Source organism: Martes martes (genome assembly GCF_963455335.1).
Source record: "Martes martes genome assembly, chromosome: 12".
Taxonomy (NCBI): domain Eukaryota; kingdom Metazoa; phylum Chordata; class Mammalia; order Carnivora; family Mustelidae; genus Martes; species Martes martes.
In genome coordinates this window covers 21,577,074-21,721,252 of record NC_137900.1, presented here as the reverse complement: position 1 = coordinate 21,721,252, position 144,179 = coordinate 21,577,074, and the positions used below count along the sequence as shown (strand labels likewise).

At 43.2% G+C, this 144,179-nt stretch overlaps 1 protein-coding gene across 5 annotated transcripts; it reads left to right on the top strand.

The window, feature by feature from the left end:
* Positions 1–41,181: 41,181 nt before the first annotated feature.
* Positions 41,182–127,856, top strand: LOC308353500 (transducin-like enhancer protein 1). 5 transcript variants are annotated; one of them, XM_080820380.1, is made up of 20 exons: positions 41,182–41,576; positions 42,384–42,484; positions 43,948–44,011; positions 44,124–44,168; positions 69,381–69,443; positions 71,063–71,137; positions 84,087–84,288; positions 85,013–85,029; positions 98,215–98,331; positions 102,157–102,210; positions 102,702–102,854; positions 104,166–104,310; positions 105,408–105,598; positions 107,010–107,086; positions 118,843–119,092; positions 121,025–121,272; positions 124,413–124,560; positions 126,009–126,159; positions 127,057–127,133; positions 127,280–127,856. In XM_080820380.1, exons 1-20 carry the CDS (start codon positions 41,553–41,555, stop codon positions 127,385–127,387), a joined length of 2,310 nt encoding a protein of 769 aa, XP_080676506.1. In that variant the 5' UTR covers positions 41,182–41,552; the 3' UTR covers positions 127,388–127,856. The 5 variants fall into 5 exon arrangements, with proteins under 5 accessions (XP_080676506.1, XP_080676505.1, XP_080676504.1 ...); XM_080820379.1 differs by having other exon boundaries at positions 84,084–84,288; XM_080820378.1 differs by having other exon boundaries at positions 71,063–71,167; positions 84,084–84,288.
* The last annotated feature ends 16,323 nt before the right edge of the window (positions 127,857–144,179 follow it).

The following is a 144,179-nucleotide window of genomic DNA, read 5'->3' as shown; positions in this document are numbered from 1 at the left end:
TTTTTTTTTAAGATTTTGTTTATTTATTTGACACACAGAGAGAGATCACAAGTAGGCAGAGAGGCAGGCAGAGAGAGAAAGGGAGGGAAGCAGGCTCCCTGCTGAGCAGGGAGCCCCATGCGGGGTTTGATCCCAGGATCCTGAGATCATGACCTGAGCCGAAGGCAGAGGCTTAACCCACTGAGCCATCCAGGTGCCCCAACCCAGGACATCTTCACTCAGATATGACTGATTTGTGTATAGTAAATGACGTTAGGACAACCCACTGCACTGGAACCTGATTTTCCACCTTTAGATGAAACAGCTTTGTATAGGGAAAAGGGACTGGACCACATATTGGAAGGCCAGGGTTTTTGCCTTAACTCCGCCACTAACAACCGTGGCAATGCTGGTTATCCCCAGATGGCCTGAGTTTACTTATCAGCAAGATGAGGGAGCCGGTCTGCCTCAGTGGTTTTCAAACTGGTTTTAAAATCCACAGATCCTGGGGTGCCTGGATGGCTCAGATGGGTAAGCAGTCAACTCTAGATTTAAGCTCAGGTTGTGATCTCGGGGTCCTGAGATGGAGACTTGCCTCGGGTTCTGTGCTCAGCCCAGAGTCTGCTTGAAGTTTCTTTCTCTCCTTCTCCCGCTGCCCCTTCCCCTGCCTTGTTCTCTCTCTAAAATAAATAAATCAGTCTTAAAATATATGTTTTTAAATCCACAGATCCCTTCCTTCAAACAGAATCTCACACAGTGCTACCACATCAAATGGGTAATTAAGGAAGCAGAAGTTTAGGAGGCCAAGTGGATCTATCCACAGTGTTCTCAGAGCCGCCAGGAAAGTTCCATAAAGCACCTTGGGGGTTCCTCTAAGCACAGTGTTAAAACCACTAAGTTAGCTTTTTTCTAATACAAAAGTCCTTAACAATAGACCCCCCGATAAGCGAGAATTATAAACAAATTTTGCTTGGTCTGCCCAGTGTTTTATTTATTCACTTATTTTTACTTAAATGTCATTAGGTAGGCTTGTAGCCTCTAGGTCCACCCATCCTGTGCCACACTCTCTGTTGTAAGACCAATGGCCTTTCACACACACATTCATGCTAAATGCCAGGGTCCCAAGTTCATGAGTTTGTGACCCTGTGATCTACCATCTCCTTTACCACTAAAATCCTATGACCATTGTTCTTTAAATTGAGTATTGCTTCCTAACTGGTTTCCTCTTTTAAACTGCAAATAATTCTAAGAAAGGTAATACAATCATTCCAAAACAGTTTTAAGGTAAAATAAGTTGATCAGAATTCTCTCTCTAGCTAGTGCTGAAAATCATGGTCACAGTAGGGACTCATGGGACAGGTTACTGAAAGATGAAGGGAAAAGTGAGGGCAGGCATAAAAGATACATTCGATTTTCTTACCAAAGTTGACCTAGGGGCTCACTGGAGAAATTCCAGGGATGGGGCAGAGTAAATAGAAGATGAGCTAAAGAGGGTGAGGAGGTACATGGAGGCACCATGGAACCATAGCAAAAAGACAAACCAGGTTGAAGGGGCTGCCCCCTGGACAAAGCTGGGAAAATCTGGGTATCAAAATAAAAAAATAACACTAAGATTATAACCCACCAAAAAACATAAGAATCCATGAGTTCATATTTAAATAAATAAATAAACGGGAGAGTGGAAAGCTCCTTCTTACAGCAAAATGCCAATTAATAAATCCATAAGGAGGGGTGCCCGGGTGGTTTTGTCGTTAGGCATCTGCCTTTGGCTCGGGTCATGGTCCCAGGATCCTGGGATCGAGCCCTGCATTGGGCTTCCTGCTCAGCGGAAGGCCTGCTTCTCCCTCTCCTATTCCCCCTGCTTGTGTTCCCTCTCTTGCTGTTTCTCTTTCTCTCTCTCTCTCTCTCTCTCTCTCTCTGTTAAATAAATAAATAAATATCTTAAAAAAAAAATCCATAAGGCATAATGGAGTCAGAACATCAGCAGTGAATGCTAAAGTAGTCAGAAAACATTTAAAAACAAGATACTGATATAATCTTAAAGTATCTTCCCAGAAATTACTTGTAATTTAGAAAGAGAAAAGCTGTAACTAAGAAGAGATCAATGCCAATGTCACTGATATTGGGATGAATGGACATCAGGTACTTCCTGATATGATACATCAAAGACATATTACCTCAATGGTATCTGTGCCCAAAAATATGTAACTCAAGCCTAAATATGAGGAAACCCCAGCCAAACCTAGAACGAGGGTCCCTTCCACAAAATTAAAAAACAAAAACAAAGAAGAGTACTAATCTGCCCTCTTTAAAAAATCCAAGTTGATAGGGTGCCTTGCTGGGTCAGTGCTTAGAACACGTGACTCTTAATCTTGGGCTCATGACCTTGAGCCCAAAGTTAAGGGTAGAGTTTACTTAAAAATAAAATAAAATAAAATAAAATAAAATAAAATAAAATAAATGTCAAGTTAAGGGGTGCCTGGGTGGCTCAGTGGGTTAAGCATCCAAATCTTGGTTTCATCTTAAGGTCATGGGATCAAGCTCTGCATGAGACTCCATGTTCAGTGTGGAGTTCAGATTCTTTCTTCCTCTCCCTTCCCCTCTGCCCTTCTATGCTCACACGTGCATGCATGCTCTCTCGCTCGCTCTCTCTCAAATAAATCAAATCTTTAAAAAAAAAAAAATCAAGTTAAGGAAACAAAGGCTAAGAAACCTTTCCAAAATAAAGGAAACAAAGGAGACATGGCAACTCAATTCAACGCATGGGAAAAAAATGGTCTGGGGGAAAAATGAGCTTAAAATTATTTACTAGGGCAATTGAGAAAATGTGAATTTAAATTTAGAATGAGGCTTATGTTATATCATTGTTAAGATACCTGGTTTTGATAACAACCATGATTATTAAAGAGAATGCTGTTCTTAGGAAAATACCCAAATATTTCAGAGTAAAAGCGCATAATGTCTCCAAGTTACTCATGAATGATTCAGGAAAGAAAGAGAGTTTGCAATAAAAAAATAGATTTATAGGAAGAAAGTGAATGGTGCAAGATGTAGATAAATATGAATCTCAATAAAGGGTATAGGGGATTTCTTGCACCATTCTTGACACTTCCGTGTAAATTTGAAATTATGTCAAAATAAGAATGTTATTTACCAAAATGCTAAAAGGAAAAGATTTCTGGGAGTGACTTGGCCATCCACAATCCCCTAAACCCCAACTTGAGTGGCTGATCTGCACCAAGTAGGAAGTATAGGATGTAAAAAATGTATCCGCTACTGACTAAAATGGTGACACGAGATGAGGTAAAGCTCATGCTAACAGAAACAGTGACGACCCCAGGGCACTGTATGGTATAGACGGGGAGAACACTTATCGTGGTGAGCAGAGTAATATGCCGAATTGTTGAATCAATGTTATATACCTGAAACTAATATAACATTGTATGTTAATCATACTTCAAGTTTTTTTAAAGGTAAAAATTCTGTACTAATTTTTTAGACCCAATTCTCCTTGACATGAAAGGGAATAACTATGCCTAAGCCATCATATTGGAATGGGTAGGAACAAACCCAGCTGTGTTTCCTTTTGGCCTTCTAATTTAAAGTCAATATTTTAATAATCTCTTTGACTCTCCAGTTGGTTGCTCTCAGGCTGCAAATGGACCACCACCAATATGTAATTAAAGGAGAATAACAAATAGTTAGAATATAGATTACACAGGTGCTGACTTACAAATGCAAACGTTGTAGCAGAAGATTAAGCTCCCAGGAGGCTGGAGGTGTGTGTCTCTGCTTATTGCCATCATAATTCATTAATGGTCAAAGTAAAGCTGAGATCAATATTCCTGCAGTCACAGGCATGAGAAAAAATGATCAGCATCAAAATAAGATACAAAGACAGTCTCAAAATGTTTCTCCCTACATAATTAAGAACCGCTCACTGTCATGAATTTTAAAACTTAACAGATTCTTTTAGCTGTTCTATGTTCAAGAGGGGACACAGCTTAAAGGATATTGAGAATTGTTACTCCCCTTGATAAGACCATTGCAAAAAGAGAGAGAAGTTATCTTTTTTTCCATCTTGGTGGTAAAGAAATAAAAAAGAAGGATGCTAGGATATGGTAAACACCACAGAAGGCAGGACAGCACGTAATGATATCACAAGAAGCTCAATCCTGAAATGCAGTTTAAGAGGATGAACAAACAAACCTTTTAGTAAGATCTACGCCTAAGCCAATAGCTCCAGTGCCAATTCCTGGGCCCCAGCAAAGTGTATCAAATTCAGTAAGACTATGTTTGGAAGCAGGGAATCGCATTTTAAGAAGAATTACAAGTATTTTAACAAGTATTTCTTACAGAAATAGTAAAAGAGGGCACCTGGTTGGCTCAGTTGGTTAAGCAACTGTCTTTGGCTCAGGTCATGATCCCCAAATCTCGGGATCGAGGTCCACATCAGGCTCCCAGCTCCATGGGGAGTCTGTTTCTCCCTCTGACCTTCTCCCCTCTCATGCTCTCTCTCTCTCTCTCTAATAAATAAATAAATAAAATCTTAAAAAAAAAAAGAAATAGTAAAAGAGGTATAATACTTAGTGTTAGAGTAGTAAATGCACCTTGTAATAAATTAAGCAGTATAGATGAAATGGGACAACGAAGCTTATGATGATTCCTCCCCAACTCCAGTCATCTCCTGTAAACATTGTTTTAAACCTTTCTGCTTTTAGTTCTTATAGTTGTAAATAGCTCCCATCCAACCCCCAATTTTAAGAACTAAATACTAACTGCTCTTTTACAATATGGTTATATTTTAGATAAATCAGAATAAGGAATATTTGAAATGATGTAATTGGCCTATTGGGTAAGTACTTATTTTGTGCAAAATTTGAAATGGTTTAACTCCTGCCAAGAGTAATCAAGAATTGCATAATTTAAAGTTAGCAGGCAGTGTGTATGGCAACTGTGTTTATCTGTGTGGCTATGTGGCATGCCACTTTAGCCAGTAACCAGAAGTACAGCGGAACTTGTAATTACACCCTCCTGGATAATGGGAATTTGGATATGACAAGTTTGGTGATTGGCTCCATTCTCTTGCAGCTGGCTCACCTTGTTCATTTTATTAACTCTGCACTAAGTTGATGCCACATCTTAAGTGACTGAATTTTTTGGATCTCACTTAGGAAGTTATGGCAGAGTTTTGCTTGCACCTGCCATCATTTAACAGTAGCTTGTGAACCATGCTGTGATTTAAATGCACAGGAACGACAAGACGTGATTCAAGTGACTTTTATGTTATTTTAATCTTTAGAGTTATAATTTTAAAATAGTTTTTATCCAGTAACAAGGTCATCTAAGCTTTCATTCAGTGGGAGCAAAAACCCAATTCTGAGAATTTTCTTTTATGGAAAAGAAGTTAAATGAAATAAAACACTATAAAGAGGCCACGTGGCCATGTACCACATTATTGATTCTGAAAGAGTACTCTGTGAAATATCAGTGATAATTCTGAGAAAATTTAAGAGAGTATTAAAGCAGAGACAACTTGAAGTTTGCAAACATGATCTTATAATTAGGCATGAATATTGGAATGGGAAAAAATGCCATGGCTGCAAGGCCATTGGCACCATGATGTGTCCTTAAGCTACAGAGATTGCTGATACCTGTGCTCTGAGATTGTGTCCCAGGATCTTACTGGTATGCCTATGAAAAACCACTCATGAATTATGCATTCCTTAAATATATAGGGTGTTTAGAAAATCATTCCTCCTTTCAATTTCTTGGTTGTAAATGGCCTCCAGTTATGAAATAATAAGAATTCATCTCATTTGTGCTTTCTTCTTCTTCCTCCCAATGCCTCTGAGTTTGGGATATTTATACATTATTTTTAAGTTTTGTTTTGGTTACTCTTATTAACTTTAAATAGTATGCTATGCTATGCCTCAATTTTTCATTCTAAAAACTTGAGTCACTATCTTGACTTCCCCTTATAGAAGTTGTGGGTTATCAGTGATAGTAACCTTCTCCTTTTTCCTCCATTTTCCACTTCCCACCTTCTGTCAGCTATACTTTTATATAATGAAGATTGATGTTCCCTTTTTTTTCCCTGCAACATAACCAAGATCTTCCTTACTTTGTCCTTAGGGTGACTATAAGAGTTTAAAATCAATCAGAGCACTTACATTAAGACTACATCAATATTCTGCACTGCCAAGCTAAGTAGCATATCAGGACTGCTATTTCCTTTTCTATGAGGGCAATGTCATAACCTCTAATCTACTTCAAACAAAAATGTTTTAGCACCATGTACTAGTCTTTCTTTGACACTCCATACAATATATTATAATTCTTCAAAACTAGAAAATAGTCTTAATTAGCCTTTTGTTTTTCTGGATTTCTTAATTGCCTATCTTTTTTATTGACTAAATATATACCTTATCTTATTCTCAAGGTTTCCTTGTTAGATTGTTGGTTGATTTCTTTTCTTTTTTTTTTTTTTTTTAAGATTTTATTTCTTTGACAGAGAAGGAAAGAGAGAGAGCACAAGCAGGGAGAACAAGAGAGGGAGGAGCACAGTCCTTGCTGAGCAGGGAGCCCAACTTGGAGCTGGATCCCAGGGATCCAGGATGGTTAATTGAGCTGAAGGCAGACACTTAACTGGCTGAGCCACCCACGTGCGCTGATTGGTTGATTTTCGTTCTCTCAATCACATTATGAACTGCATGGAATTCTCTTTTGCCCCAGAATCTTTCCCTTTGGTGCTCTTCATTTTCCAGTTCCAAAATGGAAGATTTTAAGAATGCCTGGGTGGCTCAATCAGTTAAGCATCTGACTCTTGATTTCAGCTCAGGTTTTAATCTCAGGGTCGTGAATTCAAGCCCCACATTGGGCTCCCTGATGGGTGTGGTGCCTACTTAAAAAAAAAAAAAAAGAGAGAGGAAGATTTTGTATCATATCTGACTTCCCTTTCCTGTGTTAGATCCCTTGACTACTTTTTTGTTGGATAACCTCCTCATTCTGCTGGAACACATATTCAAGTAACTTCTTAAGAAAAGGGTCCTAGGAGGGAACTTTCTGGTTTATGTGAAATGCCTATGTTCTACTCTCATAGTTGATTGATAGGTTGGCTGAATATGGAAATTAGTTTCAAATTCAATTTCCCCCAGAACTGAAAGGACTACTCTATTATCTTCTAGCAGCCAGAAACGTTAATGAGAATTTGGCTGTTCAATTTCCATTCCTCTGTAGGTGGTCTAATTTTTCCCTCTGGAAGCTTTTAGAAAGTTTTATTTATTCTTAGAGTTCTGAAATTTTACAAAGTTGCATCCAAGTGGGTTATTTCCCCCACTTATTATAGTTGGCCCTTAGGAGACTCTTTTAATGTAAAGATGTGTGTCCTTTTCTAGGAAATTTTCTTATATGATTTCTCTTTTACTATTCTCTCCTTTCCTGGATCTCATATTACTTAGCTGTTGGATTTCTTCGACAGGTTTTTATATCTCCTCTTTTCTTTCATATTTCCCATCAGTGGTAGAGAATGCTATTTATATCTCAAGGTCTTCTTCACTTCTTCACTTCATCTTCTTTGTTCACATCAGTTCATTAAAATAATAACACTATTATTAACAAATGTCAGACTGGAGCAGAATCTTTGCTTTTTACCAGTCTGCGTGCCGGATCCAGAGGCATGGCCACCCAACTGCTGTTGTAGGTAGCATCCTCTTCTAGAGTTGATGCTGAAAACTGTCAGAGGGTGCATTTAAAAACAAAAGAAAACAAAAAAACCTTACTGAAGTCCAATTGTAGTATTGCTTTCCCTTCTGCCAGGCTCATCAGTTTCTCATAGATAAAATTAAATTGGTCTGGCATAATTTGTACTTCACAAAATCACGTTGATTACTACCCAGTACCTTGTGCTCTTCTAGGTGGTTGCAAATTGATTGTTTGATGATTTGTTCTTGTATCTTCCCAGGTATCCAAGATAAGCTGAATAGTCTATAATTACTATGGTTATGTTTTTCCCTGTTTAAAAAAAAAAAAAAGTAGGTACTCCATCTGCTGATTCCACTTGTCAGGACCTTCTGTCCAACCTTCCTTTTCTAAAATAAAGGCTGGTGGTCTTGCAAATAGGTTTGCCAATTCCTTAAGTACCCTGGGATGCAAGTAATCAGGCCCTGCTGATTTGAATGTCCCGAGCTCTCTGAAGTGCTCTTCAATCACTTCTTTCCCCTCGTTTGCCTTTGTACCTCCAATAAGATACCACTTAATCTGGCTTAGTTTCCTTATCATTGCTGATTAAAAAGAAAAAAAGGGGGGGGGTTAAAAGCATAGTGAAAACCTCCGCTATTACAGTTATGTGTTAATAGTTTTTGTTTATCAGTACATGTTAATGGTTTTGTTTTGTTGATAGTTTTAATGATCGTATCTTGCTTCCTATAAATTCCTTCCTGTATTCTCCCCTTCCTTGTTTTCTTCCTTTTTGCCTCCCCCCTCCACTCTCTCCCTTCTTAAATTTCTTACAGAGGGTAAAGTAAGGAGAAGGGAGGGAAAACAAAAGAGGCAAAGAGCTCTACAGCATTTTACGGCAGAGACATTACTAATCACAAAACATCCACATGCTCCATCAAATTTCCTGGCCTGCTTATAGTTGGGACAAGAGGCACATAACCAGTTCTGGTTAATAGGTGCTCAGGAGCCATGAGTCAGTTCCCCATTGTCCTCTTTCCTCCGGCCCCACTAAACTAGAAGCCTCATGTTCTAGATGGTGTACCAACAAAATGCAAGAGATCTGGACAGCCCAGTCACCACTGAACAGAGGCAGCACTAGGGAGCCATCAGGCGCCCAGAGGACCACATGTTGAGGTTTGCTTTTGCGGTGGGGGCTACCCCATCTTCACTAATACAGTACTGATTTATGGATTAGTCAGATTATGCTAGGTTTTCCTAAGGGAACAAATTAACTCCGAAATCTAAGTGGCTTAACACAGCAAAGTTCTATTCTTATTTGTGGTACGTGGTAGATGTTCTCCAAAGAGGGCCCCCAGTGACTCTTCCCTCCTGGAATCACACCCTTGGACAGTCACCTCTCTCTTTGCCCCCACTGGTCCCGTAACTCACAAGAAAATGTAGAAGTCATACTGTTGACAGTTCCCAGCCTCAACCTGAGGAAATCCTGACAGCCTCATGATATAAAAATCTGGCCATCCTACTGCAAAGAGAGGCAACACACAGATGTCTCGAGAATTAGACTCCATGTGGAGAAGCACTGAGGTCCCAGATGTGCCTGAAGAAGCCATCTTCAGTTCAATTCCATCCAGGACTTCCAAGGACTCCAGCCCCAGCCACCGTTAGGCTACAATCGCATGAAACCCAAAATGGGAAGAGCAGAGCTGTCTGGCAGAGACCAGCCAACTCACGGAGCTGTGAGACATAACAATAAATTGTTTGAAGCCATTCTGTACGGGATGGCCTGTTAGGCAGCAATCACTAAGAGAAGCATGGTAGACAGGCAGGGTTGGTGTCTGGGGGCTGGGCTCCATACAACATTTGTGGGACCATGTTGATACAGGTTGTGTTCTACATCTTGTACCTGTACCAATGGGGAACACGTGACTTTCCTTATTGCAGTGGCAAGGCAAGAGAGAGCTGGGCATTGCATATCAATTTAAAAGCTTCCATCCCTGTTCCCAGTCCACTGGCCCATGAAAATCGTCAATGAGTAAGCAGAAATCCAATGAGCATTTATTAAATGTCCCTGCCACAAAATGCACCACTCAAAATTTCTCTTTTTTTCCCCCCTTAGTATTATAGCAAGGCTTATCCAGGAACCATCCAAGTACCTTTCCAAAAACTGTAAACAGTGGTGTGTAGGATTGGCTCATATAGTTCCCAAGAGCCCACTGAACATATCTCCTCTTAGTTCTGCATTCTGTGATGCCATGTTGGTAGAATGAAATCAGTCATGGTGGAGATACACACCACAGAAACTGGCTAAGTCAGTGCTCCCTTGCCTAAGAGGTGTTTGTTACATATTTATCAGACCACTCACTAGCTATACAAGATCCAAAATATATCTATTATTTGGCTGCCCCTGTATTCCCACATATTCATTTATTATTATAGGTAGACTTTTAAAAACTTGCCATCAATGGTTTTATCTTTCTATTTCATTATTTCAAATAACAGCTGAACCTATGAATTGAAGATATCTGCACAAACTTGAGTAACCTTTAATAGTAATAAAAAAGATGACAGTTTGAAGATTTCTGTGTGTAATCAGGCTGCACATATTTTTATTGCTAACTTCGCTTTTGTATGGTATGGGAAACATTGCCATATTGTAAGTACAAAACATACCTATTTTCAGCCAGCATCAACAAGGTAATCCTTCCAGTAACTATAACATCTAATAACATTATCTTAGCTACTGATTTATTCTGGAAGCTTCAGTACCATGTAAGCTTTAGAGTTTATAAGAACATATATTCTCAGGGCACCTGGGTGGCTCAGAGGGTTAAAGCCTCTGCCTTCGGCTCAGGTCATGATCCCGGCGTCCTGGGATCAAGCCCCACATGGGACTCCTTGCTCAGCAGGGAGCCTGTTTCCCTCTCTCTCTGCCTGCCTCTCTGCCTGCTTGTGATCTCTCTGTCAAATAAATAAATAAAAATCTTTTAAAATATATATATATTCTCTTTTAAGCCTTGTTGAAAGAGTTAATTCAGCTTCCTGTTCCAGTGCATCAACTCTTGCTCTCCTAGCCTTCAGCGTCCACACACACACAACCGAGAGAAAGGCCATCAATAAGGTTCAAGCCTCTATTATGGGATATGAAGCAATAACATTTTAAATAGCACCTTGGAGGCCTGAAGGAGTTAATACATCTTTCGGCAGTGCCTACTTTATAGCTCCGGTGTATTCTGGATCCTGAAAACCTGGATCGTTATTTATTAAAAGCATGAGAAGGATCCAGTTGGAGGGAAAACCTCATTATTCAAGCAAGGAGAAAGGACATGCTTACAAATGACATTTGAAAATAAGATGACCAGAAACCTTTCACTACAAGTAACAAGGGATTTGAACTTGATCCATGCCTAATAATATGGTAAAATATAAGATGGTTCTGGTATCAAGGACACAAGTCATCTTTAAAATGCTGCTTCCTAGGTAAAACCCAGTGAGACCACCTATGGATTTTTTTTTTAAGATTTTATTTATTTGAGAGAGAGAGAGAGCAAGAGCGAGAGCACAAGTTGGGGAAGGGAGCAGGGGCAGTGGGAGAGGGAGAAACAGGCTCCCTCCCCGCCATCTGAGCAGGGAGCCTGGAGGGGGCAGTGATCGGTCCCAGGACCCCCAGATCATGACCTGAGCTGAAAGCAGATGCTTAACTGACTGAGTCAACCACCCAGGAGTTCCTGGATAAATTTTTTTTTAAGATTTTATTTATTTATTTGAGGGGCGCCTGGGTGGCTCAGTGGGTTAGGGCCTCTGCCTTCGGCTCAGGTCATGATCCCAGGATCCTGGGATCGAGCCCCGCATCAGGCTGTCTGCTCGGCAGGGATCCTGCTTCCTCCTCCCTCTCTGCCTGCCTCTCTGCCTACTTGTGATCTCTGTCTGTCAAATAAATAAATAAAATCTTTAAAAAAAAAAGATTTTATTTATTTATTTGAGAGAGATGGAGAGAACACGAATAAGGGGAGGGGCAGAGGGAGAGGGACAAGCAGACTCCCCACTGAGTGGGGACTCCGACTAGGGCTCCATCCCAGAACCCTGAGACTTTGACCTGAGTCAAAATCAGACGTTTAACTAACTAAGCCACCCAGGTGCCCCTACCTATGGATAAATTTGATGTTCATTAATTCAGAGTAGGAAGAAAAAGGTAGTTTTCTCACTGTACCCACCAACCAGTACATTTTCAATCACCATGATTTTTGGGGATCTTTGATAACTGCTCGAGTTTCAGGGATTTTTCCATGTATGAACTAACATTCTTTTGTGTACAAGTATGATTGATTCTATTTTCTAAAGATGTCCACACTAATATACATCCTGGCCACACACTCTTCCCCAAATGGGATACTGACATTTCTTCACTGAGAGGCAGGGTCCCTTTGAACCTGGGGTGGGAGCGGGGTAATCTACGGTCTCCACAAACAGGATAAGGCAGAAATAACACTTCGTGACTTCAAAATTAGGTCATAAAAGGTGAGATGGCTTCCACCAGGCCCCTTCTCCTTGGGACCATTGCAGCGACCCCATGGGAGGATGTCTATGGCAGCAGCATTCCCAAAAGATTCTCTGGTTCTTTCTTCCTTAGTTCACTGCTGGTGCTCTTTCAAGTTTTACCCTTTTCCATCCCGAGCAGAGTGAACAGAGGCAAGTCCTCTGGCTGGGTTTCCCTAAAAGGAACCTGGCAAGATAGGAAGGTGAAGCAGGACGTACTTGCCACTGGGTTTGCTGTGGTGGCTGTGTTGTGTTTTGCTTCATCACATCACCAGTCTTCGCTACCTAAATAGAAACACCCTGTGCAATCTTTGTCACACTGGTATTATTTTAAGTAAACACAGGGAGGTGGGACAAAAGAAAATGGCTATTAATCAGAACTTCAGCCCTGAACAGGTGCCTTCAGAACCATCCAAGTCGAACAGTTGTTTAGAGGTCATTTGTAACCAAGGCGATCTGCAGTGGACAGGATCAAAAATGATTAGTTATCTCCTTCAGAATTCATGGTTACGGTCATCTCCAGAGACTCCTGTTCTGCAGCTCACTTCTGAATACTGTAGCAACAGATGAGCTGAGAACCCATTCAAATGGGATTGGTAAAAAAAAAAAAGTCACGAAAATATTGCCTCTAATTAGGCAAGCCTAATGCTTGAGTGACTGTCAAAAACAAAAACGAAAACAAAAAAATCAAAACGCTAAAGCAGTGTATTTCATTATTTTTCCCTTCCAAATAATCAGCTTCCCGAGACCATGCTGACATGTATTCGTCTTTCCTTTCAAATACAGAATCGAGGGCTTTGCAGCCTGGTTTCTCACCTGTCCTTGCCTAGACCAGTGCACAGCTAGTGAAGAGGGCAGGAAGGAGGTCTGCAACCCAGTAGGGAGCAGTGGAGTCACCATGCCCCTTCCAGCTTCGGCACCCCTCCCACCTCTCACTGCAGCCTCAACATGTGGCTGATGAGGCAACTCTCCCACTTGGTTATTTCCAGGCAGGATCATCTAGTGGTTAAGGGCTTGTTGCCTACATGATTCGATTTTAACCCTGGCTCAGCCACCTGCCACATGGTTTAACCACTCTGTGCCTCAGCTTTCCCATCTGTAAAATGGCGATGATAGTAGTATCTACCTCCTAGAGCTGTGGCGAGATTCCATAAATTAGTATCTGTAAAACACTGAACGAGGGGCCAGTACATATTAACCACCTAATAAATGTTAGCTATTATGACTATCACCTAGGAATGTTGCAAAATCATAATTACAACACAACATTATATTTTATTGTCCTCTAGCTGCATACCATGAAATCACCGTATAGACAAACATTAGCCAGAACCTTTGTTATTTCAGTTCCTAAACACTTTGCTATGAGATCCAAAATGTAACAGATTGGAGTGGCTAAAGTCAATAAAGACTAACGAGAGGTTTCAGTATTCTTTTTTGCCAGTGATCCTACTTCTAGGAATGCCATCTATGGAAATTTTCAAATATGCAAGCACCAGGTACAAAGAGGCTCACTGCAGTGTTATTTATACGGTGAAGAAGGAGACCCAGCCTACCTGAGGAACAATCTAAGAATGATTGAAAAACACTAAAAATATTATGAAGCCACTAAGAGGGGTGCTTTTGATAAATGTTTACTGATCAGTAAGTAAATGATCATGAAATAAAGGCAAGTGGAAAAGCTGGCTTCACCAGACCACATTTAGTAATTATGGACGCACAACTACAGAGAAAACTAAAGTCTAGGGAAATGCATCAAAACGTTCACAGTGGGGTTTCTGAGGGTGGAAGGATTCTGTGCATGGTTTTTGTTTATATTTCTTGACAGTTTTTGGTGTCACAAATTATTTTATATTTGAGGAAAACATAACTCATACAGCCAAAATATTTAATAAAGACTCAGAAGACACACCGGGGACCAACAGGAACTGAACCCATGTCTCCTAAATCCCTAGGTATTGTGTGTGTGTGTGTGTGTGTGTGTGTGTGTGTGTGTTGGCCCCAAACAATAACAGAGACAGGTGTTGCTCTTCTTCAACTTATCTTTGCTTTGGACAGAGAAACTGAGTAATTTCTTGGCTAAAAAACAAAAAACAGAGAGAGAGAGAGATGGGTGAGGGCAGTTGGGGAGGACAGCAAGGGCTTCCTAAGGCATTAGGGTACAATTTGGCATTAACTCATTACAACTATATGTTTTCACAACATCAGGTAGAAACATCCTTGGCCCCTAGCAAAATGGAAGAGACCCCTCTACCAGTTCCTTTGGAAGAGGTTTAAAAAAACGAAGTCTGGGGTTTAAAAAAATAAAAAGAAAAAGAAAGCAAAATAATACTAATGCAAACAGGACATCAGTCAAGTCCAAATAGACAAGAAACAGAATTCCATGAATTCCCATGCCCCTGCATGCCATGCCTTGCTAATAAACCTCCCTCTGTGAACCCTGCACTTAAGGAAAGATTACAAGGGAGAGCTGCACTCTGGAAAGTCTCAGAAGCATCAGGAAAGGTCAGTTTTACCTGCAGGCCATCTAATACCCTTCAGACAGGGGTCCAGGTACTGCCCTCCGCCTGGGGGCCTTTCCCCTTCAGGGCAGGGAGCCTTGCAGGAGCTGCGCTTTGGCCTGAAAGGAAAGATTAATAAAATTAGGATTATTTATGATACTGGAGTGATTTAATAATATTTTTCAAGAACCTGAAGGATTTATGTACAGGAACTGCTGTTTTAGTAACTAAACCCTCTTGGATGGACTCCAAGATAAACTAAGTCTTGTCTGGTTTCCGCCCCGAGCCTCTCCACCTTTTCCAGTTTCTCTTGGCAGAGAATCTCTTCTACTTCACTGAAGGGTGATGGTCAAGGAGATGACCTTCCTGGCTGCTTTATCTACGCTCGTCCCACCTCAAAATGTCTCTCAGTTTCTCTTTGTTCCTTCAAATCTCAAAGGCAGAATCAAGAGGGGAGGGAAGTAACATTTGCTGAATGCCTGCTGCATGCCAGGAGCTGGCAGATACATTAGCTCATTTAATTCCCACAAACACCTTGTGAGGTAGGCATAATTATCCCTATTTTGCTTGTTAGGGGATAGAGGAAATTTATTCTTTTAGCAGCTGGTAGAAGAATTCCTCTTGGGGACGGAACCATCTTTGTGGGAAAATGCCTTATTCAGCCTCTTTGGGCTGTAAAGCAGGGATACGGGGTGATGTGTGGAGAACTGGGGGTGGGGGGAGATTGGGGGCTCCTCACTCAGAAAGAAGAGCCAGAGCAGAGGAGAGCAGGAGGTTTATAAAAAGACTGTGGGGCAGGCTGAGGGTCACAACACGCTCCGCTCTCCCAAGGGACACTCTTTTGATCGCCAATAAATGCGCTAAGCTTATGAAATGCTTGCCGAAAGAGAATTCTCAGAATGGGCTTGTTGGCACAGGGTGAAACAGAAGCCCCCTGTGTAGCACCCAAAATTGTGATGGGTGGTACCAGAGGGATGTGTTTCCTTAATCAAAGAGTAGGAAGTCCTCCCTTGACACCCGGGCTATATCAAAGGGCAGGCAGGGGGACTGAGGCTCAGAGAAGTCGAACCATGTTACTGAGATCAAACAGCAGTGATGAAAACACGCATCACCAGCCAAGACTGAAGTGACCCCGGGTCTGTTTATCCCCAGTGTCCTTGGCGTTTTCTCTAACCTACAGATTGCTAAGTGAGGTGGCTCTCTCCTCTCCAAGGCCAGCTCTTCCCCTGGTGTACTCCATCCAATCCTAGTCATAGCAGTGAGGATTTACTGAGTGCCTACTTGATGCCAGGCAAGGCTGCACGCATTTGCTCTTTCGGTCCTCGCAACATCACGTATAATTATTGGGATTTCAGAACGTGAGAATTGCCCCTTAGAGAGTGAAGACCCTAGCTCAGGGCCCCACTGCTGGAAGTGGTGAGACCAGACTGATTTGTTCTCTCCTCTCATCCCTTCCCACCTCCATCAGGAATGATTCCTCCAATTAACCCATTCCTTCCCTACCATACCCTGGGCTGCACCCCGAGATGGGACCTGGTGGGGTACGCACAGGTCATGCAGCTCAGCTTGGATCAAAGTCGTTCTGACAGCTGAGGCTAGTAGTGTAACTCCAGGGTTGGCAAACCTTTTCTCTAAGGGGCCAGACAGTAAACATTTTCAGCTTTATGGGCTGGAAATGATCTCTGAGGCCAACTGCTTCACTCTGCCTTTGTAACACGAAAGCAGCCAGAGACGTAAAGGAATGTGCATGGCTGTGTTCTAATAAGGCTTTATTAATGGACACTGAAATTTGAATTTCATATATTTTCTGCATGTCACAAAGTGTTACTCTTCTTTTGCTTTCCCCTCCAACTATTTAAAAAGGTAAAAACCATTCTCAGTGCAAGAGGCACATAAAAACTGGAGGCTGGCTGGATCGGGCCCATCGGTCACAGCTTGCTGACCTGTGGTTTTAGTAAACGCTCCCTCCTCTGGGGTTCCACATCCAGCTGGGCCCACATCCAGGCTGAACAGCCTCTGGGCTGGGCTTTGATCCTTCTTTCCTCTCGCCTATAAAACCACACATGTTCGGTTCCTGAGCTTCTGCACATTGCTCTCTCTTTAGGAGCTCTCCTCCAACACTATAGCTTCTCCTGCTGAACCAGAAGAAACGTTGTCTGCTGTCCCTGAAGGAGGTGGCCATAAGACAAGACAGAACTGCCATCACTTAGGTGACCCGGTGAAGCTAAGCTCCAGGGCAGGTGAAAGGAGTGTCACCCTAAGGCTAGGACAAGCTTTGAGAATAATATGCTTTCAAATAGACGGAACACCCTCGAAGGAAATCTCCAGAAAGGGTGGAGAAGACACTGCTGAGAATATGACTCCAAAGAAGGAGTTCCTGGAGCCCAAAATGGAAATGGTTTTCTCATCCCAGAGGCCAAGATGAGAGGACAAGGGATGGTAGGAAAGGTGAAGAGCAGAAATGCAATTCAGACCACTGCCGGGGCAGCGTACGTCCAGACCCAGAAAAATGATTAAAATGCCCGAATGAACAATGGAGAATAACTGCTAACATTCATTAACAATCTGCTATATTCCAGGCACTATATTGTGGGGTTCTTTACATATATTATCTTATTTAATCCTTTTAACACTCTGATAAAATAGGCATTAAAAAAAATCTCCTTGCATTTATTCAAGAAATGCAAATATTATCTTCTATGGAGCAGACACTGGGCTAGATGCTGAAGACAGGTGAATAAACAAAAGCAGACCTTGTACCTGCTTTCATAAAGATGATAGTCTAGTACCGAAATTGGCAAACTTTTGCTACAAAGAAACAGCAAATATTTTAACAGGTCATAAAGTCTCTACTGCAACTACTCCTCTCTGCCATTGTCATACAAAAATGGCCATGGGTAATATGTAAATAAGTAGGCTTGCTCATGTTGCGATAAAACTTTACTTACAAAAACAGGGTACAGATCAAGGCTGGCTATAGTTTGCTGAAACCTGCTCTAGTCGGGGACAAACATTAAGCAAATAATTTCACAAATAAAAACCACTAAGAGCTATCACATCAAAGTTCCTCATAACAAAAAAGCCTATAATAGGAGGGAGTTTATGTATTTAGGGAGATCAGAGATTTCCTAGAAGGAGTTGGCTTAGATCTAAATGCAGAAATTACTGAAGAGGGAGGCAAGAATTATTCCAGAGGAATTGGTATGTGCAAAGGCCCTGTGGTAGAAGGGAGCATAATGAACACAAGACTGAAGGACTGTTTATGTGGTTGGAGCAGAAAGCGTGGCTGAAAAAGGCATATAGGGCCCAGACCACAAAAAGATCTTAGCGATCTTCTTAGGGAATTAAGCCTCAATTTAAGTACAGAAACTATAGCACAAGGAGTTAAGTAACATGCTCCAGGCAGTATAGGTAGCAAGCAATGAAGCTAGAAGCCCCTAGTCCGTTTACTTCCAGACCTAACTTCTGTATTATCTTTGTTCACTTTGGTTTTATGTTTGCCTTGTGTCTTTATAAACCCCTGTATGAAATTCCAAAATCTCTCAGCAGAATTAAAAGGAAAGGAAATTCTGTCTATACCTAGGCTGGAAGGCTAGTCAAGCCCTGATATCAGCTGAAAACCAAAGTAAACCCGGTAGAGGAGTCCTAGTTTGAAAGAAGGAAGTACAAGCACTGGAGATAGCTGTCTACTCTCTTTTATCTCAAATGTCCCCTTATATGGAGCCTTATTAAATTGTCCTTCTAGTCAATGTCAAATTGTGGTCTTCAGAATATTGCCAAATTCCTGCAACCTGCTCTGACATTCCTCTCTCTCTCTCTCTCTCTTCTTTTTTTAAATGATTTTATTTTTAAGTAATCTCTACACCCAACATGGGGCTTGAACTTACAACCCTGAGATGAAGAGTTGCCAGGCAGGTGCCCCTCTGATGTTCCTTCTTGATCTCGCCCCTGCCCACCTCATTTGTCACCCTCCCCTCCTTTGAGAAAACTGAAAGACATGCTGCTCCATGAAACTCCCTGCTCCCTCTTTCCTTCTGCTGGAAGAGCCAGGCCACCTCTGCCCTTCTGTCTGGATGCTTTCACTTCCTGAAGAATCAACTTGGGAATTACTCCTCGGGCTTCTGGTTTTGCAGAGAGACTTTTAGGCCCGTTCTCTATCTAGCCTGAATGCTGTGTTCCTCCTCTATACTCACACGGCTAACATCCTAAACTCCTGCTCATGGCCTGCTTCGCTCACTGGCCTCTGAGCTGATGAGCTCTGTGACAGCAAAGAACTTCTCTGATAGGCATTTAGCATTTTCTATGTAGAGGTTAATTTGTTTAACATCACTTTCCATGTGGAGGTTAACTTGCTTAACTTGTTGTTAATCTACTTGTTTCTGCCTCCTAATTACTCTCATATTTCTCCTTGAGAGGTCCTAGAATCAGCAGTTCTCAAAGTGGGGTCCCTGGTCCAACAGCATCAGCATTATCTGAGAACCTGCAAGAAATGCAAATTTTCAAGCCTTCCTCCACCTCTATAATCAGATACTCTGAGGGTTGGCGTCCAGCAATCCATGTTTTTAATAAGCCTCCAGGTGATTCTAATGGTCTCTAAAGTTTGAGACCCGCTGCCTCGTAGGAAATCATTGCTCATTAAATTGTTGTTGATTCCCTTAAGATAGTACCCACTTATTTTCAATCTGGAAACAAAAAAGTCATGGAGGAAATGACAATGGAAGATTTATTAGGCTGGATTTTTAGAAAAGGAATTTTCTGACATGGTATTTCAAAATAAATAACTAGTTCAGAGAAGGCCCTCCTTCATATGCCTTAAAAATAGGACTGATTCTCCTCTGTCTGGCTGAGCCTGGTTTGGGTGTAGTCATGGAGAAGGGCAGGGTTTGGACAAGATAACCCCACTAGGTGCCTTCCAGTGTTCAGGTCCTCTGCTTCTAGGATATTCTATGCACCGCAAAAGAAATACAAGTTAGGGAGCAGGCCGTCATTAGTAGGGGACTTTGGGCTTTCCACCCACAAGGAAGTATATGCTTTTATTCCCCTCATTCGTTGAGTCTGTGCCAGTCTATACTCATAAAGAGAGATGACCAGGACCTTTCGAGAATGGTAATTGTTTGTTTTTAGGTCATAAAAATGAATCCTTGCATTGTTTTCAAAGGAACATGCTCTTCATGCAATCTATACAAACCGAATGACAAGTAGGTGAGGCCCAAGATTGGGAAGATAAAACTTCATTTGTTGATTTTTGGCCCTGGAGCTGAAACAATGGGACAAAGGAGTGGCTTGTTGGTATAAGCTCTATAAAACACAATAATATTAGTCATGTAAACAGAAGAAAATAGGAGAGGCTTAATGAGATAAATTACACCAAGTCACCACATTAGGGATTAAAATATTCTGATAAAGCAAACACACTAAAAGGTCCAAAAGAAAGGATAAAGGGAAGAGTGATAACTTCAGATTTGGAAAACAATGGGTCTTTCTATCCAGGGAGCTGACAAGAGGAGCTTTCAGAGGCTGTCTGAGCTGACTGAGCGCCCATTAAGATCCTACTTTTCATCCAAAAAAAAAAAAAAAAAAAAAACCACCCTCTACTCAAACCACTGGCAGACAAAGCCAACACATTCTTTTCTTCTTTGCTTCCCTGTTTTTTTTTTTTTTTTTTTTCCCCTTCACAATTGCAAAGCAATCCATTTTGCTATATACGTCTGTGAAGGGAATAAAAGCGTTCACAGGTTTCCAACTCTCTATTTGCATTCGCTAGATTTGTTGGCCTGACTTGCAAAGTGTGAATCGGCTGCTGTTCTCAAGCTCAGGGGAAAAGAGCCAACTTATCACTGTTTAAGATTGCCCATGTACCTGTGTGAACAGTAACTTTTCATAACCGATGTTATAAGGACATTTGAACAATGGAAGTATAGTGCACGGATTTATGCTATTTAAGCTAATAGGGCTGCGAGGTCTTGAATAGATATTCTCTATTTCTATAGCTGTCTTTATTAAGTGTACATCTATAACTGTGAAGAAATACAACTTTTCCCAAAACTTGGAACAGGTAAATTCTCACTGGTTCATACTACCTTAAACTTCTTGGCAAAGGTGATGAGTTTGCCAGAAGCCAATGAACATTTAAAAAACAACAGAATATATAGTATTAGTAACAACAACAACAATAATAATAAAATGACCAGGCTATCAGACCTAGCTCAACAACAACAACAATGATAATAATAAATAACTAGGCTATCAGACATAGCTCCAGGTCAAGAGCTGACAACACTACTGTTAGAGTTAAGTCTGCAGCCAAGCTTTTCAGGAATATTCGTCTTGGGCGTCAAAACTCAAGCCTATGGGAAAAAAACAAAACAAAACGAAACACTCCAGCCCCGGTATTTTCACAATAAGCTTTTGATATTTTTTTTGGTTGCTTTTATTATTTTTATTTATTTATTTTTATGTAGGCCTCATGCCCAACGCGGAGGCTCGAACTCATGACCCTGAGATCAAGAATTACATCCTCTTCTGACTGAGCCAGCCAGGAACCCCTTTTTGGGTGTTTTTAGAAGTAATATGCATGCATTTCTTATGGAAAATATTAAAAATACTAAAAATGCAAAAAAAGAATTAAAACAGCCTTGATCATAAGACCTACATTAAGCCATATTTTGGTTTATTTTCTTCCAGGCTTTTTGCTGGGCATGTGTTAAGATACGCACACACACACAAATGCACACAAGTACTATTCAATTGAATACAATTGAACTGTATTGAATACAATTCAATACCATCCTATGATATACTAATATCAAACACTATTGCAGTATGTACTTTTTTCACTTAATAATTATATATACTTTCTTGCCAATAAAAATTTTAAAGCAAAGGTTATAAACTGATAGCCAATGAAGAGGTCTGATTGGCTCATACAATGGTCAACCAAGTGGAGCTGAGGAATGGAGAATCCTGTGAGATGGGGCCTGTGCTCTCAACTTAAGTCTCCACTACTCCATTGTACTCCCTCTAAGGCTGCAGCTACTATGCCTAATTTCACTTGCGCTCTTAAAAAAATAATAATGATGATGATAATAATAATAATAATAGTAAGGTTAAGAGGAAAGTAAAACAATCGTTCTCTTCTCCATGCCTCTACTTTATATCCAGACTACTTCACTCACTTCCATTACTGCTTGGCTCCCAAGTTTGGGATCCTTTTACTAAAGCATGCTTTTTTTTTTTTTTAAAGATTTTATTTATTTATTTGACAGAGATCACAAGTAGGCAAAGAGGCAGGCAGAGAGAGAGAGAGAAGAGGAAGCAGGCTCCCTGCTGAGCAGAGAGCCCAATGCGGGGCTCGATCCCAGGACCCTGAGATCATGACCCGAGCCGAAGGCAGAGGCCTAACCCACTGAGCCACCCAGGCGCCCCTAAAGCATGTTTTGTAAAAGCTTTAGAAAATACAGCAATGGGGTACCTTGGTGGCTCAGTTGGTTAAGCATCCAACTCTTGGTTTTGGCTCAGGTCATGATCTCAGGGTGAGATCAAGCCCCATGTTGGGCTCTGTGTTTAGCCAGGAGTCTGCCTGAGAGTCTCTCTTTCACTTTCCCTCTGCCCTTACCCCTTTGCTCTCTTGCATGCTCTCTCTCTAAAATAAATAAAATCTTAAAAAAGAAAGAAAGAAAGAAAAAAATATAGCATTATGTGACTTCCATAATGTATTGATCCAAATCACTGCTGTTGCATACTCTAGTTGTCTCCAGTTTGTTGATATTACCAATAATACTGGAAGGAACATCTCTTTTACATTTATGTAAAAGAGATGTTCCTAGAAGCAGAATTGATTTTGAAGGGTAGGAGTATTTTCTTTTTGATATATGCTTCCAAATGCATTTCAGAAAAATTGCACCAAACGCATTCTACTAACAACAGGTGACTTTGATTATTCCCTATTCTCTATGCCAGAGCATTACTATATGTTTTGGTAAAAAGTAGTTGCCAATTTGGGGAGTTAAAAGTGCCATTTCAGAGGGCACCTGGATGGTTCGGTCAGTTAAGAGTCTGCCTTTGGCTCAGGTCAATATCTCACAGTGCATACAGAGCCCAGAGTTGGGCTTCCTGCTCAGCAAGGAGTCTGCTTCTCCCTCTCCCTCTGCCCCTTCCCCAATTCCTGTGTGTGCTCTCTCTCTCTCTCAACAAAATCTTGAAGAAAGAAGTGGCATTGCAGGCACTATGCCAAGTGAAATAAGTCAGAGAAAAACAAGTACTGCATGATCTCAGTTATACGTGGATTTTTTTCAAAAGGCATTTAAGAAATAAAAATAAAAATTGCATTTTTAGGCGCACCTGGTTGGCTTAGTTGGTAGAACACATAACTCTTAATCTTGGGGTTGAGCCCCATGTTGAATGTAGACCTTACTTAAAAAAAAAAAAAAGCATTTTTAATATGATTTCACACACATTTTTTTCATATATAGACAATTATATTTTCTTTGGGAATTGCCTATTCTAATTTTTTTATGTGTGTGTGTGTGTGGTTTTTTTTTTTTTTTGGACATACTGAAATATTTAACATTCATGAAGTCAAACCTGGCCATACTGTGTTTCCTTCCTTTGCTTCTATGCTTACAAAGTCTCTACCTTGTGACTGGGTAAAATTTTATGTGTATTTTCTCCTGTTCTTCTGTTGTTTTCCTTTTTACATTTATGCTTTCAGTATCCCTTTTGCCCTCTCAACAACACTGGCCAGGGCTTCACAGTGAAACTCTTGTTTCACGGCCATGTGGCGCTATATGACCCAGGGTTACGTCTTCTCGTGCTTCTCTCACTCTTCTCAATTTCCCACAGTAGCTCCTTGCATATTCACAGTCCTTTAAATATTTCATAGACTGACATATGCTTTAAAAAATGATTTGGGGGACGCCTGGGTGGCTCAGTGGGTTAAAGCCTCTGCCTTCGGCTCGGGTCACAATCCCAGGGTTCCGGGATCGAGCCCCGCATGGGGCTCTCTGCTCAGCAGGGAGTCTGCTCCCTCCTCTCTCTCTCTGCCTGCCTCTCTGCCTACTTGTGATCTCTATCTGTCAAATAAATAAATAAAATCTTAAAAAAAAAATGATTTGGGGAATGTCATAAAAATGCAGTTGTTTGGGGGACGTGAGTGACTCAGTCGGTTGACAGTCTGCCTTTGGCTTGGGTCATGATCCCAGGGTCCTGGGATTGAGCCCTACATCAGGCTCCCTACTTGGTGGGGAGTCTGCTTCTCCCTCTCGCTCAGCCTGACCCTTCCCTGTTTGTGGTCTCTCTCTGTCAAATGAATAAATAAAAAAAATCTTTAAAAAAGAATGCAGTTGGGGCGCCTGGGTGGCTCAGTGGGTTAAGCCGCTGCCTTCGGCTCAGGTCATGATCTCAGGGTCCCAGGATCAAGTCTCGCATCGGGCTCTCTGCTCAGCAGGGAGCCTGCTTCCCTCCCTCTCTCTGCCTGCCTCTCTGTCTACTTGTGATCTCTCTCTGTCAAATAAATAAATAAAAATCTTTATTAAAAAAAAAAAAAAAGAATGTTCTACTCCCTGAGGTGGGATCAAGAAAAATGCAATTTTTACCAAGCACCCAAGAGAATTTTTCTCCAAAGTGATGGAGGAACTGCTGGGTGGGCCCTTTTACCAATCTGCAATCTGTCTATATCTGTATCTCCATGTCTACGCAGAACTACATCCACATCCATTATCCGTGTAATACCCACCGAACACCTGTAGTTATCTCCCAGGTATCTCAAACTCAATCTAAAGCATAATTCACTACCTCACCACTCAAAACTGCTCATCTGCTAACAACAAAATGTTTCCCTGCCCCAGATCTGAATCAGCCATTTCTCCAAGGATCTCTAATATCTTTTATTAGATAATGGTATTTAGAAACTAAGGTCTGGGCACTGTATACCTACCATTATCTTGTTTTACTTTGAACTGTTTCCTCGGGACACAGTTCCAGCAGTGAGATTATTGGCTTACAGAAGATGAAATATTTTATGGCTCTTGATTCAATATTGACAAAGGTACAACCAGTCCATTCGTGGGCCCTGTTGGGACCATATATCTTTGCCTCTCCTCCCTCAGCTTGTGTCAGTCGCTAATATTGAAGTGGTAGCATTACCTAACATTGTCCTCCTGATGTGAGAAGTTCAGGGGAGAGTACTGACATACAGTTCCCATCCCTGCCCCAGGGATCTTTGCTGATGGAGATAACAGACACACCCTGAACAAGAGCCAAAAGGGGAAGAAAGAACTAGGTGGGCAACTGCATGAACCAGCTCCCCCTTATCCCCCTTCTCCAAATTAGTGCATGTCTGGTATATTTGTAGAGGAAGATGGGGCCAAGGCCAGGACCTGTAAACAAGGCTTCCCACTTGCCTTTACCTCCTTAGTCTATGCACCTTCAGAATGCACCAGGAAGACTAAGCTGGCCTTTCATGATGGCAGTGAGAAAAAGAGAAAGATGGGCATGATTTCTGAACTTTAATGAACAGCAAAAACATCAACCAAAAATGTGTGGCCCAGATGAGCATACTGGAGAGAATGGAGGATGGAGGGAAAGGTAGCCATGAAGAGGGTAGAAAGGGGGCAGAAATGTGACTTCTCCCAGACTCCCTTAGAGTTATCATTTATGATAAGAGGGGGATGGAATTCCCTCTCCTACAAGTACTACCAGGCATGCTCTCCAAACATGTTTATTCTTCTTTGCCTCAGGTAAAGCCCACATTTACTCACCCAAACTAAGTCTAAAAAGACACTATGAGGCCCTTGGAAAGAACAAGACTTGCTACAAGCTGTCTCGATTTTCTTAAGGGTAAGAAATGAAGAAAAAACACTGGAATTAAAATAAAAAGCTTAGGGGCACCTGGGTGGCTCAGTGGGTTAAAGCCTCTGCCTTTGGCTTGGGTCATGATCTCAGGGTCCTGGGATCGAGCCCTGCATCGGGCTCTCTGCTCAGTGGGGAGCCTGCTGCCTCCTCTCTGCCTACTTGTGATCTGTCTAACAAATTAAAAAAAAAAAAAAAAAAAAGCTTAGTGAAAAAGAAAAGAAAAGGAAAGAAAAAAAAAATGATGCCAGGGAAGAATCAGTGCAGACATTGATCATCCTAACAAATCTTGTACCTGGCCCAAAACGTGCCACTACCACATTGCTGCTGTTGGTGAGCTTAGGAGAGATCTCTTCCTTTTACGGTTCTTATGCTTCTGGCTGACAGGAAGTCCTAACATCTCCAAACTGGACTACTCTGAGTCCAGCTCCTTCAGTTAAACCCAGAGGTTAGGCCTTAGCCGAAGGGGTGGTCAGTAATTCACCCAAGAGGCAGTCGGCATTCGGGCTAAGAACGCTGACTGTTAACATGGCCCTGCCTCTCACTAGCTGTGAGATTTGGGGCTCGGTTTCCCATTTGTGAAACGGAGATGTATTCGTTAGGGTTCTCTACAGAAAGAGAACCAATGGGAGATATGCGGTGGAAGGGAGAGCGTTATTACAGGAAATGGCTCCTGTGATCATGGAGGCTGAGAAGGCCGCCTACAAGCCAAAGCCAGTGGTGTCATTCAGTCAGATTCTAAAGGCCCAAGAACCAAGAGAGTTGATGGTGTAACTCTCAGTTGAAGGCCAAAGAGTGAACAAGGATTGAAACCATGGTAGGAGTGGTGGGAATGGTGACAGTGTAAATCCCAGCCAGAGCCTGAGGACCAGCAGGGCTGTCAGAGAGAGCAGGAGAAGATGCGTGTCTCAGATTAATGGAAGAGCAAATTTGCCCTTCTACCTTTGTTGTTCTATTCAAGGCCTGTGCTGACCGGATGATATCCATTCACACCAGTGAGAGCAAACTTCTTCACTTAGTCTGTTTCAAATGCTTATCCCTTCCTGAAATCCTGCCACAGTTAGGCCCAGAAATAATGTTTTACCAGCTCTCTGGGCATTCCCCCTTAGTCCAGTCAAGATGACGCATAAGATTAACCATCAAAGGTGATAACAGTACTGACTTCAGAGTCACTGTGAGGAAGAGATGAATTCGTATGTAAAGTACTCAGAACAGTGAACTCAGAAACAATGGTTAGAAGGTGTTAATGATGATAATGGTGACTACAAGGTGTCGAAAGGCATCTTTCTTCAACAGCCAGGTACTGAAATTCCCTCTGATCACTGCTATAGTTTGAAAGGTGCCCAAACTATGCTTCAGGGAATGCTACTGTTTCAGAAACTGGGCCCAAGTAATTCATTGCTACGACAGAGTAATGACCGTCTTCCCTGGCCCTCTCTCTACCAACTGCAGACCAAGCCAAGTTAATGGATATAATTTTTTAACTTAAATTTTCATCCCATTAGTTTTTACACCTTTGGTGCTAAGTGAGCGTTTGGAAAGAATTAATGAGTAGAAAACAATTACTGGAAATGCTCAGAAACAGTCACCCAGGCATAGCTTAATAGCCAGATTATTTTTCATGAAGATGTACACAATTGTTTCTATTCTAGATTGTATAAATATAAGAGTTACTTTCTGCTGGTGAAATTAGTCTTAATTTGTATGAGAGAATGATGTCAGTATTCAGTTTCCCTGCCAAGAGGATAGTAGCGTCCACGTTCAGTGCTAGCCGAGAGAATCTAGGTCCCCAGCATGAGGTACTGAAGGCTTTCAGACTATCTCCAGACACATGGCTCCTCTATATCCTACAAGGCTCAATGAATGTTAACACCCAGCTGAACATCAGCATGGACTATCTTATGGGTTTATTCTTATTATTATTACTCATCGTTTAAAGTACTAGTTTTTATTTCCCAGTTATACTTAAACTCCCTGACAGAAGAATTGACTTTTACATAGTTCCTTATGTCTTCAAGGTCTAGAAAAGAATTATATTTTTAGTGTATATCTAAATAAACACATCGGTTAATAACTTGTTGCCTGAAATGGATTATGCTTCAAAAATTTTTAACTTCCATTAACCACCCCCAAAATGAGACGTGGGGCAGCTAAGTCTTAATAATTAAGGGACTAGAAAATGTCTGCCTACTGAGGACCAAAAGGCCACAGTATGAGGTCTATAGCTGGAGCTTTATGAATAGGGCTTTAGTCCCAAAGAGTTGTTGTTGCTGGGGAAAAAACCCTGCTCCACCAAAGTTCCGCTGGCTTTAAAGGCTTGCTAGGGGCCATCACTACCAAACTATAAATGATTTGCACTTTTCTGGGTCCTAACAAGAGGCTATTTCCCTACTGATTTCCTTTTACATATGGAAGAACTGTTGCTTTTGCTTTCTACATAGACCACTGAGCTAAACTCAGTGAAACTAAATTTAGCTTGAGATTCTTATTGGATATCTGTTGAGATTAGGGAACTATTCGGTATCCTGTCCTATCAGGACATTTTTCAAGATACGTGAATGATAGGATTCACAGAAGGAAGGCGCTTATCGCACTGGAAACAAACATTCTCAGCCTTAACCTTCCACTCACAATAACACTCCCCACCCCCAACTACCACACCTCTCCCCACCACCATCTTGGCTGCTCTACTCAACCCAAAGGAATGATGGAAATGAGAATACTTCATACTTAGAAAAGAATCTCCTAATTCTAGCCCAGTACAGTTATGGGCCTTCCAGTCCATTGTCATCCTAATGCCTGTGAACAAACATATTATTATGTGAACACGCTTACTGAAAAAGAGGGGTGTATTTCAAAGGACCTGTTTGAAGACATTGGATAACAGTTGACAGACTGCAAATCCTTAATATGCCTTCCCATTTTACTCTGAAGGAATTCTTACTGAGAAGGAATTTCTTATTGAGTGAAATTTAAGAACTAAGTACCACCTCCTGCTTGTTCATTATTCCTTCTCCATTCTCCCCTCCTCCAATCCTGGGAGCCCAGTACTGTTAACAGCATAAAGATAGGCTTTGTTCTATCTTCCCAAACAGAACTTTTCCTGAAATGGCTGCCATGGGGGAGGGAAAGCTGGTAGGACTGGTCTTTGTATACCGCAATGCTAAACGTACTACGTGTTATAAACCATAAGGTTCTTTTTCTTTTTCTTTTTTTGAGCCTAATTTGAGTAGCCAAGATTGGTTACCTGATGGTCTACTTTTTCCAGACTGGAAATAGCCACACCTAGAGAGAAAAACTCCTTCCTTTCTTTCACTCTTCTCATAAACACAGGTTTTATATTTCAATTTTTTCTGTCTTTCTAAAGTAGGCCTGATTTCAAATGAAAGATTTCAAATGAAGAAAGACACATAGAAGAGGTCCTAAAGAGTCTCTTGGTAGACACAGAATTGTTGAATTTAAAGATAATTGAGTTTGACTTCTACCATATAATAGCAACCCACAGCCATTAGGATTCTTTCTTAGACAGGGCTCATCAATTCTCACTAAACCTTATTCACAGATTTGAGAGACCTTTGCCATTGCTAATAAAATAGATGATATGAGGGGCGCCTGGGTGGCTCAGTTGGTTAAGCAGCTGCCTTCGGCTCAGGTCATGATTCCAGGGTCCTGGGATGGAGCCCCACATCGGGCTCCCTGCTCAACAGAGAGCCTGCTTCTCTCTCTCCCTCTGCCTGCCGCTCTACTTACTTGCGATATCTCTCTGTCAAATAAATAAATAAAATCTTTTAAAAAAATAAAATAAAATAGATGATGTGAAAGGAAACTCTCTTCCAGGAAAGTGTTAGCTCCCAGTTCAAAAATAATTCTGGGCCAGATCATGCTCCTAAAAAAAGTTCCACTAATATCTAAATGACTTCCTAATTTCTATATGTGTTTCTCAAGGTCTTTCCAACACACAACTTTGTATTTGTGGGGTGAGATGACGTGACATTCAAGAGGAGCATATGTGAGACCTAATTCCATTAAGCTCTCGCTGGTTAGCCACATTTTTTTCTTATTATATTATCTAAAGGGGCAACCCGGGGCATTTAGCCACCGAAAGCAATTGTCATATGTTGTGATGAACTGTTGTTCATTATTTTTCATAGCCCTCCCACCCCAAATTCCATTTTTAACTTCCAAAAAGATATGTGTATTACTATTATTTCTTCTTGAGGATGAAACAGCCTAGGAATGTAGCAGAGGGGGACTGGGGGGAGGGCATTCAAGGTCAGTGGCTCCTGCCATTCCCTGAGGTCCACTTAACCTGTCCCCAAGAAACACCATGATGATGCACTTCTTGAGCCTCAGCAGACTGGGCCATGACCAGACCCAGACTAGAGTTCCACAGAAAACCCCTTTGGAATCCATGCTGCTCTGTGATTTTCCAGGCCGCATCGTAGCAGGGGTGGTACTTCCCCAGCTGCTAGGGTAGGGGCTTCATCAAGCCCCAGGAGAAAAAGGGAAAGGGAACAAGGCTGTTAGGGCCAGCCGCTGTGTTAAGGACTATACTGTTGTCTTGGCTCATCTCATTCAGTCTAGCAACCACCATGAGACACCTGGTGCTACCATCCTGATTTTATAAGTGAGGAAACTGGCCCAGAGACGGGAAATGGTTTGGCCAAGCTCATATAGTAAGAAGCAGATAGGAATTCCATTTCAGGACCTTCCATCTCTGAGCCTGGTACTCTTTTTGTTATATATTTGTTATGTTTTTTTTGTTTGTTTCAAGGTTTGGGCATATGGGTGAGCCAGGAAGTAGGTGAGGAGTACCTTGGGATGTGGGCGCTAGGATGGGGATGCAGAGAAGGGAGGGGAGGAGGCAGAGAAGGGAGGGGAGGAGGCAGAAAAGGTTAGCAGAGCAGGGAGTGACAAAAGGATATGCAGGAAATTTCCTGAAGAGCCTTGAATCCTATTGATTTGGAACTATGACTGACTTTAAGGCAGGGATTACGATTTACTATTGTTAAGAAGTGTAAAGGAAAGAAACAATCTGTCCTAATGTTCTTGATTATAGTTTTGGGGTTAACGACTTTCCATAAGTCAAAGGTGTTAATCAAATTTAAAAATTCTATAGCTGTAAAAAAAAAAAAAAATCTATAGCTGTGATGTTTCACTTTATGTCAATTTAACTGGGCTAAGGGATGCTCAGATAGCTGCTAAAACATTATTTCTGGTGTGTCTGTGAGTGTGTGTCCAGAGATGAGCATTTGATTCGTAGCCTGAGTAAAGAAGATTGTCCTCACCACTGCAAGTGGGCGTCGTCTAATCCATTAGGGGCCCCCAAATAAAATAAAAAGGAGGAGGAACTGCAAACTCTCCTCTTTTCTTGAGCTGGGATGTGAAGCTCCTGGTTCTCTTACCTCCAGACTCCAAAACTGATACCAGTGGTCTGAACTGGATAGTATCACCAGCTGTCTTGGTTCTCTAACTTGCCAATAGCAAATGATGGGACTTCTCTGCCTCCGTTACTGTATGGGCCAGTTCCTAACTTCAGTCCCCTACTGGTTTGGTTTCTCTGGAGAACCCTTACTAGGTACGACCGTGTAATTCAAAGCAGTGTTTTTAAACCAGGTGTTGCAACGTGTGCACACAACGTGACTTGTGTGTACGTGCGTGTGCATGTGGGAAAGACAGAGAACTAGACTGAGAGTTTAAAAATTGTATTTCTTACTATGGTTCGTGGTCAAAGATCCTTGAAAGCCATTGATTTTAAGAGGGCTTTGGAGGCTAGAAATAAATCCATTCATATTCAACATGCCAAATGTTTCCAGACGTGTTACCAGGGCCCTGACTACATGTCTGCTGTAATCAGGACGTCTCAAACCACTATTAATCACAGAACTAGCTAGGGCTCCCCTAATTGTGTATTTTTATTTTTAAAAATGTTATCATTTGTGAAGCTGTAAATAAGAACACGTTGCCCTCCTGTCCTAATCGAGTTAAAACTCACGGTCTCCCTCATTCCTCTGCTACTGAGCCTGTCTTTCTTTGCTGCTGTTGCAATTTGGGGTATGGATTGGGTGCTGTCAGAAAGCACTCGACTGATAGTGCCTGCATTTCTCTGCTGGCGGGCACAATTCCAGAGCCCCGAGGCAGCTCTTAGCTCTGTTTGCAGGAATATAAATTCTTAAAGTATCAACTTTACTTCCAAAGTGCCAAGAGAAATTCTACCAAGCTTGTGGGCAAAATACATATAAACGTTTTTTCTATCAGTAGGTCAATGAGGGATGTGATCTAGTGAGAGGAGAGTGAGAAATGGTACCTAAGTACTCAGCTGTGGGACATGGCTCCGAGTGAGCTCTCCTGGGTGCCAGGGTTCAAAACCAGCCCTCCCAACTGCAACTCTGGGAAAGTACTGGGCTTCAGGTTTCTTGTCAATAAAACATGGATGATAGTGGTACTTGCCAACAGCAATGATGTGAGGGTCAAACGAAGTGAAACAAACAAAGCACTTAGAAGAATGTCTGACACATATAGTAAGTGCTCAATAAATAAAGGTAAGCACAAATTTAGGAAATGAATAGGCTGAGAATCCACTATGAAACAGGTGCACCACCAAAGAAAGGAATCTTATTGACTCAAGAAGATTGGTAACATACACACAACATAAAATGTATCACCTTAATAATTTTTTAAATTAAATTCGAAAAAAATTTTAAGTAGGCCCCACACCCAGCATGGAGCCCAACCTGGGACTCGAACTCACAACCCTGAAATCAAGACCTGAGCCGAGATCAAGACCTGAGCCGAGATCAGGCGCTGGATGCTTAACCGCCTGAGCCACTCAGGCGCCCCTTCACCCTTTTTAAGCACAGTTCAGTGGCATTAAGTACGTTTACATGGTTGTGGTGCCATCACCACCATCCATCCAGAGGACATCCTGCAAGACTGAGACTCTGTACCTATTAGGCAATAACTCCCATTCCTTCCCCTTCCCAGCCCTGGCAACTTCCATGAATTTGCTTACTCTGCGTGCCTCCTCGTCCTACTCTGCATGGAATCATACAGTAGTTGTCTTTGGGTCTGGCTTACTCCACTGATCATAATGTCCTACAGGCTCTTCCACGTTGTAGCATGTGTCTGAATTTCTTTCCTTTTTAAGACCAGTTGACTCTTTAATGTACCAATTGACTTTTCTGAGTTTTCAGAAATTAAAGATGTAAATATGACAACACCCCCTCTCTCCAACAAGGCAAATAACTTCTTGAAACCCTCCCTGGAGTTACCTGGAGATAACTGTCTCCGTAGAAATGCAAAGTGGAAAATCATTTTTCCTACGAAAGGTATGATTCCTTGAGGCAGGCTGTTTACATTAATCAACATTCCTCTAATACTTGTCAGTGTTTTGTAACACTTTTCCAAGTGCCAATTGTAGCTTGTCAGTTCTTCTGAAGTGTGGAGGCTGTGAATGGGGGAAACCAGAATGGTAACTCTGTCCCCTAGGGGATTTTTCTGCTAGGATGAAGCTGTAATTTTTATCATTTTCATTTTACTCAATTGTTGCTTAGGTGGATGGTGGCTAGAAATATTGGGTGGACAGATTGGTCAGTGTGTGAAAAGTCCCGGTCTCCCTCTATCTTCCTATTCGGCTTCCTGTAAGGTACTCAAGTTTTTTTCCACAAAGTTGTGGATTTAATCTGTTCACACACCAACCAGAATCTGCTTACCACTGTCACAGAAATATTTCCTTTCAATAAACATAACGGTGATAGGAAAAACAAAAACACATGCAACAGCTATGATGAAAGAAAAAGAAAAGATAGATGGGACCTTCCAACTGTCAACTCTTGGATTACACTTGTCCCTTTTCATGACTTTTTGGGGAAACTATTTATTTATTAGCATATTATAAATACATGCCTCTGTGATTCTAGATAAGCATAACATCAGTGTCTCAGATTTAGTGCTATTTTCATTTAAGATTAATATTCAAAGCTTAGTACACAGAGCAATCATCTGTTTCAGCATTGTATTTCAAAACATTAAGGAAATTCCAAAATCAAACCAATAATTTATAAATTTCACTGTGAGGCTCAAGCAATGAAAAGGGCAGTAGAACCACTATTTATAAAGGGAATGAAGAAATTAAAATTTATTTGCTGCTACCTTATTTTTAATAAAGTTTTCTTTTTTGTTTTATAGTAGATTTTCTGGTAATTCTGAGCTTGATGGCCCACAAAAGGATGCATGAGAAGGTTGCTAATGTAATGCATTAATTTATTTAAAGATTTCCATTTCATATTAATTGATAACTAAGGGTCATTTGAGACTATAGAGAAAACAAACAAAAATAACATAAATAATAAAAGAACTAAAAGATCTAGAGTGCAGTGGGTAATCCTTTGGTTATTAGTACGACAGCTTTTCCATGACCAGAGGGAAAAAAAAACAAACAAACACAATACCATTTTCTCATACTTTTTAAAACTGGAAATATCATGAATCAATCTTTTAACTACAAAGGAAATTTCCATTTTGGCACATGAAGAAAAAAGTTGTAACACTAACCCTGAAATAGTTTTCTCACTTTTTATCATGAAAAATTTCAAACATACAGAAAAGTTGAAATACTAAAGGAGTGACAGATTCTATCCCTAAATTCTGTGACTGTACACCCTTCAGCAAATCTTCTTTCTCTTTCTGCACACATACTTTTTATTTGAGGTTGCAGACATATTCGAAGTTGCAGGCTTTACCAAGAATCTTCTCAGAACAACATCCTCCTACACAACCACGATCTTCTCACATCAAGAAAATTAACCACGATTCCATATTACCTAATATCTAGTCCACATTCAAATTGCCCATGAAAGTCTTTCATAGTTGCTGGGGTGTTTTTGTTTTTGTTTTTTTTTTAAAAAGGAGCCAATAAGGATTCACATATTATATTTCCATCATATGCCTTTGTTTTTAGGGAACAGTCCTCCCCATTCCCTTCCCCACATCCATAACTCTGGCTTTTCATTTTTATTTATTTGCTTTTTTGTTTGTTTGTTTATTTTAAAGTAGGCTCCATACTCAACTTGGGGCTTGAACTCAGGACCCTGAGATTTAGAGTCTCACACTCTAATGACCAAGCCAGGGAGGTACCCCTAACATTGACTTTCTAAAGAGCCTAGGCCAGTTGTTTTGTGAAATTTCCCAACATTCTGTATTTATATCATTTGACTTGCTCATCTAGACCTAGAATTTCCATTCTAGAGACTGCAAAGACATCCAGAATACAGTCTAGCATTCTAGCTGCTCCTTATCTATTCCCAGAGCTCACCTGCCTTCACCATGAGGAACACCAAGAGATGACAGATTAACTGAACTCCAGCTTCAACTCTTCAAAGCAATTGCTAGTTTCAAGAAGAAAAGGTACTTAAACAATACTGCCAAAGCAAAAGCTTTCAAGATCAAAGGAGAGGTGTCCTGGTTTAATGTTGATCTAGCAAGTCCAGAGTCTGCAGCATGGTGGGTCATCACAGACAGCATTCAGGGGTCAAGGTCAGCTCTTGTTTTATGTGAACATGTAGGAAGCATCAGCAAAGATGCTTCCTTTAACTTCCTTTTGCCTACCAAATGACTCTGTGGCTTCTGTTGAGCTAAAGGCTAAACTGAAAGAATTAAAAAAAAAAAAAGTGTATTATCTCAACTTTTATCAGACCTTAGAAAGGGTTGGGGCGTCTGAGTGGCTTAGTCAGTATGGCGTCTGCCTTCAGTTGGGCTCATGATCTCAGGGTCATGGGATCGAGTCCCTCTCCCTCTGAGTGCCACTCCCCCTGCCTGTATTCTCTCTCTCTCTGTCAAAAACAAAACAAAACAAAACAAAACCCTTTAGAGTTGGTTAAAAAAGGCAAGGGCTTGCTAACTTCACTGAGACACATTGGCATATTATGCTCTGAGCTCCAGGAAATACCTGATCTTGCCCCAGAACACCCTCCACTTATCAAGTCCGCAAGGACTTGGGAGAGCTCTGACAGAAAGGTCCTCTGCTTGAATGATTTCAAGGAAAACTAATCATGAATCTACATGAACACATGGGAGTGTGCCATCCATGTGCATAAGATGTAAACAGGCCTAGAAGGGGGCATCAATATATATGCAGGAGAACATGCTCTGGCGGCATTTGTGGGTGCACTTCTGTAATGGCTTATGGATGCACGCTATTTTGGACTGGTACACTCTCTAGAAATATAGACTTAAATAAACAAAAGTTCAGCCTCCACCCAGGTGGTGTTCTTCAGCAGGCCAAGTGTTTTTTAAAAATGCGATTGGCCAGCTAAGAAGTGTATCCGCCTGGTGCCTCACTTCTCAGTTTATTTGAATACCATGTAAATGGCTAATCTCCTACAAGTTTCGGGGCCTTAACAAGGTAAACAAATGAGTGGCTGTGAAAGTAAACACTGCATTTCCTCCCAGGCTCATCCTTGGCTCCAAAATTCCACTCCCTCCGTCCCTTTCCCTAGCCCAGGCTTCCATTTCCGAAGCTCTTGTACCCTGTAGAAGTAAATGCAATTGCAAAGGAGACATTTTTAATTATAAGTACTACAGTAATGAATTCAAGTACACTCGTTTATCATAAAGGGCTTTCCCATCTGTCTCTAAAGTATACTTAAAAAGGCTGTGTATTTGATAACATTAGCACTGAGCATCTTCCTCATGTTACTGTTCAGCATTTTAGATGTTCGCTTCCTGCCCCCCCCCACACACACACCCCCAAGACAACATGGTGGTGGTTCCAGAAAAGGCACATTTATCTCTGTGTTTGGGAGTGCCTGTGTGGTCTCTTCTTAATTTATTTGCACTCTAATCCTCAGGGATAGCATCCCAATCCCCGTAGGCAAAGGGAGATTAGGGAATGGGGCTGTCTGCTTCTCCCCACCCTGACAGAGAAGGGAAAACAACTTCCTCAAGTCCCTCAAGTTCATCTGGCCAATGTACAAATTGTTCTTGAGCATGGAGGGTTTCCAAAAGCCCTAATTAGCAACTCACAGCAAACATTTCTTTGCATTAGCTAATGATCCGGCTACACTTGTAAGCAAACAGAACCAACATATCTAATCAATGCTGAAAAACCAACCAAATGCCTATTAAACATCTGGATGTAATTTTCTAGTTAGAACAAAATGAAAACATATGCAGGTTCCTTTGATCTGCATCTTAACAAAGAAATTGTTGATAAAAAAGTATACTGGTCAGTCAACGTGTCATTTTCATAAACTCTACTCGTTTCTCTTCAAATGCTCCCAGTTTAATTTAGTTGGTTTCCTGCAATCTCTAATTTTACCATATTGTGTGAAACCGCAAGAGATTCTTTGGATGTGATTTTATTTGAGGTTTTACTGCTGCATGGATCTGCTACTGATTTTTTTTTTTCTTTCTTTGCTTTCTCTTCTCCATATCCCACGCCCATCCTGCTCTTTTCTTTGGTAAAGGGCTGAGGGGAAAAGTTATAAAGCAATGCTGGGAAAATTCTTCTGGACCCTACATTCTCAGGTTTAAGAAAACTCTCATTTAAAAAAAAAAAAAGTCAAATGAGAAAATGTATAAGCAGTAACTCACAGCTAAAAGAAAGAGAAAATAACAAGTGACCTTCAGAAACTGTCATACTCACTTCAAATAGAAAAGTAATAGATTTAAAAGATGCATAATTTCTATGACCAGCATCCAAACCTTTTTCTATTATGTCTAGAATGTATACAATATAGAACATCTAGTTTTTGTAGTGACTTAAGCCACTGGTTGAGTTGAAAATTTGATAGTCAGCTACAAAGAAATGGAAATATACCCATACATGCATCAACGATAAAATAAACAATCTGGCAATCTTCTTGTTTCTTTGCAGAGGATAAAAAGGGGATTTTTTTTTTTCCAGAGATAATTTTCTATGGAAACGGAGTACTTAATATCATTTCATGTAAAAACATCATCAACATATGAATATGTTAAAGGTAAAAAAGATTATGGTTAACAGACTTTAAATAGAAGACTAAAAGATAGATTTCATGAGTAGGATTATTTTCTTTTAAACAGGCTGTAGACAATCTGCACATATATTATTTATTTAAAACATAAGATTAAAGCTACTTGATTGTTTAAATACCATGATTTGTAATGCAGTTTGATGAGAGTTTTGTAGTATAATTATTACAGCATAATAATCACCGAGAAAATATGACCTTGAAAAGGGGCCCAGCCTTCTCCCTCTGTCAAGGAGGATGGGATGCCCTCGAAAACCAACCATCTTTATGCACACAGTTAAAGGTCTTCCAATTTTAAAATTACTCTTTCTTTTCTCTAGATACTACATTATAGGGAATTCAGAAGACTCCTGTCTCAAAATATACCGTTCTAATTTCTCTGTTTAAACCCAATTACCAGTGTGTGCCAGTAAATCAAAGTAAAGCTTGAGTAAGCCAGGGAGAAGTGTCAGTTGCCCCAGCTGGCCCAGCATGCACAGGCATATTTGCAGCATCCAAGTTTCTTCTCCACAGTCCTGCAGCTGATTAGGGGATGAACTGACCACAGACTGACATACCGGGCCCAGTCTCTAGATGAAGATTTCAAGGAACACAGGTTGCCAAAAGACAAAGCTTAGTTGTCCATGAATCATATTATTTCAAAAAGTCCTATAGATGGAACAAGCATGCTCCAGTCGTCACTAAGTTTAACTTAGGAAAGAGGGACACTGCTTGCTTCCTTTTCATTCTTCATGTTAGCAAAATGATTACTATAACCCCCTCTTCAACCCAACTTAATGAGAACACTGCAAAACCACATACCGAACTTGTTTAAGAATTTACTGTGGACTTGTACAGGCTGGCTAAAATTGCTCCTTTATTTTTCATTTATAATTGATATTTGGGATTGATGCAATTATAGACAAATCAATATCATGCATATTTAAAAACAACTCCAACAGTGAAATGTATTATCTAAAATGATTCTTTTAATATTTCAAGGAAAAGGTCTTTGAGAAAGCAAATCTTTGAATAAAATGTATTTCTCTTTAAACAAAGCCTTTCCATAAGTCCCTTGAAAGTAAAATAATGAGAACGTGGGGGTTATTAATACCCAAAACCTGTTATGTATATTCCAACGTAGGATGAATGCTTGTCAAAAATGTGTCTTTCTTACGGAAGAACTCACCACAGTTTGGCTACAACAGCATCATTCACTCACCAATCGTGTAGAAATAGCTCAGCCTAACTGTTCTTTAAACAAAATTATAAATGGGGCAACACTGAAGATTTTCTGCTGTGTGGTGTATTTAGAGAAGTGGACAAAAACTGGAGATATACACAATATGCCCCATTTATTAAAAATCTCAAAATACCTGTTAGGTAAAGTTCCACTCACAAGAATTTTAGCCACATCATGTACCCAACGCTTCCCCACTTAGGTTCTTGCGTCGCTCAGCCTTGGGGTACCCCTCCCCGAAGTACGGGGGTAAGGGCGGGCAAGGCAGGTTTCCAGGTCTCAAAGCTGGTTTATACCATTGTCTCCCTTTGTTTTTAGTAATTGGAAACAGACTCATGGTCATGTTGCTGAGAGGCCCCTAAAACTCTCAGCAGCCCCCTAACCCCAAGACAGCGAAGTCGAAGACAAGGACGTGCCAGAGATTTCCAGCCGCGGGCAAAAGCCTCGCATCTGCGACTAGGATGCCCGTGCCTTACCCTGGGAGCACCTTAGGGCATCCTTCCCGCCAAACGAAGGCAGGCCTACCTTTTTGCAAAGTCTTTTGAAATGCTCCAATAAAAGCCAATCCCTACCACCTTGGGTGAAAAGGGGGGCGTGAGCATAAAAAGCCTAGTCTTAGACGGCCAGGGAATGTACGCCAACCAATGCGCTGCCGCATTTTCCACCAAGTGCACAGTCCACTCCTTCTCACGAAAAGGCAGCTCAAGGAAAAACAATCCTCAGAGAAATTTTTGAATGTGACCTCACTTTCAGAAGAGGAGCATCAAACATGGGGCAAGCGCTGAAAGACGCATTTGGCTCGAACTGTCAACCCCCCGCCCTCCCCATAAGAAACTGCGCGGTTAGTCTCTGAGTTACTTTCACCGAGATCTGAGGATTTCCATTAAAGGGAAAAGTGAACAAGTGGCAGGATTTTTGCAAACTCTAGCCCCCAGCTTCCGCGACCGCACGCCCGCCGGTCCCTCCCGCTCGCGCGCTCCCGCGCGCACCCTCTCCGGCCCCACGTTACTTTGACTGACAGCCCGGCCCCACCGCCTCTCCTTCCCACCGACCTTCCCATCCACCGTGCCAATCTCCGCGTCTCGCCTCTTCCCATTGGCTGGTTTCGGCGTCCCGCGGCTCCTCCAGGAACAGTTCCTCACCGAGCCCGGGAGGACGCTGCTGGCGGAGGAGGGGTAGGGGGGTGGGAGGGGAGACCAGGGAGACGGCGGAGATGGAAGCGAGTGGGGTGGGAGAGAAGGGGGAGGACGGCCCGTCCAGTGCGGCGCTGCTATAGGCTTCGGGGAGGCGTTGCGTCAGCAACCCACGTTGGGCACGGCGCACGCGATTGGCTGGCGCACGCTTCCCCGCTTCCCTCCCGCTACCGCCCGGACCCACGTCCCCCGCCGGCTCTGCGCTCCCGCCCCCCGCCCGCGCGGGGCTGGGCGGGGCCGGCGCTGGTTAGCTCCGGAGTGTGAAACCGCGTGTTAATGTAACCGGCGCGAGAGGCGCGGGCGGCGGCGGCGGGAGCGGCGGCTGCAGGAGCAGCAGCAGCGGCGAGTACCCTGTGCCCCGCGTCCCCGAAGCAGCCGACTGCGCCACCCCCACCCTCTCACGTCCGGGCGGGACCCGTGCCACCAGCCCGGACCTCCGCCGGCCCGCGGCGACTTAATCCCCGCCGCGACTACTCGGGACCAGTCGGCGGAGTTTGCCCGCGGGGTAGGGAGGCCGAGCGCCGGAGCGCACTCCTGCTTCCTCATCCCCCCCCTCCTCCGCCCCATCTCGTGGATGTCGCCCCCCGGGTCGTGAGAGAACTTTGCAGCGGGCTGGAGCGCCCTTTGCGGAGAGGCAGACGAAGGGAAGGAAAGAAAGAGGGCCCAGGAAGGGGCTTGGAGGAAGAGTCCGGAGCGGCCGGGCGGGCCGTGCGGGGCGGGTGCGCGCGGGGCGCGGCGCCCGGATGCGCCCCGGGCTCGAGGAGCGGCGGGCGGCTGCGGGACTGCCCTTCTTGGTGTAGCCCCGCCGGGCCAGAAGGGTTTGTGCAACCGCGGAGAACACCGAGCGTCGGTCGCACGGGGCGTGCCGAGCCGCCTCCCGCCGCGCCCTCCGCACTTTCCCCGCCTCGTCGTCATCCCGCGCTCCTCCGCCCGGGCTGAGGCTGCGGAGCGCCAGGCGCGGAACCTCCGCCGCCTGGACCTCGCTTCTCACCGCCTCCCGGCAACCCACAAGCGCCTGGCTGAAGGCGCTGCCCCGACCCGCAGCAGTCGGTCCCGAACGTCTCCAGGTTTGTTTGTGTGGGGTTAGCTGGGGGCGCCGGGCCACCTGCACCTCGCCGCGGGGAAAACCCGGAGAGGAGGCGGACCGGGAGAAGAACGAAGGAAAGCAGCTCGCCTGGATTTGTTTGCTCGGGACGGGTGCTTCGTACGGGGATCGCCGGGGGGAGCGCGGCCGGAGTCACCGCGCGCTCACCTCCCCGCCGGGGCAGCGGAGGCCCGCGGGTTGGATCACAGCCCCCGCGCCCTCATCTTGGGCGCCGGCGTCACCGCGCAGGTTTTGGTGCAGCTGGGCCCCGGGTGCCCCGCGATGTGGCCCTGAGCGAAGGAACCCGCACCGGCGGGAGCAGGAGCAGCCGGGCACCGAGTGGCCGGTGCGCCCCGCCGAGCGCGCTTGCGTGAGTGGCCAGCGCGCTGCCAGCGCTCCCGGTTTCTGCCTGGCTTCTCGGCTTAATTTTCCTCGGCGGGATTAAAGTTGGAAATTGAGCGGAGAATTGAGTTGCCCAGAAACAGAGCTACGGCCGCCGCCAGAGCGATGTTCCCGCAGAGCCGGCACCCGGTGAGGCGCGGCAGGGTGCTTGCTGGGTGGAGGGGCAGAGGAGTGGGTTGGGGGTGGGGTGGGGATAGGCGCTCTCCCTGTGCTGTAGGGAGACGGGTGTCTTCTACCTTGTAGAGAACCCCTCCCCCCCAGCCTCTAGGGATGCAGGGGTGGGGAGTGAACTGGAACTCTCAATTTTTCCCCTTTACTCTGGGCCCCCTCCGAATTGACGTCTAGACAAGGCGGGCGGGGGCGCCCGGGGAGTCTGGGGTTTCTTTCCAGTAGCGACAGCTTACCCCCTTCTCCTCCTTCTCCCCCCCCCCCCCGCCGAGACGGGTAGGGCGCCCCCCCTTTGTTTCCCGTCTCGCCTATTTACATGTCAATGCGGCCCCCGTTCCGGCGCGCCTGGAGGTGGCCCTGGCGACTCTGGGAACGGGGAGCGTTAGGGAGTTGTTTTTCTTCTCTGATCCCCGGGGTCATTATCGCTCTGAGGGGAGGGGGCGGTGGCTACGACGACAATTTGGCCTGGTCTTCCCCGGCCGCCGGGGATTCCCTGTCCCTCCAGCGGGTGACCGGGGAGTACGTACCAAGCGACCCGCCCTGGAGCACGGAGGAGGCACGGAGTCTCTTTGGAGGCTCCAGACCGGGCCAGGGGCCGCTTTCTCCCCGCATAAAGTGCAGAGCATACTCGAGTTCAGGGCTCCGTTTTCCGCTACTTCTAACTTTATTTTTTGTTTATGTCCCACGCACTTCTCCGTCCTCTGACTTCCTGTTTTATCTATCTACCTGCATCCCTGTTCCTCGGTTCCCCTCGCCGGTCGCCCTCAGACGCCGCACCAGGCTGCAGGCCAGCCCTTCAAGTTCACTATCCCGGAGTCCCTGGACCGGATTAAAGAGGAATTCCAGTTCCTGCAGGCCCAATATCACAGGTGCGTGTCCGGCCGCGTGGGGCGAGAGGTAGCCCCGGGGCAGCCCCGGCCCCTCCTCGCCCAGCCTGGTGGCTGTGGCGGCTGTACTTAGTACTTGCGTCCAGGCGGTGGCGTGTGGAGTCGCAGTTAAGACCTGTCATTCATGTTACCCCCTTTCGAGGTTCTTCCCGGGCCGCCTCTGCTGTAGTCTCCTCCTCCTACCATTGTTTCCCTTTTGCCCGTTTGCTGCTGTTCCAGGGAGTCCTTTTTTTTTTTTTTTTCTTTTGAGTATTTAGGAGTTGCATGAGAACCGTCAATATTTGCACTTCGTTTATTTATTTTGCAACAGGCTGAGCTGAAACCTTGGTTCAGTCGATGCCCCAGCCCTGGAGTGCAGGTTTAGGGAGGCAAAGCCAGTGTTGAAATCGCTCTTTGCCATACTAGAGGATTGTGTTGTCTGAGGCAAAGTCCATTATGGAAGGCTCGATGCTGTTAGCTGTGCCCATCATTGGTGGTGAAGAGGGATGTGGATAGGTGTAAGGAAAGCTCCACTGCTTTGGCGTGGCTCTGGGTTGGTTTGGGCAGGACAGGGGACTGGAGTCTCCTTTATATACATCCTGGTTTAGTCTCTTCATCTAATGAGACCTACTTCAAAAGATTTGTAAATGAAGAGTGTTGTAAAGCATCCTGTCCATAGTGGATTTTCCAGAAATGTTAGTTACTTCCCTTGTTCCTATGAAGCCTTCCCTGATTAGAGCTAAGAAATAACTGTGTAATGACAGTTTTTATTTTTGTCATGCTTGAGAACAAGCACACAGATGCTTGGGTGTGAATTTTCTTATTTTGTCAAGAGGTTTTTCTGATTATTGAACTTTTGTCTGCTTGAAGATAATCATCTCTGGAACTTGAGGCATACCTGCCCACACTGTGTTTACCAAGCAGAGAGGACTTCAACCCACTTTATTGCAGTAGCTACTTCACATATTTTGGCAGGGATTTAAAAACTGAAGATTTTAAAAGGGACCAACAATTGTAGAAGTAACTTTACAAGTACAGTTTTCAAACCTAGAGACTGAGTTGGCAGAGATGGGACAGCCTATGTCTGATGCTGGAAATTGTGCCAAAGCCAGATTTTAGTGGAGTCCAAAGGAGCAGACTGGTGCGGGGAAGTAGGAGTGAACAGATGAGCAGGAGGAGAAATCAGTCTTCTGTGTAGATCAGAGGTTTTGACAGATTTTTCATTCTTGGCACCTGACCAGGTATGCACCAAGAAGAAAAAGAATAGTAGGTAATGGAGACCCTATACTGGTCACCTGACCCCTTTTCCCTATTAAATGCAAGGACAAAGCTTTTGCATGTTTACCTAGATAGTTTATGGCTTTTCTAAATTGGTCTGTGTTTTTACTTGAAGCGCAAATATGCGAGGCAGATGTTAAAACAAGTGACATAATGTTTACATTAAGTTGCCTGTTTTGTTTTTGTAGCCTTAAATTGGAATGCGAGAAACTGGCAAGTGAAAAGACAGAAATGCAGAGGCACTATGTGATGGTAGGTATCAGAGATTAGACTTTTCTCCTTTTTATGTAAGATTAGCTAATATGTGTTCCTAATATTGCAAAACGTGAGTTAACGAAATGCTTGATTTTTTTTCTTTTTGCAGTATTATGAAATGTCATATGGATTAAACATAGAAATGCATAAACAGGTAAGCTTTAGTTAAATCTCCAGTTGAAATGAGAAATCAGTCATTATGATTCCATAGAACTGTCTTTGTCCTCGGTTGGTTGGGGGAGGGTGGGGATTTGTATGCCATTTCCTTGACTTGGTTTCCCTTCCTGTGAGTTGGTGGTAGTATTTTGCTGAAGGGTAACTTCTTGACAATTACAGAATCTTTAAATGACTAGATGAGAGGTGCTTTGGAAATGTGAACCAACCTGTTTCTAGGCTGATAGAAATTGAGTCTCTGAGTTGACTTTTCCACCTGGGTAGATTGATTCTCCTCTTGAAAGATTTGGGTATCCTGTAGGGTTCTGCAATTCAGAATAGCTTGGTGTTTTTCCTGGTTTGGACAGCAGTGTGGTTCTGCAGGGAAAAGAGGATATTCAGGAGTTCCTTTAGCAGGTTAAACGTCATATATGACTAACTGGGGTTCTCTTCATGCTTTGGGGTTGCATAAAGTGACACTCAGGATTAGTGGCTTATTAGCAAACATCGTTTTGGAAGATTTCTCAGTTGATGTAGATTTGGAGGTAAAAAAGCATTCTTTTATGGGCACAGCATATGTTGCGAGTCACTTCAGTCCTAGTGGTTTTAAAAGCATGAAAAGATTAGTGACTGGAAAGCTCTAGCTATGACTATGAGTTTGCAAGTTCCCATAAAATTCACACTTATGGCTACTATAATGGTGTATAAAAAGAGTATTGAGCTGGAACAAGGCACTAAGGACCTCGTAAGAGAAGAAAAGCTAAATGATTGCTCAGCCCAAAGGACCCTCGATTGAGTAGTCATTGTCTGCCAAAGAAAGCATTAATGGCAGGGTGTAAGTATTCTGGAGATATGCTGACATTCACTTTTTCATCAAGACGCTGGTACAATAAGTCTTTTAGAAATCGATTGCCTCTTAAAAAATTATCATCAGATGAAGTTGCACAGTTGGACACATTTCAAAGTGCAACAATACAATTCTTACTTGATGTATATGTGCTATTTCATCTCAAACCCTTGTTTCATTAAATTAAAGAGCATGGCTGACCGGCTGGGGCACAGTGGAGAAATTGATTAGTTCAGCCTTCAGATCTTCCTTATATTCAAAGACTTTCATTAAGCAAGTGTGTTTCAGAGTTGAATTCTGCTTTTGTAACTCCACACTCTTTGATTTTTAATTCATCATAGATTTCATAATGTTAAGTCGTGTACATTAGATCTGTTCTCAGATATGTGTTTGGAAAGGGACAGTTAGGTTCAAGGCCTTTCATTAATAATATAATTGGGCCTTTAAAAATGCTGATTTTATTCCGATTTGCAAAATTGGTAGCCTAGATTACATTGGCTTGTGCTTTGTTTTTTGTGTGTTTCAATGGCTAGTGCCTGATGGAGGCAGTTGTAACTTGTTGATATTACTGGGGCCAGAAGATCCCTGGTTATTTAAATGAATTATGCAAATAAACTGTGTGAAGGGGTTGTAACCTGTCCCCCCCCTTTTTTTTAAGTTACCCCAAAGGCACATTTTTTGTTAACAAGGAGTCTAGAAGGGTAAGAGGAGACTGAGCTTTTTCTTAAAGTTATAAACTCAAAGGATTTAATAACTTCAACTCTTACAAGGAAACACCACCTCTGTGTGATGCTGTGTGCTGGTACAGGATTTATTGGGGAGGTACAGGAGGTGTGTAATTCTTCTGGGTTCCTGTAGGTTACATGGTTACATGACCTCTTCTTCATCGAGTAGGAAAAGGGAAGAAGGGGCGAAGAGGGTCAGGAGCCCCATGGTGTGAAAATAGGTTTCTAATGAGTTTCTATACACTATTGGGCTTTTGTGGGTAATATTGTCCATCCGTGAGCCAGTATGCATTAATAATATGCTGTGTATAATTGGCTCAGTAATTTAAAAAATGTGAAAAGCTCAGAGATGCCATGTTCTTCATAGTAGGGTATTAAGCCCCCTGAAATTTAGTTTATATTGTAAATGCTGACAGACCCTTAACTAGAGTGGTGTGCAAAGCAGTGCTGTAATTCGGTTTAAAGTGGCCTTACATTTGAAAAACATCCTTCTGAATGTCACACATTAATAATAAGTTCTGAGGAGGCATTTGGTGCAGCTAGTAATCATAATTCTTATTAAAACTGGTGACGTCTGGCCCCCAGGGTGTAGCCAGGCTCAAATTGATGCTTTTTGCCGCCTGATCACCAGCATGGCCTAAGTGCTCATTATATTGTAGAGAGGGCCTTTGGAGCTCTCATTAGATTTGACAGGAATTCTCTCTGGGGGGAAACTGGGCATTAGCGAGACTCCTGACAGGCTGAAATTAGTCCTGCTTTATGGCTTATAACCGAATGCTAGCAAGGCATCATCAGGGGACACAAAAAATTGTCATTTCTGACAACATCTTTGTTACTGAAAAAAATGCAGCGATGGGGAGACTTTCCATGGAGAGAGCTTTAATGTTGTTAAGATTTGTCTGTAGTGTGATGATCGCTCCCTGTCCCCACCTTTCAGCGGGTTTGTGGAAGGAGGGAGCTGTAGAGATTTTCAGTGTCACATCTCACCACTGACTTTTCCGTCTGGAAATTTTAAAGTGGAAGCGCGTCCAAATCGAGCATGGTATAATTGTGGTTTCCTTACTTGGTTTGGTGCCCACAGTCCATGTTTATGTTGTGTCAACACTTCCTGATAAGCCTTCCCCTCACTTTCTCTGCTCCCATATGTGGCTGGTTACTGAAAAGTCTGTGTACTAGGGATGGTAATGGGTACTTAATTTTTTTTACTGTAACACTGAGACAGGATTTGGGGGGGGGGTGTGGGTAGGGGTGCCTGGGTGACTCACTTGGTTAAGCATCCAGCTCTTGGTTTTGGCTCAGGCCGTGGTATCAGCATCCTGGGATTGAGCTCCTGTCTTCGGGCTCCTTGCTCAGTGGGGAGTCTACTTGAGATTCTCTCTCTCCCTCTCCCTTTGCCCCTCCCCCACACGTGCACACAGGCCCTCTCAAAATAAATAAATAAAACCTTAAAAACAAAACAAAACAAAACAGTGGTTTCTTTGTTTTTGTTTCAGTATTTTCTAGATCTCTGCCTGTCCATCTCTCTGCAGGTAGATTGTAAACTCTAGGTATATCTCTCCAGGAGAGGTAGAGACAGCTCATGAAACTCAAGGAAGTTCTGATGCCACCAGAACCTTAGGGTGCGTTACAAAACAGCAGGTGAACGTGAGTCTGGTTGTTTTGAGGGCTGTGCTGGTGTGTTTGGCAGTGTGATCTTTCAGGTTTTCTTTTCTGTCATGTGGTGTGGTATGACCTCATTTGATATTTTTGGGACAAGATGCACTGTAAATTTATTTATTCCACTTGTGTATCTCCTCAGGATGCTGATGAAGCCATGACTTAAGTTGTCTTTTGTGGCATGAATTTGTACAGCGCTTAACAGGTAGATAGGGTAGGTGTTTTGCTCTGCCTGTGGTTGTGGGCATGTGTTCAGAGTCCAGGATTTGTCAAGGCCAAGTTTCTGCTCAAGCTGGAGTTAGGGTCACCTGGTCCCTAGAATTCAGTGCTGCTTTACTTTACCCAGCCCCCTGCCAGGATGAGGCCAGTGGTAGAATCACCTTTGGGCCCGTGTGTGGTAACCCAGTCGGCCTGGCTGCATGTCTCTCCTGCTCCCTCTCTCTGTGCTGACAACTTCATGATACACAATCGTGTCAGGGCTAGATGCGTGTTCTAAGAATTCATGAAAATTGGCAGTACTGACTGGTCTGTGGAGGTCACAGCCATGGGTAGGTAGAAAGTTGTAGCCAACTGAGCACGACTATCTGCAAAGTTAAAATATGTCTAAGAACAAAAGAAAATTGGGAACTGTTGTCAGTTCTCCTAGTTGAGGCCCAGGGCACAGTGAGTGTGATCAGTCACTTTGTCTCTCTGCCTCTATTCTTCTGAAGAGCGGGCAGAGTGAGCGCTCGGGGCTCTCCAGGGCGGCCAAGAATTTAAAAATAAATGAAAGGACTAGCTGTGGAAGGAAAGACGTATTCTGCAGTGCTGGTTGTAAGGTGGGGAAGGAGAGGGGAAAGAGAAACAGATGAGAGCTTAACATAACCAAGGCCCATGTGATGTTTCAGCCAGCACGGTGTCTCAGACCACGTAAATTTCGGAGTGAAACCGCTTTCACAGTTTTGATGTGTGCTTTAAAGTTTCTCTTAAAAAATAAATTGTCCTCTGGTAGTGTTTTTAAAGTGCTTAGGTGGAACTGTTAGGGTTTCACCTGCAGGTTAATCCCTTAGATGTGACTCACTATTTGTCTGCAAGTCTTACCTTTCTTCCTGCTTTTTAACCACGTGTGTTTTCCGTCTACAGTTTCTCACTTTGAGATTTTTTTTTCCCCCCCAAGCCCAAGTCTCAGAATGGGAAAAGACGGAGCTGGAGTACTTTCACTTAGAGTTAAGATCCATCAGGTGTTAATTACCTTGTAATACAAAGGGACTAGCTGTCATCAAGATTGGAGTGGTCCCCAACTTGACTTAATTAGCCAGGCCTGCCCTTCATGAGCTTCAGTGAAGAGATAAAGCTCCCTGTGTATTGAGAACACAGATTTTGAGGCTCAAGATTAGCCTTTGTGTTTTATCAGCCAGCAGGACGGACGATTCCTCCCTACTTTCTGTCACCCTACCCAACCCCTTTCAGCAGTTGGCTCAGTCGTGGGTTTCTATTCAGAGCTGAGACTTGGGTGAGGTCAGGGATGCCTTGCCTCGGGCACAGAATTTAAGGTAGGGGTCAAAAAACATAGTCCTTAAGATAAAAAAAATTTTTTTAATTCAAAATTAATGCCAAAAAGCTCTATGAGGCACAAAATATGTGATCTTTAGGATGGGCCTTGGTGTAAAATACAGTTCATTGAGGCCCCTTATTTAGGGGACTTTGATTAGTGACTGGGTGAGTCACTGACTAGTTGCCTGGGCATCAGTTTCCCTCCTTGTAAAATGAGGGGTTAGACTAGGCAGGTTCTCAATATGGCTCCTCTCAGGAGAGGAGAATTGTCCCTCTTGACTGCACCCCCACCAGTGTTCAAAAACCAGTGCCTGCCTGTGTCCTTTGAGTAATCTTTGGCCAGAGGGTTTAAGCTATTTTTCCAAATAGTGTTTATTAAGAAACACAAAAAGAATCTGTTCCTTTAGCAAATATTTAAATAAATCATCTTGTGTGGTAGTTAAACTAACGATACATTCAGTTATTGGGTCATGGAGCCATTTTGGGTTTCCATAGATCTGAGTGTTTGCTCTTCTATTATTAAATGTTTGTGGTCTTCAGGAGTGGATTACATTGGAGGAAACTAAGAAACTGGGCTTCTGATAGGCTTCAGTTGGCTCGATTGTCCCTATAGCCCCCCATCCCTGTTGCTTACTGTTACTTCAGATTTTCAAAAACTGAGATGTTCAGAACTAGTACCTTAAATGTGGAATATTTGGTATAATGGTTTCTAATTAAATTTTAGGCAGTTGTTTTTGTAGATAGGCTTATTTGACAAGAGTAGGCTTTTACGGATTGAGAACAGTCCTCCCCAATGTGATTGGTGAGTTTTGTAATATGAAATGTGTCACAGGATTGTTCTGTGACTGTGGTTTTGTGGGGGTTTTTTGTTTGTTTGTTTAAGAGTTTATTTATTTATCTGACAGAGATCACAAGTAGGCAGAGAGGCAGGCAGAAAGAGAGAGAGAGGGAAGCAGTCTCCCTGCCTAGCAGAGTGCCCAATGCGGGGCTCGATCCCAGGACTCTGGGACCATGACCTGAGCCGAAGGCAGAGACTTTAACCCACTGAGCCACCCAGGCGCCCCTGTGGTTTTGTGTTTTAAGTTAGAGCGTGTGTAGATGTAGGTGTGGGCACTCAGGTGTGGGTGAGATTTTCTAATTTTTTTCTGAGGGATGGTTTGATTTGAAAAATGAAAAAAAAATTGACAATGAAATTTTAACAAATTAAGGTATTTTTGTGTTGTTACTCATTTGGCTTTAGCAGAAAATGGTTTCTAAAATTCTTTGCAAAACTGTAATGTTTACTGAATCATTTAGAGACCACCCGTTTGCCATGCATTTCATGAAACTTCAAGAAATGTTGACACAAGTTTTATCGAGTAACCTGTGATTTTGTACAAACCCGTATTTCATTATTTCACATTTCAGTTTTTAATAATTACTAAGTTTAATTCTGTTTGCCTGCTTCGAAGCAACTTGAGAGCAACTGTGAGCCCAGTGTTCAGGCCTTTCCTCGGCACGTTCTCACACTGGGCGTAACAAACAAATCTTTTAGTTTTTCTAGAAGTTTTATTTGCTACTTAGTCATTCTTTGAACACAAATATTAGCCAGAAAAGGGTAGGGTGACGGTCATTTTGGGTATAAGGAGAAGACTGGGAGGAAAAAACAGACTCTGAGGATTCCATCCATTGAATTTATTTTTTCATCTGCCAGATAGAGAAGAGTGCTGTTAAGTGTGGTGTGTGTATCCCTGCATATGCCAAAGAGGTAGAGGTGTGTGTACAACTGTTTGTACTGTCCTGGTGTGTACTTATTAGATTTTCATTATTCACTTGAAGTGGAATCAGTTTTTGAGAATGTAAGTGTATTTGAACTTGCATGTCCAAATCACGCCATTTGTGGAACTCTTGAAGACATGCTGGGTTTGATGTTATTGGCACTCTTATTGGTCTAACTAAATTATTAGTCTGCTCATGGTATTTTGTGAAATCTGTCTGTGAAAAGCTTGAAAATTTATCACCAGGGGCACCTGGGTGGCTCAGTGGGTTAAGCCTCTGCCTTCTGCTCAGGTCATGATCTCAGGGTCCTGGGATCAAGTCCGCATGGGGAAGGGGGTGTCTCCGCTCAGCAGGGAGCCTGCTTCCCACCCTCCCCCCGCCTGCCTACTTGTGATCTCTCTATCTCTGTCAAATAGATAAAATCTTAAAAAAAAAAAAAAAAGAAAAGAAAATATATCACCGGACTTGTTTGCATACAAATTTGTAAGTTATAAAAGTATTATGTACTAACATATTGTATCCATTTCTAATAAATAGAAATTGTAAGTAGAGGGGTTTAAAGTTCTCACCTCCTCGACACACCCTACTGGCATGTCCTGTGTGGCTGCTGGGTACGTGCATTCCAAAGACCAGCAGCCTGCATCCAAATGCTTGGAACTCCAGCCCCAGAATGGGAGCGTCTTTTATAGTGGTGAATACAAAACCCCTTTTGGGGTTTGGGTCTTTGGGCATGTTGGTCTGTCTGTTCTTCCTGATTTTGACTTCCTGCTCCAGTGGTGGCCCCTGTGCGTATCACTCAACAGCGTTGTGTGTTTGCACCTGAGTACGGTCCCTGCTAGTCTTACTTAGTCACCTCTTTGTCTTCCTCCCTCACACCAGCCAGTGAGTCTCTTCTTCCTGCCTAAAATTTTGTGTGCATTTTTCTCTTTTCTTTATAAAAAGCCAGGTGTTTTTGTCCAGTTCACATGGCCTTCCTCAGTATCCTTCAAGGTCCAGTTCAAATAACGACAGTCCCTGTTTACTTTAAGGCTTTCCATGACCTCTCCAACTGGAGCCTATCACATCAGTGAGTTTTGCTCCAATTTCTGTAATAATGTTTTTTCACATGTATCTTTTGTTACTCCGGCTAGGCTGCAGTCTGCTCAAAGCTTGCATTTGAGACTTACCCTATACCCTTCCCAATGGGTTGGACAGAGTGGCACTTGTTAGGTAGTGTTTAATGTGCTTCTTAAGAGAGTGGTAGTTGTACTCATTTTGGATCTTGAACCCATATGAAAATCAGGTGGAAGTTGCTGGGCAAAAAAATCCCACACATTTTTAGACACCAGGATATCTTTGCCCAACAATTTTGGCCATCTGGGTACATCTTAAGATCTTTCAGTAAATCCGTGGAATCCAGATTAGAAACTTGAGCTGAGAGTACCAGGCTGGATTCTGATGCTGAAATTAAGAATGAAATCTGCTTGATTTCACTAGATGTTTGCTTTGTTTTGTTTTGTTTTAAAGATTTTATTTATTTATTTGACAGACAGGGATCGCAGGTAGGCAGAGAGAGAGGAGGAAGCAGGATCCCTGCTGAGGGGAGCCCAATGTGGGGCTGGGGCTCGATCCCAGGACCCCTGGGATATTGACCTGAGTCTAAGGCAGAGGCTTTAACCCACCGAGCCACCCAGGCGCTCCTTCACTAGATCTTTTAATAGGACTTCAGTTCTTGTAGAACCACTTTTGCTCAGTTTTTCTTTTGGACAAATGACTTATAGTCAGAATAATGACTTATAGTCAGAATATTCACAAATGACTTATAGTCAGAATATCCACTGAAGAGAGAATGACGACAGAAGGAGTATGTTGCTGAGGTCTGGGTTTCAGTGCAGTGTATGCACGCATCACCTGCCCTGGGGCTGCTGCTGGTCTCCTCAGGACCACCACAGCCCCGAAACAGAGTTGTGGATAAGTCATCTCGTCATGCGTTAAGTATAAAGATACTTAACTTGACTGAGTTGCCAGGTTTCTTAATAATCATGATCATACCCCTAGATTATTTACTTTTAGTCTTTACACAGTTCCTCTGCCCCACCAAACATGTTACTAGGAAGAATTTCAAATACATGGAAAAAGAGAAGGAAATAAAAAGTGAACACCCGGGGTGCCTGGGTGGCTCAGTGGTTTAAAGCCTCTGCCTTCGGCTCAGGTCATGATCCCAGGGTCCTGGGTTCAAGCCCTCCATCGGGCTCCCTGCTCAACAGGGAGCCTGCTCCCTGTCCCCCCCCCACCCCCCCGCCCTCTGCCTGCTTCTCTGCCTACTTGTGATCTTTGTCAAATAAATAAATGAAATCTTAAAAAAAAAAAAAAAAAAGCCTTTCTAAAAAGTGAACACACATGCTCTTCTCACCTGTGCGATCCCAGGATCTGCCTGTCACATATTTTAACATAGAGCTTTTGCTCCCCTCCCCCTAATAAAGAAGTGAGAAAATAATTCTGGGAAACTTGGGTCAGGCCTTTTGTTAGCTCCCAACCCCGTTTTAGACACTGGAAGGAGGGCTTTTCTCCAGGTACATTTTAAGAATTCCATCTCAACAGGTGTTTACAGCATTTTACAGCACTTTCCTCCTAGACTTTGCCCTTTGTGTTTTGGCATGGTTGTATTACATGGTGTTAGGGGGTTTGCTTTTTCAGCTGTCCCTTAAAGCAGAGATTTGCACTTAACAGAAAAGCAGGCTCCCCTCCACCTGCCCCCAACCACACTTTCCTACTTTTTGGTCCTTCACAGCGTGTACCTTTAAGATGCCACCAGCATATTCTCTGAGCAGGGAACAGTTTTAATGTTGTTGTTAGGAAACCAGGAAAAAAATGTGCCAAAGGACTCTGATTTAGAACTTTGGACGTGTGGAAACTGTCCTGTTGGAGAGTTTAAGCTGGCCTTGGAGGCAGTGGGTGGTAAGGGATGTGAAGTGCCAGAAGACAAAACCTCTTTGAGGGCCCCAGCGTGAGGAGGAGGCTCTCCAAGGCTGAGCCCTCCAGGAGCAACAGCCTTTGTCTCTCCTAGGCGCCCTCTTGATGCCTTGAGCAAACAGCCGGTCAGAGCCTCTTACAAGTAAGGTGACCAGCCAGTGTATTGACACGCACAGACACAATAGAAAACTGCATTAGGAGGCGAGCCGTTGGGATTTGCAGTAAATATATTACAGAACACAAGTGACTTGCCGATACTGCTTGTTTAGCAGTTTGCAAGGGCAATGGCAGTATGGATTTTTGAATTAGAAGGGAAGGGCTGTTCTTTCTCTGTGCAGGAACATCTAGTTGATGGCTGGGGAGAAAATTGATTTAGAGAACAAAATGCAGCCGCCTTTATTTGTGCCATTTGAAAGGCTTCTATGGATTAGTGAGTGAAAATAAAAAGGTCGCGTTCGGTTTAGGGAAGGAGGTCTTAACATTGATCTGCATCTTGGTCTGGAATGGAGAGAATAAAGGGTGGGCCGCTGGGGCAGAGGAAGGGTACCCTCCTCCAGTCTGCGAGTGGCCTGCAGCTACAGGTGCCGGCTCTCCTGTCCGGTGTCCCTGTTGTCTCTTTCAGCTCTTCGGATTTCAAAAGTCAGCTTCTTGGGCTGATTATTGTAGAGTAAGCTGATTGGGGACATCAGAGTGAGCAGTCAGCTCCTGTCCACTGAGTGCCCATGTGCCCTAGGAGCTGTCTGTAAATCCTTCCAGCCTCCTTTTGTGTGGATATTAATTATTCCTCCTCACCTAGTAGGTTAGTAGGTTAGGGGATGGCGACAGCACCTATTCCATATGGTGCAGTTATCAGGAGTGAGTGAGTTTTTCACTCCAGCGCGGTTACATTTCTGCCTGGCGCTTGGGCACCCCGAGGGAAGGATACTTGTTCTGGAAATCGATTAACCAAATATATTATTGGTCCCTTTAAGACTATCCTGCTGCATCCATACAAGACTGTATCCAGCAAATGAGATAGAAGGCTGCTGGAATTCTAGGCCAGGCTCCCATCTTGTTTTTCCAAGCCCAGCAGCTTCCTTCCTCCCTAAATCTGCATTATTCACTTCTCATTATTTCCCCTCAAATACAAAGGTTTTTGTTTGTTTCCTTCTAAGATCTGAAGCATTTATCTTTAGTCTCAAAAGGAAACTTTCTTTTCTTGTCTTTTTTTTTTTTTTTTTTTTTTTTTAAATCACCTATTGGGAGCCTCCTGTTGTCCAAGGAATCTAGAGGAATTAAAATGCCTTCTTTAGGCCAGACAGCAGAATGTGCCCTTGGAAGGCAACAGCCGTAAGTAGTTAATAGGACTACCAGTGAAAACAGTTACGGTGAGTCCTTTCATTTAAGGGGATAGAGGAGCAACAAAGAGGATTTGATTCATTTTGTGGAAGTGCGTTTTGCCAGAATGAAGGGATGAGAGGTGCATTTTTATTTTTTAATTTTATTTTAATGTGGAAAATCCAATTCTTAATCGAAAGAGAGGCTTTATCATCCTGAAAAAAAGCGAGGTGAGAATTACCAGGTGAAGTTGTTGCTTGGTGAGAGAAGGAAGAAGTCTCTAGCCTCAGTGAGAAATACAGACAGACCATTTTCCTTGTAGCTGTGGAAACCTGTAAAACGCCAGAAGTTTGAGTAGATACTTGTGTTACGTTCTCCATGTCCTCCATGGGCTTGAGATCTTTGTGGAGGGTCACAGTCCAGCTGCTGCTTATGTGCTAATGTCTGGGGGAGCAGGAAAAAAAATGTATAGGGGAGGTTGCCTGGGTGGCTCAGTCAGTTGGGTGTCTGCCTTCAGCTCAGGTCATAGTCCTGGGATCAAACCCTGCATCAGGCTCCCTGCTTAGTGGGGAGTCTGCTTCTCCCTCACCTGCTGCCTCTCCCCTTGCTTTGTGCTCTCTCTCACTTTCTGTCTCTCAAATAAATAAAAAATCTTTTAAAAAAATGCACAGGGGAGAAAAGCAGAGGCATTGGGATTAGACATACTAGAAGTTAAGGTGTTTGGCTCTTCCCATCATGCACGATGCTGTAGGTGCCGTAGAAACTTTTTGGATGTCGTCATAAGCATTTGGGATGGAGGAGAGCACAGCTCAAATTGTGTTCAGACAAGTTGTGCCAGTACCTGCTCTCACACTTGCTTCAAGTCTTGGCAGCCTGCTGACATCTGTGTGCAGAGCAGCCCCACGTTACTGTCTCCTTGTGCTGAGCTTGAGAAGCGATCTTAAGTCCCAAGTGTCTGCAGGGGAAGCACGAGGTTCTCGACAACCCATGCAGCCTGCCATTTGGCCAGGGTTCTGGAGCCTTTTCCATTTGTGAGCCACTGGCTCTTCGGCAGTGCCTGGGCTGTGAGCTCCTGCCCGCAGAGCCAGTCTCCGTGTATAGCTACTGAGAAGATTGGACTTGGACCACGGAAATGTATCCAACTTCTGTACTTTTCAGCTGACCAAAGGCCAGAAGCACACCACTAACTCAGGATGGATATTGCTGACTTTTGCATCTCATAAGAAGTCAGTATTCCATAATTGACTTACACTTGATGTTGTGATATTCCTACATTTAATGAAGTACAAAGAGGTGTCATACTTTGGTGACGTGGCTTTCTCTCAGGATACAGAAATTTTTGAGGTAGTTGTTGAATCTGTATTCATTCTTATTTCTTGACGAATACATCAAATATGGCTTTCCCACCCAAAGAACCCAGATAGGTCAATGTCAGTGTGCTAGGATACTATTATGTAGCCATGGCTTTGGTCATTATTTTATCGCAAGGTCAAATCCCCCCCTCCACCAAGCTGTGATCCCCCCCCCAAAGATTTTATTTATTTATTTAACAGAGAGAGATCACAAGTAGGCAGAGAGGCAGGCAGAGAGAGAGGGGGAAGCAGGCTCCCTGCTGAGCAGGGAGCCTGATGTGGGGCTCAACTTCCGGACCCTGGGATCATGACCTGAGCCAAAGGTAGAGGCTTAACCCGCTGAGCCAGATGCACCCTGTTTTCTTTTTTCTGGTGAGCACTCTTGTCAATTTCCCTCAAAGTACTGAAATTGCTCAGGCTTTGTATGGAATGAGTACCAATTGTTGCTTCTCAAATTAAAACAGTATAAAAGGGAAGGAGCTTTTGAGTAGGCTTTGCACTGTGAGAATATTGGTATTGACACCATTTATAATTTGGAGTATAGTTTGAAGACCAGATTCTACTGTTTGTCGCATACTGGTTAATATGGCTGTAAAGAGGAGATGAATGTGGCTACTTTTCCAAGTCTATTACTCAGGAGGACTGTAAATTTGATTGGCTGTTACAATTCTAGCAGAATCATTCGATTTGAGAGCAATAGAAAGATAAGATATCCAATTACCCAAATGATTTGCAGGGTTAGCCAACGTTGTCATGGAGACACGAGTTGGAACAAATTAAATTTTAAGCAATAAAATAATCTTAAAGCCCGTCTGGGAACAAGAAAATTTGGCAGTGGCACTTACCTGAATTGAATCTTAGCTTGACACGATGTTGTTTGACATTGATATACTGTGGGGGCCTAAACTTATATATGGTGCAGTGTTACCTTAAAAAAGTAGCTCCGCCAAACCAGTGAAGGGGAGTGTTAGTATAAAGTCAGGACGTTAACATTAATTCCATGGCTTAAATGATCATTAGGCTCTGGGTTCCCAGGAATATTTTGTATTTAAGGATTGAAATGCCTTAATAATGATTAAGCAGCATTAATTGGACACTTGGAAAAAGAAAGATTTATTTCATAGCAGCATGCAGTTTCTGGAACTGCTGCTGCTTCCCTTTGTGTGTGTGCTAGCAGATGTAATAGAGATCGTGTGGCTGTCTTGGGGGGGGGGGCGGAGGTGTAAGTATGCATATATTTGCATGTACAAACAAGGAGATTTTGGCACATGCCCCTGCACTGCAGATGATTTCTCGGTATTCCTTAGAATTTCTACTTTGCAGCACTGCTTGCAGATTGGAAAAATTGTGTTCCAAACTTTAGCCGATGGCCTAAAACCTGAGTAAGCATCGGGCTGGGGCTTAGAAGGTTATTTCCCCTTATTAATGTATTGTTTAACTGGTTCCTGGCTTGTGCCACGGATTTGGAAACAGCCGAGTGGCCCAGAAGGAGGGAGGGGAGGGCCTTTTATCCACATGTCTGTTAGACAGATGGAGATGAAAATTGGTCTGAGGTCAGGCCATTTGCAGCGTTCTCGCAGCCTTCGATTTTCCTCTCATCCTCACCACAGATCATCTCAAATGATTCAGTAATGACCAAAAGTGCAACATTGACCTTTATTCCCTGGTGGATTACTGTGTTTCACAGTCCAAATGGCAGGAAGTCTATTCTGTTCTTCCAGAAGGAGCTCAACATTATCGAGCCAGCCCAGCCTGGTGGGAACCAGTGTAACAGAATACGGGGTTCAGTTTGGTTTCTGCTGCTCTGGGAAACGAGAATTGACATGTCCCAAACCCATATAATTAATGAAAGGGTATCTGGGATGCTTTCTTTTTTTTTTTTTTTTTTTTTTTTTAAAGATTTTATTTATTTGACAGAGAGAGAGATCACAAGTAGGCAGAGAGGCAGGCAGAGAGAGAAGGGGAAGCAGGCTCCCTGCTGAGCGGAGAGCCCGATGCGGGACTCGATCCCAGGACCCCGAGATCATGACCTGAGCCGAAGGCAGCGGCTTAACCCACTGAGCCACCCAGGTGCCCCTCTGGGATGCTTTCTAAAAACACACAGGAGCACATAAATTGATTTGTCCACTTGTCAAAGAACTGGTGAGTTACAGGAGTGGTAACTTCTGGGGGCCCATGGCTTGTATATAACTCATTCTCACAGTCATGGCCCTGACTGTTCCCCCTTCTACGTAATGTTTCCCCAGTCTAGCTTGGACAGCACAGTAACCTCGGAACGCTGGATTACTTTCAGATTATAAATTGGCATGACTGGGTAGAAGGGGACTCCGGGCTTTTCTTTGACATGCTTTTAATTATATATATTTTTGGCCAATCCATGTAACCCTGAATAAATTGCCTCATGCAGCACAGTTTTTTTTTTTCCCTTTTTCCCATGAAAGTAGCTTGATTATTATCTTGAAGAATTGGTATTTTTCTGTTGCTTCAATTTCTCTGTGGATTGTATTGTGATGCAATGACCAGGGTTTTTTTTTGTTTTTGTTTTTTTTTTTTTGGTTTGTTTTGTTTTGGTTTGGTTTTTTTAAGTAATTTAATTTGTATTTAAAATGAGATTCCCGTTTGCCTCCGCCTGCATAGCTGAGTAAATACTCTGTGAATCTTTAATACACCAGTGAAGTCTGTCATCGAGAATCCTTGTACTTACCGTCTTCTAAATATTTAAAAGCTTTTGCAAAAGGAGTATGCGTTGAAAATTTTTGCCAGCATCCCACATTTCATTTTAATCCTGATCTGAGATGCTTTCAAGACAATAATTTTTTTTTTCTTGACTGTTGATTTCATTGTGCACAAGCTCTTCTTCTACCCTGGTGGCTCCCAGCCTGCGATGCCCCATGCTTGCTGCATTCTGGAGTTTGGTGGGCATTTTGGCACAGGACGTGGATTGAAAAGAGAATCCCAGGTTCCAGCTGGGAAGGCCAGGAACCTTGTCTTCCTTCCCAAAGGACCACCTCTCCAGTAGCTCAGCTTGGGAACATTAAAGCCCAGGGGCGGTGGGGGGTGGGGAATGAGGGGAAGAGTGGGTCTTCTTATTGAGACCGAGTTTGGGGCTCTGAAGGCTTTGCCTTGGGCTCTCGCCATCACAAATGTGTATCTGACTCGTGGTGGCCATTCTGCCACCACTCCGCCCGGCACTGATGGCATAGGCCTCCCGGTAGAGTAGCTGCTCTGCTTAAGAAGTTGCTTTGGAAGAAGAGTCGCAGCTGTCATGCATGTGTGTGGGTGATTCAGCTGCAGCATGCTCTTAAAATTAGGGAAACCTTGGGGCGCCTGGGTGGCTCAGTCGGGTAAGCGTCCAACTCTTGATTTTGGCTCAGGTCATGATCTCAGGGCTGTCAGATCCAACCCTGCATCAGGCTCTGCACTGGGCATGGAGCCTGCTTAAGATCTCTCTCCCTCTCCTCCTTCCCCCACCCCCTCGTGTGCACGTGCTCTTGCTCGCTCTCAAAAATGAAGTGAAATGAAATAAAATAATAAAGTAAAATAAACTAAGGGAACCCCTGGCTCATGGTGACCCCAGGCAGGAGTTTCCTCTTCCACTATATGGATAGGCTAAAGACTCCAACCTGTTAGGGAAATACTCACACCCAACTGTTTATCCAGTGATCTCTAAACAAAATGCGGGGAACGAGGCAATGGTTAATGTTAAAGCTAATGATAACTGGTGTTTTGTAGGTAGTGTGCACTGGTTTTTGGCTTTGTCACGATGGGAAGATAGAGAGATAGTGATTGTAGATGGTTAGAAGTCAGTACTAACTGAAGACCGGTTACACAGGCCAAAAAGGTAGCTACAGTGAAAAGGAAATGTTACAAATTTTATTGAGAGGAAAATAAGATCACACATTTTGAAAAGGAACAGTCTCATCAACTCGGTTTTCAGAGGTGACTGGATTTTTGCATATTCCCATGCAGTCTTTGTCTTTACATGGGCATATTTTATTTTCGTGATTGTAATTTTAGCCTTCATGCCAGGATGATGTAGTCTGCTTTTCCTCCCACTAATCCTGCTATTGTATGATATTATCTAATTTCTCATGAGCTCCCTAATGACTAAGACCTGTGAAGAGGGTGAAAGGTGTAGGCTTGCTCTGGGTGTGTTCCAGAAGAGGCTTGTTCTCTTGCCATTCCGAGAACAATAGGTGGTGACTTCATGGTTATGTTCTGTGATTCACCCCGCAGAGTGTGTCTTGAAAACCTTCTGTGGCACAGCAGCGCATTTTCCTTTAAGGCTACCAAAAGCTGTCTTTTTCCATCCTGGGACAAGTCGGTAGGATTTCCTGTGAACAGCACTTGCTAAACTCCATAACAAGGGTTTCTGAATAATGGAAACGTGCTATTTGGGCCCTGAAACAGCTGCGATGCTTTTGTCAAGGATGCATCTTTACCAAAATGACAAATTAAAGCCCAAATGCTCTGCTTGGCAACAGTTGGGTCAAAACATTTAAGTCATTAATTAGAAGGAACTGAAGGGGGAAATTTTTACACAAATACACAGCATTGCAGACTCAACTTCATCTTGGAAAATGCAACTGAATTCTTAAAAAAAAAAAAAAAATGAGGGCAGCCCTCAAGTGGGGCCTGCCAAGCTTGTCATTTGCAAATAAATCAAAAGACCATCATTGCAGGACAGGGAACCAATGAATAGAGTTGCTTTGTCATTCTTTGATGGGCCCCACACTCAAGCCTGCTATTAAAAATGAATGCATCAAGAGGCTCTGCATTAAGAACATAAACAATTAAGGGCACTTGAGTTGCTCTGCTGAGAGCTGCCGCGAAGATAGAGAGCTTTCTCCGGAGATGCAGGCCCCTGCAATCTGCCTCATGAGGAGCTAGAGAATGGGAGCAATTAGTGTTGCTATCTCCGCCCCGGCAGCCTTCAGCAGGGTTTTTTTGTTGTTGTTGTTGTTTTTGTTTTTTTTTTCTTTCTCCCCTTCTTCCTTTTAACCCCTCCCTGTTTTCAGAGAAGCCGAGAGTGTGAAAGATGAGCAAAGGAGGAGTATGCGGCCAGTTGGAAAGGGCTCAGGTTTAGAACACGGTAGGAGCTGCCAAATGAGGGGGAGGTAGGACATAAAAGTTATTATCTGCCAGTAATTGGTGACTTCTGTTCTGATTAATTGAGCCACTAAAGGGTTTCTGTCATCTGGTACTCTTTGTTTTGTTTTAATCATAGGGTTTAAGAAGGGGTGAAACTACATTGCCAGGGATGGAATCATTTAAATGAATATTGTTTGAGGTTTCCCACAGTAGGCAAATGTGTTCCTGTGCTCCTGGATTGTGTTCCTGCCGTGGTCTTGTTTTATTAAAAAAACGGGCCGAGAAGGGTGCCATGGCTTATGGCCAGGCCCTGGAGGAGGGGCAGGTCTGACCTCCCTGCCGGCTTGTTTCTAGCCCCACTCGGGTTTTGCTCATCTTTCAGCCCCTTCTCAACTGGGCACCTGTGCTGATGGATGCGGTGTAAGAGGAGCTGGTGTGTGTGCTAAGCAGTGGATGCTGCTTTTGTCTTGGCAGAGTCTGCTGTTGTCAAAGTGGGTTCCCCAATTCAAGAGCTGCAGATTACCTGGGAACTTGTTGGAAATGCAGGTGCATGGGCTGCAGACCTCTTGACTCCAAAACTCTGGGAGTGGGGCCCAGTCATCTGTGTTTTAACAAGGCTTTCATGTGATCCTGCTGCACCCTTAAGTTTGAAAACCACTGACAACCTCATTAAACCATTAAAACCTCAGAGAGACGCCAAGCCCTTTTCATTTGGATTTCCCCAAAATGTGGTTAGTCCTTTATCGACATAATTATAGTTTAAAAAGAAAGCTAGTCTGATGCATTAGAATTTAAGATAAAACTACCTTTTCGTGAATGTGCTGGCAGAGCAAGGCACCATCATGGGAGACAGGCTGGTAAAAAGCCGACTTTCTGAAGAAAGTCTGGAGTCAGGGAACTTTTCCTCTCCTCTGAAGGGCAGGGGAGACTCTTGGGAGATTATTTACAGTGCTCTGTGCATATCATTTTAGGTATGCAGTTTTTATTCAAACATCCTGGATTTTTCTTAGGTATATCCACTGTCATCTTTAGGATCTAGAGATGTATTTGTGGATTTTGCTTTCCTGGGTACTGGATTGTCTGATGTTAGGGCCGACGCACTAATTCTGTCTGCCTGTGAAGGAGAGGATAAAAGTGCGGTTAGTTGGGTGTCTCCTCTCTATTTGTGTGCAATTTATAACTGAAGTCCCTTATAAAACTCTTCTACCTTTCATGTCACCAACAGACGGGGGCCACTTCTTGGGGTCCTGCTGTTGGCTGAGGGATGGATGACATGCTCTTGACTCTGTTCTGCTATGGTCCCGTTTGGGCTGTATTGCTCTGCAGACACGGCTGAGTTCATCAGCTTTGTTTCTGGCTTTGAGCTTGTGCCCATTTCCCACTTCCACTTCCTAGAGAAAGGAGCAGGTGGAGGAAGTGGCTTCTAATCTTGCCTTATGATCCTGGGCAAATCATTTCCTTTCGGCACTGGTTTCTCCACGTGTGATAAGAGGATTGTAAGAGGGCTGAGCACCCAAAGGGTTTCCGGCTCTGCCAGAATTGTTGTGACTCAGCGCCGTCAATCACAGGTCTTGTGAGCCTGCCTGCTCTTCTCTCCCTTTCCTGTGTTGTCACATATTTAAACAGTCAATCATGGACGGTGTTCCCAAGGTCACTGGAGGGGGAAAAAAAAAAAGTTACTGATAACCCTGCCACCCCAGCATAATCACTGTTTTTATTTTGGGGTATCAAATTACAGTGCTTGGCTACTTACATATATTTAAAACAAAGTAGGCATACTGACCCCACATCTTTGCTCCTCCCCTCCTGCTTCATCTAGTAAATGTATTGTCCATTTAAGCATCATTATCCATAAAAAATCCCCTTAATGGTTCCTGGCCATTCCTTTGGGTTGATGTAGTGTATTTAACCATTCTCCTAGTCTTAGACAACAGATTTATCAGGAGGGCAAATAAATGTTAAGTTTTGCAAGAACTCTGCAGATGGTTGTGATGTGTGGAGCTGCTGTTCTATCTTTACCTGGCACTTTCTCTTTTGCTTTGAAACAAGTGCTGCCGTGAACAGCTTCATGCATGGAATGCTTTTCATCTGAACTATTTCCTTAGGATACATTCTTAGCTGTGGGAAGCCTTACCAAAGGGTTTGAATAATTTCATGCTCTTGAAACACATTGCCCAGTTCTTTCCAAGACGACTGTACCAATTTACTCTGTCATCAGTAATGTATGATTGTTCCAACTTCCCAGAGGGCTCATCATTGTTAGATTTTATTATTTTTTTTCTTTCTTAATTTTGTTTTAATAAAATAACTGGTGCGGAATGACCTTCCTTACATACAACAAAATCTGCATTTTATTTGGTTGTCGGGGAGGTTGAACATGTGTTTTTTTTTTTCCTTCCTGTATTTCAGGCTGTCATTTCCCAGACTCAGAAACTTCTAGTCAGAAGGGATTTAGAGATTATTTACTTCCTTTTTTTGTATGCTTTGTTTTTCATGCTCTTGCCCGTTTATCTGTGGCCAGACACTTCTTCCCAACACTCCACTGTGTTTTTCTCTTGGCTTCCCGCTTGAGTCAAGGAAACCAAAAGATCAGTTTGCCAGCCCTCAGCACAAGCAGCATTTTTTATGATCCATCAATTTGCAATTTAATGGTGGTGGAGTTTCCCCTCCCTATGCTGACTTTGGGCAGGGTGCCACTGGGTTGCTCTGAGACCCACGGGCAATCACTCCAGAGCAGTCTTGCCCTGTTTGGGGCTTCAGACAGCACTCTTTATATATTACTCTGTGTGTCGTGGCCAAGTGTGCGGACGCTGGAAAGTGGGCTCTTCAGTCCAGTAGTTAGACAAGGTGTAAGGAGTATGAAAATGTGAAGAGCTGAGTTTTTAGGAATCCTAAAATCCTAAAACTTTAAGTTCAGATGCCAGGAAGAACATGTGTTCCGTTTAAGAGCCGTGCAGATTACACCAGGATTTGGTTCCTTGCTGGCCTTGGAGGTATTTGACCATATTGAACTCAGTTAAAATATACACGTACACGAATCTCATACCTCCCAAGACATGATTTCTTCCCGTAAACAGTCTTATGCAGACACTGTTCAGAAAGAGTTTATCTGGTTGCACCTTGATCATTGAGTTTAGGGTGTGTGGGGATTCCGTCTTGGTTCAGTGAAGCATTCCTTTGAGAGTGTGTTGAATGTGTACCATGCGGTCAGTGTGTGAGTGGGGCAGGTCTGGTGAGAAGCTATGTCCGCATTCAATGGGAGTCTTGCTCTCGTGCTTCCCATCCTGCGTGGAGGAGACTTTAATGCCAGAAGCTGTTAGGAAACTGTACGGAAGTTTTATGGAAACATGATTTTATTTATTTATTTTTAAAGATTTTATTTATTTGTCAGAGAGAGAGCGCATGTGAGCATAAGCAGGGGGAGCAGCAGGCAGAGAGAGAAGCAGACTCTTCCCATTGAGCAGGGAGCCTGATACAGGCTTCTATCCCAGGACTCTGGGATCATGACCTGAGCAGAGGGCAGACGCTTAACCGACTGAGCCACCCAGGAATCGCGGTGTAAACATGATTTTAAACATACAGGCTTCGTTTGCTAAATGACAGAGAAAGTGCTACAGAGGATCATGAAGGGTTTAGAGAAGTGTTTATTGGCGTTACAGAGCACCTTCTGTGTGGATTTGAGGAAGGCCTCGAAGGGTCAAGGTAAGAGTATAGCACTTTGTAATAGCACAGCTGTAGTTTGACATAGCTGCTCACTTGATACTGACGACATGCTGATGTCGATTGGCAGAGACCTGGGGCCCAGCAGTTGAAGCGACTTGCCTGAGCTCACCTAGTTACTCATCTGCTGAGAGGTAAACCTAGGTTTTTGGCTTATCAGGGCCAACCCCAAGGAGAACAGCAGATCGTTCTGGACAGGTAATTTGGATTCCTGCTGCCTGGATGTGCGGCGGCAATCCATGAAGTAAGGCTTGACACTGGGGCTTTTACCTGCTGGTTAAGTTTCTGGGCACCAGGTTGCCTTGCAGATCCGGTTTGGGGTAAGCTCTTGAACACTTTAATGTTGTGGCTTTACACTGTGTCCTAAATACAGGCACTTATGTAAGTGTCGGTTGGAACTACTAGCAGGTACCAAATGTATCTTCAGCTTTGGGCAGAAGAGTGATTTCTAGGTGGAAAATACAGTTTGCCTTGTGTACATCCCCCCCCCCCCCCTCCACTGGCATTGTCCTGCCTTCAGGGTAGGTAGAAGGCAGTCTTAAAAGAGTCCGAGAACTTTCTTAATACCTGCTTAAGTCGGGTCAGATGTCCAGTAGCTCCCAAACTCTATGGTCACAAGCCCAGGTAGCAAACTGCTGCTTGTTAATTTGTGCTGAATTAAAGGTCTTATCAGAATATCCTTGCACTGAAGCAAGAGACAATACTAATTATTGTCTGTTTTTATGCTGCCATCCGCACTATTTTAAGGGTGGGGGGAAATGTTTATGAAACCCTCCCGGGGTGGCGGTGATGTTTTTAGAACCCAGGCACTGTCGGGGAGACAAGACACATCCTCACGCTGTCAGGAGGGTAGGTGTACTCTCGTTAGGGAGAATCGGGGTGGCCTGAAGAGTTTCAGGGTAAACCAGAGGGGAGATCTGAATTTAGCCTCATGGCCCCAAATCAAGCTCGCTTGTCGGAGGCTAGTTTAGGATGAGGGCTTAGAGACCTGGCGGAGAGGGGAGACAGCTGGGATAACGGCCTCCTATGTTGCTCTTATTTCCATTCTTTCTCCAGAGCATTTATTGAGTATTCCCAGGACAGATGGTATGGCTTTTGATGTCTCTTCATCAGTTTGAGCTTTGATCTTTAACCTTTTTTCTGCTTCAGTCTTACTACTCTCACCTAATTTATATTGTCTATACTTTAATCTGTACTTCTTTTATTTTGTTTTTAGGAACTCTGGTATTATTAAAGGTATATGAGTTTATTCCATTCAGGGTCTTAACTGTCTCCTGACACTTCAGTTCTACCTTGAAGCCATCCTATGTAGTAACACATATCATTATTATCACTAATTAAAGAGATCATCCTTTTTTCTTAAATGAAAATAAATTCCACTAGCAGCGCTAGGAAGAAAATTAAGAATGGCATCTATGATTTTGGGGTGTTGAACCCTGACCCGAAAGCCAGGATCATAGGAAAAAAAATTCTTTAGTAAGTGACTACCTAAAAATTTAAAGTTACTTCTGGCAACAAATCCATAGGAAGCAAGGTGAAAAGACAAGTGGCAAGCTGGAAAAGCTATGGAAAGGGTTAATATTTGCCATACGGAAAGAACTACGACAAAAAGAGTGATGAATAAACATCAAAGGAAAAATAAAGGAAGGAAAAGAGTGGACCACTAAATATGTGAAAAGATGTTTAGTTAGCTTCAGGAAGAATCTAAGTAATGCAAATAGAAATGAGGTCTTTGTTTTAATCTATTATGTGGATAGAGATTAAAAGAAAGGTCAACAAAATCCAATATTGACATTGGGTAGGAGAGCAAGCCCCCTCATACATGGGTGATACTGTAAATTGGTGACCTTGTCTGCTGGGCAGTTGATCAGCCTGTATTACAGTGTAAAACATGTATACCCTTTGACCCAGAAGTTTCACTTCTAGTGATTCCTTTCAGAGATCTGTGTAGAGGGTTATTAGACACAGAGTTTGTAATTGTGCAGCGTGAGAGGGAGTGTGAGCATCCACTGATACCAGGTGCGCTTAGCCACCAGTATGCTTGTATAGCGGAATCATGTTCTTACTCATCTTTGTATTTATTGAGTGGGAGGGTATCCATAATACAGTTTTGGGTGAAAATAGCATATTATAGGAAAGCCATGTATCTGATGGGACGCCTTGGTATAGAAAGTATGTCTTTCCACTCTGGGCTTTGTACACACCCATGCATTGAGAGCCTGGAATGATCTTTCCAGAATCACCAGAATCTTACTTGTCATTATCCCTGGATGATAGACTTAAGGTTCTTCTGACTTTCTTTTATATTTCTGTATGTATATCTCATTGTGTGTCTTTGTATGCTCAAAGTGAGTATATATCCTCTTTAAAAGTGGACCTTAGGGGCATCTGGGTGGCTCAGTTGTTAAGTGTCTGCCTTCGGTTCAGGTGAGGATCCCAGGGTCCTGGGATCAAGCCCCACATCGGGCTCTCTGCTCAGCGGGAAGCCTGCTTCTCCCTCTCCCACTCCCCCTGCTGTGTTCCCTCTCTTGCTGTGTCTCTCTGTGTCAAATAAATAAATAAAATCTTAAAAAAAATAAAAGTGGAGCTTAAGTGTGAATTTTGGAGAGGGGGAAAGTACAGCATGCTATCGGAATGTACGGTAGCTAGGGAGAAGGGGGTAAGGACCTACAAGTGTGCAAGGGGCATCCCTACTCCTACATTTGCACCCAAATATGCAGTGCAGAACCTTGTTGCAAAGGAAGGGGAGGCCTGCCCATACTTTCGAGGAGAGCCATGACCTTGAGTTAGCTTGAGTGTGTGGCTATGATCAAATGAGCTGGGTGGGGCTGACGCAGTTCTGTTTCTGCACCTGGTACAGCTGCACCCTTTTTGCATAGATCTGTTGCCCCGCTGGTTAAAGCAAGGTCATGGCTTTGCTCTCTATACCAGTCATTTCCTCCTTTCTTCCAAGGCGAGGTCTGAAACCCTGTCTTATTGGTGGTGAGGGAGAATTGAGTTGGTTTGGCTTAAATCCATCCCATAAAACCGAAGGCCTTTTTGCTCAGTTAACTGGAATCATCTTATAGGACAAAGGCAGCTCTTTTTAATGTACTTGATTATACAGTTTCTGAGTTTTCTACTTCATTTTACTTATTCTGTTCTCTGTTTCTCAAGGGCATGGTCTGTACGCTTCATAATTTTCTTCTCCTCGTGTTCCTTTCATTGCCTAATTCGGTAATAGAGGTGGCATTAGTAAGCATTGACAGAAAATGATGAAATAAATAAGGTCAAGGCTAGGACTCTTCTCAGATGACTTTTTTTTTTTTTCTTTTTTTAAAAGCAAAGCTGGTTCTTCAGAGTTAGAGGAAAGCAGAGCTGCTTTGCATTGCTGGAGGAGGTTGGAGGCCAGGGGGCAAGTGGATTCTATCCTAGGCTGGAAGCAGAGCACTCTTTATGGCCTCCCTTGGCCAGTTTGTCCCTTGCAGCAGAGGGACTGCTGTGGGTTTGGACCTAAGCAGGGACTTCTCCTACTTTCTTTACAAAAGCCTGTGCTACAGACAGTCCGTCAGGACACATTTTGTGATGTTGAGCTGACCCAGGGGCTCTCTCAGCAAGGTGCTTGCTGTTGATGCTGCATCGTGGCGAAACTTGACAGAGATACCCAGCACGTCTCAACTTGACCTTCATGCTGGATGTGGGTTCTGTTTCAACAATGTTTTCTTGGCCTGTTTGAGATAGTGAGACTCAGTGAAGGCTACTAACGTTAAAGTCATGTTTGAGTTGTGTGAGAGTTGGGACAAGCAGGAAGGAGGTCCCTGGGCTCCTTTCTAATGCTTTCTCACTCTGGACCGTATCTTGAAGGCTAGACCCAGTTTGTTGGTGCCCCTGCCCCACTGGCTTCTGACACCAGTTGGAATGAACTTTCTATAACGACATAAAAATGCGGTGGTACACCGTAATTGAATAAGCATATGAGGGGGTTTGCACTCACCAGGTTAAAGGATCATATAGCCTTAAACCATGTAGATTTTCTGACTCAATTAAGCTACCCATTATCTTTTCTTTAAGTGACCAATAAAGTGTGCGATTATGTCTTACTTTGCAAGTGGGATTAATATCTACTGTTTATCTCAAGATAAATATTAGCAACATAGCTTGGGAAAGCAATTTTATGCACTCAGGAGTGAGGCAGTGGAGGGCTAAAGTGTTGGGTATGAAGTTTTATCTTTCTGAACTGATTATGAAGTATACTAAACATTTATATGGCTTTGTCTTTATAGACTGAAATCGCCAAGAGATTGAATACAATTTGTGCACAAGTCATCCCATTTCTGTCTCAGGAAGTAAGTAAAACTGTTCAGCTGTTAAAGTGCAATTATGTTGCTTCTCTGTTTGCAAATTAGCTAGTTTTAAGATGTTAATTTTATCACAAGGAACAAGTGTGAAGAACATCTGCTCCAGCTGAAGTGTGTAAGCCCCCTGCTATCCCATCTAGCAGAGCTGAGGGCACACTGTAAACGTGGTGACGATAGCTCAACCTCAAATTAATTTTTTTTTTTCCCCGTGGAAGACTGCAAAGTGACGATCCAACATAAAACTCTGCTTTTCTTTGAGGAGTAGTATAAGCTTGGGAAACTACTGATGATTGGAGTGTCTTTCTAGAGAGTTTTTCCTTTACCGCATTTTAAAAAAAATGGTTCCATCAGGGTTGACTTGACCGCTGAAGCAGGTGTTTCATGTGTCCTTGGACATCAAGTCAGGTTCATGTGATGCTGTCCATGGAGGAAGCTGATGCTAATAGTCTGAAGGATAAAATAAGTGTTTGTATTGCCGTAACTTACAGTCCTGTACACATGTAAGCCATTTTATTAAGTTACAAAGTCACAGAGGTTGAACTTTCTTATTTTGAGAGGGAAAAGCTCTTTATATGAGTAATCTGTGAAATGGACTCAAAACCAGTATATTTTAGTTTTGCCTTCAATATTACTTTTGGATACAAGCTGATAAATGATAAGCTGTGTTCTCAGTTTGTCCACGCTGCACTGAGACAGTGAAAAGCTTCCTGGAGCCACAGCTAGAACACGGGGTGTCTGTTCTTACCGGCATCTGCTGCTCCAGAGTGGAGAGCAGGGATCCCCTGTGCTTTTTCTGGTGTAACATCTCTTCGACGATGCACTTGAGATTTGTTGGCCTTTGGAATGGTGTTGTTGGACTTTAGTGATACTGGTTTCTACCACAGTCTCGTGCCTCCCAAAGCAAAGATGTGGCTTGGTTTTTATTTGTGGGTGGAGTTGGAGAGAAACATCTGCCTTTTCAGACTAAGCCATTTGTGGGTGAACTGTGGAGTGTTCCCAGCCTGTGAACTAAGAGTCTGGGAAGGGGGGTTCCTTCCTTTTCCCCTCAGGAGGAGGAAAAGGCTAAAGAAAGAAAGGAATCCCCAGAGTTTCCAAAAACTACTGGAGGGTTGAGATTTGTTGACCAGAGAAGTAATCAAAGATTTAATGTTTACATTTTAAGTATAAAAGTAGGGGGTTTTAAACTGGCTGTAAACGTTACCTGCTCAAAGTTACCAGCGAACCCCTTTTGCAAACCTGGCTGATCTTCCAGATCCCCAATACCAGTGATTTTTCTAAGGCTTCAGTTACCCGTTTTGAGGTCTTTGATTTTTCTATCATTCCAACCCCAGAATTCCCATCAGAAGTTAAGTGGGGACTAGTTTTGCTTAGAAATAAGGGAAGCCCTGTCCTCTGTTTTCCTTTTCCTGCTGTCCATGTGTTCTGTGAAATAATCAGTGCTTGAGACACTTCACATTTAAATCCACATTCTGCTGAATCTACACTGCATATGCTTTTATATTTTTGTTGTTGTATTTGTTGTTGTTGTTGTTGTTATTGTTACTGGAAGGTAGAATGAAGTTCTTTGGCTGCCTTGCTAACACTTTTTCTTCTCCTTGTTTTCAAAGCATCAACAACAGGTGGCCCAGGCTGTGGAGCGTGCCAAGCAGGTGACCATGGCAGAGTTGAATGCCATCATCGGGGTACGTGGCCTTCCAGGTCTACCTCCTACAGTGTGTATAACCAGCTTTCATTTCTTATTAATTTGATGGCTTAATCTCTCTCTATGTATAATGTCAGGTAGTCTTAACATTGGTCAGTAAGGGTTGGGGAGGAGGGCTCAGGTATGGGAGGTACGTAGGGGAAGACAGATGAGCATAATAAGGAAGGTGGTAGAAACACTTCAAGGAGGGGGAGAAGAATAGATCTACTGTTCAGTGGGAAGATAGATGCGGTTTATACACTGACACTTAAACCACCCCTGCTTTCTTTATCAGTATTTTAAATACTTTCCTTACTTTAGGCTTATAACTTTGGATCACAGGGAGGTCAAGACAGGTCTCCACATGATCCTTTCCTTTAGCCATCTTTGCTTTTGCCTTTTGCTTTCTGGGGTGTTAGGCCCTAGATGACTGTTTGCTCTTTCTCTTCCTTGTGCCTCTTGCATGAATTTTTAAGTGGCACCCCTATGAAAAGAACACTCTCTTGCCGTTGAAGAAGTGATAATTGTCTGCCCCAGTGCTCTCTAGCCTTTCACCAGGTTTTTGCTCTCCTGCCTTGAGTTCAGTTAGCGCTCCACGCTGGCGACTGGTTGTCAATCACAAGTCATTTGCTCTGCATTAATGAGCCCAGTGAACCGTGCAGTGTGTCCCGTCCCCCTTCCCTCCCCACCCCTCCCGTCCCCCGCCCCCGTACTTCCCCCTGAGTTTGTCTTCACTGCTGCAGGCCCCGGGATCCCGGGACAGTTCTCATGTTTTCTCCCCTTCCAGACTAAGCCAAAGAAGTAGCTGAAACAAGGGACCATCCTTTCTGATTTTATTCATATGTGAGTGCCTTGAGCGGATTCAGATCACTCATTTATCAATTTATGTTAATTGCTTGTGAGAAGATGCCCTGCTGGTCTTTATAGTTCCCTCAGACACTTTGTAATGATAATTAGACATGCTGCTGTACGGATTAAGAGTGCCATAGTCCAATGACGGCCACAGACAATGGAACCAGTTAATCCATCAGGGTTTAAAATTACATCCCAACTGGAGATGGAGAAAAAACATAAGAGCCAAGGAGGATTAAAGAATGAGCCTCAGCTTGAAAACTCTCCTTTCATCAGTTTCTCAATTGCCGATCTGCAGTCGGGTTGCCTGTGGTAAGCTATTGGCAGTCAATTAGGTGAAATAAAGTGGGAGGGTGACCTTCATTTCCTTTTAATAGCTTTTTCCTCCCTGAAATGGGGAGCTTCAGTGGATTTTCAGCTTAAATTTTATTCAAGCTGCTTTATTACACTTGACAGCTTAGCTCTGCATAAACAATTCTCCCCTCCTCCTCTTCCCCCCAGACCCAGGCTCTGCCTTTCTACCCCCCCTCTTTAGATCACATTTTTGACTGTTACTTAGTGGGCTCTCTAATCACATTCAACAAAAAACACAATTACATCTGCATTTGTCGGCTGCCTTCTGTACCCTTTTCTTGTGTAATGAATTGCTTTATTTCAGAGATCAAATCAAATATTCACTGGTACTTTTGCATGTACCGTGTTTGATTAGCAAAGACTAATAACAAATTGTACTTGTAGCTCGAGCACAGAAATTTTTAACCCAAATGAATGAGGATGGAAAAGCCTGTTTTGATTAAAGAGAAACATATGCAAAGCAGTTCTCAAGTACCCAGTTACACTTTGTGGAACATGTTTGTTTTCTGATAGTCTCTAAATTTTTACATATCCTTTCTCCATGGTGAACCTCGTACCCGTAAATTCTCCGAGGCCCTGCTCGGCCCCACACGTTAGAAAGGGGGAAATTGTATTAACCAGATGTTTATAGGTAAGACTCCTTTTGAATTGAATCAGAAAATGAAAATGGCAGGTCGTTTGAGAAGGGCAGATGAATCGCTAATTTTATGAATGGCTTTCATCCAGGAAACATGTTGTTGAGATTATAAAGGCAGATTAGCTCTGATAGCTAGCGACAATAACCCAAATCAGGGAATTGGGCCCGGAGCACAAGACTTAACGCCAATTGTGTGTCTTCAGCCTACTAGCCTGTGCGGTTTTCCTAATTGTAAATTTTTGGCTCAGTCTATTAATTTATGTCAGAGGCTCTTTGCAAGTTTGCGGTGATCAATAATTATCCTGCACCGTAAGTTTCATGCTCTGGCATATGCTTGATTTTTGCTTGAAAGGAATTGTGCGCGTCCTGGAAAATTGAAGTAGCATAAAATTGGGTTGACAATTCAGTGGACCTTCGCACCCCTTCATTGAACATGCAGTGTGTCAACCTGTCTCCCCAGAGGGGAGGAGGCTCCGGGAGGCTGTCTGTTCCTACAAGCAGCAGCTGCGCTCAGAGTAAATGCAGCCCTGGTCTGATAGCAGCTGTCAGTATCGCTCAGGGACCGGCTCAGGATGAAGAACAATGGGAGAGGCCACGCTCTTCGTCTGCATCGACTTTCAGGCTAAGAAAAGAAATAGTAATTTAACGGTTTAGACATCTATTACAAGTGTGAAAGATCATGAAAGAGTAGCCTTTAAAATGCAAATGAGCCGAAACATTCTCATTCCCTTTAAGGTACAATCAGGGGGCTTACTGCTTGCTTGCTTGCCAGGGCCAAAGACATTTCTCTTTAGCAGACCTGGAAAAAAGGAAATCTCAAGGACACCAGGGCTGCTGAGGTGGGCTCAGCTTCTGTCCTGGGACTGTGGAGTGCTCTTGGAGGAGGAAGAGAGAGTGTCCCTTTTTTTCCCTCCGTGTTGAGTGATTTAATGATGCCCATTTCTCACCAGCATGGAAAACTTAATTCTCCTACCTTACAGAAAATACTGAATTTTAAACCTGTTCACTCCAGACACCACTTGGCTTCAACTTACATAGATTACTGGTATTTCAGAAAGATAAGCTTCTTAGATACTTGATATTTGGAGAAACTGTGGGAATAGTTACTTTTCATGTGATACTTTATTTTTAAACAGTTGTGACGGATAGCAAATTTGATAATTGGCAGAATAACTACAGCCCTACTTTTTGAATTTTGCTTTATATTAAGCTCTTTTGCTATTAAGTATGTTATGTTCTTGCAACTATAGAAAGAATATTTAATAATGCAGAGATCTTAATAGGTGAAGTTTTATGTGGTGTGACACACAGCTCACGTGCGCTTTAGAAAACAGGTTCATGTGGGAAGGGAGCTTACTGGAGACCTTAATTTATTTTTTAATTAATAAATTTATTTCTTTCATCGGTACGGTCTCTATGATGTAAGCAGACTTACCCAAAGATTTTTCCCTCCCCAATTTGGAATTCTATTAAAAACGCTCAAAACAAAATAGATTTTTAGATGGCAACACTTTGTGGAATGGTTGATGTCTTCCTGAAGGCAGGGAAAATAATTGAAGGATTCTTCGAGATCACTTTCGCTTGTATTATTTGAGGGAGCTTGGAACTAAGAACTTTCTTCTTCTACTTGCTATGATACTAATTGATTTTAGTTGAGATTCGAATTCCAGATAATTAGCGTTATATTTTAGTGGATCTATTTATTTATTTATTTATTTATTTATTTTATTTTAGTGGATTTATATCACATGTGGTCTCTACAGATCATATGGATAGAGATGCATATGTATTTGTTCACCCAGACTTTTTTTTTAAGGAATTGAGGTATAACTTACATGTTGTGAAATGTACCGGTCTTAAATATGTAGGGTGATCACTTCGGCGTGTGCACACACCCTGTAACCCACACTGCATTCGGGGGTGCAGATTCTCACCTTCACCCCAGGACGTTCCCTTGTACTTTTTTTCACCTGTGTTTCTCTACCCCCAAAGAAAGATGGTTACTTTTTGATTAGAAAGTAAAATATGACTGGCTGAGTGATTTTTAAAGAAACAATTGCATGATCGATGTCCATGTGCTTGCAAGTACTGGCTGGCCAGCTCCGTGGCGCTTTGTGCTCATCTTTCTCAGAGCATTTGTCTTGTTTTACCTTGCGCAAAGGTAGAGCATGCGTCTGGGATCAGATGGACTTGAGTAGGACGCTTGGTGCTGCCATTCGGGAGCTTTGTGACTTCGTACAATCAATTAACCTCCTTTGAGTGTCCCCATCTGCAGATGGGTAATACCATCTACCCAGCATGGCTTTTGTGGGGATAGCACCCTGGCTGGCAGCCTTTATCAAGCATGGTCCTGACTCTTTGAACTGTGCTTCCGTCTGCCTTGTTTCTCTGAGTGCCTGCAGCAGATCTCTGGGTCCAGTTGGCCAAGTCTCCGTGAGGGGTGGTGGCTCGGAGCAGCGGGTCACTTCCCCTCTAGTCTTTCCTAGTGATTACGTGGGTGTCAGTGTTTGAGATTAGACCCATTCAGATGCTCCGCTCCTGACAGTTGTCATGCGTGAACAGCTTTTACTCAGGATGCAGCAGTGAAGAACCTTTGGCTATTGAACTTGATGAACAGACTTAAGGTTCAAAACAGAGGGGGAAAAGTTAAGTTTTGGGAGCAGGTGGAGAGAAAATTGAGAAGCAGAAGTGAGGATAAGACATCGTTGGCTTCCTTACTTAGGAGAAAGAAGAATAAGGCCTTTGCAGGCCCTGAGGGGTTGTTGCACAGATCATTGTGATGGAATTGGAAGGAGAGAGAGAAGAGATGGCCATATGAGCAATGGGGATTGTCTTTCCCATACCAGAGAATGCCTGATTTTTGACAGCTGCCCCAGTGCTGACTGTTGAACGTAAGAAAACTTGAGCAGTTTCTCATAGTAACGCCTGTGAACATGAGGAACTCAAAACTTTCAGGGTTAGTGTTGGCCACCTTGTTTCCCCTTCTCATTTAGTTGGACCTAGTCTAACTTAATTTGCCACAAACAGAAGAACTTCTGTCAAGGCCTTTGGGGATCCGGTTATTGGTCAGAGGTCTATATCCCCGCTTCATAGGCAAACGTAAAGTTCTCTATACTTGGAAACAATTTAGTGTGAACTGAAAGAAGTCTAGGGGCTTTTGTAATGTCTGTCTGTGTTTATGTAGGGCATGTCTATGAATACAAACTCCTGATGTGTCTGTAGAAGGAGGCTTCCTGTCCTTAAGAGATTGAGTTGTAGACCTAAAGGCTCCCCATTGTTGCACGAGATGATTGGTTTAAGGATTAGCAAAATGTTGGATTATTTTTCTCCTCCAGCTGTAGCTGTCAGCTATCTATAGGATTGTAGTGTGTGAAGTTTAAGAGGATGAGGTTAGCCTCTTATTCTTATGAGTATGCAGTTAATCCCTGGAAAGCCCATCAATAACCCAGCTGTAAGTTTCTTTATAAAACAAATTCGCCCTCAGAGAATAATGCCTAGCCTGCTACCAAGAGCAGAAAATGACAGGGCTACAACTTGCATCGATATTCTGGCTCTCCTAACTTATATATAGTGATTAGCCCAGCCCTTCTATTAATTTTCCATGGAGAAGGAGCAATATTGCAAGTCTGGTAGGTAGCCTACTTCTCCTTGGGTTCAAGTTAAATTTTTTACTGGGAGTACAGGTAGATATCGCTGACAAGTGCAGAGCTTGATTTCAATGTCTGGGTCCTTCCGAATAGTCAGTGTGCTTTTTAGTTGCTAGAAAACTTGTTGAGGCGTTATTCACTTTTTAATTTCCTCTCATACGTTTATATGATTTGTACATGATACCTTGGAAGGAGGCATTTTCCTGTTTTCTCTCTTTTCAGAGTAGAAAGTAGAACACCGCATTTTAAGAGTTAGACCTATGCTTTTTTTTTTTTTTTTTACATTGATGTATAATTATATACCATGAAATTTGCCTTTTCAAAGCATACGAATCAGTGGGTTTTGGTATGTTCACAAACTTGTGGAACCATCACCGAATTCTAGAACATTTTTATCATTCCAAAAAGAAACCCATATCCATTGGCGGTTACCCCCTTGCCCCCCACGGCCCCCAGTCCCTACAACCGCTGATCTTTCTATTTCTGTGGATTTGCCTATTCCAAACATTTTGTGTAAAAGGAATCCACTAACACGGGGCCTTTTGTGGCTGAGTTCTTTTACTTTGTATAGAGTTTTCAAGGCTTATTCATATGTCACTTATTGATGAGTAATACTGCATTGTACCTTTATTAATCCAGTCACCAGCGGGTGGACATTGAGGTTATCTCCAGACCTTTTGGCTGTTTCTGAATAACGCTGCAGTGAACACTGCGTACACATTGTGTGGACCCGTTTTCTTTTCTCCCGACTGAACCTACACGTGTCATGGCTGGGTCAGGTGATAACTCTGTTTAACATTTTGAGCAGCTGCCAGACTATTTTCCAAAGTAATGGATGAGAATTTCACTTTCTCAGCATCTTTTCCAACACTTGCAGCTGTCCACCTTTTTTGAGTCTAGCCTTTCCAGTGAGTGTGATGTGGTATCTTTGTGGTTTAGATTTGCAGATTTCCCTGCTGGGTAATGATGTTGAGCATCTTTTCATCAAAACCTTCCATGGCTTTAGAAGTGGGTCTGCCTAAATAAACCTGGCTTTTTAAAACTTCATCAAATTCAGGCCTTTCAGTCCAGTGCTCTGATCATTAGTTGTCGCTGTCACCGTGGTCTGGGGCAAGCAGGACGAGCAAGGACATCAGTGATGATGCAGGAAGAGTTGGCCTTTGTGGATTCCCTGCAATGCAGAAAGAATGAAGATGAGTTCGGGTCTTTTTCAGAGTTTCAGGCCTTCATCCAGGTGCCTCCCTCCATACACGCCATCAGTTTTGCCTGTGTGTCATTTTCTGTATGCTCCTGCATGGAGATGGGGACTTTAAGGGGATTTTTTTTTCTTTTTTTAAAAACTATGTTCAAGTGGCTTGAGAATTCTTGGCCCCTGTAAGTAGTTTCTGCCTGTTTATCACCCTTGCCCTTCTTCTCGAGAGAGGCCATTCACATAATGGGAGGTTTTCAGATAACTCATACAGTAGTGTCCTTGATGGTTTTGCTCCCACACAGCTCTTCCCCACTTTCCCAGCTTGTTTATTGTAGCATGCCAATTTTCTCCTTCTGCACTCTCCCCAGATAAGAGCGGAGTGTTTTAAAGAACAGGGAAATAGCAGAAATCAAGGAAGAGGGATTTGGAGAGAACTGTCAACAAATGCTACTTTTCACATTTCCCCCCCCCCCCCTATTTTAAAAGTGTTTAAATACCAAATGCTATAAATGCCACTTACTGGCACGCTCTTAACATGAGAGATGCTATTTTGGGGGCATGGTTTCAGTTCTGGTTGGGTTCAGTCTGTGATCTGTGTGACATGGTTTTCCCTAAGGTTACAGAGTGGGGTAGACTTCCAAAAATTCAAGTTGATTCTGTGGTTGGTGATAAAGAGTTTGGCATCTCTGTTAAGGTGGGCGTTGGTCCCCCTTTTCCTTCTGGGTGTTCTTTCCTGTTGTATAGGCATCTCAGTGGCGATGAAGCATGTGCGACAGCTGTTTTAGAAACACAACTGTGGAGCCACGACATCATTACGTTAAAGCTCTGAATGTAAACAGCAAAGTCAATTTCATTATAGTAACATAATTGACCCAGGCTGCACTAGGTAAAACGCGAATTAAAATTCTGAATGCGTGGCTGTTGTTTGACATGGATGAGGTGACTTTATTCGTTGTGGGTTTTCATTATCATTAACTCAGGGTTTGGTGTTTGTTTTCCTTGTCTCACTCCCAGCCTGTCCACATTGTTTGGGTAAGAGCAAGTGCATGTCTCTCCTTCTGTCAATAGCAAAACCTTTCTGCGACCCCCTTTGAGGCACAAAACACGAGTATGTGGACATTTCCAGTGTAGCTTTTCTAAAATCATTTGATGAAATGTGAACTTGTTGTTGTTGTTTGTTTTATTTTAAAATTGTCAGTGGAGTCCACTCTGGGAAGCAGATGGTTATTTTTTGCATTGTGACAAGGTACGTGATGGCGACAAAGGGACAGTGAACAACTGAGTGTTGAAAAGCATTTTTGTTTCTTAAGCAATAATTTGTCAGGTTGCTTGCTGTATAAAAACATGAATTCTGAAAAAAAAAAAAAAAAACCATGACTTCTGATGTCATGGGACAGAATTGCAGCTTAGATCTAGGCTAAAAGTGTTCAGCCTCAACACTGTTGACATTTGGGGCTTGTTAATTCTCTGTGATGGGGGGCTGTCCTACGCAGCACAGGATGTTTAACAGTAGTCTTCCCTCCCCCCACCCCCCCAGATGTGACAACCGTAAATGTCTCTAGACATTGCCAGATGTCCCCAGGGTGAAGAAGTGGGGGTATCAGAATTGTTGTTTGAGAACCACTGGTCATCTGAGAAACCACCTGCATCGCTAAAAACCACCATTGCTCATCAAAAATTACCTTTTCTGATAGCTCCACAAACTGTTTTGCGTGTGAGTCCTGTACTATATAAATCTGCAAGCATTCATTTAAAAAAAAAAGTTTACTAATTCATGGAAGGTGATGAGGAGGTAGAAGGTTGGATTTTCCCACCCTTGCTGTCCTGTTGAGAAACATCTTGGTTTCCCCATTGGTCTGTGCAGGTTTGGGTCTGTGGAGGACCAATGCGTGTAGATTTCTCAGTTGGTAGAGCCATTGGGTTTTTTTGAGGTTTTGCTAGTTGTATAGCGATGTCAGTATCTCTTTTGTTCTAAAATACATTTTTAAAGTAGCACTCATTCATGGGTTTTTCTTTTTTTCCCCCTTTTGGGGAAGGGCCCAGGCACCCAGGTGTCTCAGGTGAGCCTTGTTGAGAGATGTCCTTCCGAACACACATGGGCCAGGTGGGCTGCCCAGTTGCAGTCGCTTCCTCTCCTAGACGTGGGCCCTGTATTCATTCCCGAGTGTGTGTTATCTCAGAAAGGACACCTTTATTTGTTAAGCATCTTCTTCTGAGAGTAGCCAAGGCTGTCCCTGTTTTGGCTTGATTCTTCTTTACATGCTTCCTTGGACGAAAGCTGGAGCTAAAGAGATCCTCCTTTTCCTGATGGAGTGACGTGAGGTATTGGGAAGTGGGGACTAGAGAGATGGGACTCACGAGGCATTAATCCTTTTTGTTTTTGTTTTTTTTTTAAAGATTTTATTTATTTATTTGACAGAGATCACAAGTGGGGAGAGAGGCATACAGCTAGGGGTGGGGGCAGCAGGCTTCCTGCTGAGCAGAGAGCCCGATGCGGAGCTCAATCCCAGGACCCTGAGCCAAAGGCAGAGGCTTAACCCCCTGAGCCACCCAGGCGCCCTAAGGCATAAATCTAAGAACAAATTTTCATCTTTACTACCGTTAAGGCTGCATGCTGAAGATGGATTTATCTCTGGGGCAGGTGGATTGTCTCAGCACATGTGGCATTCTACACCCTCAGGAGCCTCCCCTTAACCTGAGAAAGGAAAGACCTACGAGGCCTTCGTTGGAGAAGGAGATGGCACTCTCCCTTCCCTGTGCTTGGGAACGCCCAGTCTAACTCCTTGTGAACGTGACTGGGCTGCTGGGTTCACAGCAGAAAGGCTGTTCTAGGGAAGAAAAGCTTTGCAGTCCTCATTTTGGTTATGGCTCCCTGTGGCCCGCCACCCTCTCCTCTGTGAAACGGGATCCACGATGCCCACCCGTCCTGCCTTGGGAGTGTTCTGAGCAGAGGCCAGGCAGTGGACAGAGAATATCTTGGCGCGCTGCGTGTCAGGATAAGTAGAACGTGAGGGACGCCTGGGTGGCTCAGTTGGTTAAGCGGCTGCCTTCGGCTCAGGTCATGATCCCAGCGTCCTGGGATCGAGTCCCACATCGGGCTCCTTGCTCGGCAGGGAGCCTGCTTCTCCCTCTGCCTCTGCCTACCACTCTGTCTGCCTGTGCTCGCTCTCTCTCTCTCTCTCTCTAACAAATAAATTAAAAAAAAAAAAAAAAGTAGAACGTGAGGCTGCATTATCCAATTTCCTGGGTCTGTAGCATCTTCAGTAGTTGCGATCCATCCTCTCACTGCTTAGTACTCTTTCCAGTTGGGTAGGATTTTGCTTTAAAAAAAAAATAGCAGCAGCAGCAGCTTGGGGTGCCTGGGTGGCTCATTTGGGTAAACGTTTAACTCTTGATTTTGGCCCAGGTCATGACCTCAGGATTGTGAGATCGAACCCTGAAGAGGGCTCCCCATTGGGCATGGAGCCTGCTTAAGATTCTTTCTCCCTCTCTGTTTGCCCTCCACCCCGTGCTCGCTCTCTCTCAAATAAATAAATTAATTAAATTAAATATAACAATAAAAAGCAACAGCAGCAGCAGCAGCTTTCAAAATGGCCAAGCAAGGGATGGAAAATCTCAGTTGCCTCTGATAAGCAGTGAACTTGCTTCACGGATCCTGAAAAACCAGAGCTGGGTAGAGGTGGGAGTTCCCGGGGCCACTTAAGGCTGTTGGACATCCCTGTTGATAGTTCTTAGCCTAACTGTGGGGCTTAATCACATGGGTCCACTTTGCAGCTGTGGCGAAGCCCCTTTATTATATAAGCTAGTTTTTCTTTTCGATAATGTATCATAGGACGCTCTCTAGTTCATCTTTCTACAAACCAGCTTGGGTTTGGGAGGAAAGCTCTCCTCCCTTCTCATGTATCCAGACATTTGCCTGAGTATGCCTTTGTTTGGACATAAAATCACACCTCTGGAAGTCTTTTGGTGGCTCTCTTTTGGATTTTTGGTAGAGCGGGGTATGCAGGGAGGGGTGAAAGGGTGGTGTCCCCCACCCAGTAGTTAAATCCCTTCCCCTCTGCTTGGCTTCTCTCATCTTGTAATCCGTGCCATGCTTAATTACCCCGTTGCACTGCTTGTGTATGCATCATTGCGTTTCCCCCCCAGAAGCCGGACGTAGCGCTTATTCTCTAAGTAATGATAGCAATTGCTGGTAGGGCAGACCTGTTCCTCATCCTTCTCCGAGCGCATTTCTTATGGCAGGTGTCTACTTCCTAATTAAGTGCTAATGAGCATGCCTAGTGGACCATGATGCTGCTGCCGGCTTCTCCAGTTTTATGTCTGGCCATTGCCAAGCTCTTAAAAGGTGACAGAGCAAGAATTAGTGTCTTTGGGATGACAGGAAGGTGATTTTGTGCATAAAGAAATTATTATGATCTCAAATGGTGAATGCGGGCTTTATCAATACTTTCCAAGAATACTCTTGATGCTGGCCGCTCTGACCTCTTTCTCCCCCTTCCCACTTTTCCTCTGATGAGCACTGTGCTCCCCTTTGGAAAGAAGGAGAATTTTAAGAGAAGGTTGGGTCCTTAAGATGTTTTAGAAGATACTAGGAGCGGTTAAAAATTTACTGTCAACTGATGGTAGACGCCAGTTTCTGGCTTTAAGGTGCTGTTTTCTCTCACTCTCGAGGGCAGGAAGCATGTGTAGGATTCAATTAAAGATCAGCGGTCTGGGTAGAAATTACTGAAGATCTGGCGTGAAGATTTAATATATTCAGTACACGCGAGGGGGTAATAAATAAACCGAGTAATTGAGTCCCAGGGAAGTGAGCACAAATCAGAATCTTAAGAATTTTCTAACATTACACCTTAGAAATTGAGCTTTAATCGTTTTTACTGTCTCATCAAAAACGAATTTTATGTTGGACAGCTGAAATGTGGCCAGATTTATGGCGCAGGGCCATATCTTAGATACTTTTTCATTTACTACAACAGTCTCTTCAAAATAATGTATGAGAGCAATGGTACTTTTTAGTGTGAACAGATTTCTGACTTCTGGAATGGGTTAAGGGATAGAGGCAAAGGCATTTGGGAGTGGGGACGTGGTCACAGTGGGGAGAGTCCCATTCTGTGGCCTCTCTGGGTCTCAGTGTTTCCCTCTGTGTCATTGAAGGGGTGGGTTTGGGGTGTGAGGCTCGGGAGAAAGGAAGCAATAAACACAGCCTCAGGCTGTGGTTTCTTCCAGCTGTGGTTTCTTCTAGCTGTCACAGCATGGCCCCCAGGGCTTCCCTCTGTGTGTAGCGGTGTGGTGGCACGCTGAACCGAGTGCAGCCATGAGGGTCATTCCTACATGACCCCACCCCTCTCCGCCTGGTGGGAGTTTCCTTAAGGCTCTGCACCTTGGTTCCTTTTGTGAAATGGGAATGTCCGTGCTTCCTCCTAGCTGTGTGGGACTCAGTGAAGTAAGGACACAAGGGTACTTGTGGGGGGTGGGGGGGGGGACGTGCCTGAGAGAAGCCAGATCTTTCTTCAGCCTTCCCTTAATTTAAAGTCGTATTTTGTTTACGCTTCATCGTAAGTTGTGGTAAGTTAGCGCGAGAATATTTAGGAGACAAAGTCACCTCATAACTTGTGAGTAGTGGAGAGTAGTGTCAGTGCTTTCTAGAGTGCACATCTGTGCCCCCCACGCTTCAACCTTCCCGAAATCAGGAGGAGTCTTGCATTTGGTGACAAGCTGGATTGCATCCCTGGTGCTTAGAGGTGCTTAGTGCTAGCCTGGCTTGCTGCTAATCCACAGCCACACTCTGCGGGCAGGACTCATGCCAGGAGGAGGCAGCATAGACAGATCCCCGTGGCATTTGGGGAAGACGGGGAAAGATAACTGTATAGATGGACGCCTTTGATGAACTGAAAATGCTAATCACGTGTTTTCCCCTTTCCTCCCTTTGTCTTTTTGTTCCCTTCCTGTGTTTGTTGTACCTCCTGTTGTGTTTCCTCCATTGTGTGTCCTTCTCCCCCTGGATGTTGCTGCCACCTCCATCCTCATCCTCTGCTCCTTCCTCTCTCACCTCCTCCCCTTCCTCTCATCTCTTCCTCCTCCCCTTCCTCTCTCACCTCCTCCTCTTCCCTTTCCTCCTCCCCTTCCTCCTCTACTCTGTCCTCCACCCCTCGCTCCTCCCTCCTTCCTCTCTCCTTCCTCTCTCACCCCTTCCCCTTCCCCTCCCGCCTCCCCGTCCTCTCATCTCTTCCTCCTCTCCCCTTTCCTCTCTCACCACCACCAATAGCAGCAGCAGTTGCAAGCTCAGCATCTTTCTCACGGCCACGGACCCCCAGTGCCCCTCACGCCTCACCCTTCGGGACTTCAGCCTCCTGGAATCCCGCCCCTCGGGGGCAGTGCTGGCCTCCTGGCGCTGTCTAGTGCTCTGAGTGGGCAGTCTCACTTGGCAATAAAAGATGACAAGAAGCACCATGATGCAGAGCACCACAGAGGTGAGAGGCCGGGCAAGCCAGATTAGGACTTGGTCCTGATACTCATACAGTGCTGCAAAGTTGTGTGCACCGCTAAGGAAAGCCCCATCCCATACAGAGCTAAGAGGAACTGTCTGTCGCAAAGCTTGGCCACTGAAACACAGTCCTCCCTGGAAGTTTCCAGGGTTTGACGTGGGCATCTGTAGATTTCTCGATCTCTTTAGATTACAGGCATCTTGACATCTTGGCAACTGCCTGGTTAATGCCAGTGGCCTGTACCATATTATGGAAAACTGTTAACTGCTTAATTGGGTAATTTTAAAAGAAAGTAATGTTGTTAAATGGGGCGAAATAAGAAGTTAAATTTGAAAGTGAATGTGTTCAAATGAAAGGTTTGATAATTGCATCTGTTACTACTTAGTTTCATAGGCTTTAATTCTAGTATGCATTAAATATTGGGCAAAATTGCACTTGACTAATTTTTTGAAGAAAAGTAATTTATTCTGTCAAGAAATAAAAAAATAGGCTTTGTGTATGGTTAAACTGTAAATCTTATGTTTACAAAATACTGTAATTTTCAGGAAATCACTGTATTAGGAATGTGCAATGACTTATATAAATAAAAGCCATTTTTAAAACTGTTTGGGGCTTGTGTTCTAATTATTCCCCCCTTTTTTTTATTTCTGTTCTTGCCTCTGTGTCTGAACGGGCATGTCTGTGCGTTTCTTGGTAACCTCGGGAGCAGACAGAGAACCGGGCACAGTAAGTACTCGAACGCCTGCTGTCCATAAACACGTTGCCCTTCCAGCAAAGCATCCCAAGCTGCCTTTCTTTAAACATGGCCACAGACACGCATATGCTCCCTCTCTCAGTGACCTGGTTTCTTTCTTTTCTTCTCTTCTTCTTTTTTTTTAATATGATTTTCCACCCCTTCTCCCCTGACTTTTGTCTTTTCTTTTTTCTTCTTTCTTTTCTTTTCTTTTTTTAATAAAACTTTACTGCGATGAGAGGGACATGATTTGGAGGCGAAGCTGTCTGCTAAGATTACTCACTTGGAAATAACACTTTGATCTGTATGTGCCCCATACCCACTTTAAAAACATGTTTATCATTGCATTCCGACTCCATCTTGCCTGTGGTTTTAAGAGTATTCGTTTTTGTCTTAAATCAGTCTTAGAGGCAAGAGGTCACAATCCATATGTGAAATTGGTTAGTAATGTGTTATTTCTACCTAAACCATTCATTATCCTCTGCAAATGCATCTTAGTTGCTAGGTTTCCATATCTAGGTTTCCTTTCGTAATTGTCCTTGGAGGGTGAACTTGAACTCAAATTTATTTTTGACCAAAGAACTGAGCGTCTGAGTAAGCTCTTGAAATGAGGAAACTCTCTGGATGGAGGCTCTGGGCTTATAAGGGTTCATTTTTTTTACTGGCCTAAATCTTACCCATTTTACATACTGCACGTTTAATCTGTACGTGTATCTGCCAGTAAGCTGTGGGCAGATCGAATCTAAAATGCATCTCTTAAATGTTGTGGAGTAAATGGAGTGAGAAATTGGCCCCTTTTCAGTGAGGATAACCTACAGTTTCTGCCTCCTTTCCTCCTCTTCCTTTCCTTCTGAACCTGGCAGTATTTTTTTTTTTTTTTTTTGGCCAGGTTAAATCTAAATATAGTAGCAGAATTGGGATGCTGAATTTTTAAATTATTCTGATCCTTTTTTCAGGAGCTTTGGTGGCGGGTTGGGGGGGAGATAGGTAATTCTTTAGCATGCGGAGAGTTCTTTCTCCCTCTTCTGTGTGGAATAGTGGCTACTTTATTCTCTTTGAGACTGATCTTGGTGTTTTTTATTTTTGTTTTGTGGGTTTTTTTGTTTGTTTTGTTTGTTTGTTTGTTTGTTTTTTGAGAGGGAGAGAGATGGGGGATGGGGCCAGAGAGGCAGAGGGAGAGCAGGTTCCATGCCCATTTGGGCTCAATCTCATGACCCCTGAGATCATGACCTGAGCCGAAATGAAGAGTCGGTTGTATGCTTCGTTTATCAGGTTGCACTGGGGGCAATGGATAAGGGTGGAAAGATGAGGTGGTAGCTAGTTTTAAAATTCTTTTTTTTTAATTTTTTTTTTAAAGATTTTATTTATTTATTTGAGAGAGAGAGAATGAGAGAGAGGGCATGAGGGGGAGAGGTCAGAGGGAGAAGCAGACTTCCCGCTGAGCAGGGAGCCTGATGTGAGACTTGATTCTGGGACTCTAGGATCATAACCTGAGCCGAAGGCAGTTACTTAACCAACTGAACCACTGAGGCACCCCGCTAGTTTTAAAATTCTTGTAAGTTTTCTCTGAAAGATGTTTGGGAGGGAAAGGGGAGAAAAAACTCCAGCTAGGGAATAAAATACCCTACTCCCAAAGTACAAACCTAAGTAAACTGACTTTGATGGAGCTGACCTTTACGTTTGTTGCTGTCTCTGGCACTGAAGATTGTCCTCTTTTGTGCCATGCTCACTCAGTAGAGTGTCAGATTAAGAACCCTAACCCTGGACCGAAGAACAGAGAGGGCAGAAGATGTCGAGCAAGCTCCGGTCCCGTAGTTTGCTGCAGGTTTTAATTTATTGAACCAATTCTAGGTTTGGAACTGTATTTCTCAATTAGCTTTCTGTTCTCGCTATGGTTTCATCTTAAATCCCTGTGTATGTATTGAGTGCTTGCGAGACGTACAACACCACAGAAAGTGTAGCTGTTGTTAAGGCTACGTAGGCCCACATATTACAAGCCCTTTCTCAAAGCACTGAGGAGAGTTGATGGAAATACGTGTAGATTTCAGATTGTAGGAAGTTTCAGCAAGAGTTTTAGATGGTGGTGGAAGGGGGACTGTAGTATGTATTTCTCTGAGATGCTGTGGCTGGAGCCGTGAGTTGAGGTGTGCCTGCTGAACCCAGAAGGGCCGTTTTCCAGAGCTCCGTGTGTGTCTGCGTGTATTAAATAACCTGTTTATGTTTTTGGCTCACAGATGGAAGCAAGAACTTAATTCACTTGGGGAAGTGAGAGTGGGGTGGAGACAGGGTGAGGACTTGTACACTCCAAGTGCAAAACAATCCTTGAATTTCGACTGTTCTTTTAGGTCCTCAAGTTGAGTTCACGGCCAGTGAACTTTCAAGTCAAAATATGGCAGATATGTGGCATAAGCCAGTCTGTACAATACCATAACACAAATGGTTACTTAAGGTGCTATTTGCATGTCTCTTTTACATCAAGTTTTTCACACATCTTAATGATAATTTGAATGGGTATTTTCAGAATAAGTATATATACTGTGTTTTTGCCTAATTATTATAGACCTCTCCAGGTGATGATGATATAAAATGAGAAAACTGCACTAATTTATAACCTAAGCATTTAATTCAGTCTGTAGAGGGGAATGAAACTGTTCACTGTCCACATAAGTGGGGTTTTGCTGCGGTTATGTAAAATGAAGTAGCTCTTTAAACTTGTGTAAAATTGAATATGAGAAGCAGTGGGTAATGAGATGATGTGTACTGCTAGTGACTAAAATATTGTGGTACTTCTCTTTTTAATAAAGTGGTTCAAATTATGAAGTCAAATTTTACTTGGCAGAAAAAGTCAGCTGATGACTCTGTATTGCTGCTGGTTTTGGGGGCCTTCGTTTTTGTTTTTGTTTTTTTTTTAAACCAGTGAGGGGTTAAGGCCAGTTTGCTACAGGGAAGTGGTTTTCAAACCTTATGGTCTCAGGATCTTTACATCTTAAATTAAAATTATTTATGACACTAGAGAATTTTTCTCTGTGTGGATTATATACCTTGAAGTTTTTCTGGATTAAGAATTTTTTTTTTAAAAATCAACTATTTTCCAAAACAAAAAGTTATAGTGAGAGGAGTGGCTTTGTTCTGCTCATTTGCAGGTATCTTTGGTGCGTGACTGAAGAGAGGATAGATATATTCTCATTAGCTTCTGTACCCTCTCTGTTGAAATGCATGGTTTTGGTTGAGGTATAAGAAGAAGATCTGGCCCCAGGGAGATTTGTAACTGTTTCTGGGAACCTCAAGGGTCCTTGGACCGAATGGAGAAACCTCTATCATATGTAAGACCAAGGAGTTCTGAAACATTCCACGCTAGTATATGGTCTGATTTTTCCTGCTGTTCTTTCTGTATTGAACAAACATGATAATTACATGTATCAAGTACAGCAGTCAGGGACTTCTGTAGACCCAGAGGGAATGTGAGTATGTATGGATTTTCATCTGCGAGTCTAAACCAGGTTTGTTGATAGTTGGTGTCTGTTTATTTTTAGTGACAGAATTGCTACATTTGCTAGTTTAAGGTTATTTGTTAGGAAAACAAATGAGCCTTACTGTAGTCTGTCTTAATGTAAAACCCAAGAAAAAAATGAAGGTACTAAGAACAGTGAAAATACGGACACTGTTTTTTAACTTTCTTCTTTTTTTCTTTATTTATTCATTTGAGAGAGAGAGCGAGCGAGCGCACAAGTAGGCAGAGTGACAGGCAGAGGGAGAGAGAGAAGCAGGCTCTCTGCCAAGCAAGGAGCCCATTGTGGGACTCGATCCCAGGATCCTGGGATCATGACCTGAGCCAAAGGCAGCCGCTCAACCAACTGAGCCACCCAAGCGTCCAACTTTCTTCTTTTTGAAAGGGATGAATGATAAAGGGAAAAACTTTTAAGAGGTTTTATTTTGCTCTTTGTCTGTTGATTTTAAATTAAGATCTGACTACCGGTTTTTATTTACTTGCAAAACTTGTTTCCTTTTTTTTTTTTTTTTTTTTTTAACATAAGGCTGCCTGTCAGGGTGCTACAGTTGAGCAAAGAAATATGACATGACCTAACAAAAAGGACTTTATTTCTTTTTTTTTTTTTTTTTTTTTTTAAGATTTTATTTATTTTTTTGACAGTTAGAGATCACAAGTAGGCAGAGAGGCAGGCAGAGAGAGAGAGGAGGAAGCAGGCTCCCTGCTGAGCAGAGAGCCTGATGCGGGGCTCGATCCCAGAACCCTGGGATCATGACCTGAGCTGAAGGCAGAGGCTTTAACCCACTGAGCCACCCAGGCGCCCCGGACTTTATTTCTTATGTAGTAATAAAAACTTTGGATATTTCGATTAATGTGAAGATGAGTTATATTCAGTTTTGGCTGAAGGAAATCTTCCAGTAAGTCTGCTTAAAAGACCTGGAATCTGAGAATTGACAAAGCATTGTATGGTTTTTGAAAAACGTGACAGAATTTGTGATTTGCTACTCATTCGTTTAAGAAATTATTTAATGAGCACATACTACATGCCAAGTACTGTGTAAGGCACTGCATGTAGAGTGGACCCCTGCACCACATGGGTTTGAACTGAGCAGGTCCATTTATGTGGATTTTTGTTGACAAACCCAGGATGGCACCATAAGTGTGTTTTCTCTTCCTTACAATTTTTTTTAATGTTCTCTTCTCTAACTTACCTTTAAGAATATAGTATAGAGTGCATATACAAAATACATATTAATCAATTGTGTTATCAGTAAGGCTTCCCGGTCAACAGCAGGCTATTAGTACTTAAGTTTTGGGGGAGTCAAAAGCCAGGCATGGATTTTTGACTGAGTCGGGGCAGGTGCACCCCTAATCCCCAAGTTGTTCAAAGGTCAGTTGTATGTGCTGCCATTTTGCAGTGATATCTTTTAATGTCACAGCCACATACTTGTTAAATGAAAAACACTGGAATGCCTAACACATGTGACCACCATTTGGAATGTTTGGAAGAGGGAGGAGATGATGGGGATATGTGTCTGGGAGAGACTCCAGAGCACAGGGTATGTGGACTTGAGGGGGTACACGGGTGGGCTTCAGGAGGTCCGAGGTCCTTGAGCCCCTCTAAAACTGTGTGCAGAGTTTTCTGGATTGGAGCTCTTTACTCTAATTGTGGAGAGAGAGGATAACCTTCATCAGATTCTCAAAAGGGGTCCCTGGCCCTGAAAAGTGTAAGCACTGTTAATGTATTTAGAGGTCATAATGGTGCAACACCATCATCTTACCAATAAGATACCAAGCTCAAGGTGGCTAGATATTCCTAATCATACAGCTAATTAATGGAGGTAGAGACTTAGATTATGTCTTTCTGAGAGACTTGGTTATCACTCCCATAACTGACTTTGTAGAATTATCGAGTTCATCTTTAGAATGTATTTTAAAATAGTGATGACAGCCATCACTTTATTTAATATGACGTGGTGTCTTTATTTTATGTTTCTTCTGTAGCTGTTCTGCTTGACTAGTTAATCGGTAGGACCAGATCCTACTAGATCCTACTGAGGACCACCCATGATTTTTTTCTCACATCACACTCAGCACTTTAGAGTGCAAGGAGAATGTAAGACGTGAATCTCTTTGGAGAATACCTTACTATCGGCCTTTTTCTGAAATTTTACTTTTTTGAATATCACATTAGCTCCCAGTAACCCTTGGGCATGGGGTGATAAGGAGAATACGGGTTTTGGACAGAGGCAGATCTCAGTGGTCTTCTGGCATGGTCCGGTGTTTTATCCTTTCGAACTTCCCCCTAGCCTCATCTATAAATTGGTGATGGAGGTTGCCTCCCGGGGTGAGGGGTTTTAGGGACCATCAACAGGAAGTCATCAGACTTCAGACATAACATAGCAAGCCTTTAGGAGTGGCAGGACAGCCATACATGCCTTATTGGTCACGCTTATAGTTATTGGTGGTTTCTTCTCCTGTTTTCAAGCGTGTGAGGAAGTTGTGGAGATGTGGGCAGTGATTGGTGTTTCTCAGTATGAAGAGCAGGGGACTGACCACAGCCCATCTTGAACTTGGTTGGGCTCATGATATTCAAGTTCATCAAAGGAGGAAATGTTTCTGCCTAATTGTTTATGAATTTATCTCCTGACTTATTTCAAGCAATTGCCTGAAAGTGAAGGATGAAACTGAGATGAGTCACCTAAAATTTCAATATTTAGGCACAGTGGAAAACACTTAAGTTTTCTTCAGCAGTTGTCTCAGCAGATTTCCTTTTTGGCAAAATTGAAAACTATGTGCTTAAAAAATAGATCCTCTGGGAAAACTGCTCACTACATCACTGCCGTGAGAAGGGTGAAACCTGGAAAAAAGGAAAGGGACAGTGATTTCTAGATGGTCGGGAGTGGTCTGTCCTATACCAGGTGAAGGCATGTGTTTACTGTGGACACCGTAACTCACCGGGAGGGTATCGGGGCCTGTGTGTAGCTGGAGAAATGTTCAGGTTTTATCTCACTGTGCTTTCAACGAAGATGGGGCATCGGGCATCTTAACTAAAAAACCAGAAGCAGATAGAAGTATGTATTACCTCCCTCCGAAACTCTTTTCATATTTCAGTTTGTGCTCTGTGATTAGAAAACAGAACGCCCACCATTTAGAGCAGGTTTTTAAAAATGTTCTTTTCCTTTTAGCCCCATGATCATTTTTATCATCCCCTCAGAAACACAGTAAGCAAGAAACTCTGGGTCTCCGTCTTTTAGGTGAGGAGAGGCGGAGGTGAGTGCCATCAGATATCCAGGTTAACTCACAGGCGAGTCCTGACCCAGGGCTTTCTGGTTTCTTGTACTAGAAAGTTTGTCCTCAGGGACTGGAGAATAAAGAGGGACAGTGACAGCTAAGCTGCTCTACAAAAACTGCTTTTAAAACAGTTTGAAATACAGATTTGATTTTTGCTGTCACCAAGGTCCTAGTGGGGGGAATGAAGTTGTCGTGAGGGCATTTAAAAGTTCTTTGGAAATAATTGTAATTATCGTCAGCTCTAAATGTGTGGGGGGGGCGGGGGGTGTTTTATTTTTCTTTATCTGGTATGGTGCAGGGGCTAACTGGGGGCTTTGTGTGTGATGCCAGGGGTATCTATCTCCTGCTCTAGTGGGTCCCCCAGCTCACCTGTTTACTGGGTCTGTGTGCCTTCTACATGGCTACCTTCCTTCCTGGGAGTTCCGACTGAACCACTCATCTGCATCTGAGAGTGTCTCAGCGTTCCCAGATCAAGGTGCGAGAACACGCGGGTTCTTTCTCATACTTTGCATTCAAACTGTATGAAAAACCGACGTGTACCCTTCAGACCCGCCTCACAGCCAGGGCTCCTGAGATGCGATGCGATGCAGTTGCCAAGTAGACACATTTCCACACCTTCACCTTCTTACCCTCTTCCCCATTGACAAGTGGGGATCCCGTTAGTTTTAGGGGTTAAAAATGCATTTGTTGAAATGTCAGACAGAATCTGAATGACCCGTTGGACTGCAGCAAAAAGTACAGCGCGGGGTGATGGCTTAATTGGTACCAGGTGTAGATGGGGAAGGCGCACAGATGTGATGGGGGTGCGTCACTACCTAATTGTTTTAATGTTCACCGAGAAGTTAATTGTCAGTGTAGAGTGTGCTAGCAAATTAGGTTCCCACTGCCTTAGTGTAACTGAGGATAAATGAGGTGTCATGAGTTTCCAGTCTGTACCTCTGACACAAACACTTTTCCTGCAGGGAGGAGAAACTTCCCAAGGGGAATCAGCATGGCAGCTAAAGAAATCCATTTGAATAATGTACATTATTTTCACATTAGGGAAACCTGTCTAGCTTTTGCTGTCTCCATGAGCAGGTTTTCCTTTCAGATTTGCTGCTGGTGGCTTCAGGGTTTAGACATGGTTGGCAGAAGACTTGCTTTGAGGTCTCAGAGTCGATGAAGGAAACATGAAGGCTCTGTCACGAGTGTTCTGGTAACACTGACAGGGTAACATTCCATTAAACCTGCTTTCTTTCATATTTTCTGGAGTTTACCTTCCAGAGTATCTCCGTTTACATGAACAGGCATTACTGTTAAATTGCTAAAGAAAAGTGAGAGTCTTGGAACCAGCGTATAAGGACGGGTTTTTGTCCATACGGAAACGTCTGGGTCTCTCTGCCTCAATCTTGAGTGGGTATTCAGAGCATGAAATGGAAACATCATTGTCCAGAATGGTGAATATAAAGGTAACACAGAGTCCAAATCGTGATGTTTTCTTTTGATTCAGCTGAATCTTCTCTCCAGTGCAGCAGGCTCTGATGCTTTACCATTGGAAGTTCTTATATGAAGATAGGGTGTAATGTTTGCATTTGGATGTTTGTTTTTGCTTTAAGAGAATGATCGTGCACTTCTACCCGCTAGGTTCAAACATGCTGCCAGCTCTCTAGTTAACTTGCACCCAGAGAACGACAGCAGCGGCTCGTCCTGGTATGTGTGTTTATGAAACATGGTTTACCCAGTTAGAATGATTTGATCTGGATTTGGTGACTAGTGAACTAGTGAACACCAGTTGTAACATAAGAAGATCTGCTACTTTTCCTTTTCTCCTCTGAGTGGCTCTCTTAGTCTTGTAACTGTTCTTAAGCATCACGCCGCTGTGAGTGGGAGAAATGACCCGCAGGAAGCGTACAGTAATGGTAGGCAACAGTTGGCCTGTGGCCAGTGAAGGTGCACCCTGAGATTTTTATGTTGCCCAGATTTTTTAGAGAGAGAGTTCTCTTGGAGTGCATGTTTTCTCGGTCCTTGTCCCTCATCTCTTCATTTCATGGGTAGTTTCCACCTACAAATGGAGAGAAAGACACACCAATGGGGCTAATAGGCCTTGTGGACCCTCTTTCTGACTCTGGTACTTAATGCTCAAGGGGGATCTTTTTTCTCCAGAGACCTGTCAGATGGATACATCTCTCCCTTTATTGTTTTACTTGGCTGCATTCCCATAAGTGTGTACAACATGTAAGGTACAGAAACTCAGCATGGTTTTAGAATTTTAGTTTGTTTTGAAGTCCTACTGAGTTTTCCGACCGTGATTTGCTCAGATTCGTAATCTCCCCTCTGGGCTATATAAATGTCCAATTTTGAGCTCTCGTGGAAGACACAAAGTAAATAAGATGATTTTGTTTAGTTAAAACAATTTTAAAACAAAGGGAAACTTTATATATACAGTCTCAAAAATCCCAGACCTCGGGACATTTGTAATAGAAATCTGCCCAGTAATTACCATTTTTTAAAAATTCTGGCAGACGCTTAAATTTTACCAGCTGCAAGGTGAATAAAACATTGAGTTTCTTGGCTAGCGTTAGAGTATATCAGTCAGTGTGGTAATACTAGTTCTCATGCTCATCAAAAAAAAAAAAAAAAAAAGAAAAGAAAAAAGAAAAAACCTGATTCACAATTAAATATTTATTTGGCAGATTAAATGTTTGAAAATGAACTTTACTTGATGAATGTTGTTTGGTAGATTAAAGGCTTTCAAAATATGGACTCTGGGAGGAGACGTCTGGTAGCAGCTATGTCTCCAGAGCTCCCAGCAGCCATGATAGACGTCACGTGAAAGGGTGCTGTGGGTCTCTGGACCACTTTGTTGCTCTGTGCTAAGGCCTGTTCTAGTGCACATCTTGGGTCATAAATGGCAGGATTCATGAGTGGAAAGGCAGGCATTTGGGACTGTTTTCAGGTCATTTTAATGTCAGATGTAATTTTTAAAATATGTTTATGGTTTTCTTATCATGGCATAAAACTGTGTATGTGTGAGAGAGAGAGAGAAAGAAAGGGAGACAGGAAACTGTGGTTTGCTGGAGGGGCAGTCAGAGAAAGCATGCAGTGTACATTAGGCATTATTATGTCACATTAGAATGTTAAATGGTTAAATGTTAATGGTTAAAGAGCCAGTGTGACTCTTAAGTGATAAGTGTGTGGGGACAAGTATTTTACATACATAAATTGAGTATAAGAATCACTCCTCTGGGAGGGGAGATGCCTTGACTTAATGGGAAGAGCTTGGTGACTTTAAGTAAATCTCCTTCTTTCTCTGGTCAAGCCTCCAGATAAAAGGGGTGGGGGGAATGAAGAAGATGATGAACAATAAGTCTTTTAAGATTGCTTTGGCCTCTTCAAAGGTGTGATTCTAATTAACTTCTGTGTTTCCAATGCACAAGTTTTGAAAAAAAACAAAGTCAAGCAACCTTAATTTCATTATTTTGCAAATGGCTTCTTCTTAAATGTTAATTAAATGCTAAACATTAATGTTAAATGTGATACTATGTTATTCTAGTCCAGGTCTAACAAATCAAGATAGAGTCAAGATAAATTTTGAAGATCCAAATGATATGCATTCAATACCCAGGTATAATCTCTTTATTCTTAAAATGTGTATAAAGTGGCTCATAATGACCATCAGTATGATGGTTATTCTACCCCTGGGTCATGATGTACATAAGCTGGTGTGTGAGGAAAACACAGATCGTGAGGGTGAAAAAAAAAAAACCAAAAACACTTCTGGTGTCATGAGACATCCAGTAATACCTGTGAAGTCACTTTTGAGTTTCTGGGGAGTGCACGAGGGAATCATGAAGATTAGGGTCACCTAGGCAGTCGTTAACTAAAACAGCTGTTGTTGCTGACGGTGAAGTTCATTAGCTGGAACCATTTGCTTAAATCAGGAACGACAATGAAAGCAGTGTCAGGGCTGAAATATGTTGGGGACAATTACACAAAGAAGACTGGGTTCATGGGAACAGGGGTAAAAGGAAGTGGTCCATTTTGGGCGGGGCTGCGTCCTGAACCCGATCCCCCCTGTCTCCTGACTGTGGCTCCCCCAGGCCTTTCCAGCCCACAGTCTTTGCTGCCTTGTTTTGAATCCATTTTACGGCATCAAACGTACGATGAGACACTGTGTTTTGCAACTTGTCTGAGTCTGCCATTTTGAATGGAGCCAATTTTCACATAAGTAGCGGTGCTAATTACTAGTCCTGTCCAAATTTAGAGGAACTTCCAGAGCTTTTCAAAACCTATTCAGATTATAGGCCTCATTTAAGCCGTGCAAGCAAGAATTACAGTAGTAACTTCTACCATGTAGAAGCAGAGGCCTCAAAGCTTGACAGGCTTCTGGGTCCAACTATAGAAATGTTACTATTTCTAACAGAAATTGCATTGTTGCTAACAGAAGTGTAGTTTACTTTTATGTTTACAGTACCGCTTGACTTCATTAAAAAAAAAATAATAAGTTCATTAAAGTGCTATCTCTGAATAGCTGAGCAGTTTGGATGCCCAGTGCTGGTTACAGCAGGAAGACCTTGACGGGGACCCTGTGGACAGAGACTGGACTTTAAAATTGCCAGTGGACGCCAAGCCTGTGCCACATTCTTCTGGGCACTGGGGCAGATGTAAAGCTGAGTGCTCTGTGGTGTTGCCCGTAGTGCCTCCAGTTAGGGTCTGGACAAGGAGACTTTGGAGTCCTGGTAAAATCTAGAACCCAGGCAGGTGTATTGGAATGTTGTTTATACCTGAGGGCATGCTCCTACTCCCCTCCCCTGGCTCTTGGGAGTGCACGTTAGCACTTTCAGGAGTTTGCTTAAGTCTCCTGTGTCCCATCAGCCAGGGGGCCTGGGTCAGAGGGGTTCGTTTTTTAACAGACATTTACCACGGTCATTAGTGGAGGGATCCAGCCAGTTCACCTTTCAGCCCCACACGCTGTGCTAAAGACATTACTCTGAGCCACTCTGTATTGAATTGCATGAGTCCCTCCCTTTGCTTTTATGTAAGCCTCCTGCATTTGTGGAGCTTGACCGGTCATGAATCAAAGCTCAGCTCGCTGCAGTGTCGGCCCCTGCAGTGGGCAAAGAGGCTTCAGATGGCCTCCTGGTCCCGTTTTGATTTCCTCCTGTGTATGGTTGAGCTGAGCTGGGAATGTTCCCATGGTGAGGTCCATGGTTTTCAGGAGGGAGCTTAGAGACCCAACTACCTGCCTGATTACTTTGGGCTGGTTAGGAGTGAAGACACCTCCCCCACCCTGGCTTTTAAAAATTTGCTTCTGGCAGATGCCATTGCATTAGAGATGGTCTGACTTAAAGGTTTCCCCCAGCCCCTTCTATTTTAAACTGTGGCAGAGAAAGGGAACATAATTGTCTGTTGGCCCCGGACATCCCCCTGGTAGTTCTCCAGCATCTTGCAGAAATTGGGGTTATCTGGGCTTTGTGCAGGAGATTTCTGCACAGCGCCTTCAGTATTGTTCGAGGCAGTAACACATCACTGAACAAATTGCCCCCTTGCATATGCTAATCCCGTACTTAAAAGGACTCATTGTATCATGTTCTGATGCTTTAGCCTGAGGGGAGATGGGAATTGAAGGGATGTCAGAACATGTCATGTGACCCCCAAAGACCCAAAATGCCTGTTTTCTTTGGGTCAACAGTTCGTACTCAGCACATGGGAATGAAAGTATCCTGTGTGGTTGGTAGAAAAGATTTGTCCTTGTTCCTGCTTTTGTGTGCGGGAGCTGGCCCCACTGTTGAAGATTCACTGGCTGAACTACTCACTTTGGGTCTTGAATTTCAGTGCTATTGACGAGGAACACTAAATCTTATTTTCAACAGTAAATTAAAAGAATTCAGAAGAGCTCCTTCATTGTTGCTGTGGAAAATGTGATTTGCCTTTTAGGGAGCCATGCTGTTAATCCCACCTGCTCTCTGTGTGTCTTTTTCGAGGGGCGCACACTGACAGTTACAGTCACAAAATACGCCTGGTAGAATAATCTCAGGTTCAACTCCTAGGCCATTTGTATTCCTGACCAGGAAACTGCAGTGGGAAAGAATAAAAACATATCCACATGTAAACAGCAAGCCCCCATCTCTCTAATAGTAAAAAGAACGGAAGAGCATTTTAAGTGAGTAGAGCCTGAAGGATCCACCAGGCTCTGGAAGGTTTCGTTGCATAGTCAGGGTCTTCCTTTCAAGTGCTTAAACCTCTATAAATGTTTGCCATCAAAGTCTTCAGATGAGATGAATTACATGGAATGAAAGGCGGTGTAGGTATCACCTTTCTGAAACAGCTGTCACATCCTAGTTTGGGTTTTCATGTGTACAAAGAGATCTGGGAAGGAATCTTTGATTATTATTATTATTATTTTTTTGTCTTGCAGAGTAATTCCCTCTTGGTCCCAGACAGTCTAAGGGGCACCGATAAACGCAGAAACGGGCCTGAATTTTCCAATGACATCAAAAAAAGAAAGGTGGATGATAAGGACTCCAGCCACTATGTAAGTAAATAAAGCACCTGAAACAGTATTTGTTTGCTTAGTTGCTCATGTTCTAAGTGAGCGTACAAGCATGCTCGAAGATCGTAGTGATAATTCCACATCCTTTAAAATAATACTAGCAGGGGCGCCTGGGTGGCTCAGGGGGTTAAAGCCTCTGCCTTCGGCTCAGGTCATGATCCCAGGGTCCTGGGATCGAGCCCCGCATCGGGCTCTCTGCTCAGCGGGGAACCTGCTTCTCTCCCTCTCTCTCTGCCTACCTCTTTGCCTACTTGTGATCTGTGTGTGTCAAATAAATAAATAAAATCTTTTAAAAATAAATAAATAATACTAGCAAGAGGATAGATTCTTATAAGTGTAGTATTTCCCTCTAGAGCTGTGAACTCTGTGCTTCCAGGCACATGATTATATTTTAGGCTTCCTAAGTTCCTCCTAAGAGGGGATACCAACATGCGGTGCCGGACCTGCAGCCTATGCTTTCCACAGGGCCCTGCTCTTCATGGGACCTTGCCCTTGGTTTGACGCTCTGTTCTCACTGTCTTCAAATTCTCCGTTTTTTGAACCAAGGCCTGCATTTTCATCTGTCCTGGGCCCTGCAAAGTTGGTAGCCTGTGCTGTTAAAATAATCAGGGTAAAAACACTGGTGTCACAAAATACCTTTTTGGATGCTATTCTGTTGACTTATTCAGGCTCCTATTTGGTCTTGAGGCAGAGTTCATTCTCTCGAACAGCAAGCAATTTGGTCACATAAGTCCATGGTAAAAACAGAAAAAACCTTGGAGACATCGAGATCAGACCCTGCAGATTGAGAATGCGTGACTGTGAAGGGACGGCTCTTGACTCACGTCTAGCTGGAACCCTGTTTCACGAGGAGAGCAAACCAAGCCAAGTGGCAACTGGCTCGAGTCTGAGTGTCATAAACATTGCAGCTGATAGATGTCTTGGAGTTTTCTTGTGTATCCCCAGGTCTATTTCATGATGGGCACATTGTCAGGACCAGTATGAGTAGAACACAGGATTAGCCCACTTCCCATTGCTTATGGAAGAAGTGTCCACTTCTGGCACGCCAGCAGGTCAGCGAGATGGGGGTTAACCCGCGAGACCTCTCTGCCTCCTGGTGGCCGGTTAGCCCATAGCTAACAATAGCTAGTATTTCCTGAGCAAGAGCTTGTTCATGCCACATACCTTGTGCTTTTACGTGGATTGTTTCATTTGACTCTTAAAACTGTCAGTTTGGTACCATCACCTCCCCTTTAAAGAAACTGAAGCCCAGTGCTTGTAAGTGATCTGCCCAAGTTCAGGGTTAGTGGTGGAGCCTGGAGGCAGTCTGACTCCAGAATCCATGCTCTTCATCACTATGCCAGGACCCCCAAACTGAGGGCCTCGGAGAGGTATTCTTTTTTTTTACGATTTTATTTATTTATTTATTTATTTGAGAGAGAGAGAGAGAGAGTTAGCCAGAGAGAGCGCAAGCAGGGAGGAGAGGGAGAGGCAGGCTCCCTCCTCATGGGGCTCAATCCTGCAACCCTGGGATCATGACCTGAGCCAAAGGCAGATGCCTAACAGACTGAGTCACCCCTTGGAGAGGGTATTTTGCCAGTGGTCCTTGTATTGCTCCACACTGTGCACTCTGATAATGTTCCAAGAATTCGGATTTGTAGGTTCTCTCCATCCTAGCCCAAGTCTTTGCAGCACATACTGTTTGCCCCTTGCTATTGCCCATAGCCGGTGTCCCCTGCAGGTGCCTTTGTATATGGCATCAACTGTTAATAAGCTAGTCGAAGGTCCATGACATGCAGAAATTGGGAAACTGCCGGTAATACAGTTTTTGAGTTGTTGTGCATGAGGCTCGTGTAGATTTTGAGTAGTGAGTGATCTGGAATCCATAGCTCTGCATTACTGTTTTATAACCTGCTCATATGAAGTATGACCAGATGTATAGGTAGTTCAGGGTGATGTACCGAAATGATGTTGGAGAATCTGGGGCGAAGTCCTCAGACCTCAGCTCTTGATGACCAGGCTACACTGGATTGTGAAGGTTCACATTTGCAGAAGGGTCCAAAGCTAAGATTGAAATTACAGACTACATAAAAACTCACCTCATAGCCCACTGTAATAAAATAAGTTGTTTGCTTCTTTTTGTCAGTTTGTATACTGTGTGAACCTTTTGATAAATTTTTTTTTTTTCTAAGAGAGAAAACCTTTGGCTTGTATTTTTTTTCACCACCACCACCATCTTTGGGTTTTTTTTTTTTTAAGATTTTATTTATTTATTTGTCAGAGAGAGAGAGAGCACAAGCAGTGGGGAACAGCAGATGGAGAGGGAGAAGCAGACTCCCCGCTGAGAAGGAAACCCGATGCAGGGCTCAGTGCCAGGACCTGGGATCATGACCTGAGCCGAAGGCAGACACTTAACCCACTGAGCCACCCAGGCACCCCCATCTTTGTGTTCTCAATACCTTAAAACATTTGTGCTTTTCTGTGGTCTTTACTAACAGAAAAAGAAAATCTTCTTTAGTTTTATTTTTTTCTTTTATTACATGAAAATGTTTCTTTCAGCAGCCTGTTATTTTGAGTTACCCAGGTTTCCTCATTGGTTATAATTTTATGTTGTTACAGTGAATTGCATGGTGCCTTAACAACAGTGATTAAAGTAAATCTAGTAACATACTATTGAAGAAAGTAAATTGGGTCTTTCACATGTAAAACTCCAGGTACAGTTAGAAAAAAACATGTAAAAGATAAGAATTTAAAGTTGAGGGTAACTTTCTAGCTGGACTTGGAGGCCCCCCAGAAAGCCAACATGGCTAGTATTTGCTCTTGTACTTATTAGTACAAATTTTTAAATGTTCACATATTTGTAATTGATAGTGATTCAGTAAAAGGATTATATTGATCATAAATTAGTGACCCCAGTCCTTTTGGAGAATTAGGTGAGATCCTACTTCTTTCATAGGCTTATTATATCTCTGTACTAAAGGACAGGAGGCCTTTTGGCTAAGAAAGTAGACTTTTTCAGTCTGCTCTAAACTTGATATAGGAGTGAGCACACAGTTAAATAGCTTTGCTGAAGCTTTTTCAAACTTAGGACAACCTTGCAGTTTCCTGGATTAGCAAATGGTATAGCTTTATGAAGAGGACTACAGGCCCTACTGCAGGATGCTAGTACCTTCCAGATTTTGCCATCCTGTGTTCTTCCCTCTCTCCTAAAATATTCCATGCTGATTGCAAAAGATTTGTATTCTTAACATGAGGTTAGATCTTGGTACGTTATACCAGTCAGGTAGATAGCTTTGTTGTTTTTGGTGTTTAGTGTTCCTTTTTTTTTTCCCTTCAAGAATTAATGACCCCATGGGAACATGGTTGAAGTTTGTCTTTATAATTACAAATTGTCTGTGAACACTAGATTTGTTACGTATCTTCAAGATGATACACACAAAGGAATGGCATGAAATCGTGTTCTTAATTTGACATCCAGTGGGAAAAGAACCCTGATAGGAGGCCATGGGAGGATTTCAGATTATAGGAGAGATGCTCCTGTTGCAAACATTTATTGAGCTCTTACTCTGCACCCGGTGTTTGCAACTGGCCCTCACCCGAATGATCTTTAGCAGGTATGCTACTGCAACAGTTCCTACCTGTGGCTTTGGGTAGCCCCCATATCAGGTAAGGAGGGGAAGGCAGTATTAATGAGTAGGCCTGGGAATCTGGAAGGGAACCTGTAGGCATGTCCTGGGCCATTTTTCAGTGTGTCTGCTACCAAGAACTATAGAAATGTAACTGGGGCTCCAACCCTTTAATAAATGGCATTAACATCTCTTTTTCCAGGATAGCGATGGTGACAAAAGCGATGACAACTTAGTTGTGGATGTGTCTAATGAGGTAACCACTCATTTTCTCAAACTTTATTTTCAGAGTGACTTATGAGAAACCGAAAGTGGAGCCATGGTATTTTGTTTTTCTCAACTTTGCACATTAAAAACTTAGTGGTGGTCACAGATGGAGCGGTAGAGGTCTGACAAGAACTTTTGTTTCCTTTTAAAAGAAATCTGTTTTCCCAGTCATTTCGGATTCCTAAGTTGAGTGCCTGGTGCTCCTTTCCTTTCTGTGTCCTCTGAGCAAAGTATTTGAGCATGAGGAAGCATCAGATCATTCCTGGATGTCTTTTCTCTGCACAGGTGTGTGTGCAAACACCATCCTGTGTAATTATAATAACATTGCTAGTCAGGGGGCACACTCCCAAGTCCCCCAGATCTGAAGGACTTAGAGTGTCCTCCTTTAATTTAGAGAATTAGTGTGGAAATAGAGTCCATAAAGGGCAAGGTCCATCCGTTATAAATGAAATCACACAAGCTTTGCTTATACTTGTTGAGGACCCTTCTTCTCCGCGAGCAAGCCCCGCGCATTCACCCAGGGAAAACGGGATTGACAAAAACCGCCTGCTGAAGAAAGATGCTTCCAGCAGCCCAGCGTCCACGGCCTCTTCGGGAAGCTCCACTTCTTTGAAGTCCAAAGAAATGAGCTTGGTAGGTCTCATGAGCTGTCACTTTGCCTGTGTAGCAGTGTGTTTTTCTCTGCAGTTCAGAGGACCCTAAAGTATTTGAAATGTGGGCTTTTATGGAGTGAGAGGTATATTTTTAAGTGTTTAAAAGTGAGACAGTGACTCCTGCTTCTTGTCCCACACAGTGTTTGCTTTCTCCCTCTCGGTAAGGTCTTTTGGTAATGTCCTTAGAGAGAGACAGCAAGCTTCCATGTTCGTTGCTTTCTTATTTCAGGGATGTAGAACCTCATAGGAAGTTGAAGTCCCGAGTTCACCTTCTTTTAGACGGACCCTCTGTGTTGGGGCGTATTGGGTTTGCTGTCAGAATGGGGATGTACTCAAGGAGCCCGCGGAGAAGCCTGGAACAGGTGCAGCGGGGCGGAGCCTCCGAGTCTGTTTGCAGCCATTCAACAAATAGTGGGGAGCATGTCATCTCGTAACTCACAAAAACCTGAGTCATAAGAGTCCTGCATTTGGTTCTTATACAGCCTCCCTAGGCATTATTCCACTTCACCGATGGGGCAGAAAGCCTGTGGAGCTTGCCAAGTTTACACTGCCTGTCAGGTCCAAGGCCGGAGGGAGCTGAGGTCTCTCCCTAGCCCCATGCATGCTGTTTGCTGCTCACAGCACTCCTCATTCTGGAATTTAAAGGGATGAAAGATTGAGGTGCAGAGCATGGTGCCCTGGGACCCTGTTATGTCCTACTCCTGAAGGCCTCTGCGCTAGTGGGGCCACACCCATTATGTAGGCAAGTGTGTGGTGGTGCTTAAGTCCACACACATCTCTCAAATGGGTGGGAATCCTTCTAGGGCATTTGCCTTTGAGATGCTGTTTGGTTTCTCATCAGGTCCACAGCGCTGCTGCTTCTCACTCTTAGTCGCAATCCCACTGCCACTAAGAGGCAAGGTTAGAAAAGGGATCCTCCCTCTGACATTCTTGGTGACCCGGCCATTTGTTTCTGAGTGAGTGGGAATTTTTCACTGGGTGGTCATCATTCTAACTTGGCCTGGATCCAAAGTCCACACGCCTGATGGAAAAATACTTTTTAAAATAAAATCTGCGGAGGACGAAGTGTGATCATGTTCTGTGTCTCTAGCTAGAGTTTTAATTCTGGCAGGAAGAGGAAAGGTCAACATTTCTCGCTCACAAGTTAATGCTGTCAACATTGTGTGGATTTATGAAAATTGGCTGAGGGAGTAGCTAGAAGGTGCCCAGTGTCCCAGCTGCTGTTGTGATAAATTGTGTAATATGGCTTGGATTAAAAATAATACTCATTTAATTTGTTTAATGATACCAGCATGAAAAAGCCAGCACGCCTGTTCTGAAATCCAGCACACCAACGCCTCGGAGCGACATGCCAACGCCGGGCACCAGTGCCACTCCAGGACTCCGTCCAGGCCTCGGCAAGCCTCCAGCCATGGACCCCCTCGTTAACCAAGCGGGTAGAGCCTCGCCTCTTGTTGTGTTTTGTTTTGTTTTTCTCTTTCCCGGCTTGACTCGTCGTCTGTGCACTCTTGACGCCATTTCCCCATGAATATGAAACGCACTCGACTGCCTGCCTCCTTCCTATCCCTGAAAAGCCGTGATAAGAAACAGATGTTTGTCCTTAGGTTCAGCAGCTGCACCCTGTTTGGTCTCCAACTGTTTACATTTGGCTTTCTTCCACCCCCCCCCCAATATTCCAAATCCTAGGGACTTAATAAAGTTTCCGATAATTATTCCCCACATAAGCTCCTTACCAAACTATCACCACGTGTCTGAGTTCGCTAATACTGACCAAAACGTCCAGCCCAAGTGTGTTTCTTGCTTACTTGAGTTGGATGGTTTTCTCCTGGTCCATCCCTCAGGAATCCATGGTCTCTCTGTTAGTAGAAATTGGGAGGGTTTCACTGAGACTCCAGCCCGTGAATCAGTTGGTAACTTCTAACTTTATCTTCCTTAACACCTTGGGCCCAGAGGAAAATAGGCCCCAGAATATTCCTCCTAAGCCCAGGCTTTGGTTTAGATAGTAAACCCAGGGTCAGGTTTTCATTTGGAATTGGCAGCAGGGAATGGAAAGTTTAGACTGAAGGAGAAATCCTGGATTTTATCAAAACCTTCTTTTAAGATGAAGTCAGGTAAACAGTGCACTGTGCCTCTGTTTGCCTTCTGTGAATTGGGTACAATACTGCTATTTAATTTTAATGGTCCGGTTTCCCAGTGCTGCCAAGCCAAGGATGAAGCACGTGGGCAGTGCTTCCCCCTGGGGTCTGTTCTTCCCTGGAGATGAATTGGGCTGAGTTGGTGGTGATGAAACCACCCCCAAGCCTCCCCCCTACACCCACACACACCCTCATGTAAGCCTTCCTCATGAATGGTGCTAACATGTATGTATGTACACACATACACACACACACACACACACCCCAACTGCCCCCTACCCCCTTTGCTTTACTGAAGCCCTCCTTGTCCTCACCCCTCCTGAATGGTGCTAGAGTGACTCTGGAACTAATGGTCAAGTTGGACCATGTCACATCACATGGCTTGTGCTTACTTTCAGCGGCCGGCCTGAGGACGCCGCTGGCGGTGCCCGGGCCGTACCCCGCCCCGTTCGGGATGGTGCCCCATGCCGGCATGAATGGCGAGCTGACCAGCCCCGGCGCCGCCTACGCCAGCCTGCACAACATGTCCCCGCAGATGAGCGCAGCCGCTGCTGCCGCCGCCGTGGTGGCCTATGGGCGCTCCCCAATGGTAGGTGCCGTGGGCAGGCTGGTGGGCGGGCCAGGGCCAGGACCCCCCAACCACACCTGCAAAACAGAGCCCCAGTGTCCCCGTGCTCTGCCCGCTGCCATCAGCATGCTTCTGCATTAAGTTAGGGCGCAGCGCTTCTTGGTTTACTGTTTTCGTGGATGAAACAAGGCAGTGTTTAGGAGCTACTTTGGCAGTTCAGGGGACATCTGGTTTTCTCCCCCCAAATAGACTTTTTTTTTTGGAAGGCGATGGAATGACTCAAGTAGCTTACAGAAGCCTTTTCATTCATTTTCTTGAGGGTTTTTTTTTATCCCCCCTCTTTAATTCTTAGGAAAAAATATTTGAGAAGCTGTAACGTTTTCTTTCCATGCCTCTATTATTCTTTAAACCAACAGTGTGACTCAGGTGTAAGCAGTGATTTCAGGGCAACAGCAAGGAAACAGAGGTGACTGAACCCTGGGGCAGCTTGCCCATATTCAGACTCGTAAATAGCCTCATTTTTCACTGGAAAGATACAAAACTGTATGCAAAGGGCAAAATCGACTGTAACCCTCGATTGCATCAGGGAAAGGAAATAGATGATATCCTGTAGCAAATAGAAGTCCCTATAGATTTCTCTTGGCTCTTTAGAATAGGTCATGTTCGGTTTTCTCCTCTCCTCTCTTCAGATGGCATGACCTCCAGCAGTTTGGGCTGATAGTGAAGTTTGTAGGGTTTTTCCCCTTATGTTGCACTAGTAAGAAAGGCTGTGCATTGGGGGGCAAGATAGTTTGAAACAAAGTGGGCAGCTAAGGGACTAGATACCTTCGTTAGGGTACACAGAATAGGGAATCCATGAATGTTTAAGCAGTAACTTAGACCAGTGGTATGAAATTGGGGACGATTTTGCCCCCCCCCCCCCCCCAGGGACGTTTGGTAATATATGGAGACACTCGATTATCAGAAGTGGGGAATGCTATTGGTACTTAGAGTGTAGAAGCCAGGGGTCTTGCTAACTATCCCAAGACAGCCACAAACAACTGCCTGGCTCAAAACATTGATAGTGCCAAGGTCTAGAAATCCTGACTCAAGACAGCACACTGTTCTCTGTACTTGCTTGGGCAAGGCAGGACATCCTGAGTCCACAGGAAGTAATTACTATGGGAAGCTGGTTCTCAGTGTACAAATAGACCCCACTCCCACTGACCTCCCCAAAAAGGAGCATGGCCTGTTGTATTTACAGGTGGTTATAGTACTCCTTGAGTTGTAATTTTTTTTTTTTTTTTTTTTTGGAAAAATGTTAGCATGTGTTACCGTTCCTGTTTATGTTGCTTTGGAGATGTGGGAGTTTCTAGTGAAAAGTCTTTATATATGTTCACCAAGGGCGTACACTGCATAAACTGAGTCTTCGATGTCTTATTTTTGTTTCCAGGTTGGGTTTGATCCTCCCCCTCACATGCGAGTACCTACCATCCCTCCAAACCTGGCAGGAATCCCTGGGGGGAAACCGTAAGTACCTCTAACTCCTCAGTTTTGTTTTAAAGGCAATTACTTCGTCATGGCTATTAGCAGACTAGAATTCCAAAGGGAGCACAGGCTTGGACGTTTCCAAGGAGATTTCTAGTGTCTTTTCCTGAGGAGTGTTAACACTTTCTATAAATAGGCACCTTGTAGGTGTCATGCCTCTGTCTTCTCACTATGGGTGATCTCATGCATTTAGTTATTTCTGGAGAGAAGCTGTTGTAGACGGGGGCCAGGAGGGAGGCAAGAACGGGGGGAGGTTGGCCCTCCTCGCTTGACCATTCTTCAGAAGTCTGCTCTACTGTGCCTTTGGTCAGAGGGTAGCTGCTGGAGGTTTTCAACAGGACTGTGCTGTGGGCAATGGTTATGCTCTCACGAACTCTTGAAATCTCTGAAATTTGAAACATGTCGACCCCTTACCTGTCTCAGTGCTACCTTTTCCTTGTTTAGGTGGGAACTTGAGTTGTATGAAAGGTAGTTGTAGCATCTGTTGGATGCCAGCATTGGAGGTTGGAACCTCCCTGCACACCCTCCCCCCATCCCCAGTAAAGTTTGATGCGTGCTTTACTCTAAGAGATCCAAGATTATAAAACGCAGTGTGGCTTTGTGGGAAAGCATGAAAGATAGATTAAAGGGGCAAAAGAGCATTCAGAATTTGAAAAACCCCATTGGTTATTCTTCCGGGGTCACTTAAAATCACTTGCTTTCCATATGTTAGTAATTAGAAATGAGATTTTGAAGAATTCCTAAAGTCCTTAATTTTCGTACAAAGCAAAATTGAAATATGGGGGGTGGGGGGTGTCTGGCTTACTTCCCAGCACATACTCTGCTCTTTCATAGGGCCTTTTACAATTCTGATTTTTCCAAATAAGGGTACGTGTCATAGGCCTTCAGTTTATTTTTCTTATACTCTCTGCCTTTGTGTGGTTGCTCTCAGCTTTTACTTATGCGTCCACTGCGTGTTGCATGTTACATTATTTTGAGTGGTCCATTCGACTACCTGGTCATCTTTGTGTGATTTGGATTAGAGTCTTTCTTCAAATAGACCTGCAGCGTGAGGAAAAGTGGAATTCCTTACTCCATTACCTGCTTTTTGGAAGCAGGCTCTACTTTACATGCATGGTAATATCTATTTCATGGTAATTTGATTCTTGAAGAAATGAAACTTTTTCTGTGCTAAGAACTCGTAGAGATGTTAAGAATTTACAGTGACATCTAGGCCCAGGGAAGAGAAGGATTGGGAGTGGGACAGTGTTGCAAATGCTTTCTTACCTGGTAGATCTCTTCTTATTGAGTAACCTCATATTTTCCTGGGTCTGCCCTTCTGCATCCAGCCTTGGATGCCTCCGGGCACTTAGTGGGTATTTCTTATCTGTGGTCTCTGGCAGTCTAGCTGTTGTGTTGTCCTACAGACTGGTGAGTAGATAAAGGGCAAATGAGTAATGTGATAAGAGGCAATAATTAATAGTAACTGATGAATCTTCAGGGATATAATAAGCAAATAATGCCAAGTTCAGCTGACCATTAGGGAAATCTAGTTTCAAGAGTTGGAGGTGTGGGGGGTATGTCTGGCTGCCAAGACCCTATCCTGAATGTGAGGTGTGAGGCAGATCGGGTGGGTTGGGGAGAGCTATGAGCTATTGTTATGGCCTTGAAGGTGCAGAGGACCATTAACTCAGACCTAGCTCCTTACAGTTGTGTGTGTGTGTGTATGTGTGTGTGAATAATGCAATTAGACACAAAGTTGAAGCCTTCTCTGGATGATAGGACTGGTGTCATGCTTATTAGAGCCAAAATACTCATGGGCTTGGCTTGTGAGCACCTTGGATTTCTTTGTGTTCACAGCTCTGTTAAGCTAGGACATGACGTGCTCATGGACAATGACAGTGGGCGCGGCAGCAAAGTTGTGAGAGTCACATAGGAGGGTGAGTCTCTGGATCAGAATGGTCACTACTCTCCAAAACAGTGAAAATATATTTTTTAGGATTCTCTTTTAAGTTTGAGGGGAGCCATGTAGTGTGAGAAAGATCAAGTTAATATGAGAAGGGGAAAATGGAGTTCACCATTATCTCTGGGATCTGGGCTATACATCTTACTTCCTTTGTTTTAATCCAATAATTAGTATGAGAGGGCTTCCTGTCCTCATTGTGGAGGAAAGTAATACTCCCTGAGGCATTGCTTCTCAAAGCATCTATGATGACCAGTTTTTCTCCAATGTGACCAAGATTGGTACTCTTGTAACAGACAAATACAGATGAATAGGAGAAGAAAGATATACAGTATAAGTCCGAGGTTTGGTTTTGTGTGTGTGTGTGGGGGGGTGTTTGTTTGTTTGTTTTGGGGGTGTTGTTTTGTTTTGTTTTTTAAATTTTACTTATTTGAGAGAGAGTGAGAGCGCATGCAGAGAAAGATGGAGAAAGAACACGAGCTGGGTCAGGGGCGGGCAAAGGGAAAGCAGGCTCCCCACTGAGCAGGGAGCCCAATGTGGGGCTTGATCCCAGGACCCTGGGATCATGACCTGAGCGGAAGACAGACGCTTACCCAGCTGAGCCACCCAGGTGCCCGGTCTCAGTTTTTGATTACAAGAGTCAGCTGTCATGAGTTTGGCTCTGTCGAGTTGCTGTGTAACCGTTTTCAACACTTCTGTCCCTGAGTGAGCTGATCTCTGCGCAGATGGTAGCAAATGTTTGCAGACCACACTTTGAATAGCTTTAGTCTGAGACACTTAAGAGAAATGGTGACAAACCGACATGGCCAGGGTAAGGGTGAGTGAGGTGTGATAAAGGTTTGCAAATGTCAGCCTCTGATAAATACCAATCAAAGTAATATTTGGGTAGGGCGACAGCTGGTTACTCATGGACATTTGAGCAAGAACTATATGTCAGGCTTTGTGCTAGACGCTGAGCAGGCTCCAGGAAAGAGAATGTTCATCTTCCCCGCCTTCCGGGGGCCTGCAGATGTGGAAACGTTACAAGTGCTGGAGTAGGTTTGTGAGGCGCTGTGAAGGCAGAGCAGCAGGTGGCAGGCAAATCTGTAAGGAGTGACGATGGTTAGGATGGGAAGGGCTTCTTTGGGGTGAGGAGGAGACACTGAAAGCTAAGCATGCGCAGAAGGAACAAGCCCAAAAAGCAGAGGGGGCAGAAGTGGTGGACCATTGCAGGTAGAGGGGACAGCCTGCCACATGGTCCCAGTACAGGGGAGCTTGAGGGATTCCTGTGCACATGGAAGAGTTCCTTCCAGGCAGTAGAGCCAGGAGAGTTCCAGTGGGGCTGGAAGGATCTCGAGAGGGCCTCTAGTGTAAGTGCTCATCTGTGGTTCAAGTTTCCCACGCTCGCCTCACCAAGCAGCTGCGTGCCTCTGCCCAAGCATGTCTGGTGACGGGGCCTTGCTGGTGCCTGGAGCACCTTGTAACATCCTGTGACACTTTGCACGCCTTGGCCTTGAGTTACTATCATGTGCATATGTCCGATTTCTACCTGCCTCTTCCCTATGGGAACTGAAGCGTGTGAAGGCCCTCTATCCCCTTGAGCACAAATACCCAGTAAACAAATATCTGGTGCATTGAGGAGGTGGGAGATGAGTCTGGGATTGTGCAAGACTGTGACTCATCCTTTCCAAAGGAGATTCACATTTTGCATTTTAGAGTTCAGCACTGCTGATTTATAAGAGGTCACCCCAACTGTGTTTTCAAACCCTCGAGGCGAGATTTAATTGGTATTGTTTGCTCAGCTTCTCTTGAACTCACTTTTAGTTTTAGGAAGTGTGTTCCCCTGAGCCTTGTGGGGATCCTGGTAAGAGAAATTCTGAAGTTTAGTTAGGTCAACATCTCTTTGCTGTGCCTCACTCCGCCCTTCCCCACCCCAAGACGGTGTTTTGGCCCCGAAGTACCACTTTCCTTTCCATCCATGCTTGGAGGCTGTGCCCTTCCTGCCTCGAGTAGTAGCACCTAGAGGTCAGTAATAACTCAGACTAATAATAGTTTGGCTTAAGATCCAGCTTCGTTCCAGGTTCCTTCACCCTGTGTTTTAATGCTAGACATGTAATTGAGAAATCTTACACCCACTCGTTTACTGTTTAAATAAATCTTTAAAGTGCCTTTTTGGAGTTGGATCCTAAAGAGAAAAGAAAATCTTAAGTACATATGGGGTAAAATTGCCTCTTAGGAAAACATGTTTTGCAGCAGTGAAGAGCGGCCATTCCACTTCTAGCCAAGAAGACATTTCCGTGGTCAACCCCTGCCCCCACGTCCCATCCCATTTTCCAGTCCTGATCTTGCTTCTGGTTCCTCTGTTGACCATGTCTAGAATCCACAGTTGGCTTATTTAGTGGATTTGAAACTTAATTCAGCCCTCTTTCCACTGGTTTTGGTATTTGGGTGTTTTTAGTCTATTAAAGGCCAAAAGTAACATGCTTGTTTTATGTCTCATTATCACATATGGGTTTGGGTTTAATTTCTGTTTTTCTACTCTTTGATCTTCGGGGAATATGTAGCTGATTTCTTGAGAATATATTGAAATGGAAGGCCCTTTATTTTGATGTAAGTTATGTTTAGCTACTGGAGAGTTGACCTCTCTGTACATCTCTCTGTCATTCTTCCCCTTCTCAGAAACCCCTTTCAGTTTATCAGATGTAAGTGTGTTTTGCTTCTTTTTTGCTCACATAATGCTTGTTTGCCTGTACTGGTTGGTTCTTTTGCTAGATTTTCAAATTGAGCTTTGAAAGGGCTGTATTTTAAACTTTCCTTTGTTTTACTTTTTGTCCAGGAATCTCCCCGGTTTCAATCTTTGTCCTGCATGGGGGCCTTGTTGCTGCCCAGCACAAACCTTTATTTTTTTAAAGATTTTATTTATGAGAGAGAGAGAGAGAGAGAGAGCACGAGCAGGGGCAGAGGGAGCCTGACACGGGACTCGATCCTAGGACCCCAGATCATGACCTGACCCAGAGGCAGACACAACCAACTAAGTCACCCAGGTGCCCCACAGGTTTTCAGACATTTAGTTGGTAGAGGAAGTAGGGCCTAGAATTCAGAATCATAGATACTAACTTTGCTAGAGAACCTCCTAGATTATCAACTAGACCATCTCCTGTTTTCTCTGGAGAATTTTCTGGAGTAATTTTCTTTTAAAGTCCGTTTTAAAAGGTTCTGCATTTGCCTTTTCAAGAAATGGGAATAGTCAGGTATACATTAAAGTCATGAATAAGAAAAACACAGAGTCTCCCATCTTAATGCTTTAAGTTCTCGCCTTATAATTTAATTGTTACTAAAGCCCTACATTCACGTAGATATGCTATCTTCCAAATAGGGTCAGAATTGTGCCCTGATCTGTATATTTACTGTTTGGAAAAATGCTGGGATACCAAACTGGAAAAATCCTGTGTTTTATAGGTGTTATGAGTTAGATATGCAGACCTGAAGAAATGTTAAAGGTAAAGTTATGTCGGCAGTGAAGGAAATTTTACCATAAATAGATGAATCATATTCCCAAGGACCTATTTTCTTTTACTGAAATCTTAGAATAATATGACTCTGATTTCCTTACGACCTCACATCCTAGTCCCTCCGCCACCACCTTCATTATACTAGTTCTTGAAGCAAAGAGTATCCTCTGTAATCATATTACATTCTTCTATCTACCTTAGGGTGACCCGGATGCCCCAGGCCTCAAAGCCTCTGGGGCCAGGACTCTATAATGAGGTGCCCTGATGACATTGACAAGAAGATTTCTCTTGTGTAGGGTACCTGTCTTCATCCTGATGGGCACGTGTTTTCCCTCTCGAGGAGATGATAATGCCCAATGTAGTGCCAGTGGGAAGCTAGGGTGAAGGTCAAGAGCTCTACTTTTGTGGCAGGCCTGCCCTTGATGCCCTGAACTTGAATCATGGGCCTTCCACTTACTAGCCAAGTGGGCCAGTGACCCTCCCCTGCGCTGCTGCTGCTTCTCTCCAAGTAATAAGGGATAAAGAGCTACCTCCTGACACGAGAACCAGAGGTTGAGTCTATGTTGTGTGTCGTGCTTTTCTGGAAGTACCTTCTCATGCAGGTTCCTTTACACCACACCTCCGCAGTCGTGTTTAGTGGGCAAGTTTTCTTTCTTTTTTTTTTTTTTAAGATTTTATTTATTATTTATTTGACAGACAGAGATCACAAGTAGGCGGAGAGGCAGGCAGAGAGAGAAGGAGGGAAGCAGACTCACCGCTGAGCAGAGAGCCCAATGCGGGGCTCGATCCCAGGACTCTGGGATCATGACCTGAGCCGAAGGCAGAGGCCTTAACCCTCTGAGCCACCCAGGTGCCCCAGTGGGCAAGTTTTCTGAGGGCATGTTGTAAATATAGGGAAATGAGGCACAAGAAAGTTACCTGTGCCCCCATATCTTATTAGTGACTAGCTGAACCTCTAATCTGTGTCTCCTCACTTTTTTTTTTTTTTTTTTAACTCTTTGGTATGCTTTTAAGCTGCCAGCACAGGATAACGCTTTTCTGCCTCTGACCTGTGGAAGCTTCTGGAAAGGTCCCATGTCCATTGGGCTCTGCTGACTTGGGGAAGGGCCATGGATTTCACTCCATCACTGTGGTTGCTTTCACTGCCTTTTGTTTTGGTCCAAATAGGCTCTCTAGGGACCAGTTTCTCCCCTCGGGAATGTTGGTACTGTCTCTCTGTGACATTTGGTAGGACAACTGGAAATTTCTTGGGGAAAGTTGGCTGGCACAACCCAGGTGGTTGTAGCTTACTTTCCTTGCCAGAGCGACCTTCTGTGCCTCCATTTCTAAGCGAGTAGGGTACAATGATGACTTGTGGTGTTGAGATTCAGGTACTGAGTGCCAGCCGCCTGGCAAAGTCAGCCCACCTTTCTCTGAAAACTCTGCTGTGGCAAGACACCGAATGAGAAGTGTAAACATGTGCAGCCGTCCACAGCGTGATACGTGCCGTAGCCGAGACTTACAGGAAGAGCCAGCACCCTGGAAAAGAATCGTCCCTCCTGGGGAGGTTGTGGCAGACTGAGGAGGAGAACAAGTGACAAGCACTTAGGAGGGAGGCGGTGCTATTCCAGGCCAGAGGGAACAGTTTGTGCACAACTTGGGAGACGTGACAGCGTGTGGTATTTTAGGGGACTGGCCCGTCATCCCATGTGGCAGGGAGTTTCGGATACAGGACAGTCACATGAACTGAGGCCTAGCCATATCGTGAAGGGCTTGGCGAGCCCCGAAGAGCACGTGAGGGTTTCTGACATGATTGGTTTTTTGATACTTGTTAAGACAGCACGAGCTTCCCCATCGAGAGTGCCAAGTCCACAGGCGGCGGGGTCTTGGCTGCAGCCATGATCTCCGGGGCCATGGTTCTTCATCACCATTTACTGGATCCCACCGCTGCTGTTCCTGTCTATTTCCAGCAAACCGACGACTCTGTAAACACCTGTTTTCTGTTGGCTGCAGAGCACAGCATAGTTTTATTAGCACCAGTCTGCTAGGAAGAAAAACAACCTGCTTCTCCAAAGCGTAGTCTTGTTTTCTAGCTTGCCGCTGTCCCCAAGGGGCTTCCCGGGGGGGGACTCCTTCCTTTGAGTTTCTTCACCTCCGCTGTGTACCCAATAAAGAAAGTGTCCTCAGCTCCAAAAGAGTTTGATTTCATTTAGTTTTTACATCTGCGCTGTCCAGAGGGCTTTATTCTTTTCAGTTCTCCAACCAGATTTCGGAATTTGATCCTGATCAGCGGGCGCTTGTGCAGAAAGCTGGGTTGGGTCAGGGGCTGAGTTCTCCGAGGCTTTCTTGGGTGCAGGTGGGTGGCCCCAGCAGTGTCGCCCCTAATGAGGGTGCCAGGAACTCACCCTTTCTGCCTCACAGTTTGCCACGGTCCTAGCTACATGTCCTCTTCTCCTCTTTGCCAAGGGCTATCTCTTTGCCAAGGGCTACTCTCGCCCTTCAGGATCTATGGATTTCCTTTGCCTTGTCTTTGCCACATGCTTTCCTGATGCACACCCCAGCATCTTCCTCCCTTTCTGCATTCCTGGTCCCCACACTCGTCCACTGGTTGATAAGAGAGCCCTTGATTCAGCATACCCTCACTTTCCTCTTTTTAAGTCATGGGTGTTTGATACCGATGCTCCCATTCTCTGAAGGCCCTGTAGGTGTGGAGCATGGTGTTCAGTGTTTAATGGTTTTGCAGCTCTTTTCACCCTTAGAGCAACTCCTGCATCCCTCATACTTGGTTATATGTCTATCTTGTGGATCAGGAATGGACATGCTAATCGGCTGCAGGTAGTCAGGCCAGGAAGGATGGCCATAGTTAGGCCAGTGAGCCGGGCATCTCCCGTACATTTAACACCTGAGTCTGGGCTCTGACCTGGCCGTGGACCTCGTCTACTTAATCATCAATCAGGAGCCCTCTCGACTTTTTCTTGAACAAACAAATTTCAGCTTTTAAAATTGAGATAGACATACGGAAAAGTGTGTGAATCGTGTGTATAGCTAAGTGACTTTTCACTGTAGAAGCCCCTCTTGTGTCCTCTCCAGTAGCTGACGGGAACCACCCCCCCTCTGGCTTAACATTACAGATGAATTCTGCCCATGTTTGAAATTCTATAAATCCAGTCATTCCATATGCATTCTTCAGTGGCCGGCCGCTTTCTGAATTTAGGCTTGGGAGATATTTATAAATCCTCACTCCGTGTTTATAAATTCCCCTTCCTGGTTGATTTTACTTTTCCTAGCTCTTCAATAAGTAGAGGATCTCCCGTTTCCTTCTGGGATGTCTGTAACGTTGTCATGATATGCCATCAGTGGGGACTTTGCTCAATGATATGCTTGTACTTCCTGTAGGTGAATAACTAATTCCAGACTCTCGTCGGCTCCCTTGGTTTTTCCTTCCAGTTGATCCCTCTTTGAGACCCGTCAGCCCTTTGTGTCGTTCTGGTTTGTTCATTTGATTAGGCTCTCCAGCACCGCAGGCGGCACCAGCTTCCTGTGAGGCCCCCTGTGACTGATGTATTAACATCCATGTGCATTTCCCCGGGGACCCAGAAATGTTCCCAGCTTCTGGCAGCAGTTCACTGCTCTGTGAATCAATTTTAAATTGCCTCGGTATGATGATCACAGACCTCCTGTGTGTTTTAAGAAGACACCTGGGAGAGAGACGGGTGTCTTCCAAAAATGGGTGTACAGCTCTCTGTCTACACTTTGTGCATCTGTTTTAATCTGGAACACTGAACTCCATAACAAGAGGGGTTCCAAGTGATGCAAGGTAAAATTTTCTTCCCCTAAAATTCCAGAATTGCTAAAAGGGTGCCTGACAGGGAGTTTGCCTACCTGGAGGCACCCACCTTGATTTATGGCCGATGGAGAAATGGACCTTCACATGTGCCATTATTCTCACACCGAAAGCTTTTAAGAGGCAAGTTCTCTCCCCACGTCAAGCACTGTTCTAACCAAATACATTGCATTTGATTGTTTTCATGAAAACGCTCTGGTCATTTCTCCAGCTTTACCTAGTTCTTTGTCATTTTCAGACCCAGCTTAGGGGGTCACATAATTGCTACTAGACCTTGAAGAATTCTTCTAGAACATGAATAGAGTTAAACTCCAGTTCTTATGGTGGTCCCATCTTCAAGGGCCATACAATGCTATTTGATTCCAGCTCCGAATATCCCATAATAAATGGCATAAGTTCTATTAACTCCAATGCACATGTATTAAAATATCATGTGGACTTGAGATGTTACTAAGGACACCAAAGGGTACTGTTGCATAAAAAATAGGGGGCTTAGTGGCTTGTTTTCTTGTAAGGGCTTTGAGCTATAGTTGTTCTATATGCATATTTATTTTCTAGGACATTCTATAGGGTTCCCATTATGTGCTCAGTTATCAAATTAAGAGTAATGTTAAGGATTTGGTCCAGCTAACCACATAATATTAGTTGCTGGAACCAGTTTGTCAGGAAATAACATATATTTAAGATCGTGTCTTTTGGTTGGGGGAAGGGGAAGTTCTTTCTCAAGCCTTTATTTTATTTGATATTTCCTTTCGTAGAGCAAAAGTAATAGCATATATTTTCTTCCCAAGCTTAGAGAAGTACACAGGTTTTATGTGCAAGCAAGTTGGAAACCTGATATCCTGTGTCAGTTTTCAATTTTGTGCATGCTAAGTTATTTTACAAAATTTGAGTTAGCATTAAAATGAAAATTGGAGTTCTGTGTTAATACCCGTAGTCTTCAGATCTGTAAAGGGACTGCAAGGTGCCAATGACAAGTTCCAGAAAGGGCCCAGAGGGTCACAGGAAGGAGGAAACTCTACATGGTTCATTTGTTATGTAAGCAGACCTATAGAAAAGGCTTCATGTTGAACTACTAGAATGCCTAGTGATGCTTCAGAGAAGAATAAAACGAAAGCATAATTCCATCTGTTTGGATGTTGGGGGTGGATATTAGCACTTCTATATCTTTCACCCTCTAAAGTATCTTTTCTTTGTGCATGTTTTATAATGTGTGTGATATATTAGTGCTTGGAGTTTAAATCATTAGATTATAAAGCAGAAAATATGCTTTAAGATTTCAGGGTAGAAACAAGAATGTCCTAGGATTAGGTTTGTTCGTATTGAACAGGGGAGGAGAACAAGATCTTAAAATAACATTAAAAGTTTATTTCTCTCTCCTGTAAAAGATACCGGCTGTCAGCAGCCCAGGGCAGGTATCACAGCCCCATAGTGTCACCAGGGCCTCTGCATCCTATCTTTGGGTTCTACTTCCTTCAGCAATTGATTTCCAACTTCAGAGTCAGCTGTGGCCCCCAAGGGCTGGTGGAGCTCTCATTACCTTGCTCACAGTTAACAGCAGTAGGAAGAAGTAAGAAGAGAGGGCAGGCAGGAACCCCAATGCACCCCCCTTAAAATTCTTTTTCTTTTAATTAATAAACTTTACTTTTTAGAGCAGTTCTGGGTTCCTAGCAAAATTGAGCCAAAAGTACAGAGAGCTTCTACATCCCCCAGAGCCACTTTCTGGGAAGTTATGAGCTTAATGCCGCCCCGCAGCACATGTATGTTGAGCCGTGTACATCTCAGTGGTGAGAATGTGGTAAAGCTGGGGAGAGAAGCAAAGAGTTGCTTTGCTGCCTCAGATAAAGTGGTTTCGTAGCCAAGGGAGACAGGGAGATTGTCAAGGAGAAAAGTTGAAATCTATCACCAACCTATTTGATGTAGGAGAATCTTTTATTATTTTCTCTTGATTATGCCAAAGAGAATAAATTCAAGCCTGAAACTGGTGCATTTAGAAAACTGCTTTTGTTTGTCAGTGTTGAAATATACTGTTTACTATGTGAAATTACTAGGAGTTCTTAAGGGCTTTGTCTGAAGCATAAAAAATAATCATTTAAAATTATGCTAGGAAATCATACAATTTTACAAGGTACATTGAGGGAGGTGTTTTATGTTAATTTGGAAGCACAGTTAGCATTTTATATGTGATTGGAAGGAATGCCTTATGGAATGGTTAGGTACAATTGAAAAATAATTAAATATTTAAAAAATAAAGTCCAATGTACCTGTCTTTTGGTACACTCTAGACTTCTGTTATGTATTTTAAATTTGCTCCTTTGGTAAATACTTTAGCTTCTATTGATTCCAAGAAAATCCTCAGGAAAATTGTTCCCTTCTTTGTCCTCCTCATAGATGCTGCTGAGCTAATGGCCAACTGCTTTATGATAAATGTTTTCTCTGTCTCCTCTCCCGTCTTTCTCTCCAACCGTCTCCTTTCCAAAAGTGCGTACTCCTTCCACGTCACCGCAGACGGCCAGATGCAGCCTGTCCCTTTCCCCCCCGACGCCCTCATCGGACCCGGAATCCCCCGGCACGCGCGCCAGATCAACACCCTGAACCACGGGGAGGTGGTGTGCGCGGTGACCATCAGCAACCCCACGAGACACGTGTACACGGGCGGCAAGGGCTGCGTCAAGGTCTGGGACATCAGCCACCCCGGCAACAAGAGCCCCGTCTCTCAGCTCGACTGTCTGGTGAGCGAACAGGAACTGGCGCACGAGGGTAATGTCTCCCTGGAGACTCAATAAGGAAATGGCTGTTTGGGCCTGGGTTTTATTCCCATTATGAGGAAATGGAAGCCCTTTCTGTTTCCTGCGTTAGCTGTGTAGCATCCCCATCCCTCTCTCTGAAATGTGAAGGCTTCGTTTGTTGCTCTTTGGGTGGTTAAATCCCAGAGTTGGAGGACTTCTTTTAAAAAATATTTTACAGTAGTTTACAGAAGCTGTCCTTGTTTGAGTGTGTATTCAAAAGGGGGTTTCCCATTTAATGCATGCAAGCACAGCGAGGCCTGGACTCTGAGCCCTGCAATCCACTCAACTTTTAATTTCCCTGCAGCCTTCGGATAAATATTGAATAGTAAACATTTGATAACATGGCATAAAAAAGTATTCTGAACAGGGTCTGTGTTTTCAGGGAGACCTGGGAGGGCTGGCTGGGTTTTATTACCTTAACTTCAGGAAAGGTTAACAGATCACAGTGCCAGAAAATGGGGCGGCCGCCAGCAAAACGGGAATGATGAGAATGCTTTCCCGGAGCACTCTACATCAGCCTGCTCCCAGGGTAGGAGAATACTGCTTTGCATTTTTCAGGATCACAGAACATGTTGGGACATGTTCCGATCTCTGTAAACTGTGAGCCCAGATTTTACAGCCCATGTACCACTGGCCTTAAGCAGAATCAGGGCCACCCCACCCCCGATACGGGGCCTGCCCACACTCTGCTGTGGCGGCGGGTGCGGTTTACCCACCGACTGCCCAGCCACTGCCGAGATTTCCGGAGCCAGAGGTTTCAAAAAGAACAGCAGTGTTTTTTGAGATGCAACAGCTTTTTTTCTCTAGTAGTTATTGATTTGCTTTTTAGTCAAATAACTTTAAAAGATCTCCATTAATGAAATTTCAACATGTTTCAACATAGGGTGACATTCTATAATAGTAAGAGTATTTAAAAAAAAAAAATTTTGTGACCCTTGTCACGTTTGTTGAAATTTATGTGCTTAAAGTTTTTTCTCATCTTTGAATAATAGCCTAGGCCATGGTCAAAGCACAGAGAAAACTTCAGTTCTATTTGGGCTGAAGGATAGCAATTATTTCTTTCAGGGAGGGGAGGGTCATTTTAGGTCCCACCTTTATTTTTCTTTCTTTCTTTTTAAGAGGTGGGGGTGGACAGAGGGAAAGGGAACGAATCTTTAGCAGGTTCCATGCGCAGCAACAGGACCCGACGCAGGGCATGATCCCACAACCCTGAGATGGTGACCTGAGCCGAAATCAAGAGTCAGACACTTAACTGAACATGCCCCTCCCACCTTCCTTTTAAAATATGTGGTGGTTTTGATAGAGAGATGCCCTCTTTTATCAATTTCTTTGGGCTGAGAGGCTTGAATACGGCAGCAGCCGTGTTACCCCTTGAGGAAGCAGCTCCGTTACAGTCCTAAGAAGGATCCCCGTGACTAATGAAGAGTCAGCACAAGCCTTAGGTAGAGATTCAAAAGTAATGAAAACCAGAACGTAGGCAGCAGGTCTGCATTTTCCAAATAGTAAATAGGGGAGGGTGATGAGGTCAGAGATTTATAGACTAGTTTTGAAAAGTGGTTTCTTCACGGAGAAGTGTGTGCGCACATACCTCGCATCTGCTGATCATTTCGATTCTTTCTACTCAGCAGGAAACTGGATGTCAGGAAAAGTTCCATCTAAGTGTTTGCCCATGAGCGAGCCATGGAGTTCGTTTTGTTGACTGTTTCAAAGGGGAAAGTTACAACTGGATCCCAGTCTTTGCTGCAGAACTCTTGCCCTGCTGGTGTCTGTGAAATACCACTTTTTCAAGTCAAAAACCAAGATAGCAGCTAGAGAGCATGGTATTGTTACTGCTTGATCATGCATCATAGCAATGGAGCTATGTTTATTTCACAGAACAGGGATAACTACATCCGTTCCTGCAAATTGCTCCCTGATGGTTGCACCCTCATCGTGGGAGGGGAGGCCAGTACTCTGTCCATCTGGGACCTGGCGGCTCCGACCCCGCGCATCAAGGCAGAGCTGACGTCCTCGGCTCCTGCGTGCTACGCCCTGGCCATTAGCCCCGACTCCAAGGTCTGCTTCTCGTGCTGCAGTGATGGTAACATCGCCGTCTGGGACCTGCACAACCAGACGCTGGTGAGGTGCGCATCTCTGGTTTTCTATGGTGGGGGTTCCCTCCTTGGGTACCTGGGCCTGAAGGCCTCCTGCTTCTTTCTTGGGTTTCACGCAGGCTCTCAGCCCATGTGAAGAGCCTCCTGTGTGCTGGGCTTAGAGCTCTAGGTATTGGGAGTGTCAAGACAGAACTGACACTGCCCTCTGGGGGGCTTACAGCCTTGCTGCCATGCTCGGTATCCTCCACACTTTGTATTACCTCTCTAACATCCCCATTCTCTAGCCACTTATAGATGCTGGACTTATTAAAAAAATATTCCTGACTTTTGCCAAGGGGCAGCATACATACCATGGATTACACGGTGGTATGGAGGGTCCTTGATATTAGGTGCTTTTGGCTTTGGCTAGAACCTTGTTGGGGAAACAGGAGCAGAGTGATAAAGGATAACAGAAAATCAACAAAGGGACATTAGAAGAGGAGATTCCAAAGTGCCTTGGTGGCTCAAGATGCCTTCAGCTCAGGTCATGATCTCAGGGTCCTGTGATCGGGCCTAGAGTCTGGCTCCCTGCTCAGTGGGAACTCTGCTGCTCCCTCTCCCTCTACCTGCTGCTCCCCCTGCTTGTGAGTGCACGCTTTCTGTCAAATAAATGATTTTTTTTTTTTTTTAAGAGGGAGATTCTGTGAACTTCACCCACAAAATGGTTTTAAAGTGTACATGTTTCTCAGTTACTAAATCAGTGCTGTCCAGGTGTCATTCCACTCAGGAATGAGCCTGCCTTCCTCTAGTCTGTCCTCTTAACTGTGGTGACAGCCACAGTCCTGCCACCTCTGTGTCTCTCCTTGGCTCTGACCAGCTCCTTCCCTCTGTTGAAGTCAGAGTCCACACCAGAGATGTTATAGAAAAGTCTTTACAAAGAGAAGCACTAGTTAAACATCCCAGGCAAACCTGGCTTGTGTTCTACCTTTTCGTTCCCTATTTTCTTTGCTCGGAAATGCTCTTTGTTTATGGTGTGGTGGTAGGCTGTGGATGATTTAGCAGGGCTCCTTTGATGCTTTGGGTCCCTGTGCCAGAGCGAAGGGATGGATTTTCGAAGTCTTAGCAGCTTAGTCTTCCTCCAGACCTTCTCCATAGGAATCCAGTCAGTGTCACCAAGTCAGGCTCTGTCCCTGCATGTGGCTGATGCTGTGGTTGTTGTTTTCTCTTGTCATGCTCTGGGCAGCTCAGAATGAACAGAATGGACACAAGTAGATAGAGCAGACAGTCCCTTCAAACTTTTAGCCTAGCCAGTGTTTGCTGTTTGTTTGTTTTTTCTTTCCTTTCTTCTTTAAAAAACAAAAAAAGTACTCAATAAATAACACTTTCAAAATTTTTATTCTAAGGGCTTTTCAAATATTAATCCATTTAATCCTTATAACATCTGTACTGCTATTATCCCAATTTTATAGGTAAGGAACCTGAGGCAGAGAAAGGTTAAGTCTGCCTGCCTGGCTCACACAGTCAGGTGCGGGGGAGACAAGATGCGGCGCAGGCATGCTGTTCTCATGTCTGCGCTCTGAATTCCTGCTCTCTTTCAGCCCCCGGGAGTAAACACCTGCTGGATATAATGGGGTAGTGCTTTACAAATTTCTTGCTCACTTTGGGTTGGCCACGTGTGGCTAACAGCTGCTCTGTGTGAGAGGGTGTTGTAGAGTCTGCTGAATATCTCAATATCGACGGAGACCCAGCACGGTCAGCACCTCCCTTCGGGGAGTCTGAGAGTAGCACCGAGATTTGTGGACGGAGGTTGGAGAAGCACCCACCAGGCAGCTCAAGTCTGTTGAGAAAACCATTTTTAGTCAAGGAGTAAAAGTTTGAGGAAGGGAATAGCAGAACTTTCAAAAGACAGGCCTGGGACTTCAGTAGTCCTGTGTGACTTGTGGGGAGTCTTGGAGGAAAGTGGGGCTAGTTGGCGTATGCGTGCATGGGATGGGGTGGGAACAGTCAGGTGCGTGAGGGGAAGAGGACTAAGATGGACATTGAGAATAACTTTTAGAGGAACAGTTTTTGAAGTGAAGTTTTGAAGTTGTCATCTTGTCTCAGAATTCATGGCAAGTGCTGCTTTTGTCTCGTCTTCCACGCTCTTCAAATTCTAAGCTCCATTTAAAAGTTTGGAGTTCTGTGGTAACAATAAAGCGAGGGGAACTTAGAGGAAGGACAGACCTAGAAACTTCGGGTGTTGAAATTCCCGAGCCATTCTCTTGCATCCCCTCTGGTTCACTATAGTGATTGGACCTGTTCTGGTCACGTCCCTGCTGGCTCCCTCTTAGTATTCAAAACTGGGTCTGGATGCACAGATCACCAACCCTGTGGTGGCTCACCTTGGCCTCTCCCTCAGCAAACCACCCGCCTTTGGCCTGGCAGAGCATCTGTGTTCTGCAAACCTCTGTTGGTTGATTGGTTTTGGTAGTGTTGTTTGACTAAAGCACTAGAGTTCCCTTGAAGAGAACAACCTTGTGCTCCACTTCAAGGCAGGGTCCCTGCTGAGGTACCCATGGGTCAGCCTCAGCAATTAGCTTTGTCTCATGCTGGCCCTTGAGTCAGGAGGCCAGCATGACCCTTTGTCTCCGGGAGTCCAGATTTCCTAATGCAGGGCTGTTTCTAATCCAGAAAGCAAGGTTGAGTAAATATGTGAGCTCATGCTTTGTTGCCATATAGGGCATTGCCCTATGGATTCACTCGTGGAAAAGTAAGTGCTTCTGGACCCTGAGCTCCTAATGTTGTGATGTAGGCCTACATCTTTCTTTACAGAATATACTCGGGATTCTGTGTGTGTGTGTGTTTGTCTTTTTTTTTGTTTGTTTTTTTCCTTTAACACTCAAACACTTTTCCAGACCTGGGAGGAATTTTCCCTTCCAGACGATTTGTAAGAAGAGCTATAAGAGCGTATTTAAGTTCTCCTGTGTGATGACCTAAAATGGCATCCCACATCTTTAGCACTTGGACCGCGAAAAAAGAAAAGGAAAATCTGCAGGTGCTGTTTCCTCCTCAGGGGAAGGTTAGTGTGATCTTGCACATCAGCAGACACTGAAGAGATGACACACACACACCAAGTCCAAAACTAACAACACAACAGTGTTTACCTTGAGCTCTGGCAGGAAATCATTATTCAATCTGGTTTGTTTTATCAGGCAATTCCAGGGCCACACAGACGGGGCCAGCTGTATTGACATTTCTAATGACGGCACCAAGCTCTGGACGGGCGGCCTGGACAACACGGTCAGGTCCTGGGACCTGCGCGAGGGGCGGCAGCTGCAGCAGCACGACTTCACCTCACAGGTGACGAGCTCCCCCCACCCCACCCCCACCCTGGGAATCTCTGAGCTGGTCTGCCGGTGGCATCCTTCTCTCTCCCTTCACACCCCACCATAGTAAGAACAAGGCACCAGTCTTGACTTTGAGATGCCGATTTAAAACAAACAAAAACAACCCCCACAGACAGACAGACAACATCCCTGAAATGCTTAGAGTGGTTTCTAAAACCCAATCGGTTAAGACCTGTTACTTTTATTTATGTATGAGTTCATTGAAGGAACTCGTACAGTGAAGAACCTGTGGTTTGCCCTGTTGGAACATATTCCCACCGTCCAATGTGGGGGTGAGAGAGGATTATTTGATTCACATATAAAAAGACAGCTTGAAAAATAGGCAGGGTTATCATGAGGAGTCGAGAAAAATCACAACAGCTCTGAAAGTTAATTCATTTCCCTTGCATCGGGGAACTTAAAAAAATGCAGGGGTATCTCTGTGGACGCCCATTTTATTACTCATCCCTGGGAAAAGGGACTCGTGGCTGACTAGATTGATGGAGGTTTGAAATGATATGAAATGGCAACTTCGTGGGTTGTGGGGATGAGTGGCGAGCGTCTGAATCTAACTTGTTCGGGGAAAGACAGTACCATTTTAAGTGTCTTCTGTGGGTGGAATTGTTCTTTTGATCATTACTTGTGTACAGCTATGCATATTACTAAATTTCATGTCCCTGTTAATCTTTTGTGGAGTTTCTTAGAGTCTTACTCATTCCAGCCCTTTTCCCAGTATGAGTTAGGGTACTGTTTACAGTCTGCCTTTTTAAAAAAAAAAAAAATTCTTATGGAAAATTTCAAATGTACACGAATGCAGAGACTGTCATTGCATATATCAAAGTACAGAGAAGTGTCCAATAAAGCCCACTTGCCTGTCACCCAGCTTTACAATTGTGAACCCATGACCTGTCTCCCGTATCATTCCTGTCCCCAAACACTGGATTGTTTTAAAGTAAACCCCAGACATATGTCATCTCATCACAAGCATTTCAGTTAGTATCTGCAGAAGACAAGGAACCATGTTAAAACATACGTATACACACAGATGTCATTATTATTAAGAATAATTTATTGGAGCACCTGGCTGGCTCAGTTGGTAGAGCATATGGGTCTTGATCTCAGAGTCATGAGTTTGAGCCCACATTGGGGGTAGAGATGACTTAAATAAGTAAACTTAAAAAAGTATTAAAAGAATAATTTCATCACATGTGATGTATGTATTCCAAGCTTTCTGTTTGTTTTCATAAAGGTGTTTAACACTTGGCTGGTCTGTGTTGGGTCTCTTATTCTGTGGACTGTACTGCAATCCAGAGTTTGCAGATTACATCCCCCTCTTCTTGCTGTTTTACCCGTTTCTTGTTGCCATTTCACTTCTCGGTTTATTGGGCAAAATCACCAGCAAGCCTGTTCTGCTTCCTACAGATCTTCTCCCTTGGATACTGCCCAACCGGGGAGTGGCTGGCCGTGGGCATGGAGAGTAGCAATGTGGAAGTTCTTCACGTGAATAAGCCTGACAAGTACCAGCTGCATCTCCATGAGAGCTGTGTCCTATCCCTAAAATTTGCTTATTGTGGTGAGTTGAGCTGAAAGGAAACTGGAGGACGCCAATGGCCTCAATGGAAAATACTTCTTAAAAAAAAATACAGTAGAGATCACATCTGGAAAAAATGTTCTCTGAGCAGCTGGATGCAATAATTCTACTGTCTTAATATGTCCCTCAGAGCATCGTGATGTCCGTTTCAGCCTCTTTTCCTAATGTGAGAAAAGTCAGCAGGGGATGCAGTTGCCTAATACAAGATTTTGACACAGATTTTTTTTTTTAAGCACAGAGTCTGGGACAGAGGTGGAGGGCAATTAGTTACCACTCTGTAGGGGGGCAAAGTTTTTAGAAGCCTGGGGCAGCCATGTTGGAAGTCCTTACGGACTGAGCAGGATAGGGAACTAGGATCAGAGAAGGGCATACTCAGCTTGCCCCACAATGTTCTACTCTGCAGTGAAGATGAAGAGAGAGGTTCATGTGGAATCAAATATTTATCCTCGAGATGGATGGAGGGATGAATAGCCGTTAGTCACTGAGCACATTCTGTGTGCCATGTATCATGTCTGGCATTTTTCTTAAATTTGTCATTTAATCCTTCCTAGTCCCATTTCATTGTGAGGAAATGGACTACAAGGACAGCAGCTTTATCGATTCACTATTTGAGGACCCACTGTGTGCTGGATGTGATCCTGTCTGAAGTGTATCCGGTGGCTTGTGGGGCTGACATGGTCCCTGCCACTGCTTAGACAAAATCCAAGACCACAGATGGTTCACAGTGGAGCCTGGATTTAAAACCTGCTCTCTCTACTCCCATCCTAGCCAAGCGCTTAGACATGATAGTTCATGATTAGAAATGTTCTGAGTTTGATGAAGTCCAGGTTACTAAGGAGGGATTTTAATCTTGTTTACCTCCCTGTTTGCGAACTCTAGGTAAATGGTTTGTGAGTACTGGCAAAGACAACCTCCTCAATGCTTGGCGGACCCCCTACGGAGCTAGTATATTCCAGGTAAGTAAGTCAGTGCTCCTTGCCCAGAATGACCATTTGATCGGGGCATTCTCCAGGACTCCAGAAGTGAAGGCACCTTGGGGAGGAGGAGGGGCCCTGAGCATCTCTGTTCCCATTAAAACTGCACCCATTGTTTTCTCTTCCAGTCCAAAGAGTCCTCGTCCGTGCTTAGCTGTGACATCTCTGTGGATGATAAGTACATAGTCACTGGCTCAGGGGACAAGAAGGCTACAGTCTATGAAGTCATCTACTGAAAACATGATGTGGTTTGACGTTTATAGTTGAATCGGGCCAAAATGTTTTGAGAATTTGTAGAAATAGAAAAGTTGTAATTTTAAAAGAAAAAAAAAAACCACAAAAACCTGTTTCCAAACCTTGACACAAAACTACTTTGAATCTTCAGAGAGGAGGCGACGAGTCTGTCAGCTGAAGGTCACCTATCTACCTAGACCAAACGGAGCACTGAGGCAGAGTGGACAGAGGGGCCAAGGGGTGTAGGCAGAGCCTGTTCCTGTCTGTCTGTGTGATCTGCCGAGATTACCTTCCTGTTCCTTGCGGTTCCCCTCATGTTCTGTGCTTCGTAGAGCAGTGCTGTCTCCAATGAACTTGTTTCCTGGTTTTGCATCTTGTGAAATGTTTTTTTGTATTTTTGTTGAAGGTTAAACATTTGTATAAATTGTAAATATATTTGGTTTATTACAGTAAAGGCTTTAGTACCAATAAGTGGTTTTCCTTTTCCTTCTTTGTTGTTTTGGGATCATTCATGTGGGTTTTGTAAGCAGAGTCCACACATTTGCAGAGGAAGTTGAAGCAGGCACTTCTGAATTTGCAAATAGATTTGGTTGTGGACTCGCACTGCATTGGAACCTAATCAACACCTCTAAGTTAGTGGGAACTCAAGACTAGGAATAGTCAGTACTTGAAGGTTTACTGATGACACTTTCATTTGGGAAGCTAAAATAACTTCATCAAGATTCGTGTTTTTTTAAAGATCCTCCTGTGATTGGAGGTCACAAATTAAAGCTCTGCTTTTTCTTGGTGTTTCACTGGGAGACAGAATATTCTCTTCTCCAGGACAGTCCAACATCTTCAAATCTTTATTGTCTCCCTTGGCAAGCGTCACTTCTCAAGACATGAGGGTGACTTGTGTTCAGTGTTAAGATTGATGATGTCCACAAAGCTATGGAATTCATTAACCTGTAAAAGAAAGGTGAGATGCCAACTGGTTTTGTCTCATTAATACTTACTTAATCTATTATAAGAGTTGACCTGAGCCAGTCACGCCCAGCCCATTCTTCTCATTAAGGTGTTCCCTGCAGCTTCTAGCCATTGCGATCTCTCATTAGTCTGGTCTTCCTCTTGGTGGACAAGCTTGTATTAATTTGATTAGATGAAACCCATAACCCTGGGCTTTTAATAAGTTGACCATGCATGTTTCCTCCTGAAAAGGCTATATGGCTCATTTCTTCGTATACCTATTATTAACTGTTATATTTTAGAAAAGAATGGTTAATATTTTTAAATCAGGCTTCCTGGCTATTTAAAAATAGCACCTAAGGAATTTTTAATGTTCTTGTTTTCTTAGGATCCAGCAAGTTGTTGGCAGTTTGTCTTAATATTTTTCATTTGTTATCCAGACCTCCTCGTTTTTATACATTTCACATTATTTTGTTTGCTTTTTGCCAAAATAATATTTGTTTATGCAGAGAGTTGTTAAGTATTTTCTCTTCTCATTAAGTGAAAGCCCTAATTACTAAGGCTGATTTCTCTCTCATCCCTTCCTTGTATAATGAAGTACATTTCTCTACTACAGATTCTGATGGCTTATTAATATAGTATTTATCTTTTCTGTTGTCTCTCTTTTCCTGCCTGCCTCCCTTATTTTCTGTACAAGGAGGAGAGAAGTTACGTTGCTAGAACAGAGACCTACCAGTAAAGTGGCTTAGAGACCACAGGGGTTTGTATCTCCCCTAGAGACCCAGGCCAGCGGTGTAGCTCTGTGTTTCCATCTTTGGCTTCCCTTGCCCCCACTTTCAGCCAGCAGTGGAGAAAATCCAAGGAAATGGATGTCCTTGTCAGCAGGTGACTTTAAGAATCTGGTCATTATTTCTACTGACTGGGACTTAGTCACGTGGGAGACTGGGAAGTAGGGTCTCTTGCTTGCTGTGAAGCTGTTATGTCCATCAAGAAGAGGGGGGAAAATTTGAAAGGACTCTGGGTTAAAGAAGTAGTTCCATTTTCTGTTGGTGCATTTCTTTCCTTATGTGCTTTCTTGTTTCCCAAGCTTCCGATACTCTTTCTCTAGTGAGATTTTTGAAGGTCTAGACCTTACAGTTCATCAGTTATCTTGAATCTGATGAAACCATTTCTGTTTGCTAGTGTGGTCCTGGAAGAGGCATTTTAGAGCTAGTCCTACTCCTCTGCTCAGGGTGTTTGGAATCATGGGGAATTGCCGAGAAAATTGCTTCCCTACTCATAAAATGGGGATGAGACAGTAGTCGTGCCTGCTTCTCTGAGTCTTGGGGATCAGAAACAGGTATGGGAAGCAGGACTGAGTGGCAACTGTCTCACAATTGGAAGATAAGAGTGGGAGAGTGATTTCTTCCTAAACTGAAATTAGGAGTCACACTACTGTCCCCACGTGAGCCTGGAATCATGGCCTGGAATCATGGGGTTCTTGAAATCCTGGTAAGCCAAATGTTGGTATACACCATGCCTTGATATGGATTACAAATTCACATTCAGTAAATTCAGATTCAACCAAACATTGATCGCCTGTATATGCCAAGAGCCATGCCAGGTAGTTTCACCCATTGTCATTGTCTCTAGATGTATTTAATCTTGTTTTTTTGTCACTTGTGGTCTTTGCACCTTGAATGTGGGTTTCTGCCATATAGTTCTTCCATGGAATTGAAGTTCACTAGGTAAAAACTGAAATCCTAGTGAGATTAGGTTTGGAATGCCTTTTGGTAACTAGGTGTTTCTAGCACTTAAAATAAGGACAAAATATTTCATCAATATGATAATTAACATTTTTTTTTAAAAAGTTTGTGCTATTTGCCAGGTGGTAGGGAAGTGTTTGACATAAATAATATCTTCATAGCTGTTGAGAGATGGGATTTTTGATGACCTAATTTTTTTTTTTTTTTTTTTAGATTTCATTACTGGTCGATAGCATCTGGTTTTAAAGCCATAGAGCATTCATATAGGGATTTTAAAATTGGGATTTTAAAAGTAGCATTTGTGCCATTTAAGATTGTGACTTTCCCAAATGAGTTTTCCAGCAAATCGGAGAGATCAAATTCTTACCTTCAGCATGCTGCTTCATGCCATCAGGAGACTACTGCCTCTTGTCATCAGCTTGAAATTGAGTGATGATGTTTCAAACCCTCCACTCTGCTCTAGATCCATGGATTTTTTTTCTCCCCGATATCTTCTCTTCAGTCTTCACTCAGCAACAAAATTGTCAGATCACTATAGTCTCGGGCTTCCCTGAGCAAGAAGAAGCTTGGGTAAGGGTTATTTTGTGCCCTGAGGAATTTATCTCCAGGCAACCAAAGCTTCAGCTTCATATTTTGTCCTGGCACTTAAACAGCTAAATACTTGTTACTTGGGTTCATGTTTCTAGAAAGGTTGTTCTCAAACTTGAGTCTGCATTCAAATCACCATGAGGGACAGATTCAGATTTCTGAGTTTTTGAGGCAGTAGATCAGGATGGGACCTGAGAACTTGTATTTCTCCAAATTCCCATTTGATCTTGGGGCTGCGGGTCTAGAGACCACACTTTGAGAACTGCTAATCTAGTATATTCATATTCTCTGAAGACTGGAAGTCTCCCATCTTAGAAGCTTTGGGGGTAAGGATTAGAACTATAATGATAATAAAACACAAGACATACTGTTTTGAGGCGGCTGTTCTTGTATTCGTCTTTGCTCCCAAAGCTACCTTTTGAAGCTGAATATTATAATACAACTAAATGTGAACTGAGTACTTGAAAAAGGTGCTTTTTTTCACTTAGTCATAATTTAATCTGAGTTATATGACTTCTATCAGCGTTGGAAAAGCTACCTTAAGGACCTAATGTAGTGAAAGCGTTGAGAATGCTTAATTGGAGTGGTGATGTATATAAAAGTGAGAGGGGCGCCTGGGTGGCTCAGTGGGTTAAGCCTCTGCCTTTGGCTCAGGTCATGATCTCAGGGTCCTGGGATCGAGCCCCGCATCGGGCTCTCTGCTCGGCGGGGAGCCTGCTTCCCCTCTCTCTCTGCCTGTTACTCTCCCTACTTGTGATCTCTCTCTCTGTCAAATAAGTAAATAAAATCTTAAAAAAAAAAAGAAAGAAAACATTTTGAAAAAAAAAAAGTGAGAATTTTTTTTTTCTGAATACTGGATACTTTGTGTAAAACAATAAGGTGCTGACTTTATAGAATGTTTTGTTTTTTTTTTTTTTTTTTTTTTTTAAAGATTTTTTTATTTATTTATTTGTCAGAGAGAGTGAGCACAGGCAGAGAGGCAGGCAGAGGCAGAGGGAGAAGCAGGCTCCCCGCTGAGCAAGGAGCCCAATGTGGGACTCGATCCCAGGACTCTGGGATCATGACCTGAGCCGAAGGCAGCTGCTTAACCAACTGAGCCACCCAGGCGTCCCTAGAATGTTTTTATTCTTCAGGATATCATATTAGATTCAGTCAACCCACCAGCATTTACTGAGGGTGTGATCTCTACCCTTGGCAAGGTGGTCACCAGGCTGGTAGCTGAGGGGCAATTATTCCAGTGAGAGGGGCCTGGGGAAGAAACTGCCGATGGTCACAGAGGGTGATTTGGGTGAGGCACTGCCCTAAGGAAACGCAACAGTAAAGGATTGACAGGCAGGTCTCACCAGTCTTGGATGTAAATTACTTATTTGGCATTAGCTGCCTAGGACAACCCATTGTGCCATTAGAGCAAGTGTCTGGATGAACTGATGTGTGCAAGACACTGGAAGCTGAGGGCTTCCAGATGTGTCTGTGTAATTTTTTTTTATTCATAAAGGTATATACTTCTGATTTCAATTTGGAAAATATAACAAGGTACAAAGAAGAAAATAAACCCCATAATGGTGCCTCTTAGAAACAATATTTTCCTAACAAATATGTTCAATATAATATAGGTGATTAATAATTATGAACATATGTTGAGTATTTCCCAGATATGAGATACTCAAGGATACTTGAGCACTTTGTATTATCTCACTTAGTCTTCAAAAAAGCCCAATGAGATAGTTACTGGGTTCATGTTCATTTACCAGATAAGGAAACAGGCACAGAGAGGCAGCAACTAGCTGGAGATCACACAGCTAATGGCTGGAGTCAGATTCCAATGCCGGTTGTCTTATTTCTGTTCTACTACCTTGTTCCTGTGGTTTTATAATGTGTTTCTCACTTTCTTTTTCTTTTCTTGTTTTCAGCTTGAGGTGTAATTGACAAAAAGAATTCTTAGATGTTTAAAATATATAATGTAATGATTTGATAGATGCATATATTATGAAAGGACTCCCCCCATCAAGCTAATGACTGTATCCATCACCTCCAGTATTTATTTTGGGGGGAGTAGTGAGAACACTTAAGTTCTACTGTCTCAGCAAATTTCTGTCATACACTACAGTGTTGCTATTCTCAGACCTTGTTCCTCTTAAAACGAAAAGTTTTATAAGCTTTTACCAACCTCTCCTTATTTCCTCGACTTCTCAGCCCCTGGCAATCAACATTCTACTCTTTTTCTAGGAGTTCAGCCTTTTTTTTTTATTGCACATATAGGTAATACCATGCAGTATTTGTCTTTCTCTGACTTAATTCACTTAGCATAGTGACCTCTAGGTTCATCCATGTTGTTGCAAATGGCAGCATTTCCTTCTTTTTAAAGGCTCAACAGTCGTGTGTGTGTGTGTGTGTGTGTGTGTGTGTGTGTGTGTCTCTCTCTCTCTCTCAAATTTCCTTTATCCATTCATCCACTAATGGACCTTTAGGTAGTTTCTATACTTCGGCTATTGTGAACAATGCTGCGCTGATCATGAGAGTGCAGATATCTCTTTGAGATTGTCATTTCATTTCCTTTAAATATAAACCCAGAATTGGGATGGTTGGATCACATGACAGTTGTATTTAAAATGTTTTTGAGGAACCTCCATACTGTTTTCCATAGTAGCTGCACCAGTGAACATTCCTACCAATAAATGCAGCAAGTGTTCCCTTTTCTCCACATATTTGCTAGCATTTGTCTTTTTGATAATAGACAGTCTAGCAGATATCTGATGATACCACCTGGTGTTTTGATTTCTATTTTTCTTAATAGTGATGCTAAGCACCTTTTCATGTATCTGTTGGCCATTTGTATGTCTTCTTTGGAAAAACATCTGTTCATGTCCTTTGCCCATTTTTTAATTGTTTTTTGGGGGAGGTTTTTTTTGGCAAATCAGTTGACTTTATTTTTCCTTATTAAAATTTACTCGCAAACAACTCACAATGTTGGATTTACTATAATTTGCTCATTTCTCATTTGTTAGGTAAGTAGACTATTTCAAACATTGAGATATTGTTATAATCCTTGTAAAGAAAATGTTCATATATAATTTTCTCTTATTTCTGTTCCCTTCCTTAGACTTAATCCCAAGAAGTGAAATTACTGCGTCAAAAGATAAAATGTTATTTCAGATCTTTGATATACACTGCCAACATTGCTTGCTAGAAATCCTAGGCCTATTTATACTACTCCCAGCAGAGCATGGTAATGCTAGCTTGCCTCAGGTCAACCACATTGTACTTACTCTAAAAAATATTTGCTAATGATAGGCAATAAGTGATACCTCATTTTCCATTTAGTTTTGCTCCAGCTTAGAGGAGGTCAGCTCATTGACCATCCGATCCTCATACTTAAGGTATCCGTCCCATCAGCAGATCTAGGAAACCTTTCACAGAGCCCTGAAAGCTTCTTTTAGACACCTAAAGTGGATGTCTAATTTTCTCAGGATAGGTTTCTATTACATAAACTTGTGTGTTCTATTTTCAATATTAAGAAAGTGTGTTCATTACTTTTCACCGTTATCCTTTGCTTGCTTTGAAGAGGTAATTTACAAACACCAATGATGGTAAACCTCCTCCGTAGTGAGTTAAAAGTAGGGAACTATAACCTACCTCTATATTGTTTTTGTTGTTTAAAACCAAAGGTTCTTTGTAGTTGCAGGTGTGATGCCCTACTTGTAATGAGAATGTGAACCAGAAGTAGCCTACTGGGCACTGTGATGTGTTGGAAGGACACCAAGTTCGGAATCAGGCACAGATCCCAGGTCTGATATGGATTTATCATTTGGGTATGACCTTGGGCAACTTTCAGGACTTTTCTTCAACTACAAAATTGAAATAAAAATATTTACCTTACAAGGCTGTTGAAGAGATTAAAAGAGATGCCATTTTCAGATAATTTACCAATTTTAACAAATAATTTTAAAGAATTTCCATCTTTTTTTTTTTTTAGATTTTATTTATTTATTTATTTGACAGAAAGAGATCACAAGTAGGCAGAGAGGCAGGCAGAGAGTGAGGGGGAAGCAGGCTCCCCACTGAGCAGAGAGCCTGATGTGGGTCCCAATCCCAGGACCCTGAGATCATGACCTGAGCCACAGGCAGAGGCTTAACCCACTGAGCCACCCAGGCACCCCAAGAATTTCCATCTTTTTTATTTTTTGAGACTTTGAGAATTTAACATAACACTGGTCATGCTTTTCTTTTATTTGCAATTTGAGGTCCAGTTCAGCTGACCATTGACTTCGTCAGCTGGCTTTTAATTGTGAATGCCTTGGGCAATGAGTTGATGGTCTTAGGGCAGACTTTAACAAAAGCTTGTCCATTAGCAACTGAAACAGTCACTGTTAATTCCAGTTCAGTTCAAGCATATCTGTGTATCTTGTAAAGTCAAGGCTCTGTGTTCAGGACCCACTGCACTGGCATCTTTCCCTAGAAATGAGCATACTCAAACGCCACCTTCTGAAAAGGCAATTTGTAAAGAAACTTGGAATTGCTTTGCAGCATGTTCACATGGGAGGGAGCTGCAGTCCTGGCACTGTCTGCTGACACCTCGTGTCTGTTCATTCTTTGCTCTGGAAAAATGCTGGCCATACTGTGAGTGGACTTTAACTTAACAAGTTAGATCGGGAGGGTTCCCTTCATTTCTTAGAACACTAATCACTCTCTCTAAGAGGAAAATGTGTGTTTCAGTATCTTTAGAGTTCGGGTGGTATGTATCTCTTGCCATCTTAAAGGCCATATTATGCATTTTACCCAAAAGGAGTGAGCTATAAGGCTTGCACAATTTCTACCTAGTCCATTAATTGTCAGGATGTCAGTAATTTTTTAAAAAAGATTTATTTATTTGAGAGTGAGCACAAGTGGGAGGAGTAGGGAGAGGGAGAGAAAATCTCAAGCAGAGTCTGTGCCAAGCTCAGAGCTCGACACAGGGCTTGATCTTGGGACCATAACATCACCACCTGAGCAGAAATCAAGAGTCAGACACTTAACTGACCACACCACCCGGTGCCCAAGGGTCTCAGCAATTTTTGATGCACGTGGCCATTGCTGTGAGCAGGGCATGCTCTTATTTCTCTATTTTCCTCACTCTGTGTCTAGTTAGTGAAGCAACCAGCGGAACAACCCAGCTTAATTACTCTGCAATAAGCAACAACCAACGTGTAAAGCCACTTACAAAAGTGAAGCGGGAAGGGTCCAAATATCAAATTACTGCTAGAGAGACAGAAAGAATATATATATGTGTGTGTGTGTGTGTGTGTATACACATATATATATTCTCAAATTTGTTAAAATTGTTAAATTATCAGAAAATGGCACCATGTTTAATCCTTTCAACTATTTTTTTTAATATTTTATTTATTTATTTGACAGAGATCACAAGTAGGCAGAGAAGCAGGCAGAGAGAGAGGAGGAAGCAGGTTCCCCGCTGAGCAGAGAGCCCGATGCGGGGCTCGATCCCAGGACCCTGGGATCATGACCTGAGCTGAAGGCAGAGGCTTGAACCCACTGAGCCACCCAGGCGCCCGCTTTCAACTATTTTTATTGTAACTATTTTTATTTCAATTTTGTAGTTGAAGAAAAGTCCTGAGAGGGGCTAAGGAAGTTGCTCAAGGTCATACCCAATGACAAAGCCATATGATATCCATATGATATACAATATACACATACACACATATGTATGTGATATACACACACATATGTACATGTGATAGGTAGACATATATGAATATATGTATATATGTACGAATATTTATTTATCATTGAAGGAAGGGGCTACAAAGCATTAAAAAACCCCAAAACCTCTCCATCCTAATATTTCTATTTTTGATGTATTTCCCATGCATTCATTTATATGTGAGCACAGCACACATTCCATTTTCCATTCTGCTCTTCTTATTAAGCTATCTTGAGTCCTTTCCTTCTCCATATTTCTGGGTTGTCTTTAGCTCTTTTTATTGGCTCCATCAAGTGACACAGCACTGTTTATTAGACTACTTCTGCAATGTTGCATGACTGTTTTGACCACATTTCGGCTCTAATAACTACTGCTGCATTAAACAACTTCACATATAGAACTGCTTTCTTCCTCCTTTGAACTACTGCCTTGGAATAATCTCAGGAATAAGATGGCTAGATCATAGGATGTGAATGTATTATATGCCTATATTTTTCATTTCTGTAGTTGGCTTTTTTGTTTGCACAAAAGTAAAATCTGTTAACCTCCACCCAACACAATCATCTCAATCAAGAGTTTTATTTTTATCAAGCATTTGGGGAATAAAATCTCATGGGAATGTTTTATATGGCAAAATTAAAGAAAGAAACACACTGTCTCCTTTTCCATAATATAAACCATCAGCACTCAGAAAAGGTCTATGTGCTGAAACCTGCGCCCTTCTGGTTTTCTTTCTGATATTGTATGAAGTGACCCATATCCTACTTGTGCATAAAAGACAGTTGATGAAAAAGACAAAGCTCTGGTTCTTTGGGTGAGTGATTCATTGGTTGATTGCCTAGAGTTTTCCACTTGGGAGCAAATTCCTTCTGTGGTTTCCAGAGCCTGGAGAGACATTAGTTTGCTTTTCAATTTACATGACCATTCTGCTGAATCCACTGCACAGCCCTCTGCAATCATAATAGCCCCAATACATAACTCCACATTTGGAATGTAAAGTGCAACCATTCTTAATAGTTTAGTTTAATGGCTACTCTTTCCTTTCCCTTATGGTTTCGTGTGTAATATTTATTTTTTTTAAGCAGACCAACCATTTTAGTTCTACTACATTCTCTACTGAACATAAACCCTCAGAGGTGAAAATCCTTTTAAAAACAACTTAACAATCCCTTGGAAAGCAAACTACTTCGGATGAGAAAACATGGATATATGGGGAGAGATGACCTAATGAGTCCTTGTCTGGAATTTTCTTTTTCCATTTTGTCCCCTTTAAGAAAAGCAAGCATGATGTATATGAAAATGCATGAGCAGGCTGCCTGAGCTATGGAGAGAAGAGTTGTGTGGACCAGTTGGGTTTAGGTAGTGACCTTGAGTGACGGCAGTTTTTTAAACTGGATAACTTGAATGACTAGATCCTAAATTAAAGAAAACCTTATATATATTTTTTAATCCTTAGGAAGTTTCAGGTGACTTCCAATTCCTTTTCTTCCTCACACCCCTTCAGCCAGTCCCAGGAATCATAGCCTTGCTGGCTCTCCCCTTCAGTGCTGTCTTCTGAGATCAGCGAAGAAAGAGCTCTCAGCTCTTGGGGAGGTGGCGTCCCTGATTCTGTTACCAGGGAAACCAGTTTCAGATGGGTACAAAGAAGGCAAAAGGTTCAAACATCATATTTGAAATAATGAAATAAGAATGCAACCTATAACTCCCCCTCTTCCCACCTATCTAATGTCAATTTCCATGGCAACAAGATCAGAAGGGCCGCTGACAGCCAGCCACTGACAGTAAACTCACGTGTCTCTCTAGGTGGCAGGCATCCTTTTGATAACTGCAAATGCCAATTTGTTCAATCCCATGACATATCATTGGGCTGGAAAGACTCTTATTTGAAGAGTGAATAAAATAGAATCTACCTAGCCACGATGTCTATCCTTCTAACTTCTATCAAACGAATAATCCAAGAATATGGTTCAGGTGATTACTATTGCTTTCCATGATGGCCACTTTGTCAATGTGCAAACCTCCTTGTCTACCATGTTTGTCTTTCTGATTTCTGGACTAATACTTCACAGCAGGATGACCACTTTCTCTGGGCTGTAATTTATCGTATCAGATATTTTGATGCTGCAATATGTGGAATTTCTGAATTTTCAGTATATAGAATGTAAGTGTTAGTGCTGATTTTTAATCTCTGCAGTAGTGCCTAAACATTTGGTCACACTATCTTACTAATTTATATCCATTTTAGATATTTTGTCTTCTAGAAGATATGGACTCTTACGATGAAACAGTTGGAAATCTTTTTTTTTAAAGATTTTATTTATTTATTTGACAGAGAGAGAGAGAGAGAGAGAGAGAGAACGCACGCACAAGCAGGGGGAACAGCAGGCAGAGAGAAAAGCAAGCTCCCAGATGAGCAGGGAGCCCCAACCAATGCATGATCCCGGGACGCTGGGATCATGACCTGAGCCAAAGGCAGATGCTTAACCCACTGAGACACTCAGGCGCCCCAAAATAGCTGGAAATCTTAATGTACACATATAGATAGTTAAAAAGGTCTAGGTGGTCCCTAGCATGTGCAGAGCTGAATCCCCCACAGGTAAGCGATATACTGTTAAAAAATGCTTTGTCACGGCCATAATCCAACTGAACATTTCAACACAGGATGGCTATTTCTGTAGTAACAAAGGCAAATCAGCAACAGAAGGGACTCTTCAAAAGGAACAGAGGGCTTCAAAAGGATTTCAACCCTTACCATTGTGTAGAGATGCTGGATCACTTACACTATGAATTTTTTGCCTTTTCAGCTGGCTTTTGTTAAAATAAATATACAATTGAGCATGCCATCTTCTCTGGGCTCCTCTACTAACATTAGCCTTAAATTATTCAGAGAAAATCGACTAAGTTTTAAATCAATGGATTATTTGAAATTAGTAAGTATCAATTGCTACCTGTTAATAGTGGTATGAAATATTTAAACTCTTAAATTTATATATTTATAAACGTATAAATATATAACACATACCTGCCTATCTGATAAAACACTTCTGTAGAGCAGTACTCTTATATGATGAGCTCAGCCCTGAGTCCATGCTCCTCTTGTTAGCTATGTTCCTCTTAGCATTCATAGCTGAGGGAAGCTTTCCCACTGGCCACAACTCAACATGTTTTTTGGGCACAAGGTAAAGGAGGGTTAGTTGAGTTGGTTCAATGACTCACACAGAAAAAGTGCTGACATGAATTTTGGTGCTGGCCTTTCTTCCCCATCTTGGGGCAGAAAAATGTTAAGATAAGACACCAGTGGGGCACCTGCGTGGCTCAGTTGGTTAAGCGTCTGCCTTCGGCTCAGGTCATGATCCCAGGGTCCTGGGATCAAGCCCCACATCAGGCTCCCTGCTCAACAGGGAGCCTGCTTCTCCCTCTCCCACTCCCCCTGCTTGTGTACCCTCTCTCTCTTTGTCGAATAAATCTTTAAAAAAAAAAAAAAAGATAAGACACCAGTTTTAGCTAATATTTCCAGAAGTTAAAAAACACTCAACTTGGGGCGCCTGGGTGGCTCAGTGGGTTAAGCCTCTGCCTTTCGGCTCAGGTCATGATCTCAGGGTCCTGGGATATAGCCCCGCATTGGGCTCTCTGCTCAGCAGGAAGCCTGCTTCCCTTCCTCTCTCTCCGCCTGCCTCTCTGCCTACTTGTGATCTCTCTCTGTCAAACAAATAAATAAAAATCTTTAAAAAAAAAAAAAACAAAAAAACATTCAACTTGCCACTTTCCCTGTTCTTCCTTCTCTATCTTTCTTCACATTGAAGTGGGTGAGGCTGACATGCCACCCGGGCTTGACGAAAGCCCTTGATGCACACATGATTTCTTTGAATTATGTTGGGAGATATATCAGTGAGCATAAGCAAAAAAATGTGTGTGTGACTTGAACAGAAATTTCATTGTACATAATGTGTGGTTCCTTATGTTGGCTACCGACAGCTGTTGAAAAGCAGGTTATCAAACAGCTTGCCTCATGCAATTGTGAGAACTTTTGGAATTACTACTTGGCATAGTCACAAAAATATCATGACTATCCTATTCAGATGGACAGTGTTTCTCCTGGCATTTCTACAGACTGTTTCACAAGGTTCTCTTGTCATCATTGTTTATATTCTGAGCTACTTTAGTTTATGGCTATTTCGATGTTAGGAATTGTAATTCTGTAAATTGCCAGCAGTTGAAATCTTCAAAGTCATTCGGATCAACCTGTCAATGACTCTAGGATATGAGAAAATTCCTAGAAGAAATAAATGCTGATCAATAAAACTAGAGTTGATAAAAACATTAGAGCAAACCCTAAAGTCACTACTGAATTACACTTTAGTTTTTGAACTTGAAATAGAAAATAAGCACAGGGGCACCTGGGTGGCTCAGTGGGTTAAAGCCTCTGCCTTTGGCTCAGGTCATGGTCCCAGGGTCCTGGGATGGAGCCCCGCATCAGGCTCTCTGCTCAGCAGGGAGCCTGCTTCCTCCTCTCTCGGTCTGCCTCTCTGCCTACTTGTGATCTTTGTCTGTCAAATAAATAAATGAAATCTTTAATTAAAAAAAAAAGAAAAGGGGCGTCTGGGTGGCTCAGTGGGTTAAAGCCTCTGCCTTCGGCTCAGGTCATGATCCCAGGGTCCAGGGATGGAGCCCTGCATCGGGCTCTCTGCTCAGCGGGGAGCCTGCTTTCTCCTCTCTCTCTGCCTGCCTCTCTGCCTACTTGTGATCTCTATCTGTCAAATAAATAAATAAAATCTTTAAAAAAAAAAAAAGGAAAAAATAAGCACAGTGACGTAGGCATGCGTAAGTGACACTGCCTGATGCATTTTTTATTGAATCATAATGTTATTTTAATCACCAATAGAATCCCAGAGCAAACACATATCTACACTGCACTCCGTAACAAGAAAGACAAAGGAAACCATGTTTTTTTTGTTGTTTTTTGTTGTTGTTGTTGTTGTTTTCCAGCCTGAATAGAAAATATTTTCTTTTTCTCATCCAGGACTCAGTGGAAGCATTCACTACCTACAAGCAGTAGATTTGATTTCCAACTTTTGAAATGTTAGAGGTACATGTAAAAATATGGACAGGCCCCAAACACCAAATCTGCTCAGCCTAACAAAACAGGTAATAACGTGCTTTTAAAATAAATGGAAGTTTAGAGGATACTTCAATTGTATAAAAGGCCATAGTTCATTCAACAAACATTTACTATGTTCAGATAACTCTCGAAGGTACTATTTGAGGGACATAATAATAATAATATGGCTAACATTTATTGAGCACTTACTGTATGTCAGGTGCTTTACTATTTGCCAAATTTCCTTTAAAAATAATAATAAGACATGGTTTCTGCCCTAAAGGAGCCAAGTCCAGGACCAGGACTAGTGTGGATGAGGAAAGACTGTTCTTGGGCTCCAAGTTTAAGGTGCCACCAGAAAACTCCATGGTCAAGATAAATAATGATTTCCTGAAATTTTAAAATGTCAAAACTAGTGCAAAAATCTGTGATGATATGAAGCAACAAGAACTCTCATTCATTGTTGGTGGGAATATGAAATGGTACAGTCACTTTGGAGGATAGTGTGTCAGTTTCTTCTAAAACTAAACATACTCTTACCATACAATTAGCAATGCTCCTTGGTATTTATCTAAAGGAGTTGAAAACTTATGTCTGCACAAACACCTCCATATAAATGTTTATAGCCACTTCCTTCCAAATTATCAAAACTTGGAAGCAGCCATGATGTCTCAGTAGGTGAGTGGATATGGTGGTTAAGTTTATGTGTCAGCTTGATTGGTCCCCAGTATAGAACACCATTCTGGGTGTGTGTGTGTGTGTGTGTGTGTGTGTGTGTGTGTGTGTGTGTTTCTGGATGAGATTAATGTTTGAATCAGTAGACTGAATAAAGCAGATTGCCCTCTGCTGTATGAGTGGACCTCATTCACTACTTGAAGGCCCAAATAGAACAAAAAGACTGAATAAGACAGGATTCATTCTCCACCTGTCTTCAGATGGGGCAGTCTTTGCCCGCTTTTAGCCTCTGACTTGGATTGGCACTAGACCATTGGCTCCCCTGGGTCTCCAGCGTGCTGACTGCAGATCCTGGGACTTCTCAGTCTCCATAATCACATGAGCTAACTCCATAAAATAAATTGCTCTCTTTCTCTCTCTCTCTGTACATATATACATATATGTATATATTGCCTATTGATTCTGTTTCTTGGAAAACCTAGACCAATATGGTGGATAAATCAACTGTAGCATATCCAGGCAAAGGAATATTACTCAGCACTAAAAAGAGATGAACTGTCAAGCCATGAAAAGTCATGGAGGACGCATAAATGTGTATCACTAAGTGAAAGAAACCAATCTGAAAAGGCTGCATACCATATGATTCCAACTCTATGACATTCTGGAAAAGACGAAACTACAAAGAGAGTAAAAAGATCAGTGTTTGCTGGGGTGGTATAGTTGGGTGGGGGAAGGGATATATAAGTGGAGCACAGTTTTTAAGGCAGTGAAAATTCTCTGTGAGGAACTAAAATGATAGATACACACCATTATATCTGAAAATTCACAATGTACACCACGAAGAGTGAACCCTAGTGGAAACTTTGAGTGGGAATGGTGTGCCAGTGGAGGGTCCTCAGTTGGAACAAATGAACTATGTGGGTGTGGGATGGTGATAGTGGGGAGGCTGTATTTGTGTGGGGGCAGCACGTATACGGGAACTCTGTACTTCCACCAAATTTCACTGTGAACCTAAAACTATTCTAAAAAGTGAAGACTGTTTTAAAAAATCTATCATGAATGCAATATGAATACTTTAAATGAAGGCGTATCTATCACTGTCCTTGCACATTGCTGCCCTCCTTACCTCACCCTAATTTTGATCCTGTTTCATCCTTTTATTTTTAAGATTTTATTTATTTATTTGACACAGAGAGAGAGATCACAAGTAGGCAGAGAGGCAGGCAGAGAGAGAGGAGGAAGCAGGCTCCCCGCTGAGCAGAGAGCCCGATGCGGGGCTCGATCCCAAGACCCTGAGACATGACCTGAGCTGAAAGCAGAGGCTTAACCCTCTGAGCCACCCAGGCACCCCTCATCCTGGCTTTATTTAAAAATCTGACACTGTGTTTATCATGGGGTTTTTTTTGGCTCAGATTTGGTTTTTTAAAATATTTATTTTGATTACATAGTTTTCTGGCACCCCTTTAAATTTTGTGCCCATAGTGAGTGCCTTTCACCCTAGTTTCAGCCTTGAGTATGACAGATGTCATACACAGTTAATTATAAAATAAGGTGACAAATGATACGTTCCATTAAGGTAATTGTTAGAGTTGCCAAAGAGAGGTGTGAAAGATATTTCACTAGAGGCATGGGAAGAAAATATAACTTCAATTTATAAACATAGATTTACTATTTATATACATATATGAGTATATATATAAATATTACTACTTCAATATTTATATATTTACATATAGATATTAGTTGGGATTTATTTATAAAATAACAAAATAAGGCTCACTAATATTTAAAAGCAGGTTTAACGTTATAACCCCCACTGAATCTGTACATCAGCCGACCACGTATACCATTCATTTCACGAGGTACCTCAAGGAATGGCAGGGACAGTGGACTGGGGTTGACAGTGGTGTCCTAAGAGCAAACTGTCATACACTGCACATTCCATGTACAAAGTAGATTTCTGTATTAATCTGCCTAATTTTAATTAACTAACTTAACTACTTGTAGAGGTGACTTAAAAACCCTCCAGTAGTGGAGCTGGAGGT

Excerpts from the sequence above, each read along its gene's own strand:
- LOC308353500 (XM_080820378.1), top strand. The coding sequence starts at position 41,553 with ATGTTCCCGCAGAGCCGGCACCCG. Across the intron at positions 69,444-71,062 it reads TCCCATTTCTGTCTCAGGAA|CATCAACAACAGGTGGCCCA; the intron begins GTAAGTAAAACT and ends TTGTTTTCAAAG. Across the intron at positions 119,093-121,024 it reads TCTCTCAGCTCGACTGTCTG|AACAGGGATAACTACATCCG; the intron begins GTGAGCGAACAG and ends TTTATTTCACAG.